The sequence below is a fragment of the Salmo salar genome, chromosome ssa19 (genome assembly GCF_905237065.1).
Source record: "Salmo salar chromosome ssa19, Ssal_v3.1, whole genome shotgun sequence".
NCBI classification, from domain to species: domain Eukaryota; kingdom Metazoa; phylum Chordata; class Actinopteri; order Salmoniformes; family Salmonidae; genus Salmo; species Salmo salar.
The window spans coordinates 59,947,290-60,091,468 of record NC_059460.1 but is presented as its reverse complement, the minus strand read 5'-3'; the positions used below and the strand labels follow the sequence as shown (position 1 = coordinate 60,091,468).

Here is a 144,179-nt window from a genome sequence, read left to right as displayed (position 1 = left end):
CAAACACATTAAGAAGGAAAGAAATTCCACAAATGAACTTTTAACAAGGCACACCTGTTAATTAAATGCATTCCAGGTGAATACCTCATGAAGCTGGTTAAATGAATGTCAAGAGTGTGCAAAGCTGTCATCAAGGCAAAGGGTGGCTGCTTTGAAGAATCGAAAATATATGTTGATTTGTTTAACACTTTTTGGGTTACTACATGATTCCAAATGTGTTATTTCATAGTTTTGATGTCTAGACTATTATTCTACAATGTAGAAAATAGTAAAAATAAAGAAAAGCCCTTGAATGAGTAGCGTGTCCAATTGTTTAACTGGTACTGTGTGTGTGTGTGTGTGTGTATCTGCCATCTATCTATCTATCTATCTATCTATTGGGGGATTGGAAATGATGCAGACAATTACATTGATGACAGCCACAATCTATATGCAATATTAAAGCTGATCTACCCCCTAAAAAACAAATAAACATCTCACTTCCGTGCCTTTATCTCTCTCTCCGTCAGGCCTTCATCCACCGCTACCTGGCCTACCACAAGGAGGAGCGCATCGACGTGCTGCAGCTGGCCCAAGACCCCTTCCTCATGCCCCCCTTCCGCAAGGCCCTGGCCACCGGTCCTGGGCCGTTGGCGTCGGGCTCCACGCCCTCCACCTCCAGCGCAGACAACGGCAGTGCCTCGAACTGAGGCGCCAAACGCCACTCCAGGGGGCCCCTGTGGGGGCCACATTACTCAAACGCCCTCCCTTCTGGATAGGGGGATGGGGGAAGGAAGATGGAGGGGGTAAAAACAGACTAAAGGATGGAGGAGTAATATCTGAAGTGCCCTCCCTATCCTCACCCCTCCTAAGACATGAAGGGGCAGTGCCAGTCTATGGCTTGTCTGTAAGACCCAATGGCTGCCCACGTACATGTACACACACACACCCCTGCCACAAAGAAGAGAAAGACCTTGCTTGGCCTGTCCAGTGGGCTGCATCACAGGGTCATAGGAAAACAGACTGAAGTCACAGTGTGTTGTGTTGTGTTGTGTGTGTGTGTGTGTGTGTGTGTGTGTGTGTGTGTGTGTGTGTGTGTGTGTGTGTGTGTGTGTGTGTGTGTGTGTGTGCATACCTGTTTTTGGGAAAACCAAACAGCTCAAATCGAATTGTATTTGTCACATATATGTGTTTAGCAGATGTTATTGCGGGTGTAGCGAAATGCTTGTAAGCTAGAAGCGGCACCATTTTCCTACATATCCATTCCATTTGATGTTTGAGTTTATTTTATTTTTAAAGGACAGTGCACATTAATCAACGTTTCAGTAAAAGTGCCAGTTTTAGCCAGTCTACTAATTTTCAACCGCAGTCCCTGGGCAGGTTATTAAAAACCATTACAATACAGACAATCAATGAACAGTGAGCACACGCAGAGCAACATAGGACAAGCCAGACATAGCATACAGACAGAACAACATAGCACAAAAAGCAACAAGATAAAATCCATAAAAGCAACAAAGTGTTGCTACACCTCTCAAGCTACAGACAACAGACAACATGGAAAGCGGCAATACACAGCTGGGGATTATGTTCACAAATCTGATTGACCTTTAGCCATGTCTTCATGTTTTTTGTGAAACATGTGTTGCAGTTATGTGTGTCTGATGGCAGTGTATACCAGACATGGGAAGCTCTCAAAGAGAAAGCAGATTGACTAAAGGTGCCTTTCCTTAAGGGAACTATACAGTCACCTCTCATGGCAGACCTTGTGGATCTGCCGCCATATGTTTGGGTTTTCTGTTTTACAAAAATACTGAGAGGAGGGGGAGCCAGGCCATTTAGGATCTTGAATACAAGACATGCGTCGGTGTATTGCACAAGATTTTCCAAACTCAGGAGCTCATGCTTTCTGAGGATTTAACAGTGATGATGGCTATTGGGCTTCCTATCAAGCACTTTGAGAGCCTGTTTGTAGACAGACTGAATGGGTTTTAATGTTGTCCAGCAAGCTTGGGCCCAACTAGTCAAGCAGTATGTTAAGTGGGGGAGTATCATAGATTTGAAGTACAGTTTTGCTACCTCTGTAGTCAAACAATTTCGTATAAATCGGAAATTAGCTAGGTTGAATTTGGTTATTTGAATCACCTTTTTCACATGCTTTTTAAAAGAGAGGTTGGAATCAAGTATGATGCCAAGGTACTTAAAATCAGATACCACCTGGAGCTTCTCCCCTGACACATAGACATCTGGCTCAGTAGCATCTGTTGCCCTCTTTGTGAAGAACATGCAGACAGTTTTTTTCACATTGAGATGCAAACACGAGTCACTGAGCCACTTTGTAACCTGGACCATTACAGTAGTGAGTTACTGTGCAGCTTGTTGTTTGCTCTTTGCATGCACATATATCACTGTATCATCTACATATATTTGAACTTCAGACCCAGTACAGACAGAAGGCAGATCATTAATGTACAGGCTGAACAGGAGGGCCCCCAGTATTGACCCTTGGGGCACGCCGATATCATAGCTAAGAGTGGGCGACAGCTCATTGCTCACTCTGACACACTGAGTTCTGCCTTCAAGGTATGATTTCATCCCTCTCAAGGCATCGGGGGAAAAGTTGAACTTGGACAATTTGGTTAACAGTATCAAAAGCCTTCCTTAGCTCCAGAAACACAGCCCCAACAACGCCCCCTTTGTCCATCTTGGACGTCACATTTTCCAGAAGAAAGCAGTTAGCCGTTTCTGTGGAGTGTTTCGCTCTGAAGCCAAACTGCATGGAGTGTAATGTGAAGGGGCTGTTGTTGAGGTTGGCAATCAGTTGTTCTGCTACACACTTATCAACAACCTTCGACACCACAGGTAATATACTAATGGGCCTGTAGTTACTCACGTCAACAGGGTCACCCGATTTAAAGATGGCCGTTATTATGGCCGACTTCCATACCCATGGAAACACCCCCAGACCAATAGATGTGTTGGTGATCTTAGTAATGGGGCCAATGAGTGACTCTTTGTAGTTTTTAAGAAAGGTAGAGTCCAGCCCAAACAAATCTTTGGCTTTAGAGTTCTTTAGTGAGATAATCACCTTGTTCACCTTTGACTCAGAAACCTCCCTTATGATGAAGACAGGTTGAGTGTCATTTACTAGCACTGAGCCCAAGAAACCAGTGGAGGGGTTCTGTGTCAGTACCCTGACAGACTCAATAAAGTAGGAATTGTTAGATTGTTATTCACCATGATTTCTAGTCTTTTTGCAGTGTTACTATGGTCTTTCCCTGTTAACTTTTTTAGATTCTCCCAGATCAATTTAGAATTTCCCTTTGCTTCACCAATTATGTTAATAAAAAAGTTTGCCTTGACCTGTCTGATATCTTTCATCATCTTATTTCTCAACATGGTAAACCTATGTCTGTCGTGCTCTAATTTGGATTTTAGGGCTGTTTTTAGAGCATAATCTCGTTCTTTCATCAATTTCCATATTTCTCCATTTAGTCAAGGAAGAGTGCTCTTTTGGCCAGGTTTGGATTTGATTTTCTTAAGGAAACCATTTAATGTAGTCTGGATTGTGGATAGAAAAACCTGACTATCTGCTTCCACATCTGTATAGGACAAGAGATCATTCCAGTTAATTCCCTTAATTGCGTTTTCAAAACAATTCAATTCACTCAATCTGTGTTTTAGAGCAACAAGTCTCCCTGGTTGGCCCTTTAACTAGCTGTGTAAGGTCAAAGGTACAATGAGGGAAAAAAGTATTTGATCCCCTGCTGATTTTGTACGTTTGCCCACTGACAAAGAAATGATCAGTCCATAATTTTAATGCTAGGTTTATTTGAACAGTGAGAGACAGAATAACAACAAAAATATCCAGAAAAACGCATGTCAAAAATGTTATAAATTGATTTGCATTTTAATGAGGGAAATAAGTATTTGACCCCTCTGCAAAACATGACTTAGTACTTGGTGGCAAAACCCTTGTTGGCAATCACAGAGGTCAGTTGTTTCTTGTAGTTGGCCACCAGGTTTGCACACATCTCAGGAGGAATGTTGTCCCACTCCTCTTTGCAGATCTTCTCCAAGTCATTAAGGTTTCGAGGCTGACGTTTGGCAACTCGAATCTCCACAGATTTTCTATGGGATTAAGGTCTGGAGACTGGCTAGGCCACTCCAGTGCTTCTTCTTGAGCCACTCCTTTGTTGCCTTGGCTGTGTGTTTTGGGTCATTGTCATGCTGTAATACCCATCCACGACCCATTTTCAATGCCCTGGCTGAGGGAAGGAGGTTCTCACCCAAGATTTGATGGTACATGGCCCAGTCCATCGTCCCTTTGATGCGGTGAAGTTGTCCTGTCCCCTTAGCAGAAAAACACCCCCAAAGCATAATGTTCCCACCTCCATGTTTGACGGTGGGGATGGTGTTCTTGGGGTCATAGGCAGCATTCCTCCTCCTCCAAACACACCGAGTTGAGTTGATGCCAAAGAGCTCCATTTTGGTCTCATCTGACCACAACACTTTCACCTAGTTGTCCTATGAATCATTCAGATGTTCATTGGCAAACTTCTGACGGGCATGTATATGTGCTTTCTTGAGCAGGGGGACCTTGCGGGCGCTGCAGGATTTCAGTCCTTCACGGCGTAGTGTGTTACCAATTGTTTTCTTCGTGACTATGGTCCCAGCTGCCTTGAGATCATTGACAAGATCCTCCCATGTAGTTCTGGGCTGATTCCTCACCGTTCTCATGATCATTGCAACTCCACGAGGTGAGATCTTGCATGGAGCCCTAGTCCGAGGGAGATTGACAGTTCTTTTGTGTTTCTTCCATTTGCGAATAATCGCACCAACTGTTGTCACCTTCTCACCAAGCTACTTGGCGATGGTCTTGTAGCCCATTCCAGCCTTGTGTAAGTCTACAATCTTGTCCCTGACATCCTTGGAGAGCTCTTTGGTCTTGGCCATGGTGGAGAGTTTGGAATCTGATTGATTGATTGCTTCTGTGGACAGGTGTCTTTTATACAGGTAACAAACTGAGATTAGGAGCACTCCCTTTAAGAGTGTGCTCCTAATCTCAGCTCGTTACCTGTATAAAAGACACCTGGGAGCCAGAAATCTTTCTGATTGAGAGGGGGTCAAATACTTATTTCCCTCATTAAAATGCAAATCTATTTATAACATTTTTGACATGCGTTTTTCTGGATTTTTTTGTTATTCTGTCTCTCACTGTTCAAATAAACCTACCATTAAAATTATAGACTGATAATTTCTTTGTCAGTGGGCAAACGTACAAAATCAGCAGGGGAACAAATACTTTTTTCACTCACTGTATTAGTGATCCGTTTGAGGGTTTTCCTACAAGACTTGTCTGTCTTCATAATTAATGTTAAAATATCCCATTAAGCTGACCTCTTTCCCAAAATCACATTCCCTAAGCATGTTATTAAACTGATCAAAAAACACACTTTTTTGGAAGGTGGTCTATTCATTCCAATAAGGGTAAAAGACATTTGGGGAGACAGTCTAACATTCAGGCCAATACATTCTAGTTCATTATCACATGACCACTCAATTTGTTTACATCGGATATGTTCTTTAATGTAAATCATCAGACCCCCTCCTCTTCCTTCAGTCCTGTCTCTCCTGAAAACATTGTAGCCAGGCACAATCAAAGCAGCATACGGAGAGTTTTTATGGAGCCATGTCTCTGAAAGGCAGAGGAAGTCAAGGTTGGAGTCTGTGAGAAGATGTTGAATTTGTTCACTTTTTGGAATGACATTACGAATGTTCAAGTGCCCCCATAGTAGTCCCTTGGGCTTCGCTCGTGGGTCCCAGATGACTCGAGAGTGATTGACACATTGAAAGAAGTGACATTTTCTGTGTTTTCTGACGGCTGGGTTTAGGCCGTTTTGTTTCGTTTTGATTAGGGGCAGTTCCGTAGCGCAATTAACTATTCCTCCCGCAATGCACTGGATGCGGGGAACTCATTTAAACAGCTTGCGTACCAGGAGCAGAGTCAGGGATCGCATATAGCGACTTGGTTATGTTTGAAGAGTCAAATTCCGTCCTGGAGTCGAGAGAAACCATGGGACCATAGCACTCACCCACTTCCTCAGCGGCAACGATCAGTGGACGAGGCCATCCACTGCATTCCACTCTGGTGAGTATCGCTGGCTCGGTGATGTTAGGCCCAGGGTTGAGTTGCACATCCCCGGAGAGCAGGAGGATAGTGAACCGGTAGTTTAACAGTTTCCGATAAATGTTGGACTTGTGTTTGTTACGCCTAAGCGGTTCAGTGGAATAGGGAGCGAGGTAGACTTGGCCATTATTCAGAACATTATGGTATGCTGTGTACTGTCCGCTCCCGTCGAACCAGTGTTGCCAACTTAGCGGCTTTGTCGCTTTATTTAGCGAGTATTCAGACTTCTCTAGCAACACATTTTCAAAAAAGCGACTAGCGACAAATCTAGCGACTTTTTCTGGTGTTATTGGAGACTTTTGGAAACTGACGTGAAAGCATGTGTCGTTCTTACTCTTCTCAACGAGCAGCGGGTGCTGCCGTGGGCCCCACCCCTGTCCCAAAGTACTCACAGGCGGCCCAGTACTCGCGCAGCAGTCCCTCCCAGCTCCAGTCAGAGCAGGAGATGTTCACCCCTCTGTGTCCAGACTGCATATGAATCACACATGCGGGAAGCAGCCGCTGGCTGATCCCGCCCTGGTTTACATATAAAAAAATCTATTAACCTGAATTAGGGCCAGACTAGTTACTATAATTTTCTCACATTGCCATTGACAGTTTTTTCTATTGTCTCTTTTTGGTCCATTTAGATTGTTAATGTAGATTGTATACACATTTTTTTATTTTTATATTATGGTTAAAAATGTTCATTTTATTTACTGTGACTTGTTGTAGGCTCCAAAGTGGACCACAAGGTTAAAAACTAAACCAAATTAAGAAAACTAAACTAAAAAACAAAAAAAGAAAAGAAAAAAGAAAAGACTAAGTAACTCTGCCAGAGTGTCTCTTTTGGGTCACTTTTGCCGGTCCCAAGCCCGGATAAAGGAGGAGGGTTGGAATTGTGACATAAAAAAAATCAAGAATCGACAGAAGAAAGTTACTGAGGAGTTGGCAACACAGCGTGGAACGGTGAACCAATGTGTTTGGTGTTGATATTCTCCGGCAGGTGATTGATTGTGTCATCCCAGCAAGGACACACTGAGATTATCAGTAGAGCAGCTACATAACTGACAATCATGGCAAAGTACTGGAGATAAAACACATAATTGAGCTTCAAATCTTTGCATTCGTTACTAAGCTGGGGTCGGCATACACCTGATGTTTTAGATAAAATAACAGCATTTGTAGGAGAAGCCGCACCACCTTCCCTGCCGTCTGCCATTTCTTTTATCCAGCAGTTGGCTGGCAGTCCTCAGTTTTGAGAGAAAGGCTTTTTTATAAATTCTTGCTTGAGTTGTATCATCAGTTGAACTCTGTATATTTCCCAATAATAGAATCAATTGTCCCCTCACTTTTTGAAGGGCTCAAATGAAAGTGAAAGAAAGAAGTCATTTTCACTAAGATCATCACTTTTAACTGATTTGATCAGATTTAAATATTTTCTTGGATATTGGACTGGGAGTTTACTTTGTTATTTGGATGGTTGTCCATCTTTTTTTCATGAGGCTTTCCCCCAAAATGGAGAGGGAGAGACTTAATAGAAATGCATATAAATCATTTAACCGACTTCTGGTATGACTTTGTGGTTTGTTAGCAAGGAGTTACGTCAAAGATAATTCTCATTCATTGCAAATTGTCCAGTATAACAATCTAAATTCCAACATGACTTAAATAATATCAAAGTTATTTTAGTATATTGTGAAACATAATTTCATGCTTGAACATAGGTGTGTTGTTTACCCGAGAAAAGCAGAATAGCCTAACTGGTAATAGTTAAATATACACAGCTATACAGAGCTAGCTACGTGCTACGTACAAGGCTAGCAACACAATGACTGCCTGAAGAGCTAATCTCATAAAGTGCATTCAGAAAGTATTCAAACCACTTGACTTTTTCCACATTTTGTTTTATGGATTAAATTGAGTTTCACTGGGCTAAAGTACACACAATCCCCCATAATGTGAAAGTGGAATGATGTTTCTTGAGATTTTCACAAATTAATGAATTAAAAGTATTGTGTCAATAAGTATTCAATCCCTTTGTTATGACAAGCATGAATTCAGGAGTAAAAATGTGCTTAACAAGTCACTGATTGCATGGACTCATCTGGCTGTGATAGAAAACTGAGGATGGATCAACTACATTGTAGTTACTTCACAATACTAACCTAAATGACAGAGTGAAAAGGAAGTTTGTACAGAATAAAAATATTCCAAAACATGCATCCTGTTTGCAATAAGGCACAAGTAATACTGAAAAGAATGTGGCAATGAAATTGACTTTATGTCCTGAATACAAAGCGTTATATTTGGAGCAAATCCAACAACAAATAACTGAGTACCACTCTTCAAATTTTCAAGCATGGTGGTGACTACATGCCTGTCATCGGCAAGGATGTTTATGATGAAAATAATCAGAATAGCGCTAAGCACAGGCAAAGTCCAAGAGGAAAACCTGGTTCAGTCTGCTTTACAGACACTGGGAGATATTAAACTTTTAGCAGAACAATAACCTAAAACACAAGGCCAAATAAAAATTCCAAGACGGCGTAGCAGTCAGACGTCTTTGTCTTGTCCCATGTACATATCTTTTATATTTTTTTGTCCGCATTCTTTTTAATATTTTTCCTAAACCTCAACTTCAAAATACTCTCCTGCAACCCGCCTCACCCAATATGGTGTGGATCTGTTTTTTTTCCTAAAGTATTTCTACTTACATCGGAACTGGAATTCCTCAACTGAAGCTAGCAAGCTATCTAGCTACCAGCTATCAGTCAGCTAACAACTGCTAGCGGTCATCAGCTAACCTTTAGCTCCGAAAGCTCATGCCAGTTCTTACAACGCGTTTCAAATCAGAGCATACCGGACCTATTTTTCTCTCCATATCCCCGGATTCCTACCGCAAACTCTGAACCTTTTCATCTGGACCATCGCAGCTAACCGCAACCCGGGTTGACTACTCCTGATTAACGTTTCCATCCCGGAGCAAGCACCAATTAGCCTGGAGCTAGCCCATGCTATGCCCATCTCCCGGCGAGGGCTCCTGGGCTACTCCTGAAGCACACTCCTCAGCTACAATATCCGGACCCCTTCTACTGCCGGTACGGGGCACGGAACCCCGCCGATCCTTCACGACTTGAATACCGACATAATCTGCCCAAGGATTCCAACAGGCCCCTCGGTGTGACGTCCCCTGAACGCCCATTCTGCTAACCGCGGCCTGCTAGCTATCTAGAGCATATTGGACTGTTAGCTGATCCATCAGCCAGTTTCTTGGACCACTATACCCATTTTGCAAATTGGACTTGGACCCCTCTGCTACTTGGAACCCTACTAATTCCATGACTGGTCTATTGACGTCAACGCACGAGGAGGCAAAAACAGACTTTCCCCCATCGCGACGTCCCTCTAAGGCCCTTCTGCTAACTTGCTAGCCCCGGCCTGCTAACTGCTAGCTTTCTAGCCCCGGCCTGCTAACGGTCTGAATCTCCGTGTCCCCAGCCAGCCCAACCACTCACTGGACCCATACGATTCACTTGGCTGCGCATGCCTCTCTCTAATATCAATATGCCTCGTCCATTACTGTCCTGGTTAGTGATTACTGTCTTATTTCACTGTAGAGCCTCTAGTCCTGCTCAATATGCCTTAACCAACCATGTTGTTCCACCTCCCACATATGTGATGACATCACCTGGCTTAAACGTCTCTAGAGACTATATGTCTCTCATCATTACTCAATGCCTAGGTTTACCTCCAATGTACTCTTTTCCTACCATACCTTTGTCTGTACATTATGCCTTGAATCTAAGCTATCGTGCCCAGAAACCTGCTCCCTTTACTCTCTGTTCCAAACGTGCTAGACGGCCAGTTCTTATAGCCTTTAGCCGTACCCTTATCCTACTTCTCCTCTGTTCCTCTGGTGATGTAGAGGTTAATCCAGGACCTGCAGTGCCTAGCTCCACTCCTTCTCCCCAGGTGCTCTCATTTGTTGACTTCTGTAACCGTAAAAGCCTTGATTTCATGCATGTTAACATTAGAAGCCTACTCCTTAAGTTTGCTTTATTCACTGCTTTAGCCCATTCTGCCAACCCGGATGTCTTAGCCGTGTCTGAATCCTGGCTTAGGAAAACCACCAAAAACCCTGAAATTTCCATCCCTAACTATAATATTTTCCGCCAAGATAGAACTGCCAAAGGGGGCGGCGTTGCAATCTACTGCAGAGATAGCCTGCAGAGTTCTGTCTTACTATCCAGGTCTGTACCAAAACAATTTGAGCTTCTACTTCTAAAAATTCACCTTTCCAGAAACAAGTCTCTCACCGTTGCCGCTTGCTATAGACCACCCTCTGCCCCCAGCTGTGCCCTGGACACCAAATGTGAATTGATTTCCCCCCATCTATCTTCTGAGCTCGTGCTGCTAGGTGACCTAAACTGGGACATGCTTAACACACCGGCCATCCTACAAGCTAAGCTTGATGCCCTCAATCTCACACAAATTATCAATGAACCTACCAGGTACAACCCCAAATCTGTAAACACGGGCACCCTCATAGATATCATCCTAACTAACTCGCCCTCCAAATACACCTCTGCTGTTTTCAACCAAGATCTCAGCGATCACTGCCTCATTGCCTGCATCCGTAATGGGTCTGCGGTCAAACGACCACCCCTCATCACTGTCAAACGCTCCCTAAAACACTTCAGCAAACAGGCCTTTCTAATCGACCTGGCCGGGGTATCCTGGAATGACCTTGACCTCATCCCGTCAGTAGAGGATGCCTGGTTATTTTTTTTTAAGTGCCTTCCTCACCATCTTAAATAAGCATGCTCCATTCAAAAAATGTAGAACCAGGAACAGATATAGCCCTTGGTTCATTCCAGACCTGTCTGCCCTTGACCAGCACAAAAACACCCTGTGGCGTTCTGCATTAGCATCGAATAGCCCCCGTGATAGGCAACTTTTCAGGGAAGTTAGGAACCAATATACACAGACAGTTAGGAAAGCTAAGACTAGCTTTTTCAAACAGAAATTTGCATCCTGTAGTACAAACTCAAAAAGGTTCTGGTACACTGTAAAGTCCATGGAGAATAAGAGCACCTCCTCCCAGCTGTCCACTGCACTGAGGCTAGGAAACACTGTCACTACCGATAAATCCACAATAATTGAGAATTTCAATAAGCATTTTTCTACGTCTGGCCATGCTTTCCACCTGGCTACCCCTACCCCGGTCAACAGCCCTGCGCTCCCCGCAGCAACTCACCCAAACCTCCCCCACTTCTCCTTCACCCAAATCCAGATAGCTAATGTTCTGAAAGAGCTGCAAAATCTGGACCCCTACAAATTAGCCGGGCTAGACAATCTGGACCCTCTTTTTCTAAAATTATCTGCCGAAATGATTGCAACCCCTATTACTAGCCTGTTCAACCTCTCTTTCGTATCATCTGAGATTCCCATAGATTGGCAAGCTGCCGCGGTCATCCCTCTCTTCAAAGGGGGAGACACTATAGACCCAAACTGCTACAGACCTATATCTATTCTACCCTGCCTTTCTAAGGTCTTTGAAAGCCAAGTTAACAAACAGATTACTGACCATTACGAATCTCACCATACCTTCTCCGCTATGCAATCTGGTTTCAGAGCTGGTCATGGGTGCACCTCAGCCACGCTCAAGGTCCTAAACGATATCATAACCGCCATCGATAAGAGACATTACTGTGCAGCCGTATTCATCGACCTGGCTAAGGCTTTCGACTCTGTCAATCACAACATTCTTATTGGCAGACTCAACAGCCTTGGTTTCTCAAATGATTGCCTCACTTGGTTCACCAACTACTTCTCTGATAGAGTTCAGTATGTCAAATCGGAGGGCCTGTTGTCCGGACCTCTGGCAGTCTATGGGGGTGCCACAGGGTTAAATTCTCGGGCCGACTCTCTTCTCTGTATACATCAATGATGTCGCTCTCGCTGCTGGTGATTCTTTGATCCACCTCTACGCAGACGATACCATTCTGTATACCTCTGGCCCTTCTTTGGACACTGTGTTAACTAACCTCCAGATGCCATACAACTCTCCTTCCGTGGCCTCCAACTGCTCTTAAACACCTGTTAAGCTAAATGCATGCTCTTCAACTGATCACTGCCCGCACCTGCCCGCCCATCCTGCATCACTACTCTGGACGGTTCTGACTTAGAATATGTGGACAACTACAAATACCTAGGTGTCTGGTTAGACTGTAATCTCTCCTTCCAGACTCACATCAAACATCTCCAATCCAAAATTAAATCTAGAATCGGCTTCCTATTTCGCAACAAAGCATTTTTCACTCATGCTGCAAAACATACCCTGGTAAAACTGACAATCCTACCGATCCTCAACTTCGGCGATGTCATTTACAAAATAGCCTCCAACACTCTACTCAACAAAGTGGATGCAGTCTATCACAGTGCCATCCGTTTTGTAACCAAAGCCCCATATACTACCCACCGTTGCGACCTGTATGCTCTCGTTGGCTGGCCCTCGCTTCATACTCGTCGCCAAACCCACTGGATCCAGGTCATCTACAAGTCTCTGCTAGGTAAAGCCCCATCTTATCTCAGCTCACTAGTCACCATAGCAGCACCCACCCGTAGCACGCGCTCCAGCAGGTATATCTCACTGGTCACCCCCAAAGCCAATTCATCCTTTGGCCGCCTCTCCTTCTAGTTCTCTGCTGCCAATGACTGGAACGAACTGCAAAAATCTCTGAAGCTGGAGACTCATATCTCCCTCACTAGCTTTAAGCACCAGCTGTCAGAGCAGCTCGCAGCTCACAGATCACTGCACCTGTACATAACTCATCTGTAAATAGCCCATCCAATCTACCTCATCCCCACACTTTATTTATTTATTTTGCTTCTTTGCACCCCAGTATCTCTACTTGCACATTCATCTTCTGCACACCCAACCATTCCAATTGCTATATTGTAATTACTTCGCCACCATGGCCTATTTATTGCCTTACCTCGTTTATCCTACCTCATTTGCACATGCTGTTTACAGATTTTTCTACTGTATCATTGATTGTATGTTTGTTTATTCCATGTGTAACTCTGTGTTGTTGTATGTGTCGAACGGCTTTGCTTTATCTTGTCCAGGTCGCAGTTGCAAATGTGAGGTTGTTCTCAACTAGTCTACCTGGTTAAATAAAGGTCTACACTGGAGTTTCTTACCAAGACGACATTGAATGTTCCAGAGCGCCCTAGTTAGTTTTGACTTAAATCGGCTTGAAATTCTATGGCAAGACTTAAATGGCTTTGTAGCAAGGATCAACAACCAACTTGACAGAGCTTGAAGACTAACATGCAATCCTGGTGTGCAAAGCATTTAGAGACTTACCCAGAAAGACTCTCAGCTGCAATCGCTGCCAAAGGTGACATTAACATGTATTGACTCAAGAGGTTGAATTCTTACGTAATCAATAAATCAATCTATCTATCTATACATTTTGATGACCTTTTTTTATACAAAATATCCTTTTACATAAGGCGTTCTGTGTGGGTCCATTATTGACATGTTCATATATGTAATGAACCTGAAAAACCAAATCATACAGTGATATGGGCATTAAATACTGCCACAAGCCTCCTTGTCTACATTTAAATCCACACCAAGATGTCACTTGTAGTAAAAGGATTGCCTTGTTGAATTTGCCAATGAACAAAAGCACAGCATAATCCTGACGCCAAAGCTTTCGGTAGACACTTGGTGCACCCTGCGAGTGGGGAGACAGAACAGACAAGGCAAACGTTCCAATGCTGTTCCAACGCATGCTGAACTTAAAACATTTTACCTTGTCAGCACAGTAAAAGAAAAACTATTAAAACATAAATGTACATTATTCTGTGGCTAGAGTGTAGTTGAACCACAAAGACACAAACCAACTTAAGAAAAATAGGCAGAAAATCAGATTCGTGACTCCCCAGTTTTGCTTCTGGAGCAAAGTAAGAAGCATGTGATACATAACAACCCATTCCAGTGCTGCATCTCAGTAGTTCAACGTGTCCTTCTCTCATTCCCTTCATGTGTACTGATCTTTAAGAATTGAACAGGTCAATTGGAAACAACAGCTTTCACCTATCCAGTGTCATAAGATATGTGCATATGAAGGAAAAGACACAACCAGAAGCTACTTAGCTACTATTAGGACTCAATCCTGGAATGTGCTCCAAAAGTCTCAGATAGCTCCCTTCATAACACCTACTAGACTAGGTGGACTTGAATGTGTACAATTTAACAGTTTTTAATCTTGTCCTTTCAAACGGTCAATATGGAAATCAAACAAGGAAACAAGACTTATTGGATTGGAACTCACACCAGTGGTGAATCTCAAAAGTCCTTCCTCCAGTCTTCTCCCCACCCTCTCAAAACATCATAGGGAAGTAAGGAGAGCATTGTCAAGGGGCACACCCAGGGTGAGTCCTCATCTTCCTCCTCTATCGGTTGTAAAACTGAGACAACACCCACGCCAGGCCCCACTTGAGGTTGGTCAACATGAACTTCAGCGCCTTGGTCCACTGCTCCTCTGAGTTGAACTGGGTCTTGATGGAGTAGGAGCCACCGCTGCCTCCCGTGTCCTCAATTTGCCCTTCTCGACATCCATCCTGACCCATAACAGAAAAATGTGCGTTAAAACTCAAACCCCCAAGTGTTTACTTCTTGAGGGGTAACAAAAGAAACTGGTGAGACATCTACAGCTGCTAACACCCAATTTATTTTTATCGAATGCCAGTACGCTAAGACAAAATCATCTGCAGATTTCTCATGCTAGTGACTAGTTGGAGGCAAAGGATTAAGCTGTCAAAAGCTGACTAACTCCAATTATTTGTGTAAGTACAATAGAGTACCACAGTATGAGTCATAATACCCATAAAACATAGCGGTTAAACAAGGAATAATAACTGGTTCCAACCCTTTTTCCAACATTCATTTCTCCCCATAGAGAATTTTAGAAACACTTAAATTAAGGGATGTGTTTCATGTAGGCTTACTCTTGTGTGATGTTTTAATAACCATGGAAATATCTGTAGGACAAGGTGACTTAGTCGCCTGTATTTAGCCCCCAAAAATGAACTGCTAATTAGCTGCTAATGTGGCTATCAAAGAACTACAAATGCCATGGTGATCTGGACGAGACTGCCGAGGCAAAGGTAAGAATCTCTGACTTAACTATGTTAGCTAAATTTATCAATGAATAAATTGGCAAAATGTCTTTAAATTGACAATTCAGAGAGTTCAGTAATATGTTTCACCTCAATGAAAAGTGTCATGTTTAAATATGAGATGAGGGCAAGCAGTTCAACACAGGTAGGTCACATTCACGATTTTGGGCAGTATATTATGATCTATTATGACATCACATCCACATAAGTGTGTGAGATTCTAGAAGTCTCATTATTTGTGAACCAATTATGATGTCACAACTGATCAATTTACATTTACATTTAAGTCATTTAGCAGACGCTCTTATCCAGAGCGACTTACAAAATGGTGCATTCACCTTGTGATATCCAGTGGAACAACCACTTTACAATAGTGCATCTAAATCTTTTAAGGGGGGGGTTAGAAGGATTACTTTATCCTATCCTAGGTATTCCTTAAAGAGGTGGGGTTTCAGGTGTCTCCGGAAGGTGGTGATTGACTCCGCTGTCCTGGCGTCGTGAGGGAGCTTGTTCCACCATTGGGGTGCCAGAGCAGCGAAAAGTTTTGACTGGGCTGAGCGGGAACTGTGCTTCCTCAGAGGTAGGGGGGCCAGCAGGCCAGTGGTGGATGAACGCAGTGCCCTTGTTTGGGTGTAGGGCCTGATCAGAGCCTGAAGGTATGGAGGTGCCGTTCCCTTCACAGCTCCGTAGGCAATCACCATGGTCTTGTAGCGGATGCGAGCTTCAACTGGAAGCCAGTGGAGAGAGCGGAGGAGCGGGGTGACGTGAGAGAACTTGGGAAGGTTGAACACCAGACGGGCTGCGGCGTTCTGGATGAGTTGTAGGGGTTTAATGGCACAGGCAGGGAGCCCAGCCAACAGCGAGTTGCAGTAATCCAGACGGGAGATGACAAGTGCCTGGATTAGGACCTGCGCCGCTTCCTGTGTGAGGCAGGGTCGTACTCTGCGAATGTTGTAGAGCATGAACCTACAGGATCGGGTCACCGCCTTGATGTTAGTGGAGAACGACAGGGTGTTGTCCAGGATCACGCCAAGGTTCTTAGCACTCTGGGAGGAGGACACAAGGGAGTTGTCAACCGTGATGGCGAGATCATGGAACGGGCAGTCCTTCCCCGGGAGGAAGAGCAGCTCCGTCTTGCCGAGGTTCAGCTTGAGCTGGTGATCCGTCATCCACACTGATATGTCTGACAGACATGCAGAGATGCGATTCGCCGCCTGGTTATCAGAAGGGGGAAAGGAGAAGATTAATTGTGTGTCGTCTGCATAGCAATGATAGGAGAGACCATGTGAGGATATGACAGAGCCAAGTGACTTGGTGTATAGCGAGAATAGGAGAGGGCCTACAACAGAGCCCTGGGGGACACCAGTGGTGAGAGCGCATGGTGCGGAGACAGATTCTCGCCACGCCACCTGGTAGGAGCGACCTGTCAGGTAGGACGCAATCCAAGCGTGGGCCGCGCCGGAGATGCCCAACTCGGAGAGGGTGGAGAGGAGGATCTGATGGTTCACAGTATCAAAGGCAGCAGATAGGTCTAGAAGGATGAGACCAGAGGAGAGAGAGTTAGCTTTAGCAGTGCGGAGAGCCTCCGTGACACAGAGAAGAGCAGTCTCAGTTGAATGCCCAGTCTTGAAACCTGACTGATTAGGATCAAGAAGGTCATTCTGAGAGAGATAGCAGGAGGGGAGAACAGAGTCGTCGAGCCACGGAGCAGGAGGGGAGGACCGAGCCGGCCTGGAGGATAGGGGACAGAGAAAATCAAAGGATGCAGAAAGGGAGGAGAGGAGGGTTGAGGAGGCAGAATCAGGAGATAGGTTGGAGAAGGTTTGAGCAGAGGGAAGAGATGATAGGATGGAAGAGGAGAGAGTAGCGGGAGAGAGAGAGCGAAGGTTGGGACGGCGCAATACCATCCGAGTAGGGGCAGAGTGAGAAGTGTTGGATGAGAGCAAGAGGGAAAAGGATACAAGGTAGTGGTCGGAGATTTGGAGGGGAGTTGCAATGAGATTAGTGGAAGAACAGCATCTAGTAAAGATGAGGTCAAGCGTATTGCCTGCCTTGTGAGTAGGGGGGGAAGGTGAGAGGGTGAGGTCAAAAGAGGAGAGGAGTGGAAAGAAGGAGGCAGAGAGGAATGAGTCAAAGGTAGACGTGGGGAGGTTAAAGTCACCCAGAACTGTGAGAGGTGAGCCATCCTCAGGAAAGGAACTTATCAAGGCGTCAAGCTCATTGATGAACTCTCCAAGGGAACCTGGAGGGCGATAAATGATAAGGATGTTAAGCTTGAAAGGGCTGGTAACTGTGACAGCATGGAATTCAAATGAGGAGATAGACAGATGGGTCAGGGGAGAAAGAGAGAATGTCCACTTGGGAGAGATGAGGATTCCAGTGCCACCACCCCGCTGGCTCGATGCTCTAGGGGTATGCGAGAACACGTGGGCAGACGAAGAGAGAGCAGTAGGAGTAGCAGTGTTATCTGTGGTAATCCATGTTTCCTTGGTCTCTCGGCGTAATCCATAGATGATTACAATTATAATTTGATGATGTCTGCTGGACGAGTTGACTGACCTGTAGGACAGGCAGAATCCCGTGTCTCCCTTCTCCACCTCCTCCTTGAACTGCTGCACACAGTCCAGGAAGGCCACCATGGCATGGTCAAACTTGTTGTCCCAGAAGAAGCGCAGGCCCCCTGTACAGTGCAGTGGTAGCGCCTACACACACAAGAAGAAAGGGAGAGTGGAATGTACCATATACAACATGGCCTATTCAATGGGGTTGGCTTGGGCCAGTCTAATTAGCATTGGAAAATAGTTCACTCTTTTTTTCACAGCTCATTAAAAAATGTTTGTTGTTTGTCTCCATATACACTGCAAAAATGTAAATCTAAGTAAAATTAAATATCTTAAATCAAGGCTATATGCTTGTTTTTTTCTGACAAGATATTTCTTATCAGCCAGTTTTTATGTTGGAGCATTTCAATTGTTTCAAGCTTTTTTGTCCTTAATTATCTTAAGATAATATAACTTGTTACTGAGATTGTGTTACTGGTTCTGAGTAACTTAATGCTCGAAGCTAGAAATACCAGAATTATAAAGCTGTTTGATCAACACTGACAAGTACAAAACTGCTTTGTCAAAGTCAGAATTTCTTATTTCAAGCATCTTATCCTTTTCATCTCTTCACATATTAAGAACAGATAATGACCAAATGGAATTCACTGTTTTATTGTCAATCTTACACACAGCACAGCAATTATGTAGACAAAATACAGTACAGAACAAAGACAGTACACTTTTCATATCTGGGGAACACACCGAGTCATTTGAACTGTTGTCCAATTCTATTACTTCCCCAAGATGGTATTTTACTTGAACATAAGTTTGGCTCTTGTTGCTAATTGTGTAATCAGAGGTAAAATCAACCAGCTTTTCAGCATCCACTAACTCAGTGGCCTGTGCAAAGTGTGGGACCTCAACTTGATAAGCTATGATGTTTCTATCAAAGTGTATAGTTTGAAATGGTTGATATTCCAAACAATAAAGCCTAGAATCAACAAGAAATATGTTTTTGACTAGTCCAAATTCTGGCATATTACCATTCAGTACTTTTGCAAAGATCATGGACTTCTGAGTTATGTATTTATTACAAGCCATTTGACTGATACAGCATGGTTTACTTCATTGAAACCTAGGAAGTCCCTCAATTTCCCACGTAACTATTGTAGATCTTTAACCTCTGATACAGGTCCCATCTCCCTTTCATTTGAAAAAACTGGGTGCATTGAACTGTCAACATTTTGGCAACTTTCATATATTTGGTTCTGATTGATCAAAGACTTCCAAATATTTTTTTAAATTGAGCTTGGAAGCCATTTGTTTAAAGGAACAATGTTTAGACTCGAACCGCATACACGTGTCTAACCATTGGACCCAATGACTTCATCTGTGATAGCAAATGTATCATCTAATGCTGTTTAGGTGTAACATCTGGAAAAAGATCTTTCCAATGCTTCAAATGATTTTCAATGAGTAACTTCAACCTAGACACAGTCACAATGGCAAGAACAGGTGCAAATACTATCTGTACAATCTCTATTAGCTCAATTGTCAGTCGTATATATGCATTGACTTCCAAACTCTCCAAAAGAAATGGCAATATCCTTAGCAGGACAAGCATTTGCCCAGATGACTGTTTTAGTTTTCCATCACTTGACGTTAATGTACTAACAGAAATTGGGGATGGCCGATCTCTAACATCTAGAGGGGAATAAGGGAAACCAAGAATAGCAGAATTCACAGAGTCCAGATCAATCTGTCCTGACACAGCAAGACGATTCAAAACACATTTGATTTCCAATGGGGCTATGCCCTCCAGAATTACATGCATAATGTCTTGCGGAGTTTGTTGTATGATATCGAAGGCTGAGAATTCAACTAACTTGCTCCTTCTATTGATCCCATATGTTGTTCTCAGGCTGTTGCGAAGCAAGTCAGTCTGTGCCTTTTCTATTTCATCACACTGTCTGACATGCTTCTCCAATGTCCTTTCAGTATATGCATCCTCATTGAAGTGTGACTGCATGTCCTCAAAAGAACACTCAGTGTCTGCACTTACTGTAGGCAAAGCCCACACCCTCTTTGAACCCTGCTAGTTCATGTTGTGCCAGGGTGTCTCCAGAGAGAGAGACCATGGCACCATATATCGTTTTCTCGCCGTTAATAGTTAGCATTTTAACCCCACTGTACAATGACTGCATCCATGTCTTCCTTGATTCTATTCAATATTACATCTACACCAGATTGGCAGAGGTCTGCTGATCTAGCCCTGGCAAGTAGCCTGATAGCAGCCAGTTTAGACCTGTAGTTTGGATTTATATTTCCTAGGGTGTAGTACACCATTAACAACTTGTTTTTTACATCTCCACCAGATTGGCGTAGATGTAGGATCCTAGTGGATTACAGATCTCTATTTCATCCGTGTACAGAACAATCTGCAATGCATTTGGTTTCTCTGAAAATAAGGGATGTGATTTTAGAAGAGCACCATCAACAATGTCATGAAAACAACTTGCCCTGCACATCTGGGGTCCCTTTTCAACCATAGACAAAATCCTTGGGTGTGATAAGAACTGCTCTAGACTTTTGACTAATGGTACATAATAAAATAATTTGTCTTTGATGAAAATGTCTTTTGATCCTCCACATTTCATCCTGCATATGGTTCCAGCAATTGGAATTTTCTCTGCATCCAAACATTTTACATTTACGTCATTTAGCAGACGCTCTTATCCAGAGCGACTTACAGTAGTGAATCAAACCCACAACCTTGGCGTTGCACACACCATGCTCTACCAACTGAGCCACAGGGAAGACGAACAGCTTCTTAATAACACTGTCCTGTCTAAATGTTGTTGCAACGCCAGCAAAAGGGTCAATGAAATTGTCAAATATATCCATTGCATCTTTTTCAAGTTGACCTGATGTGCTTCCTGAATGCTTCTTTAGCACTGCCTCCATCTGCTTCCTGAGGTTGTCCAATAGTGATGATTGATACTGCTGTACCCCAGCAACAATGTCATTCACACCTTTCTGAAAATGAGATAGTGAGAGAGGTGGGGATGTCATCAATCATGGAGGTTGGAACACACCATCATGTATACCTATGATATTCAGATTTTCTTATGACATATTCATTAACATAAGGACATAAGGGCTCAACAATAGTAAGGAACACAACCTAGCACTGAGAATGAACTCAACCATCACTCAACCACTACAAAATGCTCTGCATAATGTAACAAACCAAATGCTCTGTTCAGAAAAAGCATCTTACCTGTGAGAGATGATGCTTGGCTCTGGTATTTATCACAAAAGCAGTGGCATGTGTTGTCAGATTAAAAAAAAAAAATTGACATTGAATGTAGTATCCTGAGGCTGGACATTACAAGTTCATGACAAGTATAATGTTTGTGACAGGAGAAGTGGTTGCGAAGACTGACTATGAATGCTATTAGTAAATCTAAGTACTTAAAAAAATATGGTCAGTTTCAGTAGATTGCCACCAACGGAGTAACTTACTTGTTGCACTGTGACAGCTCCATGTTGGTCAATGCACCTTTGCCCATCATCTGAGTCAGATGTATGGAGTTGCTGATCAGTGATGCTGGAGTTAGCTAGAAGACTATCGTTCCTTAGCGCTCCCACCCCTCTCCCCCTGCACAGTTGTGAGCTATAATTTTAATTAAGGTGATTTTAAACACAACAAACTCATGTCGGGAAAAGAAAAAAGGTGAAACTAATCTACACCTGTTCTGATAAAACCTCAGGGCATTTAGCCTCGGGGGATGCCTTGCTTGACCACGCCCTCCTTCCTTGCTCCTGGCCTGCCCTGCCTCTTCCACCAATCAATTTGTTTTTATGGACAGAAAAGAGCTGAGCTGTCCGATCAGGTCCATTGTCTACTGAATTCAGTTCTTTCCGCCCTTTTCATTGAAAGCAGTGGGAACGTTTTACTTGCGTGAGAGAGAGTGGACCAAAACGCAGCGGAGTTAGTGTTCATCATATTTAATTATTAAACGGAACACTATACAACTACAAAATAAGAAACTGACAGCCAAACAGTCCTGTCAGGTGAAACTCAATGACAGAAACAATTACGCACAAAACCCCAACGGAAAAACATGCACTTATGTGTGACTCCCAATCAACAACAACGAACTTCAGCTGTGCCTGATTGGGAGCCACACACGGCCCAAAACAAAGAAATACAAAAACATAGAAACAGAACATAGAACGCCCACCCAATGTAACACCCTGGCCTAACTAAAATAAAGAACAAAAACCCCTCTCTATGGCCAGGGCGTTACAGTACCCCCCCCCAAGGTGCGGACTCCGGCCGCAAAACCTGACACTGAAGGGGAGGGTCCGGGTGGGCCTTCTTACGGCGGCGGCTCAGGTGTGGGACGTGGCCTCTGTTCCACCCTTGGCGTCGCCCTCTTGGGTGGCGCACCTGACCGCGCCGAAGGTCTGGTGGGCGACCCTGACTTCGCCCGGTTAGCGGGCAACCTTTGTTGCGCCCGGCTGGCGGACGATTATTTTGAACAAAAACAACATTTCTTGTGGAAGTAGCAGTCCTGGGAGTGCATTCTGATGAAGATCAGCAAAGGTAAGAGAATATTTATAATACTAATTCTGAGTTTAGGTGACCCCGAACTTGGCGGGTGTCTGTATAGCTTGTTGTGATGGCGAGCTATGTACTCAGAATATTGAAAAATGTGCTTTCTCCGTAAAGCCATTTTAAAATCTGACAGAGCAGTTGCATCCAGGAGTAGTCTATCTATAATTCTTTAAATAATTGTTATATATTTTGTCAACGTTTATGATGAGTATTTTTGTAAATTGATGTGCACATTCACCGGAGGTTTTGGTGGGAATACATTTTCTGAATATCACGCGCCAATGTAAAATGCTGTTTTTGGATATAAATATGAACTTTATCGAACAAAACATACATGTATTGTGTAACATGATGTCCTAGGAGTGTCATCTGATGAAGATCGTCAGAGGTTAGTGCTTCATATAGCTGTGTTTTGGGTTTTTGTGACATATATGGTTGTTTTTGTCTATGTACTCTCCTAACATAATCTAATGTTTTGCTTTTGCTGTAGAGCCTTTTTGAAATCGAACAATGTGGTTAGAGTAACTTGAGTCTTATCTTTAAAATGGTGTAAAATAGTTCATTGTTTGAGAAAATGAAATGATGAGATTTTTGATGTTTTGTATTTCGCACCATGCTATTTCACTGGCTGTTGAATAGGTTGGGCGGTAGCGTCCCACGTAGCCCTGAGAAGTTAACACCTACTTGATTGCACCCGACCAGATGAACAGCCATCTGAGGAAAGCCAAGCACCACCGGAACAAGTAAGTAGCTAACTAGCATTTTTTTTTGTTCTCTGGATTTAAAAAAATGATTTAATGAACAGACGATACACGGACCAAAGTCATACTGTCCATTAGGCTATTCGATCATTTTAGCCATAATGACTTATGGCTAAAGCTGGGTTAATGTGAAAATAATCGATGATAAATAGCAACAAAACACTTAAATAGCACTATTGGTGACACTAAATACAATTTCAAATAATCATCTGTTTCTTTGATGTGGTACACAGGACAACATTCAACCACAAATAACATTTGAGTTAAATGATGAATGGTCGTCAGGAGAGGACGGTAACGTGTAGACCTACACAAAGTAGCAGTAGCAAGCTAGTGTGGAGGAAAATGTATATGTGGTGCTTGGCAACAGTCCAGTCCCAGACCAGTTGGGGAACTATGTGTGTTGGCGGAGCCAAATAAATTATGAAATAAATAAACAAATCATAAGCTGTTGTCGCTTATTACTGTTAACTAATAAATTGCGCTTGTAGAACTGTTGTATAAAAGCAATATCACACTCGAGGTCGTGCTGTTATACTGAATAGTATTAGCTTTGTCCTGCAGCCTCGTACCTATGACCGAATCACAGCCGTGCTGATATTCAGCACTCCCTCTCGTGTGATATTGCTTAACTGACGTACGTTCATCACATTATCTAGCTAAATAAGGGAGGCCTAAAAAACTAAAAAGTCAAATACGGTCCAAATCTTTGAGTCATCTAACAACACCATGAATGAAGATGGAATGGATGACACATATCCAGGCATGGACCATATATCAACCGCAGAATTAAAAGGTAATGTTCATATGTTTACACCCGTCTACCTTTCTCCTTAGCAAGCTAACGTTAGCTAACGTTCATTTGAATTGGAAAGTTGGCAAACCAAGTTAGCATGTTAATTTTAATTAGATAACATTGACTTTTAGCAGTTAATAACTGCACGAATGGCCATTCGTTGAAAAAACTTGAACTTTGGTTAGATGGAGAGTGCTTTATTGCCAGAAATAGTGTTAATGAGGTGTAAATGTGCCCTTTCTATTGACAATAGAAAATAAATAGAAATGGCGCCAAAGACAGCGAAGCTAAATTATCGTGGGGAGATTGGCTAAGTCAGGGTTCAGACCTGAGCCAACTCCCCGTGCTTACCGTGGGGAGCGAGTGACCGAGCAAGCACCGTGTTATGCGGTAGTGCACATTCACAGCCCAGTGAGCTCTGTGCCAGCGCCCCGCATTTGCCGGGCTAGAGTGAGCATTCAACCAGGAAGGGTGGTGCCAGCTCAGCGCTCCTGGTCTCCAGTACGCCTCCTCGGTCCAGGATATCCTGCGCCGGCTCTGCGCACTGTGTCGCCAGTGCGCATTCACAGCCCAGTGCATCCTGTGCCAGCGCCCCGCACTTGCCGGGCTAAAGTAAGCATCCAGCCAGGATGGGTAAGCTCCAGACCTCCAAAGCGCATCCACGGCCCAGTACACCCTGTGCCTGCTCTGCGCACCCGGTCTCCAGTGCGTCTCCCCAGTCCGGTGAGACCGGTTCCAGCTCCACGTAAGAAGCCTCCAGTGATGATCCATGGCACGAAGCCTCCAGTGATGATCCATGGCCCGGGAACCTGGACGGATGATCCATTGTACGAAGCCTCCAGTGATAATCCATGGCACGGAGCCTGTAGGGATGATCCATGGCACGAAGCCTCCAGTGATGATCCATGGCACGAAGCCTCCAGTGATGATCCATGGCCCGGAGCCTCCAGTGATAATCCATGGCTCGGAGCCTACAGCGACGTCCCCCGGTCCGAAGCATCCAGTGGCGGTCCGTGTTCCGGAGTCTCCAGCGGCGATCCGGAGTCTCCAGCGGCGGTCCGCGGTCAGGAGTCTCCAGCGGCGGTCTGCGGTCCGGAGTCTCCAGCGGCGGTCCGGAGTCTCCAGCGGCGGTCCGCAGTCCAGAGTCTCCAGCGGCGGTCCGCAGTCCAGAACCTCCAGCGGGGGTTTCCAGTTCAGAGCCTCCGGCGATGATTCACGGTCCGGTTCCTTTGGCGATGATCCATGGTCCGGTTAAACAAAGCGGAGTGATCAGCAGGCGGAGCGGGGGCTACGCCCCGAACCGGTGCCGCCACCAAGGATAGATGCCGGGAGTCCGCACCTTTGGGGGTGGGGGGGGTACTGTCACGCCCTGACCTTAGAGAGACGTTTTATTTCCACTAGTTTGGGTAGGTCAGGGTGTGATGTGGGGTGGGCAATCTAGTTTTTGTATATCTTTGTTTTGGCCGAGTATGGTTTCCAATCAGAGGCAGCTGTCTATCGTTGTCTCTGATTGGGAATCATACTTAGGCAGCCCTTTTTCCCTCCTTCAGTATGGGATCTTGTTTTTGTACAGCTCTGTGTAAGCCTGCAGAACGTAACGTTCGTTTTCCTTTTCGTTATTTTGTTTAGTGTTCTGAGTTAAATAAAAGTAATCATGAGCACTTACCACGCTGCACCTTGGTCTCCTCCTTACGACGATCGTTACATGTGCTTCATCCAGATCAATCAGGGCAACATGTGTCTGCTTGTATCGTTTCATTTCTTGATTCGATTTTGTGATTTATAACACAAACAATTTGTTGTTTGTTAGGAATCTGTGAAGAAGCCGCTTTTGAAAAGGATTCAGAATGTGACAACCCCCAAAAAGAAGCAGGGAGCGACCCCTTCAAGAAAGAGGCCACGAAGCCTTAGATTTGAGAGCAGCCAGGAGATGTCCACTGATGACACCCTTTGACTTGATGACAGCTTTGCACACTCTTGACATTCATTTAACCAGCTTCATGAGGTATTCACCAGGAAGGCATTTAATTAAAAGGTGTGCCTTGTTAAAAGTTAATTTGTGGAATTTCTTTCCTTCTTAATGTGTTTGAGCCAATCAGTTGTTCTGACAAGGTAGGGGTGGTATACAGAAGACAGCCCTATTTGGTAAAAGACCAAGCGGGGTGGCAGGTAGCCTAGTGGTTAGAGCTTTGGGCTAGTAACTGAAAGGTTGCTAGATTGAATCACTGAGCTGACAAGATAAAACATCTCTCGTTCTGCCGCTGAATAAGGCAGTGGGGCTAGGGGGCAGTATTTGCACGACCGGATTAAAAAATGTACCCGATTTAAACTGGTTACTACTTTTGCCCAGAAACGAGAATATGCATATAATTAGTAGATTTGGATATAAAACACTCTAAAGTTTCTAAAACTGTTTGAATGGTGTCTGTGAGTAAAACAGAATTCATATGGCAGGCCAAAACCTGAGAAGATTCCATACAGGAAGTGCCCTGTCTGACAATTTGTTGTCCTTCAGTTGCATCTCTATCGAAAGTACAGCATCTCTGCTGTAACGTGACATTTTCTAAGGCTTCCATTGGCTCTCAGAAGGCGCCAGAAAGTGTAATGGGGTGTCTGCAGTCTCTGGGCGAAGAACAGCAGGAGAATTTGTGAGTGGTCAGCCTGGGAACAGTGAGACTGAGAAGCGCGTTCATGAGAATTCTCAATTTTTTTCTTTCAGCCTTTGAATGAATACAAAGTCGCCCGGTTGGAATATTAGCGCTATTTTACGAGGAAAATAGCATAAAAATTGATTTTAAACAGCGTTTGACATGAATCGAAGTACGGTAATGGAATATTTTGAAAATGTTTGTCACGAAATGTGCTCGCGCGTCACCTTTCGCATTGTGACCTGAATGCACGAACAAAACGGAGGTATTTGAATATAACTATGGATTATTTGGAACCAAAACAACATTTGTTGTTGAAGTAGAAGTCCTGGGAGTGCATTCTGACGAAGAACAGCCAAGGTAACCCAATTTTTCTTAAAGTAAATCTGAGTTTGGTGAGGGCCAAACTTGGTGGGTGTCAAAATAGCTAGCTGTGATGGCCGGGCTATGTACTCAGAATATTGCAAAATGTGCTTTCGCCAAAAAGCTATTTTAAAATCTGACACCGCGATTGCATAAAGGAGTTCTGTATCTATAATTCTTAAAACAATTATGTATTTTGTGAACGTTAATCATGAGTAATTTAGTAAATTCACCGGAAGTTTGCGGTGGGTATGCTAGTTCTGAACATCACATGCTAATGTAAAAAGCTGTTTTTTGATATAAATATGAACTTGATTGAACAAAACATGCATGTATTGTATAACATAATGTCCTAGGACTGTCATCTGATGAAGATCATCAAAGGTTAGTGCTGCATTTAGCTGTGGTTTTGGTTTTTGTGACATATATGCTTGCTTTGAAAATGGCTGTGTGATTATTTTTGGCAGGGTACTCTGCTGACATAATCTAATGTTTTGCTTTCGCTGTAAAGCCTTTTTGAAATCGGACAATGTGGTTAGATTAACGAGAGTCTTGTCTTTAAAATGGCGTAAAATAGTCATATCTTTGAGAAATTGAAGTTATAGCATTTTTTAGGTATTTGTATTTCGCGCCACGCGATTCCACTGGCTGTTGAATAGAGTGGGACGCTAACGTCCCACCTAGCCCAGATTAACGTTGACGTCAATTACTTTAAACCAAAATATAGTGCAAGCTAATGAAACTAACGTTAACGCTAAATTGTCTCCCATATTGAAAATCTTAGTTAACCTCTCTAGGGTATGTGGGACGAAATCGTCCCACCTACTCAACAGCCAGTGGAATCCTGTGGCGCGATATTCAAATACCTTAGAAATGCTATTACTTCAATTTCTCAAACATATGACTATTTTACACCATTTTAAAGACAAGACTCTCGTTAATCTAACCACACTGTCCGATTTCAAAAAGGCTTTACAACGAAAGCAAAACATTAGATTATGTCAGCAGAGTAACCAGCCAGAAATAATCAGACATCACGGGCTAGCTATTTTGACACCCACCATGTTTGACCCTCACCAAAATCAGATTTACTATAAGAAAAATTGGATTACCTTTGCTGTTCTTCGTCAGAATGCACTCCCAGGACTTTTACTTCAATAACAAATGTTGGTTTGGGTCAAAATAATCCATAGTTATGTTCAAATATCCTCTGTTTTGTTCGTGCGTTCAAGACACTATCCGAAGGGTGACGCGCCCGACGCGTATCGTGACAAAAAAATTCTAAATATTACATTACCGTACTTCGAAGCATGTCAACCGCTGTTTAAAATCAATTTTTATGCGATTTTTCTCGTAAAAAAGCGATAATATTCCGACCGGGAAACCCTGTTTTCGTTCAAAGACGAAAAAATAAAAACATGGTGTCGGCTCGTGCACACGCCCCCAGTCTCATTGTTCTCTGATCGACCACTATCCAAATGCGCTACTGTTTTTCAGCCATGGCCTGCAAAGTCATCATTCCCCGTTCTGCCGCCTTCTGAGAGCCTACGGGAGCCGTAGGAAGTGTCACGTTACAGCAGAGATCCTCAGTTTTCAATAAAGAGAGTGTAGAAGGCCAAGGAATGGTCAGAGAGGGCACTTCCTGTAAGGAATATTCTCAGGTTTTTGCCTGCCATATGAGTTCTGTTATACTCACAGACACCATTCAAACAGTTTTAGAAACTTTAGGGTGTTATATGCATATTCTAGTTTCTGGGCAGTAGTAATAACCAGATTAAATCGGGTACGTTTTTTATCCGGCAGTGCAAATACTGCCCCCTACCCTAGAGAGGTTAATCTTTGCTTGCCTAGCTCAGATTGTAGACAATGACTGACACCATCGATAATTTAGCTTCACCGTCTTTGGCGCCATTTCTATTTATTTTCTATTGTCAATAGAAAGGGCGCCAAAGAAGGCGAAGCTAAATAATCGACGGTGTCAGTCATTAGGGCACATTTACACCTCATTAACACTATTTCTGGCAATAAAGCACTCTCCATCTAACCAAAGTTCAAGTTTTTTCAACGAATGGCCGTTCTTGCAGTTATTAACTGCTAAAAGTCAACGTTACCTTGTTAAAAGTAGCATGCTAACTTGGTTTGCCAACTTTCCAATTCAAATGAACGTTAGCTAACGTTAGCTTGCTAAGGAGAAAGGTATACGGGTGTAAACAAATGAACATTACCTTTTAATTCTGCGGTTGATATATGGTCCATGCCTGGATATGTGTCATCCATTCCATCTTCATTCATGGTGTTGTTAGATGACTCAAAGATTTGGACCGTATTTGACTTTTTAGTTTTTTAGGCCTCCCTTATTTAGCTAGATAATGTGATGAACGTACGTCAATTAAGCAATATCACAAGAGAGGGAGTGCTGAATATCAGCACGGCTGTGATTCGGTCGTAGGTATGAGGCCACAGGCCAAAGATAATAATATTCAGTATAACAGCACGACCTCGAGTGTGATATTGCTTTTATACAACAGTTCTACAAGCGCAATTTCTTAGTTAACAGTAATAAGCAACAATAGATTATGATTTGTTTATTTATTTCATCATTTATTTGGCATCGCCAACACACATAGTTCCCCAACTGGTCTGGGACTGGACTGTTGCCAAGCACCACATATACATTTTCCTCCACACTAGCTTGCTACTGCTACTTTGTGTAGGTCTACACGTTACTGTCCTCTCCTGACGACCATTCATAATTTAACTCAAATGTTATTTGTGGAAATATGTTCATATTTGCGGTGCGAAGTTTGTTACAGTTTAAGATAGAGAACGAATCGTTAATGTAATGAACGGTTATTAGAACACCTGTAAAGCGGAGTGATACATGTATAGTTAAAAGTCCCAGTGGTGTTGTTCTCTACTCCAGTGAAATAACTTGGTTTTATTATAAAGACTGAACATCATTTTCACCTCTTTCCGCCCTTTTCATCGAAAGCAGTGGGAACGTTTTACTTGCGTTTAGTAACGTTCAAGATGCTTTGACGGTGCGTTATCTGCTGCGTTTTTATTACTTTTTCATTGAAACTGTTATTGAGCCATATCAATACGTTGCACAGTCGCAGCCCTGATTTCTGGTTGCTCTGTGGTATTGACGGATGCTCTGAGGAATATAGAGTGTACAATTCCTTCCATCATGTAAAGAGAAACCACCTTCTACACCTACTTGATTGCACCCGACCAGATGAACAGCCATCATAGGAAAGCCAAGCACCACCGGAACAAGTAAGTAGCTAGCTAGCATTTTTTTTGTTCTCTGGATTTAAAAAAATTATTTAATGAACAGATGTGACAGGTTAAAGGAAATACTCATAGCCTGTTATACATTAAAAAGTATTAGTAAGTTCATAGTATGTGAGGATCTTAAAACATCTAAGGTTAAAAAGATCATGCATTCTGTATTAGTTGATAGAGATTGATAACAGTCATATAATTGTGTTAAAGTTAAAATCCATCAAGCGTACAAAAGGTAAGAATTGTAAAAGGAATGTGTAAACGTTATATTGATTACTTTATTTTGTGGTGCCTAATTGAAGGGGAAAAGTGTTAATCTGTGATCTAATAAATGCTCTTTAATCTATGAGCCTGAGATCGATTGCTCTGGTCTCCACCCAAGTTCGCGGGGAAATCGCGGTCTTTTCCTCATTACAGTAAAAGTTCTCACTGAGGAAACAATACCGTATCACTCTCGTGATTATTTCTCCCCTTTTTCAGGGGCGTAACACAGACAATACACGGACCAAAGTCATACTGTCCATTAGGCTATTCGATCATTGTAGCCATAATGACTCTTATGGCTAAAGCTGGGTTGATGTGAAATAATCGATGATAAATAGGAACAAAACACTTAAATAACACTATTGGTGACACTAAGTACAATTCCAAATAATCATCTGTTTCTTTGATGTGTGGTACACAGGACAACATTCAACCCGATAGTCTTGTAGTTAACTCCAGCATCACTGATCAGCAACTCCATCCATCTGACTCGGATGAAGGGCAAAGAAGTGCAACAAGTAAGTTACTCCGTTGGTGGCAATCTACTGAAACTGACCATATTTTTTTAAGTACTTACATTTACTAATAGTATTCATAGTCAGTCTTCGCAACCACTTCTCCTGTCACAAACATTATACTTGTCATGAACTTGTAATGTCCAGCCTCAGGATACTACATTCAATGTCAACATTTTTTTTTAAATCTGACAACACATGCCACTGCTTTTGTGATAAATACCAGAGCCAAGCATGTCTCTCACAGGTAAGATGCTTTTTCTGAACAGAGCATTTGGTTTGTTACATTATGCAGAGCATTTTGTAGTGGTTGAGTGATGGTTGAGTTCATTCTCAGTGCTAGGTTGTGTTCCTTACTATTGTTGAGCCCTTATGTCCTTATGTTAATGAATATGTCATAAGAAAATCTGAATATCATAGGTATACATGATGGTGTGTTCCAACCTCCATGATTGATGACATCCCCACCTCTCTCACTATCTCATTTTCAGAAAGGTGTGAATTACATTGTTGCTGGGGTACAGCAGTATCAATCATCACTATTGGACAACCTCAGGAAGCAGATGGAGGCAGTGCTAAAGAAGCATTCAGGAAGCACATCAGGTCAACTTGAAAAAGATGCAATGGATATATTTGACAATTTCATTGACCCTTTTGCTGGCGTTGCAACAACATTTAGACAGGACAGTGTTATTAAGAAGCTGTTCGTCTTCCCTGTGGCTCAGTTGGTAGAGCATGGTGTGTGCAACGCCAAGGTTGTGGGTTTGATTCACTACTGTAAGTCGCTCTGGATAAGAGCGTCTGCTAAATGACGTAAATGTAAAATGTTTGGATGCAGAGAAAATTCCAATTGCTGGAACCATATGCAGGATGAAATGTGGAGGATCAAAAGACATTTTCATCAAAGACAAATTATTTTATTATGTACCATTAGTCAAAAGTCTAGAGCAGTTCTTATCACACCCAAGGATTTTGTCTATGGTTGAAAAGGGACCCCAGATGTGCAGGGCAAGTTGTTTTCATGACATTGTTGATGGTGCTCTTCTAAAATCACATCCCTTATTTTCAGAGAAACCAAATGCATTGCAGATTGTTCTGTACACGGATGAAATAGAGATCTGTAACCCACTAGGATCCTACATCTACGCCAATCTGGTGGAGATGTAAAAATAAAACAAATTGGTGTACTACACCCTAGGAAATATAAATCCAAACTACAGGTCTAAACTGGCTGCTATCAGGCTACTTGCCAGGGCTAGATCAGCAGACCTCTGCAAATCTGGTGTAGATGTAATATTGAATAGAATCAAGGAAGACATGGATGCAGCCATTGTACAGTGGGGTTAAAATGCTAACTATTAACGGCGAGAAAACGATATATGGTGCCATGGTCTCTCTCTCTGGAGACACCCTGGCACAACATGAACTAGCAGGGTTCAAAGAGGGTGTGGGCTTTGCCTACAGTAAGTGCAGACACTGAGTGTTCTTTTGAGGACATGCAGTCACACTTCAATGAGGATGCATATACTGAAAGGACATTGGAGAAGCATGTCAGACAGTGTGATGAAATAGAAAAGGCACAGACTGACTTGCTTCGCAACAGCCTGAGAACAACATATGGGATCAATAGAAGGAGCAAGTTAGTTGAATTCTCAGCCTTCGATATCATACAACAAACTCCGCAAGACATTATCCATGTAATTCTGGAGGGCATAGCCCCATTGGAAATCAAATGTGTTTTGAATCGTCTTGCTGTGTCAGGACAGATTGATCTGGACTCAGTGAATTCTGCTATTCTTAGATTCCCTTATTCCCCTCTAGATGTTAGAGATCGGCCATCCCCAATATCTGTTAGTACATTAACGTCAAGTTATGGAAAACTAAAATAGTAATCTGGGCAAATGCTTGTCCTGCTAAGGATATTGCCATTTGTTTTGGAGAGTTTGGAAGTCAATGCATATATACGACTGACAATTGAGCTAATAGAGTTTGTACAGATAGTATTTGCACCTGTTCTTTCCATTGTGACTGTGTCTAGGTTGAAGTTACTCATTGATAATCATTAGAAAAAGCTTTTTCCAGACTGCAATGTTACACCTAAACAGCATTATATGATACATTTGCCATCACAGATAAAGTCATTGTGTCCAATGGTTAGACATACAGTGAGGGGAAAAAAGTATTTGATCCCCTGCTGATTTGTATGTTTGCCCACTGACAAAGAAATTATCAGTCTATAATTTTAATGGTAGGTTTATTTGAACAGTGAGAGACAGAATAACAACACAAAAATCCAGAAAAACGCATGTCAACATTTTTATAAATTGATTTGCATTTTAATGAGGGAAATAAGTATTTGACCGCTCTGCAAAACATGACTTAGTACTTGGTGGCAAAACCCTTGTTGGCAATCACAGAGGTCAGACGTTTCTTGTAGTTGGCCACCAGGTTTGCACACATCTCAGGAGGGATTTTGTCCCACTCCTCTTTGCAGATCTTCTCCAAGTCATTAAGGTTTCGAGGCTGGCGTTTGGCAACTCGAACCTTGAGCTCCCTCCACAGATTTTCTATGGGATTAAGGTCTGGAGACTGGCTAGGCCACTCCAGGACCTTAATGTGCTTCTTCTTGCGCCACCTCTTTGTTGCCTTGGCCGTGTGTTTTGGGTCATTGTCATGCTGGAATACCCATCCACGACCCATTTTCAAGGCCCTGGCTGAGGGAAGGAGGTTCTCACCCAAGATTTGACGGTACATGGCCCCGTCCATCGTCCCTTTGATGCGGTGAAGTTGTCCTGTCCCCTTAGCAGAAAAACACCCCTAAAGCATAATGTTTCCACCTCCATGTTTGACGGTGGGGATGGTGTTCTTGGGGTCATAGGCAGCATTCCTCCTCCACCAAACACGGCGAATTGAGTTGGTGCCAAAGAGCTCCATTTTGGTCTCATCTGACCACAACACTCACCCAGTTGTCCTCTGAATCATTCAGATGTTCATTGGCAAACTTCAGACGGGCATGTATATGCGCTTTCTTGAGCAGGGGGACCTTGCGGGCGCTGCAGGATTTCAGTCCTTCACGGCGTAGTGTGTTACCAATTGTTTTCTTGGTGACTATGGTCCCAGCTGCCTTGACTATATTGACAAGATCCTCCCGTGTAGTTCTGGGCTGATTCCTCACCTTTCTCATGATCATTGCAACTTCACGAGGTGAGATCTTGCATGGAGCCCCAGGCCGAGGGAGATTGACAGTTCTTTTGCGTTTCTTCCATTTGCGAATAATCGCACCAACTGTTGTCACCTTCTCACCAAGCTGCTTGGCAATGGTCTTGTAGCCCATTCCAGCCTTGTGTAGGTCTACAATCTTGTCCCTGACATCCTTGGAGAGCTCTTTGGTCTTGGCCATGGTGGAGAGTTTGTAATCTGATTAATTGATTGATTGCTTCTGTGGACAGGTGTCTTTTATACAGGTAACAAACTGGGATTAGGAGCACTCCCTTTAAGAGTGTGCTCCTAATCTCAGCTCGTTACCTGTATAAAAGACACCTGGGAGCCAGAAATCTTTCTGATTGAGAGGGGGTCAAATACTTATTTCCCTCATTAAAATACAAATCAATTCATAACATTTTTTAGATGCGTTTTTATGGATTATTTTGTTGTTATTCTGTCTCTCACTGTTCAAATAAACCTACCATTAAAATTATAGACTTTTTTCCCTCACTGTATGTGTATGCGGTTTAAGTCTAAACATTGTTTCTTTAAACAATGGGCTTCCAAGCTGAATTTAAAAGTATTTGTAAGTCTTTGATCAATCAGAACCAAATATATGAAAGCTGCCAAAATGTTGACAGTTCAATGCACCCAGTTTTTTCAAATGAAAGGGAGATGGGACCTGTATCAGAGGTTAATTAAAAAGATCTACAATAGTTACGTGGGAAATTGAGGGACTTCCTAGGTTTCAATGAAGTAAACCATGCTGTATCAGTCAAATGGCTTGTAATCAATTCTAATAAATACATAACTCAGAAGTCCATGATCTGAATGGTAATATGCCAGAATTTGGACTGTTCAAAAACATATTTCTTGTTGATTCTAGGCTATATTGTTTGGAGTTTCAACCATTTCAAACTATACGCTTTGATAGAAACATCATGGCTTATCAAGTTGAGGTCCCACACTTTGCACAGGCCACTGAGTTAGTGGATGCTGAAAAGCTGGTTGATTTTACCTCTCATTACACAAGTAGCAACAAGAGCCAAACTTATGTTCAAGTAAAATACCATCTTGGGGAAGTAATAGAATTGGACAACAGTTCAAATGACTCGGTGTGTTGCCCAGATATGAAAAGTGTACTGTCTTTGTTCTGTACTGTATTTTGTCTACATAATTGCTGTGCTGTGTGTAAGATTGACAATAAAACAGTGAATTCCATTTGGTCATTATCTGTTCTTAATATGTGAAGAGATGAAAAGGATAAGATGCTTGAAATAAGAAATTCTGACTTTGACAAAGCACAGTTACTCAGAACCAGTAACACAATCTCAGTAACAAGTTATATTATCTTAAGATAATTAAGGACAAAAAAGCTTGAAACAATTGAAATGCTCCAACATAAAAACTGGCTGATAAGAAGAAAATCTTGTCAGACCAAAAACAAGCATATATTGCCAGTATTTAAGATATTTAATCTTACTTAGATTTCAATTTTTGCAGTGCAGACGGGTCTTAACATCAACTGTTCAGAGGAGACTGCGTGAATCAGGCCTTCATAGTCGAATTGCTGCAAAGAAACCACTGCTAAAGGACACCAATAAGAAGAAGAGATTTGCTTGGGCCAAGAAACACGAGCAATGGACATTAGACCGGTGGAAATCTATCCTTTGGTCTGATGAGTCCAAATTTGGTTCCAACCACCGTGTCTTTGTGAGACGAGGAGTAGGTGAACGGATGATCTCTGCATGTTTGGTTCCCACTGTGAAGCATGGATGAGGAGGTGTGATGGTTGTTACCAACAAGTGAGGTCTCGAACTAAAAGGTACAGTACATGAACACACTTACCGCTGGCTACTATATGGAGACAAACAACAAACCTTTTTTAATGAGCTGTGAAAAAAAGAGTGAACTATTTTCCAATGCTCATTAGACTGGCCCAAGCCAACCCCATTGAATAGGCCATGTTGTATATGGTACATTCCGCTCTCTCTTCCTTCTTGTGTGTGTAGGAGCTACCACTGCACTGTACAGGGGGCCTGCGCTTTTTCTGGGACAACAAGTTTGACCATGCCATGGTGGCCTTCCTGGACTGTGTGCAGCAGTTCAAGGAGGAGAAGGGAGACACGGGATTCTGCCTGCTTACAGGTCAGTCAACTAGTCTAGCAGACATCATCGAATTATATTTGTAATCATCTATCGATTATGCTGTCAAAAGCTTACCAACTTCAGTTATTTGTGTAAATTTGGTAAGTTATACAACTAAATTAATTAGTATATCTTTATTCATTTTTCCAAATCATGAAAAAAATCACTCCTTGTCCTATTCAGATTTGACAAATACGTTCCCTTGTTTCTTAATATTTCATTTATTCTATTTTCCTGCACTAGTAACACATCTGACAGAATGATTTAGATGAGTATTTGGATTTGATTTTATTGAGGTGTTTTATACAGGTGTTTCTGTAGATTTGAGGAACTGCTGAACACTGTTGGTTTAGATGTTTCTGGATAAAATACTGCCTCCTAGTAGTACTGCCTCTTATTGGAACCCTCACAGATTCCAAGGTAGATGTCCTCATTTGGGCAGCTGGTGGTTTAGCAGTCACTGTATGTCTGTCTGTTAAATCCAAAATACAAAAGAGCGACAGACTCAGGTCCCTTGGTGCATCACACCACGGATCGCTTCACGTAGCCAGCCAGTACAGTGCCTTTGAGACGGTGCTTGGTGGAGTCATAGACCCCTCGTCTAGAGCTCTTGGAGGAGAGCTTGGCACAGATCTCGCTGTGTTTCTCCAGGCGACTAGGATCAAAGCACCGGCCGCAGTGCTCACACTGCTTCAGCTTGGAGTTGGCTGCACTCATCCCAAATCGACGTTTCAACACCACCTGAATGAATGGATGTTATCAGATGGGACAAATAATGGGCAGCTGGGCAACAAAGACAAGATATACAATATGTACAAACCAGATGAGGCTGGTGGGAGGAGCTCATTGTAATGGGCTCATTGTAATGGCTGGAATAGAACAAAAGGAACGGTATCACACACATCAATCACATGGAAACCACGTTTGATTCCGATCAATTCATTTAATTCCAGCCATTACAACGATCCTATCCTCCTATAACTCCTCCCATCAGCCTCCTCTGATACAAACACACGTGATCACCAACACTACACTAGATCAGCAGGTAGCATGGCTTTGGAATGTCAAGCTACTTTACCTGTCTGTCCTCCTTTTTCTCTTCCATGTTCAAACCCTTCTTGACTTCCTTTGGCTTGCTCACAGTGTATCTTGTGGCTGTCTGCTTCGGCTTACTTGCCACACTGCTTTCTTCTCCATTTCTCCTCACCTCTTTAATCCTTTCTTCCTCTTCTTCGTTATCTCTTATCATCTCCCATAAGTCAGAATCCACCTTCATCAGGCAGATCTCCTGGATGAACTTCTCCACCTTTTTTCTCAACCGCACTTTTGCGTTTTTCTCCTCCAAAGCCTGAGCATCCATCTTGGCCCCACTCTTAATCAGTTTCAATTCTTGGGTGACACTGATCAGCTTGGCCTTCATATATGCCATCACCTGCTCAGCCTCTGAGTTAAAGACGTCCCATACCATCTCATCGGGGCACGGCGGTAGATCCTGTACAGTTAGTGTCTGAGTCTTGAACTGAATGTGTTTCTTCACAACCTGCCTTCTGTACTTTGAAGCAGCAGGACGAGGGCTGCCCTCTGGTCTGACTGGCTGGAATGGCTTCTTCTTGGCATCACTGTTTGGCACAGTGACTCTGGCTCTAATGGGAGGCAGTGGCATCTTGGAGACCATATTGGCTCCATGGACTGCCTTCAATGGCTTGGTACTATGGAGGTAGATGTCTTTCACCACGCAGGTTTGATCCCTCTTGGTACGGATGGGTTGCAGTGGCTTCCGGATGGGAGGAACAGTAGCCTTCCCTGACTGCTGAGATGTTGGAGCTACATGCAGTCCTTGACTCTTCCCATTGCAGATGGACCTCTTCTTCTGCAGTACTGGGATTCTGGAGGGAGGATGTGGTTTCTTTTCCACAGCCTTCAAACTGGCAAGTCGCTGCAGAGCACCCTTTCTTTCTTCAGTCAACTCCAGTACTGGGATTCTAGAGGTGTTTAAACTGTTTTGTTTGAGCGCTGGAAGCTTCTCATTGGCCTTGGGTTGAGATGGCAGGGCAGGCTGAACGGAGTTGCTACTGGCAGCTCCAAGGTTCCCTGTTAAAGCATTATCTTCCATTAGCGGCTGCAAGAATCTCCTCATCATCAAGGAGATTAACAGTGGCCTTCTTCCAACCTCGTTCTGCAACTAAGTTGTAGTCTAGTAGCACTTTCTATATTTTATGGTGATCTACTGTGTTAACTATATCTCAGGAGGAATCTGCTAGATTGTCTTGGATACTAGTGTTCTATTTTCAGCAATCAGACACCAGAATGTTCAAACAGAACATTTGGAATTTATTGATCAGTTGTGACATCATAATATGTTCATAAATAATGAGACTTCTAGAATCTCACACACTTATGTGGATGTGATGTCATAATAGACCATAATTTACTGCCCAAAATGGTGAATGTTACCTACCTGTGTTGAACTGCTTGCCCTCATCTCATATTTAAACATGCCACTTTTCTTTGAGGTGAAACATATTACTGAACTCTCTGAATTGTCAATTTAAAGACATTTTGCCAATTTATTCATGACTAAATTTAGCTAACATTAGATAATTAATCCAGAGATTCTTACCTTTGCCTCTGCAGTCTCGTCCAGATCATCATGGCATATGTAGTTCTTTGATAGCCACATTAGCAGCTAATTAGCATTTCATTTTTGGGGGCAAAATACAAGAAAATATGTAAATCTGATCAAATCAGTGAAAAGTGATAATCCTAGTGAAAATGACTTCTTTCTATCACTTGACAGTTAGACGTGTGTAAAACGTAACAGTGTTGCATCAGCCAGGCATGCCTTCAACTTTGGTCATCAAAAACAGAAATTCCCCCTTCATTTGAGCCCTTAAAAAAAAAGAGGGGGGGGGGTGGCAATTTATTCTATTATTGGGAAATATATAGAGTTCACCTGATGATACAACTCAAGCAAGAATTTAAAAAAAGCCTTACTCTCAAAACATCAAATGGAATGGATATGTAGGAAAATGGTGCCGACAGATAGGGCTGCCATGCTTCTAGCTTACAAGCATTTCGCTACACCCGCAATAAGATCTGCTAAACACATATATGTGACAAATGCAATTTGATTTGAGCTGTTTGGTTTCCCGAAAACAGGTATGCACACACACAACACACTGTGACTTCAGTCCATTTTCCTATGACCCTGTGATGCAGCCCACTGGACAGGCCAAGCAAGGTCTTTCTCTTTGTGGCAGGAGTGTGTGTGTGTACTAGAGGTCGACCGATTATGATTTTTCACCGCCGATACCGATTATTGGAGGACCAAAAGGCCGATACCGATTAATCTGCCGTTTTTTGTTGTTGTTGTAATAATGACAATTACAACAATACTGAATGAACACTTATTTTAACTTACCGTAATTTCCGGACTATTAAGGGCACCTGAATATAAGCCACACCCACTGAATAAAAAAAAAAGTATTATTTTGAACATAAATAAGCCGCACATGCCTATAAGCCGCAGGTGCCTACTGGTACATTGAAACAAATGAACTTTACACAGGCTTTAACGAAACACAGCTTGTAACAAAAATAAATAGGCTTTAACGAAACACGGCTTGTAACAAAAAAATAAATAAAATTGCAGTAAGCTTTAGTTGTCTTTTTGCACTGAGTCAATTCCTCACGCTGCTGTTTCCAACGTCTTATCATCGACTCATTAAGACCAAGCTTCCATGCAGCAGCTCTATTTCCTTTTCCAACAGCCAGATCAATCGCCTTCAACTTGAAAGCTGCATCATATGCATTTCTCTGTGTCTTTGCCATGATGAAGGTGACAAAATGACTACCGTAATCAGAATGATGGGAAGTTTGAGAGCGCTCGATTTAATCTAAACAGTAAACAAAAAAGTTGTTTGACCTTAACCCGTTCGGCAATTTCATTGGTCTAATGAAAGCTTCATGCCGCCAAAAAACTGAGCACATCACAGAATGTGTTTTATTTTTTTTATTTGAAAGCGGGAAAAATCCATATTAGCCGCGTCATTGTTTAAGCCGCGAGGTTCAAAGCTGGTAAAAAAGTTGCGGCTTATAGTCCGGAATTTACGGTAATATAATACATCAATAAAATTAATTTAGCCTCAAATAAATAATGAAACATGTTCAATTTGGTTTAAATAATGCAAAGTGTTGGAGAAGAAAGTAAAAGTGCAATACGTGCCATGTAAGAAAGCTAACGTTTAAGTGCCTTGCTCAGAACATGGGAACATATGAAAGCTGGTGGTTCCTTTTAACATGAGTCTTCAATATTCCCAGGTAAGAAGTTTTAGGTTGTAGTTGTTATAGGAATTATAGGACTATTTCTCTTGATACGATTTGTATTTCATATACCTTTGACTATTGGATGTTCTTATAGGCACTTTAGTATTGCCAGTGTAACAGTATAGCTTCCGTCCCTCTCCTCGCTCCTACCTGGGCTCAAACCAGGTACGCATCGACAACAGCCACCCTCGAAGCAGCGTTACCCATGTAGAGCAAGGGGAACAACTACTCCAAGTCTCAGAGCGAGTGACGTTTGAAACGCTATTAGCGCGCACCCACTAACTAGCTAGCCATTTCACATCGGTTACACCAGCCTAATCTTGGGAGTTGATAGGCTTGAAGTCATAAACAGCGCAATGCATTGCGAAGAACTGCTGGCAAAACACACGAAAGTGCTGTTTGAATGAATGCTTACGAGCCTGCTGGTGCCTACCACCGCTCAGTCAGACTGCTCTATCAAATCATAGACTTAATTATAATATAATAAACACACAGAAATACGAGCCTTAGGTCATTAATATGGTCGAATCCGGAAACCATCATCTCGAAAACAAAATGTTTATTCTTTCAGTGAAATACGGAACCGGTACGTATTTTATCTAACGGGTGGCATCCCTAAGTCTAAATATTCCTGTTACATTGCACAACCTTCAATGTTATGTCATAATTACGCAGAATTCTGGCAAATTAGTTCGCAACGAGCAAGGCGGCCTAAACTGTTGCATATACCCTGACTCTGCGTGCAATGAACGCAAGAGCAGTGACACAATTTCATGTTAGGAGGCAATATTAACTAAATATGCAGGTTTAAAAATATATACTTGTGTATTGATTTTAAAGAATGGCATTGATGTTTATGGTTAGGTACATTGGTACAACGACAGTGCATTTTTCGCAAATGCACTTGTTAAATCTTCACCCGTTTGTCGAAGTAGGCTGTGATTCGATGAGAAATTAACAGGCACCGCATCGATTATATGCAATGCAGGACACGTTAGATAAACTAGTAATATCATCAACCATGTGTAGTTAACTAGTGATTATGTTAAGATTGATAGTTGCTTATAAGATAAGTTTAATGCTAGCTAGCAACTTACCTTGGCTTCTTGCTGCCCTCGCGTAACAGGTAGTCAGCCTGCCATGCAGGCTCCTTGTGGAGTGCAATGTAAGGCAGGTGGTTAGAGCGTTGGACTAGTAACCGGAAGGTTGCAAAAACGAATCCCCAAATCCCCCCTGAACAAGGCAGTTAACACCCGTTCCTAGGCCGTCATTGAAAATAAGAATGTGTTCTTAATCGGACTTGCCTAGTTAAATAAAGGTGTTTAAATTCTTTTTTAATTTTTTTTTATAAATATATATATATATTTTTTTTAAAATATGCAAATCGGTGGCCAAAAATACCGATTGTTATGAAAACGTGAAATCGGCCCTAATTAATCGGCCATTACGATTAATCGGTCGACCTCTAGTGTGTACATGTACGTGGGCAGCCATTGGGTCTTACAGACAAGCCATAGACTGGCACTGCCCCTTCATGTCTTAGGAGGGGTGAGGATAGGGAGGGCACTTAAGATATTACTCCTCCATCCTTTAGTCTGTTTTTACCCCCTCCAACCTCCTTCCCCATCCCCCTATCTAGAAGGGGGCGTTTGAGTAATGTGGCCCCCACAGGGTGCCTCTGGGATGGTGTTGGGCACCTCAGTTCGAGGCACTGCCGACGCCAACGGCCCAGGTCCGGTGGCCAGGGCCTTGCGGAAGGGGGGCATGAGGAAGGGGTCTTGGGCCGGCTGCAGCACGTCGATGCGCTCCTCCTTGTGGTAGGCCAGGTAGCGGTGGATGAAGGCCTGACGGAGAGAGAGATAAAGGCACCGAAGTGAGATGTTTATTTGTTTTTTAGGGGGTAGATCAGCTTTAATATTGCATATAGATTGTGGCTTCCATCAATGTAATTGTCTGCATCATTTCCAATCCCCCAATAGACAGATAGATAGGTATATACACACACAGAACCAGATAAACATTTGGACACACTACTCATTCAAGGGCTTTTCTTTTTAAAAACTTTTTTCTACATTGTAGAATAATAGTCTACACATCAAAACTATGAAATAACACATTTGGAATCATGTAGTAACCCAAAAGGGTTAAACAAATCAATATCTGCAAAAAGTCAGCTCTCAAAAACAAAAAAGCTATAAAATGCGGGAAATATTACTTAAGCAAAATTATCTGCCAACAGAACAGGAAATTTGTACTTGCCAAGATGATTTAAACAAGTAAAAATATCTAGGTCTCAAAGAACGCACAGATATCTTAAACCTAGTGTGTTTAGACTAAAAACAAGTAATTTGTCTGGATACAAAGAAAAGACTTAAGAATAATTTTCTGAATATGTAGGAAAATGTGCTTAAATTTAGAAAATGCTAGTGCCATCATCTTGAAATAAGGCTGTATGTTTAGTAAATATATCTTAAAACCAGTACAGCTACACTAAAAACAAGTACATTTGCCTGGATACAAAGAAAAGATTTAAGAATTATCTTCTCAATATGTAGGAAAATGTGCTTAAATTTAGAATCTGTGCAGACTGACACAAACACAAAGAGAAAAACAAATATGACCACAAAGACAATTCACACTCTTTGTATGTTATGGTTAAGTAATGAAAATTCTAATACATGCACACATTTCTTACCTCAAGGATGTGAAGCATAGCCTCACTTGCATGTCCTAACTTCTTCAGTGGAGCCACAGGTGATGGGAACATATCTGGTAAAGCCTTCATCATGATGATGGAGGTTAAAAACTAAAATAGTTTCATTTGATTTACTGCAGTCAGTTATTTAAACAAAAATGAATCCGTTCATGGAATTCTCCATTGTCAACAGAGCCAGTAATTACCTTTGTCCAGCAGCGGTGGCTTCATTACCTTTTTGAACACTCCATAAAACGGTGCCTTATTGTAAAAGGTCCCCCAGCAGGTATTTAAAACCTGTTGGGGCTAGGGGGCAGTATTGAGAATTTAGAAAAAAATATGTGCCCATTTTTAACTGCCTCCTACACCAACTCAGAAGCTAGAATATGCATATTATTGTTCAGGTTTGGATAGAAAACACTCTGAATTTTCTAAAACTGTTTGAATGGTGTCTGTAAGTATAACAGAACTCATATGGCAGTCAAAACCCTGAGACAAATTCTGACAGGAAGTGGATACCTAATGTGTTGAATTACCTTTAAGCCTATGCCATTGAAACACACAGGGGCTTATTAATTGTTGAGCACTTCCTATGGCTTCCACTAGATGTCACCAGTCTTTAGAAAGTGTTTTGAGTCTTATACTGTGAGAACTGAACGAACAAGAGCCTTGGAATGGTGGTGGCAGATTAGACTCTGGCGCGCGAGTTAATGTAGGGGACTCTCGTTCCAAAACGTTTTAAAAGAGAATGCAAACGTCCGCCTTGAATATTATTCATGTTCTGGTTAAAAAAGGCACTAATGATTTATGCTATACAACGTTTGACATGTTTGAACGAACGTCAATATTTTTTCCCCCCTCGTTCATGACGAGAAGTCCGGCTGGCATAGATCATGTGCTAACAACACAGAGCTTTTTGGACATAAATGATGAGCTTTTTCGAACAAAACTACATTTGTTATGGACCTGGGATTCCTGGAAGTGACATCTGATGAAGAGAATCAAAGGTAATGGATTATTTACATAGTATTTTCGATTTTAGATCTCTCCAACATGGCGGTTAGTCTGTATCGCAAAGCGTATTTTTCTGGGCGCAGTGCTCAGATTATTGCAAAGTGTGATTTCCCAGTAAGGTTATTTTTAAATCTGGCAATCCGGTTGCGTTCAAGAGATGTACATCTATAATTCTTTGAATGACAATATAATATTTTACCAATGTTTTCGAATAGTAATTATTGAATTTGTTGTGCTGCTTGACTGGCGGTTATTGGAGGGAAACGATTTCCTCAACATCAACGCCATAGTAAAACGCTGTTTTTGGATATAAATATGAACTTGATAGAACAAAAAATGCATGCATTGTCTAACATAATGTCCTAGGAGTGTCATCTGATGGAGATTGTCAAAGGTTAGTGCATCATTTTAGCTTTGAATTGACAAAACATTACACACAGCTATTGTCAATGTACTCTCCTAACATAATCTAACTTTATGCTTTTGCCGTAAAGCCTTTTTGAAATCGGACGTGGTTAGAATAAGGAGATGTTTATCTTTCAAAGGGTGTAAGATAGTTGTATGTTTGAGAAATTTGAATTATGACATTTAATTGTTTTCAAATTTGGCGCTCTTGATATTTCACCTGTTGTTGATTGCCATCCATAACCTGACACAGACAGACAGACAGACAGACAGACAGACAGTGTAAGACTGTCTGTCTATGTAGCTGGAGGCATAGGAAGCATTAGCCTGGTTACTACCAGACTGAATTCTCGCGAGCTCACTGTTTTACATTTGCCCGAAGTAGTTTACCCCCGTCTCTGCTAAGGCTTCTCATGCTGCTCAGTTCCCAAACCGTAACTCATTTGAGATTCGGTCTGGTGTTAACGAGGCTAAAGAAGCATAGGCCTACTTAAAATTAATACATTTGCTTACATGATCCAGTTCTCTGAAGCAGGGATACACTTGAAGTATCTTGGTAGAACTGTCCTGCTCCTTAGTAGCATCAGAGTCGATGAAGGCCCGTCTTGCTTGGAATTCAAGGTCCAGGAGCTGGGAAACATCCTTCTGGTTGGGTCTGGCCTTGGTTTTGTACATATCCTGTAGAGTTGTATAATGTCTCACCTGGTTCTGTAGGCCTCTCAGTAGTTTCTGATGCCAGAAAACATCACAAACCCGACCAATTAACATTTAAAAATGTAGACTGAAATTAAGACCAGTGATTCCGCTGGTACTACCCCCCCAAACCTCTCATTCCACAGGAAACACTGAAGACTAAATAGTCACTTTGTTTCTAGTCCCTCATTTAGAGTAGTAGTAGAAGTTGCATTTATACGGAAACACTATACACTATTTCAATTTGTGTACTTACCACCCAACTGTTCAACCTCTGGGGTGCTGCATCAAGATAGTGAGGATCTCTCCAAGATCAGGGTTGAGGAGGTGGATTCGTCAGTCTCATCAGTGGACATCTCCTGGCTGCTCTGAAAGCTAAGGCTTCGTGGCCTCTTTCTTGAAGGGGTCGCTCCCTGCTTCTTTTTGGGGGTTGTCACATTCTGAATCCTTTTCAAAAGCTGCTTCTTCACAGATTCCTAAAAAACAACAAATTGTTTGTGTTGTAAATCACATTAAACCGAATACAGAAATGAAACGATACAAGCAGACACATGTTGCCCTGATTGATCTGGATGAAGCACATCCCTCCTATTTTGAGTGTCAGATGTTTGCACTTTGGCTGCCAGGTATCCAAGAGTGCTGTTTGGAAACATGTGTTGAATATCTGAGTAGTGACTTACCCACTCAGCTCCACTGGTTGTATATCTGTCCCGCAGCACTGGGTAGTACTCTGAGATGCTTCGCCATTACAGTGAGTTCACGGCTGCATGGATACTGGAAGTCATCCCCTGCCGCTCTCTTAATGGAAATCATGCTTGTTACTGTATTCCAGATTAATCGACAGCGAAGATCTTTGGAAAGGATATAGTCTCTTTGTCCAGCACGCTGATTTTCAAAAAAGGAGCTTCTTGATTGCTCCAACTCTGTGTCTGTGTATAAGACATACTGTGGGCTGACAAGCTGTACGGTTCTGGTGGAACCATGTTGGTCTCTTGGGTTTGGAGAGGGGTGGGGGGATGGAGGGGACAGGAGGGTGGAAGAAGGGGGGTGGGGGGGTGGGAGTGGGGCTGAAATCACAGGTCCCAGAGGAGGTGCCTAGTCCACACAGGTCCGATTCTTCACCCTGTATAAGACATACATTTATTCTATAGTAATTATAAAGGCAAAGAACACCACACTGTAACAACAACCTAACAGCAAACACCAAAACAAGTACATCTGTAGATACCTGTATTGTAATGATTGCCAGGAAATTCTACTTTGATAACAGGAAACACTGTCCGCATGGTTAGATTAAATGTCTCCCAAATGTCAAAATCTAACATGACCTCATTTTCACCATGAGTAAATCTCCAAATGGTTCTCCTTCTGAAGAAGTGCTCTGGACCGGGAAAGAGATCATGTAAATCCTCCTTAGAGGCTGGGCAGCATGTCTGTGCTTATATTAGCAGCTGAAGAACACATTTAACCACATGGTAAATAGTTAAGTAAACGCAAAGTGTCAGGTTGATATAGGTTATGATACATTTGCATACTGTCTTCCCTTTCCAGTTAATGCAGGAATGATTTACCAAGCTAGCTAATGTTAGCTAACAAAATTATACTACTAGTATATCATTAACGTTGAAGTCAATTACTTTAAACCAAAAGATAGTGCAAGCTAATGAAACTAACGTTAATGCTAAATTGTCTCCCATATAGAAAACCTTAGTTAATCTTTGCTTGCCTAGCTAAGATTGTAGACAATGACTGACACCATCGATAATTTAGCGCCATTTCTATTGATTTTCTATTGTCAATAGAAAGGGCGCCAAAGACGGCGAAGCTAAATAATCGACGGTGTCAGTCATTAGGGCACATTTACACCTCATTAACACTATTTCTGGCAATAAAGCACTCTCCATCTAACCAAAGTTCAAGTTTTTTCAACGAAAGGCCGTTCATGCAGTTATTAACTGCTAAAAGTCAACGTTACCTTGTTAAAAGTAGCATGCTAACTTGGTTTGCCAACTTTCCAATTCAAATGAACGTTAGCTAACGTTAGCTTGCTAAGGAGAAAGGTAGACGGTATAAACAAATTAACATTACATTTTAATACTGCGGTTGATATATGGTCCATGCCTGGATATGTGTCATCCATTCCATCTTCATTCATGGTGTTGTTAGATGACTCAAAGATTTGGACCGTATTTGACTTTTTAGTTTTTTAGGCCTCCCTTATTTAGCTAGATAATGTGATGAACGTACGTCAGTTAAGCAATATCACACGAGAGGGAGTGCTGAATATCAGCACGGCTGTGATTCGGTCATAGGTACGAGGTTGCAGGACAAAGCTAATACTATTCAGTATAACAGCACGACCTCGAGTGTGATATTGCTTTTATACAACAGTTCTACAAGCGCAATTTATTAGTTAACAGTAATAAGCGACAACAGCTTATGATTTGTTTATTTATTTCATCATTTATTTGGCTCCGCCAACACATAGTTCCCCAACTGGTCTGGGACTGGACTGTTGCCAAGCACCACATATACATTTTCCTCCACACTAGCTTGCTACTGCTACTTTGTGTAGGTCGTAACGTTACCGTCCTCTCCTGACGACCATTCATAATTTAACTCAAATGTTATTTGTGGAAATAAGTTCATCTTTGCGGTGCGAAGTTTGTTACCATTTAAGATAGATAAAGATTGTTAATGTAATTAACGGTTATTAGAACACCTGTAAAGCGGAGTGATACATGTATAGTTAAAAGTCCCAGTGGTGTTGTTCTCTACTCCAGTCAAATAACTTGGTTTTATTATAAATACTGAACATCATTTTCACTTCTTTCCGCCCTTTTCATCGAAAGCAGTGGGAACGTTTTACTTGCGTTTAGTAACGTTCAAGATGCTTACTTTTTCATTGAAACTGTTATTGAGCCATATCAATACATTGCACAGTCGCAGCCCTGATTTCTGGTTGCTCTGTGGTATTGACGGATGCTCTGAGGAATATAGAGTGTACAATTCCTTCCATCGTGTAAAGAGAAACTACCTTCAACACCTACTTGATTGCACCCGACCAGATGAACAGCCATCGGAGGAAAGCCAAGCACCACCGGAACAAGTAAGTAGCTATCTAGGATTTTTTTTGTTCTCTGGATTTAAAAAAATAATTTAATGAACAGACAATACACGGACCAAAGTCAAACTGTCCATTAGGCTATTCGATCATTTTAGCCATAATGACTCTTATGGCTAAAGCTGGGTTTAATGTGAAAATAATCGATGATAAATAGGAACAAAACACTTAAATAGCACTATTGGTGACACTAAATACAATTTCAAATAATCATCTGTTTCTTTGATGTGTGGTACACAGGACGACATTCAACCTGATAGTCTCCTAGCTAACTCAAGCATCACTGATCAGCAACTCCATACATCTGACTCAGATGATGGGCAAAGGGGCATTGACCAACATGGAGCTGTCACAGTGCAACAAGTAAGTTACTCCGTTGGTGGCAATCTACTGAAACTGACCATATTTTTTTAAGTACTTAGATTTACTAATAGTATTCATAGTCAGTCTTTGCAACCACTTCTCCTGTCACAAACATTATACTTGTCATGAACTTGTAATGTCCAGCCTCAGGATAATCCATGTCTTGTTTTGTACGCTTTGTACAAATAATAAAACGCAGAACTACAGGATGTTTCTTAACATAAGTCTTTATTAACTAGCTACAACTGCATGTTCGCCTATCTCCAACCACGATCAACTGACCATGCCCTAACCGTCTGGGTGGTCTTAACCAATCACTGCACAGTAGGATATGGCGGTAAAATGCATCCAATTATAATTCAGTATGTATTCACATATGAATATTACATCCCCCTTCTTTTAAAACAAAATACAAATGTTTTACATATTCTAAGCTTTTCTTTTGAATACATGCTCTGTAGTTTGAACTCAAGGTAAGTAACCATTTATATTGCATAATACACCAACTGAATCAACATACTCTGAAACAATGATCCAACATACTGATACTTTTCAAACAAGGGATTCTCAGCAACTCAGCTTTCACTGTAGAAATGACATCTTAACATTTCAAACAAATACAATACCAAAGCATGTCAAGTGAACTTTCAATAACAAGTTTACAGTCTGGAACTCTTTTAGGGCAGCGATCCGCCTACACTCTTTGACATTTCACAGGTCGAGGACAGCTCTGGGCTTGACCTCTCTTCCTGACCTTGTGCGATATGATGTTGAGCATGCTTCTGTGTCAATCAACAGCTCTTGTGGTGTTGCAGGTAAGTGTGGTGTATGTTGTGCTGTGTGTGTGTTTAGTCCATCACGTTCTATTTCAGGGGAACAGTTCGTCTCATCAGTGTGTTGTTCTTTTGTGTTCAGTAAGTGACGACGATTGCGGCGGTACACTGCTCCTTCTGCTGTGCGGATGTGATATGAACGTTCAGTGTCAGCTGGCTGGATGACGACTGCTGGTTTCCAGAGGCCATGCTCCTGGATTCTAACTGACTCTCCGTCGATCAGTGGTGGCAGTGGTCTAGCTGACCTGTCGTAGTATCGCTTTTGTTGTTGTTGTCTCTGTGCACGTTTTCCATTCCATTACTTGTAGCTGACGACCTCAGGTTGCAGCTGCTGGTTGGTGCTGAGAAGGGTTGAGCGAAGTCTGCGGCTCATCAACAGCTGGGCTGGTGATTTGAAGTTGTCAACTGGAGTGTTGCGGTATTCAAGGAGACTGAGGTAGGGGTCTCTCTTGTCTGCTTTTGCTTTGTCCATGAGTGATTTAGCAATCTGCACAGATTTTTCAGCAAGGCCATTACTTTGAGGGTAATGTGGGCTTGTGGTGATATGTGTGAACTCCCATGCTTTTGTGAAGGATTCAAACTCATTTGATTTGTAACAGGGCCCATTGTCAGATATTAAAGTCTCTACAATGCCATGCCTGGCAAAGGCTGCTTTCAGCTTGTGTATCACAGCTGCAGATGTGGTGCAGTGAAGCTTGTCGAGTTCGAAGTATCTGCTGTAGTAGTCCACTGTTACGATGTAGTCCTCGTTGTTCCAGGTGAACAGATCGGTTGCCACGACCTGCCAGGGTCGGTCTGGGATACAGTGAGGTAACATTGGCTCTTTGGTGTTTGAGGGGCATCTTTCAAGACAGATGGTGCATCTACCAACAATGTCCTCTATTTGTTTGCACATTCCAGGCCAAAACATAATGTCCCGTGCTCTCTGTTTGCACTTTTCCATGCCCATGTGTCCAGCATGGATCTTTGTCAAAATCTCTTCTCTGAGACTGGTAGGAATAATGATTTTCTCTCCTTTGAAAATGATTCCGTTGATCTGTGATGGTTCATCACGATGGTTCCACAATTCTGAGACGCTCTGAGGGCATTTTCTCCTCTCCTCAGGCCATCCATCCTGTATGACTTTCCTCAGCTGTGTGAGTTGTGAGTCCTTGTCTGTTTCTGCTTGGATCTCCTTCAGTTTTGTGTCACTAACTGGTAAGTTGCTGTACACAGTGTGTACTTGCATGTCCATGCCTTCACTGAGGCTGCTGTCCTTGTAGGTAAGAAACTTCCTGGAGAGTGTGTCTGCGACAGGGATGTCTTTGCCTGGACGGTGAGTGATTGTGAAGTCGTATTTTTGTAGTTGAAGGATCATTCTCTGTAGCCTTGTCGTCCATATACGTACTGATGGAAACGTTTACATCCGAACAGAATGGCATAGAGCTCCTTTTCAATTTGAGCGTAGTTGATTTCACAGTCTGTGAGAGATTTGGAAGCGTAGCCGATGGGCTTTCCTTCTTGCAGTAGCACTGCACCTAGTCCATACTTCGACGCGTCCACTTGGAGTCTGAGCTCTTTGTTGGGGTCGTAGTAGGCAAGGATTGGTCCTGGTTCTCTCTTGATCAAGTCTTTCACATTCTGGAAAGCAATGTCGTGTTGCTTGTCCCAGAGAAACTCACTGGACTGCTTTAGCAGTTGACGCAGGGGTGCATTAGCATTGGAGAGGCTGGGTGCGAACTTGGATAAGTAGTTGACTATGCCAAGCACTGTTTCCAGCTCTGTACGGTTTTTTGGTGGCTCCATTTCTTTTATGGCTGAGATCTTCTGTGGATCTGGCTTGATTCCATTCGCTGTGAGAAGATGTCCGAAGTAGCTGACCTCTGTAGCGCCGACTGTGCTCTTCTCTGGGTTGAGCCGGACTCCTCTCTCGCGGGATCTTTGCAGCATCGCGCGGAGGTTTCGGTCGTGCTCCTCTTTGGTTCGACCATAGACAAGGATGTCATCCACAATTGCCACAACTCCGTCGAGGCCTTCGTACACTTCGTCAATCTTTCGCTGAAACTCGTCTTGGGCTGTGATAATCCCAAAAGGCAGGCGACGGAACCTGTAGCGTCCAAACGGTGTGTTGAATGTTGTGAGCTTAGATGACTCTTCTGTGAGCTTGATAGCCCAGTAGCCTGATCTAGCGTCCATGACACTGAAGTAGTGTTCTCCCGCTAGCTTGTGTGTGATACCATCTAGCGTCGGTAAAGGGTAATGGGGTCGTTTGATAGCCTTGTTCAAGTCTCTTGGGTCAAGGCATACTCGGAGCTTGCCTGTGCGTGGTTTCTCCACCACCACTAACGCGTTTACCCAGTCGGTCGGTTCTGTAACCTTGGTGACTATGTCAGATTGCTCCATGCTCTCCAACTCTTTCTTCAGACGGGCACGGAGAGCAAGGGGAATCTTTCTCGGGGGGTAGACCACAGGGGTTGCGTCTGGGTCAAGGTGAATGGTACATTCTCCTGGGAATAATCCTATTCCCGTAAAGACATCAGCAAACTCCTCCAGTACATTTCCTGTCTCTACTGGTGCTGTTACTGATAAAACTAGCTTGATGAGGTCCATGTCTAAACATGCTTTAAGACCTAGCACTGCAGGTGCTCTAGTGTCAACAACGTAAAAGTCCAACATCATGTCACTTTCCTTGTATTTGCATTTGAAAGTGCATGTGCCTTTTACTGGGAGCTGTTCACCACCATAACCAGTCAGTCTGCGCATGGTGGGCTGTAGCTCGCACTCAGATGTCAAGCTGCGGTACTTATTCAGAGGAATAATATTTACTTGTGCACCTGTGTCTAGTTTGAACTTTAGCTTTGTGCCTTGTGTTCCTATCTCAATGTCAGCAAAGGCTTGCGCTGTCTCTGATATGTGACTTTTCTGTGTCACTGAATCAATAAACAGTTCATCATCATTTGACTCTTTGATTGACATTTCATCTTCACTCACTGTGTGTACTGTTTTTCCACGGTAAGCTCTGCACACTTTTGCAAAGTGATTCCATTTACCACATTTAGTACACTGTTTGCCTTTAGCTGGGCAATTTCCTTGTTCGCCATGCACTTTGTATCCACAATATCCACATGTTTTGGGGCGTTTTGAGTCTGTGTCGCTCTGTTTTGGAGTTATGTCTCTCTCCGTTCTGAAACGCTCTCTGGGCACCGGAGGTGTGCTTTGATGTCTGCCTGACTGCGTGCACTGCTTGTTCACGTGATGCGCTCGTGCTGCGGCGCGAAATGGTTTTCATCTGAACCTGTGCTAGCTCGTGAGATCTGGCTATGTCGATAGCTTTGTCCAGCGTTAGCTCAGACCCAACGTTCAAAAGTTTCTCTCTCACTCGCGGTGAGTGTATTCCAAATACAATACGGTCCCTGACCATCTATCTCATCCTTGTTTGAATAATCAGTCTTTCACAAGCAGACGCAGCTCAGTCACAAACTGTTCAAAAGACTCGCTAGCTCCCTGTACTTTCTCATGGAATTTGTACCTAGCGAAAATTGTATTAGTCTTCGGCACAACATATGCTTCAAAAAACGATCGTAGTATGTTTTCAGTACCTTTGATTCAGCCTCGGTAAGTGTCCATGTGTTGTAAATATCTCTCCCTTTTTCACCGATCCAGAGGAGCAGGTAGCTACACTTTTCCTCTTCTCCTCTTGCCTTCAGAGGACCCGTGAACATTAGCTCCACATGCTGTTTGTACTTACGCCATGCATCGGGTAAGTTTGTAGACTCCCAGTCCATTCGAGGTGAAGGAACTCCAGAAAAATCCATCTTTTAAGACCATTTACTCTGACACCATGTCTTGTTTTGTACGCTTTGTACAAATAATAAAACGCAGAACTACAGGATGTTTCTTAACATAACTCTTTATTAACTAGCTACAACTGCATGTTCGCCTATCTCCAACCACGATCAACTGACGATGCCCTAACCGTCTGGGTGGTCTTAACCAATCACTGCACAGTAGGATATGGCGGTAAAATGCATCCAATTATAATTCAGTATGTATTCACATATGAATATTACACTACATTCAATGTCAACATTTTTTTTTTTTGAATCTGACAACACATGCCACTGCTTTTGTGATAAATACCAGAGCCAAGCATCATCTCTCACAGGTAAGATGCTTTTTCTGAACAGAGCATTTGGTTTGTTACATTATGCAGAGCATTTTGTAGTGGTTGAGTGATGGTTGAGTTCATTCTCAGTGCTAGGTTGTGTTCCTTACTATTGTTGAGCCCTTATGTCCTTATGTTAATGAATATGTCATAAGAAAATCTGAATATCATAGGTATACATGATGGTGTGTTCCAACCTCCATGATTGATGACATCCCCACCTCTCTCACTATCTCATTTTCAGAAAGGTGTGAATTACATTGTTGCTGGGGTACAGCAGTATCAATCATCACTATTGGACAACCTCAGGAAGCAGATGGAGGCAGTGCTAAAGAAGCATTCAGGAAGCACATCAGGTTGAAAAAGATGCAATGGATATATTTGACAATTTCATTGACCCTTTTGTTGGCGTTGCAACAACATTTAGACAGGACAGTGTTATTAAGAAGCTGTTTGGATGCAGAGGAAATTCCAATTGCTGGAACCATATGCAGGATGAAATGTGGAGGATCAAAAGACATTTTCATCAAAGACAAATTATTTTATTATGTACCATTAGTCAAAAGTCTAGAGCAGTTCTTATCACACCCAAGGATTTTGTCTATGGTTGAAAAGGGACCCCAGATGTGCAGGGCAAGTTGTTTTCATGACATTGTTGATGGTGCTCTTCTAAAATCACATCCCTTATTTTCAGAGAAACCAAATGCATTGCAGATTGTTCTGTACACGGATGAAATAGAGATCTGTAACCCACTAGGATCCTACATCTACGCCAATCTGGTGGAGATGTAAAAATAAAACAAATTGGTGTACTACACCCTAGGAAATATAAATCCAAACTACAGGTCTAAACTGGCTGCTATCAGGCTACTTGCCAGGGCTAGATCAGCAGACCTCTGCAAATCTGGTGTAGATGTAATATTGAATAGAATCAAGGAAGACATGGATGCAGCCATTGTACAGTGGGGTTAAAATGCTAACTATTAACGGCGAGAAAACGATATATGGTGCCATGGTCTCTCTCTCTGGAGACACCCTGGCACAACATGAACTAGCAGGGTTCAAAGAGGGTGTGGGCTTTGCCTACAGTAAGTGCAGACACTGAGTGTTCTTTTGAGGACATGCAGTCACACTTCAATGAGGATGCATATACTGAAAGGACATTGGAGAAGCATGTCAGACAGTGTGATGAAATAGAAAAGGCACAGACTGACTTGCTTCGCAACAGCCTGAGAACAACATATGGGATCAATAGAAGGAGCAAGTTAGTTGAATTCTCAGCCTTCGATATCATACAACAAACTCCGCAAGACATTATCCATGTAATTCTGGAGGGCATAGCCCCAATGTATTTTGAATCATCTTGTTGTGTCTGGACAGATTGATCTGGACTCAGTGAATTCTGCTATTCTTCGATTGTCACGGCTGTCTAGGACCAGTGGAGATGTGGAATCAGGAGCAGGAGACAGAGGGCCGGAGCAACTGTGTTTTAATAATAATAATAACACGCAATAGCCGTAGGGCACAGGGCGAGTGGCGAAGTCCGCCAGGGGAAAACACCTTCCCAAAATAAGCGCACTGAAGAGAAAAAAGCGCACCGGGCGCAGCCCGGCAATATAATAGATAATAACAGTTTTCCAATCGCAACTGTCCTGAGTGGACAATAAACAATCCCGCACGAGAACCCCAACTGAAAATACACACTAAATAACCCCCCACTAATGACAAACACAAAACAGGTGCGAGATACAGACAAAACCAAAAGACACAGAAACGATCGGTGGCAGCTAATAGGCCGGCGACGACGACCGCCGAGCGCCGCCCGACCGAGGAGGGGCGCCACCTTCGTTAGATACTGTGACATGGATTCCCTTATTCCCCTCTAGATGTTAGAGATCGGCCATCCCCAATATCTGTTAGTACATTAACGTCAAGTGATGGAAAACTAAAATAGTCATCTTGGCAAATGCTTGTCCTGCTAAGGATATTGCCATTTGTTTTGGAGAGTTTGGGAGTCAATGCATATATACGACTGACAATTGAGCTAATAGAGATTGTACAGATAGTATTTGCACCTGTTCTTTCCATTGTGACTGTGTCTAGGTTGAAGTTACTCATTGATAATCATTAGAAAGAGCTTTTTCCAGACTGCAATGTTACACCTAAACAGCATTATATGATACATTTGCCATCACAGATAAAGTCATTGTGTCCAATGGTTAGACATACAGTGAGGGGGAAAAAGTATTTGATCCCCTGCTGATTCGTATGTTTGCCCACTGACAAAGAAATGATCAGTCTATAATTTTAATGGTAGGTTTATTTGAACAGTGAGAGACAGAATAACGACACAAAAATCCAGAAAAACGCATGTCAACATTTTTATAAATTGATTTGCATTTTAATGAGGGAAATAAGTATTTGACCGCTCTGCAAAACATGACTTAGTACTTGGTGGCAAAACCCTTGTTGGCAATCACAGAGGTTAGATGTTTCTTGTAGTTGGCCACCAGGTTTGCACACATCTCAGGAGGGATTTTGTCCCACTCCTCTTTGCAGATCTTCTCCAAGTCATTAAGGTTTCGAGGCTGACGTTTGTCAACTCGAACCTTCAGCTCCCTCCACAGATTTTCTATGGGATTAAGGTCTGGAGACTGGCTAAGCCACTCCAGGACCTTAATGTGCTTCTTCTTGCGCCACCTCTTTGTTGCCTTGGCCGTGTGTTTTGGGTCATTGTCATGCTGGAATACCCATCCACGACCCATTTTCAAGGCCCTGGCTGAGGGAAGGAGGTTCTCACCCAAGATTTGACGGTACGTGGCCCCGTCCATCGTCCTTTTGATGCGGTGAAGTTGTCCTGTCCCCTTAGCAGAAAAACACCCCTACAGCATAATGTTTCCACCTCCATGTTTGACGGTGGGGATGGTGTTCTTGGGGTCATAGGCAGCATTCCTCCTCCACCAAACACGGCGAGTTGAGTTGATGCCAAAGAGCTCCATTTTGGTCTCATCTGACCACAACACTTTCACCCAGTTGTCCTGTGAATCATTCAGATGTTCATTGGCAAACTTCAGACGGGCATGTATATGTGCTTTCTTGAGCAGGGGGACCTTGCGGGCGCTGCAGGATTTCAGTCCTTCACGGCGTAGTGTGTTACCAATTGTTTTCTTGGTGACTATGGTCTCAGCTGCCTTGACTACAACAAACTCCGCAAGACATTATGCATGTAATTCTGGAGGGCATAGCCCCATTGGAAATCAAATGTGTTTTGAATCGTCTTGCTGTGTCAGGACAGATTGATCTGGACTCGGTGAATTCTGCTATTCTTGGTTTCCCTTATTCCCCTCTAGATGTTAGATATCGGCCATCCCCAATTTCTGTTAGTACATTAACGTCAAGTGATGGAAAACTAAAACAGTCATCTGGGCAAATGCTTGTCCTGCTAAGGATATTGCCATTTGTTTTGGAGAGTTTGGAAGTCAATGCATATATACGACTGACAATTGAGCTAATAGAGATTGTACAGATAGTATTTGCACCTGTTCTTGCCATTGTGACTGTGTCTAGGTTGAAGTTACTCATTGATAATCATTAGAAAGAGCTTTTTCCAGACTGCAATGTTACACCTAAACAGCATTATATGATACATTTGCCATCACAGATGAAGTCATTGGGTCCAATGGTTAGACATATGTGTATGCGGTTCGAGTCTAAACATTGTTTCTTTAAAAAATGGGCTTCCAAGCTCAATATAAAGAAAAATATTTGCAAGTCTTTGATCAATCAGAACCAAATATATGAAAGTTGCCAAAATGTAGACAGTTCAATGCACCCAGTTTTTTCAAATGAAAGGGAGATGGGACCTGTATCAGAGGTTAAAGATCTACAATAGTTACGTGGGAAATTGAGGGACTTCCTAGGTTTCAATGAAGTAAACCATGCTGTATCAGTCAAATGGCTTGTAATAAATACATAACTCAGAAGTCCATGATCTTTGCAAAAGTACTGAATGGTAATATGCCAGAATTTGGACTGGTCAAAAACATATTTCTTGTTGATTCTAGGCTTTATTGTTTGGAATTTCAACCATTTCAAACTATACGCTTTGATAGAAACATCATGGCTTATCAAGTTAAGGTCCCACAATTTGCACAGGCCACTGAGTTAGTGGATGCTGAAAAGCTGGTTGATTTTACCTCTCATTACACAAGTAGCAACAAGAGCCAAACTTATGTTCAAGTAAAATACCATCTTGGGGAAGTAATAGAATTGGACAACAGTTCAAATGACTCGGTGTGTTCCCCAGATATGAAAAGTGTACTGTCTTTGTTCTGTACTGTATTTTGTCTACATAATTGCTGTGCTGTGTGTAAGATTGACAATAAAACAGTGAATTCCATTTGGTCATTATCTGTTCTTAATATGTGAAGAGATGAAAAGGATAAGATGCTTGAAATAAGAAATTCTGACTTTGACAAAGCAGTTTTGTACTTGTCAGTGTTGATCAAACAGCTTTATAATTCTGGTATTTCTAGCTTCGGGCATTAAGTTACTCAGAACCAGTAACACAATCTCAGTAACAAGTTATATTATCTTAAGATAATTAAGGACAAAAAAGCTTGAAACAAGTGAAATGCTCCAACATAAAAACTGGCTGATAAGAAGAAAATCTTGTCAGACCAAAAACAAGCATATAGCCTTGATTTAAGATATTTAATCTTACTAAGATTTCAATTTTTGCAGTGCAGATGCGTCTTAACATCAACTGTTCAGAGGAGACTGCGTGAATCAGGCCTTCATAGTCGAATTGCTGCAAAGAAACCACTGCTAAAGGACACCAATAAGAAAAAGAGACTTGCTTGGGCCAAGAAACACGAGAAATGGACATTAGACCGGTGGAAATCTATCCTTTGGTTTGTTGAGTCCAAATTTGAAATTTGGTTCCAACCACCGTGTCTTTGTGAGACGAGGAGTAGGTGAACGGATGATCTCTGCATGTTTGGTTCCCACCGTGATGCATGGATGAGGAGGTGTGATGGTTGTTACCAACAATTGAGGTCTCAAACTAAAAGGTCCAGTACATGAACACACTTACCGCTGGCTACTATATGGAGACAAACAACAAACCTTTTTTAATGAGCTGTGAAAAAAAGAGTGAACTATTTTCCAATGCTCATCAAATCAAATCAAATTTATTTTTATATAGCCCTTCGTACATCAGCTGATATTCTCAAAGTGCTGTACAGAAACCCAGCCTAAAACCCCAAACAGCAAGCAAAGCATGTGAAAGAAGCACGGTGGCTAGGAAAAACTCCCTAGGAAAAACTCCCTAGAAAGGCCAAAAACCTAGGCAGAAACCTAGAGAGGAACCAGGCTATGAGGGGTGGCCAGTCCTCTTCTGGCTGTGCAGGGTGGATATTATAACAGAACATGGTCAAAATGTTAAAATGTTCATAAATGACCAGCATGGTCAAATAATAATAATCATAGTAGTTGTCGAGGGTGCAACAAGCACGTCCGGTGAACAGGTCAGGGTTCCATAGCCGCAGGCAGAACAGTTGAAACTGGAGCAGCAGCACGGCCAGGTGGACTGGGGACAGCAAGGAGTCATCATACCAGGTAGTCCTGAGGCATGGTCCTAGGGCTCAGGTCCTCCGAGAGAAAGACAGAAAGAGAGAAAGAGAGAATTAGAGAGAGCATATTTAAATACACACAGGACACCGGATAAGACAAGAGAAATACTCCAGATGTAACAGACTGACCCTAGCCCCCCGACACATAAACTACTGCAGCATAAATACTGGAGGCTGAGACAGGAGGGATCAGAAGACACTGTGGCCCCATCCGATGATACCCCGGACAGGGCCAAACAGGCAGGATATAACCCCACCCACTTTGCCAAAGCACAGCCCCCACACCACTAGAGGGATGTCTCCAACCACCAACTTACCGTCCTAAGACAAGGCCGAGTATAGCCCACAACGATCTCCGCCATGGCACAACCCAAGGGGGGGCGCCAACCCAGACAGGAAGACCACGTCAGTGACTCAACCCACTCAAGTGACGCACCCCTCCCATGGACGGCATGGAAGAACACCAGTAGGCCAGTGACTCAGCCTCTGTAAAAGGGTTAGAGGCAGAGAATCCCAGTGGAAAGAGGGGAACCGGCAAGGCAGAGACATCAAGGGCGGTTCGTTGCTCCAGCCTTTCCGTTCACCTTCACACTCCTGGGCCAGACTATACTTAATCATAGGACCTACTGAAGAGATAAGTCTTCAGTAAAGACTTAAAGGTTGAGACTGAGTCTGCGTCTCTCACATTGGTAGGCAGACCATTCCATAAAAATGGAGCTCTATAGGAGAAAGCCCTACCTCCAGCCGTTTGCTTAGAAATTCTAGGGACAATTAGGAGGCCTGCGTCTTGTGACCGTAGCGTACGTGTAGGTATGTACGGCAGGACCAAATCGGAAAGATAGGTAGGAGCAAGCCCATGTAATGCTTTGTAGGTTAGCAGTAAAACCTTGAAATCAGCCCTTGCCTTAACAGGAAGCCAGTGTAGGGAGGCTAACACTGGAGTAATATGATCAAATTTTTTGGTTCTAGTCAGGATTCTAGCAGCCGTATTTAGCACTAACTGAAGTTTATTTAGTGCTTTATCCGGGTAGCCGGAAAGTAGAGCATTGCAGTAGTCCAGCCTAGAAGTTACAAAAGCATGGATTAATTTTTCTGCGTCATTTTTGGACAGAAAATTTCTGATTTTTGCAATGTTACGTAGATGGAAAAAAGCTGTCCTTGAAACAGTCTTGATATGTTCTTCAAAAGAGAGATCAGGGTCCAGAGTAACGCCGAGGTCCTTCACAGTTTTATTTGAGACGACTGTACAACCATCCAGATTAATTGTCAGATTCAACAGAAGATCTCTTTGTTTCTTGGGACCTAGAACAAGCATCTCTGTTTTGTCCGAGTTTAAAAGTAGAAAGTTTGCAGCCATCCACTTCTTTATGTCTGAAACACAGGCTTCTAGCGAGGGCAATTTTGGGGCTTCACCATGTTTCATTGAAATGTACAGCTGTGTGTCGTCTGCATAGCAGTGAAATTTAACATTATGTTTTCGAATGACATCCCCAAGAGGTAAAATATATAGTGAAAACAATAGTGGTCCTAAAACGGAACCTTGAGGAACACCGAAATTTACAATTGATTTGTCAGAGGACAAACCATTCACAGAGACAAACTGATATCTTTCCGACAGATAAGATCTAAACCAGGCCAGAACTTGTCCATGTAGACCAATTTGGGTTTCCAATCTCTCCAAAAGAATGTGGTGATCGATGGTATCAAAAGCGGCACTAAGATCTAGGAGCACGAGGACAGATGCAGAGCCTCGGTCTGACGTCATTAAAAGGTCATTTACCACCTTCACAAGTGCAGTCTCAGTGCTATGATGGGGTCTAAAACCAGACTGAAGCGTTTCGTATACATTGTTTGTCTTCAGGAAGGCAGTCAGTTGCTGTGCAACAGCTTTTTCTAAAATTTTGGAGAGGAATGGAAGATTCGATATAGGCCGATAGTTTTTTATAATTTCTGGATCAAGATTCGGCTTTTTCAAGAGAGGCTTTATTACTGCCACTTTTAGTGAGCTTGGTACACATCCGGTGGATAGAGAGCCGTTTATTATGTTCAACATAGGAGGGCCAAGCACAGGAAGCAGCTCTTTCAGTAGTTTAGTTGGAATAGGGTCCAGTATGCAGCTTGAGGGTTTGGAGGCCATGATTATTTTCATCATTGCGTCAAGAGATATAGTACTAAAACACTTTAGTATCTCCCTTGATCCTAGGTCCTGGCAGAGTTGTGCAGACTCAGGACAATGGAGCTTTGGAGGAATACCCAGATTTAAAGAGGAGTCTGTAATTTGCTTTCTAATGATCATGATCTTTTCCTCAAAGAAGTTCATAAATGTATTACTGCTGAAGTGAAAGCCATCCTCCATTTGCGAAGGCTGCTTTTTAGTTAGCTTTGCGACAGTATCAAAAAGAAATTTCGGATTGTTCTTATTTTCCTCAATTAAGTTGGAAAAATAGGATGATCGAGCAGCAGTAAGGGCTCTTCGATACTGCACGGTACTGTCTTTCCAAGCTAGTCGGAAGACTTCCAGTTTGGTGTGGCGCCATTTCCGTTCCAATTTTCTGGAAGCTTGCTTCAGAGCTCGTGTATTTTCTGTATACCAGGGAGCTAGTTTCTTATGACAGATGTTTTTAGTTTTTAGGGGTGCAACTGCATCTAGGGTATTGCGCAAGGTTAAATTGAGTTCCTCGGTTAGGTGGTTAACTGATTTTTGTCCTCTGACGTCCTTGGGTAGGCAGAGGCAGTCTGGAAGGGCATCAAGGAATCTTTGGGTTGTCTGAGAATTTATAGCACGACTTTTAATGCTCCTTGGTTGGGGTCTGAGCAGATTATTTGTTGCAATTGCAAACGTAATAAAATGGTGGTCCGATAGTCCAGGATTATGAGGAAAAACATTTAGATCCACAACATTTATTCCATGGGACAAAACTAGGTCCAGAGTATGACTGTGGCAGTGAGTAGGTCCAGAGACATGTTGGACAAAACCCACTGAGTCGATGATGGCTCCGAAAGCCTTTTGGAGTGGGTCTGTGGACTTTTCCATGTGAATGTTAAAGTCACCAAAAATTAGAATATTATCTGCTATGACTACAAGATCCGATAGGAATTCAGGGAACTCAGTGAGGAACACTGCATATGGCCCAGGAGGCCTATAAACAGTAGCTATAAAAAGTGAGTGAGTAGGCTGCATAGATTTCATGACTAGAAGCTCAAAAGACGAAAACGTCATTGTTGTTTTTTTTTTGTAAATTGAAATTTGCTATCGTAAATGTTAGCAACACCTCCGCCTTTGCCGGATGCACGGGGGTATGGTCACTAATGTAACCTGGGGTGAGGCCTCATTTAACACAGTAAATTCATCAGGCTTAAGCCATGTTTCAGTCAGGCCAATCACATCAAGATTATTATCAGTGATTAGTTCATTGACTATAACTGCCTTGGAAGTGAGGGATCTAACATTAAGTAACCCAATTTTGAGATGTGAGGTATCACAATCTCTTTCAATAATGGCAGGAATGGAGGAGGTCTTTATACTAGTGAGATTGCTAAAGCGAACACCGCCATTTTTAATTTTGCCCAACCTAGATCGAGGCACAGACACGGTCTCAATGGGGAAAGCTGAGCTGACTACACTGACTGTGCTAGTGGCAGACTCCACTAAGCTGGCAGGCTGGCTAACAGCCTGCTGCCTGGCCTGCACCCTATTTCATTGTGGAGCTAGAGGAGTTAGAGCCCTGTCTATGTTCGTAGATAAGATGAGAGCACCCCTCCAGCTAGGATGGAGTCCGTCACTCCTCAACAGGCCAGGCTTGGTCCTGTTTGTGGGTGAGTCCCAGAAAGAGGGCCAATTATCTACAAATTCTATCTTTTGGGAGGGGCAGAAAACAGTTTTCAACCAGCGATTGAGTTGTGAGACTCTGCTGTAGAGCTCATCACTCCCCCTAACTGGGAGGGGGCCAGAGACAATTAATCGATGCCGACACATCTTTCTAGCTGATTTACACGCTGAAGCTATGTTGCGCTTGGTGACCTCTGACTGTTTCATCCTAACATCGTTGGTGCCGACGTGGATAACAATATCTCTATACTCTCTACACTCGCCAGTTTTAGCTTTAGCCAGCACCGTCTTTAGATTAGCCTTAACGTCGGTAGCCCTGCCCCCTGGTAAACAGTGTATGATCGCTGGATGATTAGTTTTAAGTCTAATACTGCGGGTAATGGAGTCGCCAATGACTAGGGTTTTCAATTTGTCAGAGCTAATGGTGGGAGCCGTCGGCGTCTCAGACCCCACAACGGGAGGAGTAGAGACCAGAGAAGTCTCGGCCTCCGACTCCGACTCGCTTAATGGGGAGAACCGGTTGAAAGTTTCTGTCGGCTGAATAAGCGACACCGGTTGAGCATTCCTACAGCGTTTCCCTCCAGAAGCCATGAGAAAGATGTCCGGCTGCGGGGACCGTGCGAGGGGGTTTATACTAACGTTACTATCTGTACTTACTGGTGGCACAGACGCTGTTTCATCCTTTCCTACACTGAAATTACCCTTGCCTAACGATCGCGTCTGAAGCTGGGCTTGCAGCACAGCTATCCTTGCCGTAAGGCGATCGTTCTCCTGTATATTATAAGTACAACGACTGCAATTAGAAGGCATCATGTTAATGTTACTTAGCTTCGGCTGTTTGAAGTCCTGACGAACCATGTCCAGATAAAACCTCCGGGGTGAAAAAGTTGAATGAAAAAAGTTGAGTGAGGGAAAAAGTAAAAATATACGGTAATGAAAAAGTCAAAAACCGTCAGGTATCAAAGTAAGATCGGCAACAAAAACGCACAGCAGCGTAAACAAGTCTGCAAGTTGTGACCGGAAACAGGAAACAAGAAAAAAACAACCAAGATCAGACTCATCAGACTGGCCCAAGCCAACCCCAGTGAATAGGCCATGTTGTATATGGTACATTCCACTCTCTCTTTCTTCTTGTGTGTGTAGGCGCTACCACTGTACTGTACAGGGGGCCTGCGCTTCTTCTGGGACAACAAGTTTGACCATGCCATGGTGGCCTTCCTGGACTGTGTGCAGCAGTTCGAGGTGGAGAAGGGAGACACGGGATTCTGCCTGTCCTACAGGTTACTCAACTAGTCTAGCAGACATCATCGAATTATAATTGTAATCATCCATGGATTATGTCGAGAGTCCAAGGATAAAGCTGTCAAAAGCTGACCAACTTCAGTAATTTGTGTAAATTATACAACTAAATTAATTAGTTTATCTTTCTTCTTTTTTTAAACGCATGAAACAAAATTTTCATATTCAGATATGACAAATACGTTCCCTTGTTTCTTAATATGTCATTTATTCTATTTTCCTGCACTAGTAACACATCTGACAGAATGATTTAGATGAGTATTTGCATTTGATTTTATTGAGGTGTTTTATACAGGTGTTTCTGTAGATTTGAGGAACTGCTGAACACTGTTGGTTTAGACGTTTCTGGATACAATACTGCCTCCTAGTAGTACTGCCTCTTATTGGAACCCTCACAGATTCCAAGGTAGAAGTCCTCATTTGGGCAGCTGGTGGTTTAGCAGTCACTGTATGTCTGTCTGTTCAATCCAAAATACAAAAGAGTGACAGACTCAGGTCCCTTGGTGCATCACACCACGGATCGCTTCACGTAGCCAGCCAGTACAGTGCCTTTGAGACGGTGCTTGGTGGAGTCATAGACCCCTCGTCTAGAGCTCTTGGAGGAGAGCTTGGCACAGATCTCGCTGTGTTTCTCCAGGCGACTAGGATCAAAGCACCGGCCGCAGTGCTCACACTGCTTCAGCTTGGAGTTGGCTGCACTCATCCCAAATCGACGTTTCAACACCACCTGAATGAATGGATGTTATCAGATGGGACAAATAATGGGCAGCTGGGCAACAAAGACAAGATATACAATATGTACAAACCAGATGAGGCTGGTGGGAGGAGCTCATTGTAATGGGCTCATTGTAATAGCTGGAATAGAACAAAAGGAACGATATCGCACACATCAATCACATGGAAACCACGTTTGATTCTGATCAATTCGTTTCATTCCAGCCATTACAACGATCCTATCCTCCTATAACTCCTCCCATCAGCCTCCTCTTGAACAAACGCACGTGATCACCAACACTACACTAGATCAGCAGTTAGCATGGATTTGGAATGTCAAGCTACATTACCTGTCTGTCCTCCTTTTTCTCTTCCATGTTCAAACCCTTCTTGACTTCCTTTGGCTTGCTCACAGTGTATCTCGTGGCTGTCTGCTTCGGCTTACTTGCCACACTGCTTTCTTCTCCATTTCTCCTCACCTCTTCTTTCTTCCTCTTCTTCATTATCTCTTATCATCTCCCATACGTCAGAATCCACCTTCATCAGGCAGATCTCCTGGATGAACTCCACCTTTTTTCTCAACCGCACTTTCGCGTTTTTCTCCTCCAAAGCCTGAGCATCCATCTTGGCCCCACTCTTAATCAGTTTCAATTCTTGGGTGACACTGATCAGCTTGGCCTTCATGTATGCCATCACCTGCTCAGCCTCTGAGTTAAAGACGTCCCATACCATCTCATCGGGGCACGGCGGTAGATCCTGTACAGTTAGGGTCTGAGTCTTGAACTGAACGTGTTTCTTCACAACCTGCCTTCAGTAAGCAGGACGAGGGCTGCCCTCTGGTCTGACTGGCTGGAATGGCTTCTTCTTGGCATCACTGTTTGGCACGGTGACTCTGGCTCTAATGGGAGGCAGTGGCATCTTGGAGACCATATTGGCTCCATGGACTGCCTTCAATGGCTTGGTACTATGGAGGTAGATGTCTTTCACCACGCAGGTTTGATCCCTCTTGGTACGGATGGGTTGCAGTGGCTTCCGGATGGGAGGAACAGTAGCCTTCCCTGACTGCTGAGATGTTGGAGCTACATGCAGTCCTTGACTCTTCCCATTGCAGATGGACCTCTTCTTCTGCAGTACTGGGATTCTGGAGGGAGGATGTGGTTTCTTTTCCACAGCCTTCAAACTGGCAAGTCGCTGCAGAGCACCGTTTCTTTCTTCAGTCAACTCCAGTACTGGGATTCTAGAGGTGTTTAAACTGTTTTGTTTGAGCGCTGGAAGCTTCTCATTGGCCTTGGGTTGAGATGGCAGGGCAGGCTGAACGGAGTTGCTACTGGCAGCTCCAAGGTTCCCTGTTAAAGCATTATCTTCCATTAGTGGCTGCAAGAATCTCCTCATCATCAAGGAGATTAACAGTGGCCTTCTTCCAACCTCGTTCTGCAACTAAGTTGTAGTCTAGTAGCACTTTCTATATTTTATGGTGATCTACTGTGTTAACTATATCTCAGGAGGAATCTGCTAGATTGTCTTGGATACTAGTGTTCTATTTTCAGCAGACGCCAGAATGTTCAAACAGAACATTTGGAATTTATTGATCAGTTGTGACATCATAATATGTTCATAAATAATGAGACTTCTAGAATCTCACACACTTATGTGGATGTGATGTCATAATAGACCATAATACACTGCCCAAAATGGTGAATGTTACCTACCTGTGTTGAACTGCTTGCCCTCATCTCATATTTAAACATGCCACTTTTCTTTGAGGTGAAACATATTACTGAACTCTCTGAATTGTCAATTTAAAGACATTTTGCCAATTTATTAATGTCTAAATTTAGCTAACATAGTTAATTCAGAGATTCTTACCTTTGCCTCGGCAGTCTCGTCCAGATCATCATGGCGTTTGTAGTTCTTTATGATAGCCACATTAGCAGCTCATTAGCATTTCATTTTTGGGGGCTAAATGCAAGCAACTAAATTGATAAGTAACCTTGTCGTACAGTTATTTACACGGTTATTGAAACATCACACAAGGGTAAACCTTCATGAAACAGATCCCTTATTTCAAGTGTTTCTAAAATTTCCTATGGTGGAAAGACGGTTGGAACCATTTCTTGTTTGACCGCTATGTTTTATGGGTATTATGACTCATACTGTGGTAAACTTACACAAATAACTGGAGTTGGTCAGCTTTTGACAGCTTAATCCTTTGTCTCTGCACGATCATTTGTCTCCAACTAGTCACTAGCATGAGAAATCTGCAGATGATTTTGTCCTAGCATACTGGCCTTAGATAAAAAACAATGCTCTCCTTGCTTCCCCATGATGTTTTGAGAGGGTGGGGAGAAGACTGGAGGAAGGACTTTTGAGATTCACCACTGGTGTGAGTTCCAATCGAAGAAGTCTTGTTTCCTTGTTTGATTTCCATATTGACCATTTGAAAGGACAAGATTAAAAACTGTTAAATTATACACATTGAAGTCCACCTAGACTCGTATGTGTTATGAAGGGGGCTCCTTCATATGCACATATCTTATGACACTGGATAGGTGAAAGCTGTTGTTTCCAATTGACCTGTTCAATTCTTAAAGATCAGTACACATGAAGGGAAGGAGAGAAGGACATGTTGAACTACTGAGATGCAGCACTGGAATGGGTTGTTATGTATCACATGCTTCTTACTTTGCTCCAGAAGCAAAACTGGGGAGTCACGAATCTGATTTTCTGCCTATTTTTCTTCAATTGGTTTGTGTCTTTGTGGTTCAACTACACTCTAGCCACAGAATAATGTACATTTATGTTTTAATGGTTTTTCTTTTACTGTGCTGACAAGGTAAAATGTTTTAAGTTCAGCATGCGTTGGAACAGCATTGGAACGTTTGCCTTGTCTGTTCTGTCTCCCCACTCGCAGGGTGCACCAAGTGTCTACCGAAAGCTTTGGCGTCAGGATTATGCTGTGCTTTTGTTCATTGGCAAATTCAACAAGGCAATCCTTTTACTACAAGTGACATCTTGGTGTGGATTTAAAAGTAGACAAGGAGGCTTGTGGCAGTATTTAATGCCCATATCACTGTATGATTTGGTTTTTCAGGTTCATTACATTTATGAACATGTCAATAATGGACCCACACAGAACGCCTTATGTTAAAGGATATTTCCAATTCTAACATTTGTATAAAAAAAGGTCATCAAAATGTATAGATCGATAGATAGATTGATTGATTTATTGATTACGTAAGTATTCAACCTCCTGAGTCAATACATGTTAATTCAGGCTGAGAGTCTTTCTGGGTAAGTCTCAATGCTTTGCACACCAGGATTGCATGTTAGTCTTCAAGCTCTGTCAAGTTGGTTGTTGATCATTGCTACAAAGCCATTTAAGTTTTGCCATAGAATTTCAAGCCGATTTAAGTCAAAACTAACTAGGGCGCTCTGGAACATTCAATGTCGTCTTGGTAAGCAACTCCAGTGTATATTTGGCCTTCTGTTTTAGGTTATTGTCCTGCTAAAAGTTTAATATCTCCCAGTGTCTGTAAAGCAGACTGAACCAGGTTTTCCTCTTGTACTTTGCCTGTGCTTAGCGCTATTCTGTTTATTTTCATCATAAACATCCTTGCCGATGACAGGCATGTAGCCACCACCATGCTTGAAAATTTGAAGAGTGGTACTCAGTTATTTGTTGTTGGATTTGCTCCGAATATAACGCTTTGTATTCAGGACATAAAGTCAATTTCATTGCCACATTCTTTTGCAGTATTACTTGTCTTATTGCTAACAGGATGCATGTTATGGAATATTTTTATTCTGTACAAACTTCCTTCACTATGTCGTTTAGGTTAGAATTGTGGAGTAACTACAATGTAGTTGATCCATCCTCAGTTTTCTATCACTGTCACAGGCATCGATGAACGGTAACCAAAATGCAGCGGGTATAGTGCTCATCTTTCTTCTTTGTTTAGAAAAGAACACTCAAAACCAAATAAACAGACGACGAAACAGTTCCATAAGGCACACAGGCTATTCAGAAAATAACCACCCACACAACCCAAAGGAAAACAGGCTGCCTAAGTATGGCGTCCAATCAGAGACCACGAAAGACACCTGCCTCTGATTGGAAACCACACTCGCCCAAACCTGTAAAACGAAACATTGAAAATGAAAACTAGAACCAAAATCCCCTAGACCAAAAACCCCAACACACACAAAACAAACACCCCCTGCCATGCCCTGACCATACTACAATGACAAATGACTCCTTTACTGGTCAGGACGTGACAATCACAGCCATTAATTTTTTTTAAAGTCACTATTGGCCTCAGTGAAATCCCTGAGTGGTTTCCTTCCTCTCCGGCAACTGAGTTAGGAAGGACGCCTATATCTTGGTATTGACTGGGTATATTGATACACCATCCAAAGTGTAATTATCAACTTCACAATGCTCAAAGGGATATTCAATGTCTGTTTTTTTTTTTTTTACCCACCTACCAATAGGTGCACTTCTTTGAGGCATGGGAAAACCTCCCTGTTCTTTGTGGTTGAAATTGTGTTTGAAATTCACTGCTCATCTGAGGGACCTTACAATTATCTGTATGTGTCGGGTACAGAGATGAGATAGCAATTCAAAAATCCTGTTAAACACTTATCAGATGAGTCCATGCAATTTGTGACTTGTTAAGCACAGTTTTACTCCGGAGCTTCATGCTTGCCATAACAAAGGATGGAATACTTATTGACACAATACTTTTAATTCATTCATTTGTAAAAATCTTTAGAAACATAATTCCACTTTCACATTATGGGGAATTGTGTGTAGGCCAGTGAAACTCAATTTAATTCATACAACAAAATGTGGGAAAAGTCAAATGGTGTGAATACTTTCTGAATGCACTTTAATAGATTAGCGCTTCAGGCAGTCATTGGGTTGTTAGCCTTGTACGTAGCACGTAGCTAGCTCTGTATAGCTGTGTATATTTAACTATTACCAGTTAGGCTATTCTGCCTCTCTCCGGTAAACAACACACTTATGCTCAAGCGTGAAATCATGTTTCACAATATACGAAATTAACTTTGCTATTATTTTAGTAATGTTGGAATTTAGATTGTTATACTGCACAATTTGCAATGAATGAAAATTAGCTTTGACGTAACTCCTTGCTAACAAACCACAATGTCATACCAGAAGTCGGTTAAATGATTTATATGCATTTCTATTAAGTCTCTCCCTCTCCATTTTGGGGGAAAGCCTCATGAAAAAATATGGACTACCATCCAAATAACAAAGTAAACTCCCAGTCCAATATCCAAGAAAATATTTAAATCTGATCAAATCAGTCAAAAGTGATGATCCTAGTGAAAATTACTTCTTTCTTTCACTTGACAGTTAGATGTGTGTAAAACGTAACATTGTTGTATCAGCCAGGCATGCCTTCAACTTTGGTCATCAAATACAGAAATTCCCCCTTCATTTGAGCCCTTCAAAAAAAAAGGGGGGGGAATTGATTCTATTATTTGGAAATATATAGAGTTCAACTTATGATACAACTCAATCAAGAATTTATAAAAAAAGTCTTTCTCTCAAAACTGAGGACTGCCAGCCAACTGCTGGAGAAAGAAAATGGCAGACGGCAGGGAAGGTGGTGCGGCTTCTCCTACGAAAGCTGTTATTTTATCTAAAACATCAGGTGTACACCGACCCAGCTTAGTAACTCATGCAAAGATTTGAAGCTCAATTATGTGTTTTATCTCCAGTACTTTGCCATGATTGTCAGTTAAGTAGCTGCTCTACTGATGATCTCAGTGCGTCCTTGCTGGAATGACACAATCAATCTACTGCCGGAGAATATCAACACCAAACACATTGGTTCACCGTTCCACGGGAACGGACAGTACACAGTATACCATAATGTTCTGAATAATGGCCAAGTCTACCTCGCTCCCTATTCCACTGAACCGCTTAGGCGTAACAAACACAAGTCCAACATTTATCGGAAACTGTTAAAGAACATATCCGATGTAAACAAATTGAGTGGTGTCGTGGACGAATCAGAATTAGTTGGGTAACATAGAAAATTAAGATGTTTTATTAGTATAATATGCTTATTTGAGGTACTTGTCATTAGAAAGTGTCCATTGGACTCTGGTGTCTTTTCAGTTGCACGTCTCCCTTAGCTGGGGCTCAGACACTTGGGGCCCAGAGAGGGGAGAGGTCAGATTTGTCGTCATGGGAATGTGTCTTTACCTATTTCTTAAACCATGTGAAGGGATGGCGTGATTAATGGGGAACCAATGACTTGTTTCCACAATGTCTGTGAGCAAGTCACTCCCTCCTTTTCTTTATTGTGGGGAGGATTATGGCAGTAAATGGACCCTTGTATGTCCTCTCTTAGATCTCGCACTTATCCTGTGATAATATATGGCCTAGAGGCTCACTCCCCAGTGAGCCTGTCCAGGAGTAGGGTCAAGAGGGGGTTTGTTTGAGATGGGAGTATCTAGAGTTGACAATTGATATATGCCATTGGATGAAATAGTTATGTTCAATACCGTACCAGGGAGGGACGGTTCTAAGGAGACCAGATACTGGGCTATACCATTAAGCCTGTTGACATAGCAGTTACTGTCTGATGTGTTTTATTGATATCTGTCATACAAAACTTAACCTTTGTGAACTGTTACTAAGTATCTGTGGTTTGTCAATGTACGTTGAAGGGGGTGTATCGTTGCTATAAAAGATCCCTGTAGCCATTCTGTAATCACCTTCCTGGTTCATTCGAGAGAATGCATTATTGGGGGTCAAGAACTTTTGCAAAAGTATCTTAAGTATTAAAGATGTAGTTTAACTCGGACTGGTGTGTTTGTAACTCCTCATTTGGTAATGTGGAAATTAGCCACAACATTGGTCATGTGATAATGAACTAGAATGTATTGGCCTGAATGTTACACTGTCTCCCCAAATGTCTTTTACCCTTATTGGATTGTATAGACCACCTTCCACCAAAAGTGTGTTTTTTGATCAGTTTAATAACATGCTTAGGGAATGTGATTTTGGGAAAGAGGTCATCTTAATGGGATATTTTAACATGAATTATGAAGACAAGTCTTGTAGGAAAACCCTCAAACAGATCACTAATACCTTTGACCTTACACAGCTAGTTAAAGGGCCAACCAGGGTGACTTGTTGCTCTAAAACACAGATTGATTTGGTGTTCAGTAATAAACCAGAGAGAGTGACTAAATCATTCAATATGGTTACTGGGCTATCTGATCATAATCTGACACTTACAGCCAGAAAGCTTTCTAAGAACAGGTTTAACCCCTCTACTGTTAGAAAGCCTGATCAACTAAGAATACCTAAGAGTGAATTAAACTATTTTGAAAACGCAATTAAGGGAATTATCTGGAATGATCTCTTGTCCTATACAGATGTGGAAGCTGATAGTCAGGTTTTTCTATCCACAATCCAGACTACAATAAATGGTTTCCTAAAGAAAATCAAATCCAAACCTGGCCAAAAGAGCACTCTTCCTTGGCTAAGTGGTGAAATATGGAAATTGATGAAAGAACGAGATTATGCTCTAAAAACAGCCCTAAAATCCAAATTAGAGCATGACAGACGTAGGTTTACCATGTTGAGAAATAAGGTGATGAAAGAAAGACAGGCCAAGGCAAACTTTGTTATTAACATAATTGGTGAAGCAAAGGGAAATTCTAAATTGATCTGGGAGAATCTAAAACAGTTAACAGGGAAAGACCATAGTAACACTGCAAAAAGACTAGAAATCATGGTGAATAACAATCTAACACAGGATGCAGTCAAATTAGCAATAGCCTTCAATTCCTACTTTATTGAGTCTGTCAGGGTACTGACACAGAACCCCTCCACTGGTTTCTTGGGCTCAGTGCTAGTAAATTACACTCAACCTGTCTTCATCATAAGGGAGGTTTCTGAGTCAAAGGTGAACAAGGTGATTATCTCACTAAAGAACTCTAAAGCCAAAGATGTGTTTGGGCTGGACTCTACCTTTTCTTTTTTTTTCAATTTAAAGTTCTCTTGTTTTTCAATCAATCAACAAAACTCATTCCACATTCACAGATGTGACAGACTTAAAAAAATTTAAATAACTAACAATAATAATAAAAATATAATAAACATAAAAAATAATGATTAAAAAATAAATATATATATAAAAACTTGCAGCAGCACTATCAAGGTTCTTATTAGCTATTTCCAGCCTTAGCTGAGATGACGAACAAATAAGTAGTTTTTACAGCACCTTAACACAACATGTATCTGCTCATTTCCCTAATCACCCCATTCACTCTGTCCAATTTGAAAAATAGTTAGTGGAGTAGTGGAGACCAGAGTCTATCAAACTTGGACTGTCTCTTGCGGAGGTCATAAGTGAGCTTTTCAATAGGGAGAAAGTCAACAATCTGGTCAATCCACATTTTAAATGTAGGAGAAGTATTAGAGGCCCACAATAGAAGAATACATTTCTTAGCAAAGTATGTAATAGTCATAAAAAGAATTCTCTGTCAGGATCAAGAAAAAAGTCCTGCTGGGCATTAAGAAGATAGAGAAACGGGGTCAGATCAAACTGTACACCTAGTATTTTCTGGCAATCGCTCTACAGCTCCAAAATACATGCATATACAGTGAGGGAAAAAAGTATTTGATCCCCTGCGGATTTTGTACGTTTGCCCACTGACAAAGAAATGAGCAGTCTATAATTTTAATGGTAGGTTTATTTGAACAGCGAGAGACAGAATAACAATAAAAAAATCCAGAAAAAAGCATGTCAAAAATTTTATAAATTGATTTGCATTTTAATGAAGGAAATAAGTATTTGACCCGTCTGCAAAACATGACTTAGTACTTGGTGGCAAAACCCTTGTTGGCAATCACAGAGGTCAGATGTTTCTTGTAGTTGGCCACCAGGTTTGCACACATCTCAGGAGGGATTTTGTCCCACTCCTCTTTGCAGATCTTCTCCAAGTCATTAAGGTTTCGAGGCTGACGTTTGGCAACTCGAACCTTCAGCTCCCTCCACAGATTTTCTATAGGATTAAGGTCTGGAGACTGGCTAGGCCACCCCAGGACCTTAATGTGCTTCTTCTTGAGCCACTCCTTTGTTGCCTTGGCCGTGTGTTTTGGGTCATTTTCGACCCATTTTCAATGCCCTGGCTGAGGGAAGGAGGTTCTCACCCAAGATTTGACGGTACATGGCCCCGTCCATCGTCCCTTTGATGCGGTGAAGTTGTCCTGTCCCCTTAGCAGAAAAACACCCCCAAAGCATAATGTTTCCACCTCCATGTTTGACGGTGGGGATGGTGTTCTTGGGATCATAGGAAGCATTCCTCCTCCTCTAAACACGGCGAGTTGAGTTGATGCCAAAGAGCTCCATTTTGGTCTCATCTGACCACAACACTTTCACCCAGTTGTCCTCTGAATCATTCAGATGTTCATTGGTGTAGTAGAGTGATGTTGTTCCCCTAGATTATGCACCAAGTTGCACACAAGGACAGTTCAAGTAGGCCAGGTCAAGAGGGGATGTTAATAAGTTAATAACAATAATAATAATTCAATGTGTTTTCTTTATTTAATTACAGCTGCATAGTTAATGTTATTTTTCGGTGTACAAACATTTTTTGATATCTATATTGTAAATACACCTAATTGTAAAAGTTTTGTATATTTTGGTTTGGTCCATCGCGGGTTATCTGTACTTACGTACCCTCTTATTGTTCTCTTTTGCCTGACCTTCAACTAGCAAGGTGCCCGAGAGCTGTGACTGCACCGAGGGCTAACATATTGTGTGTTGTCTCTTCGTGTGCAGGTCGAATAAAAATGATACAACCATCAGAATTCCAGTTGTGGCAGTGTCCTAAGTAAAAGTACACAATGCAGAACGAACCACGCTACAAACTGGTGCCGTGACCTGCTGACTGGTCAGCTCAAGCCGACCCCCGGAGCTGTGCATGTGGCTGAGGTGCACGACCTGCGCATGCGCATTTGTTGATGGTTTGTTGTAAGCTAATATATACCGTAAACAGTGAATGTGAGTGTAGCATATTCATTAGATACAGGTATTCGTGCTTATTTGTATGTTTTTGATGAATTTGTTTATTGCAATTTTTTTTGTATTTCAATACAGTAAATTACATTGTATTTTAGTGCTCTGTTGAGCCTTGGAAGATTCTCAAATCCATAAATTGAGTTATGCTGGGGATTTTAGTGTGGGTAGAGGGAGGGGTGTCCTTCCATTTACGCCAATTGTACAGTCAGCTCCTGGGAGTAGAGCGTTTGCTAGTCCTGAGGTCGCAAGCGCTGGGAGGGGTAGGCTGTTTGTTCCACCTGACCAGGGTATCCCACCTCTGTCTTTTTGATGTACCATCATCCACAGTCCTCAGTGATAATGGGACGCCTCCGAGTCAGCTTAGTGACATTATTAAGCAGATTGGTTCAGAGATAGGTGAATCTATCAGAGCGAGTTTACTGCAGTCTGGTGTTTCAAGTCTTTCTCCTGCCCGTCCCCCTCACCAACCCCAGCAGTTTCCCCTGCCTGAGCAGTGTGGGTCAACCTTTGATGCGTCCAAGCTGAATCTGGTTGTGAAATCCGATGTTAGTCCTCCACCTTTCTTTAGGGGTGATGGCTCAGATAAGTACTCTGTCCTGGAGTGGGAGGAGTTAATGGGAGTCTACTTAGAGAAGAGGGGTTACACTGGGTCTGAGAATGTTGGGGAGGTGATGTCTAGGCTCATGGGGAGGGCACGGGATGTGACCAAAGTCTGGATGCGTAACAACCCTGTTGTCACAGATGTTAAGGCGGTGTTCAGTGTTCTCAAGCAACACTTTGGGGATACTGTCTGCTCAGGTATGCCATTAGCTGATTTCTATTCAATCAAACCATATGCTAATGAGGGTCCAATAGATTTCTGGATTAGGCTTAACAAAGCTGCAGAGGCAGCCAAACAGTACCTTGTGAGTGAGGGCAGGACCCTACCCAATGAGTGCTCAGAGTTGGCAGTCATGTTTGTACGCAACTGTCCTGATAAAGAGTTGGCCCAAGTGTTCAAGAGCAAACCCCTTCGTGACTGGACAGCCAGTGAGGTACAGAATCAGTTGGATGAACTGTTAAGGGAACGTAAAGCATGTAGAACACAACTTTCACAGCAGGTGGCTGCCGTCTTTGACTCCCCCCAGGAGGGAGTGGGTCCTGTGAACAGACCTAAGTTGTCATCCTTTTCTCAATGTGGCCGTGAACCAGACCAGGCACCATCTATATCTGAGGGTGAGACATTAGAGAAAGTTTTGACTTTGTTAGAGAAGGCTCTGGTCAGCAATACTCAGTCTGTGAACAGAGGGCCCCGTAAACAGTTCCACAAACGTCAGCGTGAGTGCGCTGACGCTGAACCAAAGCTCACTGTCAGATGCACCAGCTGTGCTTCAAGTGCTTCTCTCCGGGCCACATGAGCTTTGACTGTAGTGAGGCTGGGCAGCGACAGAGCCCTGGATGTGGACAGACTGGCAGGTCTCAGGAAAACTAGAATGCCTCCATTCTGAGGAGGGCAATGTGGGGCAGTCTTATTTTTCCTCCACTGATGATGATATCCAATCTGTCTATTCTTACTTTTGTGAGTCAGTACCCAAGAACAACACAGTCATTTTTCAGAACACAATGAGAATTACTCAGAATGACAGTTTGTTTTACACCTCCGTGCTAGTACAGGATAAAGTTGAGCTGTAGGGGATGTTAGATAGTGGGTCCATGGCTACTACTCTGCGCGCAGATATTGTACCTCGGTTGAGGGAGGCAGGAGTGGTAGAGGGGAACTTTCTAGCTCCTTCAGATATCATCCTGGTGGGTTGTGGTGGGAAGCAAACTAGCCCAGTGGGCATGTGTGATTTAAAAATTCAGCTTTATGGCTTCAGCTATGTAGTCCCAGTGCTTATTGTAGATGGGCAGGTTGATGAACTCATTGTGGGCACTAAAGTGTTGAAGTCTTTGATTAGACAGTTCAAATCAAGTGACAGCTACTGGCGGGTGGTGGGTACACCAGGTTCCTCTAGCCAGTGTGATGACAGCCACTTCCTGCGTCTCCTGTCAAATCTGGAGAGATGGAGAGGAGACTCCATCCCAGATAAAGTAGGCACCATTAAGTTGAAGAGAGCAGTAACGCTCCAACCCATGAGTGAGCATCTGGTGTGGGGCCGCCTACCCCCAAAGACAAAACTCTCTGTGGGCAGTACTGTTGTTGTCGAGCCCAGCACGTCTCGTTGTGTGAATCGACACATACTAGTGGGGAGAGTAGTTACGCCTCTGTGGGGGGATGGATGGCTACCTGTGAAGATAGTGAACCCAACAACATCACCAGTTACCCTGAGACGAAATGCTAAAGTGGCGGATGTGTATCCTTGCATTGCATTGGAGGATTTTGATGATGTCAAGCAGCAAGCAGCTTACCAGAACGTGGCAAAAGTTCAATGTGACAGCTCACACGGCAGTCTGACAGCTAAGAGTTCAGTTGGTGGCAGTGTAGTTCATGGCAACAGTACACTGAGCAATCTTGGACTTCAAGGCCTGTCTGTTGAGGAGTGTCCAGTTTCACAGTTCTGGAAAGATAAACTTGTCAATTTAATTGGGAAGTATGACGCAGTGTTCTCTAGACATAGCCTAGATTGTGGTGAGGCAAAGGAGTTCTGCCATCGCATACGGCTGACTGATGACCGCCCATTTCGATTACCTTATCGTAGGCTTTCTCCAGCTCATTACCAAAAACTCAGGGAAACACTGGATGATATGGAGGAAAAGGAAATCGTCAGAAAATCCAGCAGTGAGTATGCCTCACCATTGGTGCTGGTATGGAAAAAGAATGGGGACTTGCGCCTATGTACTGACTTTAGGTGGTTAAATGCCTGCACAGTAAAGGATGCTCATCCCCTGCCTCATCAGGCTGATGTACTGGCCGCGCTGGGAGGTAATGCCTTCTTCAGCACAATGGACTTGACGTCAGGGTATTATAACGTGCCACTGCATGAAGAGGATAAGAAATACACTGCCTTTTCCTCTCCTTTAGGTCTGCACGAGTACAATCGGTTACCTCAGGGCCTCTGCAACAGCCCGGCTACTTTTATGAGAATGATGCTGACCATCTTTGGTGACCAAAACTTTCTAAGTCTCCTTTGTTATTTGGATGATCTGATGGTTTTTGCTAAGACTGAGGAAGAGAGTCTGCAGAGACTTGAGATGGTTTTTCAGCGGTTGCAGGAGCACAATCTTAAACTGTCTCCGTCTAAGTGCAAGTTTTTGAGGAGGTCTGTTAAGTTTTTGGGTCACATCATTTCTCAGGAGGGTGTAGCCACTGACCCTGCTAAAGTTCAAACTATTTTGAATGTGACTGAGAGCGAGATGATGGAAGCTGATGGTGTCACTCCGTCTCCTAGCAAAATCCGTTCTTTTCTTGGTATGGTAGTATACTATCAGCACTACATTGAGAATTGTTCCATGGTTGCTAGGCCATTGTTTCAGCTAACTACAGGTCAGAAGAAGCCTAGGAGAGGCAAGGGTAGGAGGAGGCCTGGTCCCTCTCGCAGGCTCACTGCTGCAGACTGGACTGCCGAATGTCAACTCGCTTTTGAAGCTTTGAAATCAGCACTAGTTGACCAGGCACTGCTGGCTCATCCAGATTTTTCTCAGCCATTTTTACTTTCTGTGGATGCATCTACTAGTGGTTTGGGAGCTGTACTATCCCAAGTGCAAGATGGGATGGCAATAGCCAGGCCAATAGCTTTTGCTAGTAAATCTCTTAATCATGCACAATCCAAGTATCCTGCTTACCGGCTGGAATTTCTAGCCATGAAATGGGCCATTCATGATAAATTCAGCCATTGGCTGCGAGGGCATAAGTTTACTGTGTGGACTGACAACAATCCACTCAAATATATTCTTACAAAGCCGAGACTTGATGCATGCGAGCAGAGATGGGTTGCAAAGCTGGCACCCTTTGACTTTGATATCCAGTACATACCAGGTCCCAAGAATGTCGTTGCTGATGCTTTGAGCAGAGAGCCATTTGTCCGCTCCACAGTTCTGCACCGACTGACAAGAATTCCATATGATGTCCTGCTGGAGGAAGCCAGAGGTCTTCGAGTGGATGATGTTCAAGACATGTTCCGCCTCTCCTGTGAACAGCCCGAGGCTGGCTGTGGAACGTCTATGGCTCCTGGGAGTGAGTTGAGTAGAGCTGGAGACGATGTCAGTGGGTTGGTTTCCTGTGAAGAGGTGTCTGCTGTCCTCCATGCTCACCGCCGATGGGATGATGGTGCCACAGTGAGGGCCATTTCACATGCGCAGCACCTTGAGAAGTTGATGTCCATGGGTCAGAGCCCTTTACCTGTCTTTACACACAAGGAGTTGTATGATAACCAGTCACTGGATCCTGTCATCAGCAGAGTTATGTTCTTTGAAGATAGAGGCCGGCGCCCATCTAGGAGAGAGCGAGTCCTTGAAGCTAATGAAACAGTTTATACTCTAAGACAGTGGGGAAAACTCACCACGTGGTTAGGGATCCTGTATCGTGTCTCAAAACACCCAGTGAGTAAGAAGAAAATATTCCAGTATGTTGTACCTGTGTCTTAGAGGCCTTGTGTTGAAGGGAGTTCATGATGATGCTGGTCATCAGGGTCAGCAGCGCACATTTTGGCTTATGAGACAGCGGTTTTACTGGGACTCTATGGAAAAGGATGTCAAGGAATACGTGGCCCACTGTAAGAGATGTGTGTTGAGTAAACCATCTGAGCCTGAAGCAAGAGCTCCACTTGTCTCCATTGTGACAACGGCACCTTTGGAACTTGTGTGTATTGATTTCTGGACTGCAGAAGATTCAAACAACAAGTCTATTGATGTGTTAGTAGTGACTGATCACTTTACTAAGCTGGCATGTGCGTATCCGTGTCCAAACCAGTCTGCTAAGACTGTGGCTTGTGTTCTCTGGAATAATTTCTTCTGCATTTATGGGTTCGCTGATTGTATCCATTCTGACAGGGGTGCTAACTTTGAAAGTTCACTTATTGCAGAATTACTTCAGTTATCTGGTGTTGGAAAGTCCCACACCACACCTTATCATCCCATGGGGAACGGTCAAGCAGAACGTCTAAATTGCACACTGGGTGGGATGATTAGAGCTCTGCCAGCTAGGTCCAAGACTAAATGGCCTCACATGTTGAACACATTGACATTCTCCTATAACTGCACTGTTCACGAGACTACTGGGTTTCCGCCCTTCTTCTTGATGTTTGGACGCACCCCTAGGTTGCCAGTAGATGTTATGTTTGAAAGTGTGCTGTTGGATGGGGACACGGTCGATGTGGATAAGTATGTCCAGTCTTTGGGTGAGGATCTGAGAGAAGCCATGACATTGGCTCAGCAGCATGCAAGTAAGCAACAAAAGAGACAAGCCGAGGTCTACAACAGACGGTCGAAGGGTCATTCGGTAGAGAAGGGAGACAGAGTTCTACTTGCTAACAAGGGAGAGAGGGGCAAGAAGAAACTGGCTGATCGCTGGGACAGTGCGGTGTACATAGTTGTTGCGAAGAACAGCTCACTGAACACATATCGTATACAGCACCCTACCACTGGACGCATCAAGACGGTGCATAGGAACCTGATTATGCCAGTCAACTTTCTGCCTTTGCCTTCTTGGGAGGAACCTGAGAGTCACGGATCTCTATCGAGTGGTGACGTGTTCTCTGAGATGTCTGCAGCGTCCAGCAAAATGGATGGGAGTGACGCAAGGACTGTCCACTGGGTAGCAAGCCTTCCTGAGTCTTCTGGGAGGATATTCCAAGAGGATGGTGAAGTCCCAGTTGATGGAAGTGAAGTGGAACAGCCATATGTCGTCCCCTTGAGTGAGGTGTGCTCAGTAGAAGTGGACCAGAGAGAGATCCCCAAAGCCTACAAGAGTTCTGATAGCAAAACTCCATTCAGTGGGGATGGTGCTGTGACAGATGTTAACTTGGTTGAAGATGCTTTGTCAGTGTGGTCTGTGGCAATCTACCAGGATTCTGATCAGTCGTCTGACACTACTAGTGTTGAGTCTGTAACTGAAAGTGTGCTGGCTCCGGATAGGCCGAGTTGTAGTATTCCCCAACCTGAGGTTAGACCTCTGAGCACGGTTAGTGCTGTCCGTGACATTCCTGCTAGGTTTTTGGGTGAGGGTGTTCGGACTAGACTAGGTAGATTTATTAAGCCAGTGAATAGGCTAATCCAAACTATGTTTACACAGGAAATGAAACCGTTCTTGGTTTCTCAGTGACGGTAGGATATTGCCTACCTTTTCTTTTTTTGTGTGTATGTGGTAATCTAAGTGGGTCTTAGAGTGATTTGTGGGTTGGTCTAATATTTTTTACAATTCATGTAACTTTGTGTGTAGTTCATCAGCATAAAATGTATTTGGCATTTTTTTGTATACGGTTGAATAAGGGATTAGCTACCTCTTAGTTTTCCTAATCCTTTGCGGGATAGCTTTCCAGCTGATCGACCATTTGTGGGTCTAGAATTAAGGGACTACACTGGGTTACTCCGTCGCTCTGTGGGTGTGAATTTTTTCTTTTTCTTTCTTTGCTTTGTTACCTTCGAGGTAATGTGTTTTGTTTTGTGCCTATAATTTAGTGTGGAACAGTGGGGGTGAATGTAGTAGAGTGATGTTGTTCCCCTAGATTATGCACCAAGTTGCACACAAGGACAGTTCAAGTAGGCCAGGTCAAGAGGGGATGTTAATAAGTTAATAACAATAATAATTCAATGTGTTTTCTTTATTTAATTACAGCTGCATAGTTAATGTTATTTTTCGGTGTACAAACATTTTTTGATATCTATATTGTAAATACACCTAATTGTAAAAGTTTTGTATATTTTGGTTTGGTCCATCGCCGGTTATTTGTCTTTGTGTACCTTCTTATTGTTCTCTTTTGCCTGACCTTCAACTAGCAAGGTGCCCGAGAGCTGTGACTGCACCAAGGGCTAACATGTGTGTTGTCTCTTCGTGTGCAGGTCGAATAAAAATGATCCAACCATCAGAATTCCAGTTGTGGCAGTGTCCTAAGTAAAAGTACACAACGCAGAACGAACCACGCTACATTGGCAAACTTCAGACGGGCATGTATATGTGCTTTCTTGAGCAGGGGGACCTTGCGGGCGCTGCAGGATTTCAGTCCTTCACGGCGTAGTGTGTTACTGTCAGGGATTTCTTCGTCGTCAGACGATATGGCGAAATCTTCGTCGGAAAATGAGGACCAATATGCAGCAGAGTTGAGAGTTCATTTTGAACATTTAACTCAAAAATGAACATACAAAAATAACAAAAAACGAACTCACGATTTACAGACAGTCCTGTTAGGCTCACTCACGCTAAACAAGAAACAATCTCCCACAAATACACAGACAAACACACCCAACTAATATAGGACTTCCAATCAAAGGCAACACCACACAGCTGCCTTCAATTGGAAGTCCACCCCAATTAACCAAACATAGACATACAACCAACTAGATCAACATAGAAATACGTAGACAAGGAACAGTGCCCAAAAACCCCGGAATACTAAATCAAATGCCCTTTTAGAAAAAACACCACCCCGAGCCACATAAAACAAATACCCTCTGCCACGTCCTGACCAAACTACAATAACAATTAATCCTTATACTGGCCAGGACGTGACAGTTACCAATTGTTTTCTTGGTGTCTATGGTCCCAGCTGCCTTGAGATCATTGACAAGATCCTCCCGTGTAGTTCTGGGCTGATTCCTCACAGTTCTCATGATCATTGCAACTCCACGAGGTGAGATCTTGCATGGAGCCCCAGGCCGAGGGAGATTGACAGTTATTTTGTGTTTCTTCCATTTGCGAATAATCGCACCAACTGTTGTCACCTTCTCACCAAGCTGCTTGGCGATGGTCATGTAGCCCATTCCAGCCTTGTGTAGGTCTACAATCTTGTCCCTGACATCCTTGGAGAGCTCTTTGGTCTTGGCCATGGTGGAGAGTTTGGAATCTGATTTGATTGATTGCTTCTGTGGACAGCTGTCTTTTATACAGGTAACAAACTGAGATTAGGAGCACTCCCTTTCAGAGTGTGCTCCTAATCTCAGCTTGTTACCTGTATAAAAGACACCTGGGAGCCAGAAATCTTTCTGATTGAGAGGGGGTCAAATACTTATTTCCCTCATTAAAATGCAAATCAATTTATAAAATTTTTGACATGCGTTTTTCTGGATTTTTTTGTTGTTATTCTGTCTCTCACTGTTCAAGTAAACCTACCATTAAAATTATAGACTGATGATTTCTTTGTCAGTGGGCAAACATACAAAATCAGCAAGGGATCAAATAGTTGTTTCCCTCACTGTAGGTATTCTTAGTTGATCCGGCTTTCTAACAGTAGAGAGGTTAAACCTGTTCTTAGAAAGCTTTCTGGCTGTAAGTGCCAGATTATGATCAGATAGCCCAGTAACCATATTGAATGATTTAGTCACTCTCTCTGGTTTATTACTGAACACCAAATCAACCTGTGTTTTAGAGCAACAAGTCACCCTGGTTGGCCCTTCAACTAGCTGTGTAAGGTCAAAGGTATTAGTGATCCGTTTGAGGGTTTTCCTACAGGACTTGTCTTCATAAATAATGTTAAAATCTCCCATTAAGCTGACCTCTTTCCCAAAATCACATTCCCTAAGCATGTTATTAAACTGATCAAAAAACACTTTTGGTGGAAGGTGGTCTATACATTCCAATAAGGGTAAAATACATTTGGGGAGACAGTGTAACATTCAGGCCAATACATTCTAGTTCATTATCACATGACCACTCAATTTGTTTACATCGGATATGTTCTTTAATGTAAATTATCAGACCCCCTCCTCTTCCTTCAGTCCTGTCTCTCCTGAAAACATTGTAGCAAGGCACAATCAAAGCAGCATACGGAGAGTTTTTATGGAGCCATGTCTCTGAAAGGCAGAGGAAGTCAAGGTTGGAGTCTGTGAGAAGATGTTGAATTTGATCACTTTTTGGAATGACATTACGAATGTTCAAGTGCCCCCCTAGTAGTCCCTTGGGCTTAGCTCGTGGATCCCAGATGACTCGAGTGATTGACACATTGAAAAAAGTGCAATTTTCTTTTTTCTGACGGCTGGGTTTAGGCCGTTTTCATTAGGGGCAGTTCGGTAGCACAATTAACTATCCCTCCCGCAATGCACTGGATGCGGGGAACTAATTAAAAGAAGCAGAGTCAGGGATCACATATAGCGACTTGGGTATGTTTGAAGAGTCAAATTCCATCCTGGAGTCGAGAGAAACCATGGAACCATAGCACTCACCCACTTACGCAGCGGCGACGATCAGTGGACGAGGCCATCCACTGCTTTCCACTCTGGTGAGTATCGCTGGATCGGCGATGTTAGGCCCAGGATTGAGTTGCACATCCCCGGTGAACAGGAAGGTAGTGAACAGGTAGTTTAACAGTTTCCGATAAATGTTGGACTTGTGTTTGTTACTCCTAAGCGGTTCAGTGGAATAGGGAGCGAGGTAGACTTGGCCATTATTCAGAACATTATGGTATGCTGTGCACTGTCCGTTCCCGTGGAACGGTGAACCAATGTGTTTGGTGTTGATATTCTCCGGCAGTAGATTGATTGTGTCATCCCAGCAAGGACGCACTGAGATCATCAACAGAGCAGGTACATAACTGACAATCATGGCAAAGTACTGGAGATAAAACACATAAACGCGCTTCAAATCTTTGCATGAGTTACTAAGCTGAGGTCGGCATCAGGGGCGAAAATCTGATATCAACTTTGGAGGGGACAATTACATGACATTTTCTCAAGAGCAATTCCTGAGGGGGACACCAAAAGTAGTGCTGTAACACATAGCCTACATTGTAATATGGTAAATGTATATTGAGGAACCAAAGAAATAAGGTGTTTGCCGTACTCCTAACTACCGGTACCCAAAACTACACAACTAATCACAACAGCAATACCATTGCCTTTAACAAATCTTAGTTCAGTCACCAGTTTAAGTTGAGAGTGGGGGTATCCATGGCATTTTCCAATTATGTTCCTATTTTACAAGTAAAAAAATTGAGAACCTTTCATAATGTTGCCAAACAAAGACTCAACAAACTTACCTGAGACTCCCTGTCTCTGCCAGTCTGTCCCTGCATATCTGTCCCCAACTCTGCTGTCTGTGTGCCATCTGTTGCCTGCTCTGCCTAATGACATCATTGTGAAACATTTCCATTAGAATTTAATTTCTTTCTTATGAACATTTTATCAACTAGTCTTTGAGATATTAGGCTACTAGGGTTTTTACTTTGCGTTTTGGTGTACTGAAAAATACTCTGATGTCCGTCTTTTATTTTTCTGCCATTTTTCTACCTGGCTGGCTGGCTACACACACAGTGTGTAGGTTATTTACAGTAGGAGATGGGCTTCTATCATCTTCAATCATTCTATTTGGGCTTCGATCTAAAAGGTAGCTAGCAAATGTGAAATGGATTAAAATGACAAGAGTTTACAGCTGTATGAGTTCACCATTTACACAACATATGCTGCAACCTTTTGTAATTGTAATAGTTTGTTTCATATTGGCTGGCTTCCAACAATAGCTGAATTTGCAAAGCTAGCGAGCACTAATTCCGTTTCAGTGGTGTTTGCTATAATCTTTGCTACCCGGGTTAAATAAAGGTGAAATAAAATAAATATATAAAAGTTCCCTTGCGACAATTTAGCTTTTGCAACGAGACCATTAAATATATTTAAGACAATGGTAGAAGAGAGTGTAGTTCTGTTCAGTTTGGACTCCAGTTTATCGCTAACCTTATCACAGGGACTTTGAAGCACTAACTTACATCATCTGCATGCCGATCTTGGAATAAATTGACGATAGCAAAGATTCCATCTTTGAAGAGGCCACATAAATGGAATAGGTACTAGCTAGCTTAATAGTTAATATTTGCGCGCTAGCTCTGCATATTCAGCTAGTGTGTGTGCGCGATTGACTGGATTAACCTCACGTCAGTTACGTTCATTGAGTGCCTTTCAGACAGTGGATACGACCCCTCTGTTACCTTGCCAACTAAGGAACTGACAGTGGATCAAACCATTGTGAGGCAAAGGGTGGGGGGGTCGCAATCTTTTGAAACTTTAGAACGCGCTATTAAGTGTCTATAATCAGCACAATTGCTTTCATTGCGTATTATTAATATTATTTAAATTACATAGTTATGTTTCAGTGATATATTGGGGGGGACAAATCATACATTTTTCCCAGGATGGGGGGTCGTGTCCCCCCGGGATTTCCGCTCCTGGTCGGCATACACCTGATGTTTTAGATAAAATAACAGCGTTCGTAGGAGAAGCCGCACCACCTTCCCTGCCGTCTGCCATTTCTTTTCTCCAGCAGTTGGCTGGCAGTCGTCAGTTTTGAAAGAAAGGCTTTTTTTATAAATTCTTGCTTGAGTTGTATCATAAGTTGAACTCTATATATTTCCAAATAATAGAATCAATTGCAGACCCCCTCAAATGAAGGGGGAGTTTCTATTTTGATGACCAAAGTTGAAGGCATGCCTGGCTGATACAACGTTACGTTTTACACACATCTAACTGTCAAGTGAAAGAAATGTCATTTTCACTAGGATCATCACTTTTGACTGATTTGATCAGATTTAAATATTTTCTTGGATATTGGACTGGGAGTTTACTTTGTTATTTGGATGGTTGTCCATATTTTTTCATGAGGCTTTCCCCCAAAATGGAGAGGGAGAGACTTAATAGAAATGCATATAAACCATTTAACCGACTTTTGGTCTGACTTTGTGGTTTGTTAGCAAGGAGTTACGTCAAAGATAATTCTCATTTATTGCAAATTGTGCAGTATAAGAAAGTTATTTTTGTGTATTGTGAAATGTGATTTCACTCGAGCATAGGTGTGTTGTTTACCAGAGAAAAGCAGAATAGCCTAACTGGTAATACTTCAACATACACAGTCATACAGAGCTACATGCTACGTTCAAGGCTAGCAACACAATGACTGCCTGAAGAGCCAATCTAAAAGTGCCTTCAGAAAGTATTCACACCACTTGACTTTTTCCACATTTTGTTGTATGGATTAAATTTAGTTTCACTGGCCTACACACAATCCCCCATAATGTGAAAGTGGAATTATGTTTGTAGAGATTTTTACAAATTAATTAAAAGTATTGTGTCAATAAGTTTCAATTCCTTTGTTATGGCAAGCATGAAGTTCAGGAGTAAAAATGTGCTTAACAAGTCACAAATTGCATGGACTCATCTGATAAGTGTTTAACAGGATTTTTGAATTACTATCTCATCTCTGTACCCGACACATACAGACAATTGTAAGGTCCCTCAGATGAGCAGTGAATTTCAAACACAGATTCAACCAAAGACCAGGGAGGTTTTCCCATGCCTCGCAAAGAAGTGCACCTATTGGTTGGTGGGTAAAAAAACAAACAGAATATCCCTTTGAGCATGGTAAAGTTATTAATTACACTTTCGATGGTGTATCAATATACCAAGTCAGTACCAATATATAGGCGTCCTTCCTAATTCAGTTGCCGGAGAGGAAGGAAACCGCTCAGGGATTTCACTGGGGCCAACGGTGACTTTAAAACAGTTTAACGGCTGTGATAGAAAACTGAGGATGGATCAACTACATTGTAGTTACTCCACAATACTAACCTAAATGACAGTGAAAAATAAGTTTGTACAGAGTAAAAAATATTCCAAAACATGCATCCTGTTTGCAATAAGTCACAAGTAATACTGCAAAAAATGTGGCAATAAAATTGACTTTATGTCCTGAATACAAAGCGTTATATTTGGAGCAAATCCAACAACAAATAACTGAGTACCACTCTTCAAATTTTCAAGCATGGTGGTGGCTACATGCCTGTCATCGGCAAGGATGTTTATGATGAAAATAAACAGAATAGCTCTAAGCACAGGCAAAGTCCAAGAGGAAAACCTGGTTCAGTCTGCTTTACAGACACTGGGAGATATTCAACTTTTAGCAGGACGATAACCTAAAACACAAGGCCAAATACACACTGGAGCTGTTTACCAAGACGACATTGAATGTTCCAGAGCACCCCAGTTAGTTTTGACTTAAAATTCTATGGCAAGACTTAAATGGCTTTGAAGCAATGATCAACAACCAACTTGACAGAGCTTGAAGACTAACATGCAATCCTGGTGTGCAAAGCATTTAGAGACTTACCCAGAAAGACTCTCAGCTGTAATCGCTGCCAAAGGTGATATTAACATGTATTGACTCAGGAGGTTGAATACTTACGTAATCAATAAATCAGTCTACCATCTATACAATTTGATGACCTTTTTCATACAAATGTTAGAATTGGAAATATCCTTTTACATAAGGCATTCTGTGTGGGTCCATTATTGGAATGTTCATATGTGTAATGAACCTGAAAAACCAAATCATACAGTGATATGGGCATTAAATACTGCCACAAGCCTCCTTGTCTACATTTAAATCCACACCAAGATGTCACTTGTAGTAAAAGGATTGCCTTGTTGAATTTGCCAATGAACAAAAGCACAGCATAATCCTGACGCCAAAGCTTTCGGTAGACACTTGGTGCACCCTGCGAGTGGGGAGACAGAACAGACAAGGCAAACGTTCCAATGCTGTTCCAACGCATGCTGAACTTAAAACATTTTACCTTGTCAGCACAGTAAAAGAAAAACTATTAAAACATAAATGTACATTATTCTGTGGCTAGAGTATAGTTGAACCACAAAGACACAAACCAACTTAAGAAAAATAGGCAGAAAATCAGATTCGTGACTCCCCAGTTTTGCTTCTGGAGCAAAGTAAGAAGCATGTGATACATAACAACCCATTCCAGTGCTGCATCTCAGTAGTTCAACGTGTCCTTCTCTCATTCCCTTCATGTGTACTGATCTTTAAGAATTGAACAGGTCAATTGGAAACAACAGCTTTCACCTATCCAGTGTCATAAGATATGTGCATATGAAGGAAAAGACACAACCAGAAGCTACTTAGCTACTATTAGGACTCAATCCTGGAATGTGCTCCAAAAGTCTCAGATAGCTCCCTTCATAACACCTACTAGACTAGGTGGACTTGAATGTGTACAATTTAACAGTTTTTAATCTTGTCCTTTCAAACGGTCAATATGGAAATCAAACAAGGAAACAAGACTTATTGGATTTGAACACACACCAGTGGTGAATCTCAAAAGTCCTTCCTCCAGTCTTCTCCCCACCCTCTCAAAACATCATAGGGAAGCAAGGAGAGCATTGTAGAAGAAGAACTTTTGAGAGTCACACATTGTGACGAAATGGTGGTTTTAGAAGGGTCAATGGGCACACCCAGGGTGTGTCCTCATCTATCGGTTGTAAAACTGAGACGACACCCACGCCAGGCCCCACTTGAGGTTGGTCAACATGAATTTGAGCGCCTTGGTCCACTGCTCCTCTGAGTTGAACTGGGTCTTGATGGAGTAGGAGCCGCCGCTGCCTCCTGTGTCCTCAATCTTGCCCTTCTCGACATCCATCCTGACCCATAACAGAAAAAGGTGCATTAAAACTCAAACCCCCAAGTGTTTATTTCTTGAGGGGTATGAAAGAAACTGGTGAGACATCTACAGCTGCTAACACCACATTTAAAAAAAACTAAGGCCAGGACGCTAAGACAAAATCATCTGCAGATTTCTCATGCTAGTGACTAGTTGGAGGCAAAGGATTAAGCTGTCAAAAGCTGACCAACTCCAGTTATTTCTGTAAGTACAATAGAGTACCACAGTATGTGTCATAATACCCATAAAACATAGTGGTCAAACAAGGAAATGGTTCCAACTGTTTTTTCACCATCGGTTTTTCCCCATAGAACATTTTGGAAACACTTAAAATTAGGGATGTGTTTCATGTAGGCTTACCCTTGTGTGACGTTTCGATAACCGTGTAAATATCTGTAGGACAAGGTGACTTATCAATATATTTGCCGGTATTTAGCCCCCAAAAATGAAATGCTAATTGGCTCCTAATGTGGCTATCATAAAGAACTACAAATGCCATGATGATCTGGACGAGACTGCCGAGGCAAAGGTAAGAATCTCTGAATTAACTATGTTAGCTAAATTTAGTAATGAATAAATTGGCAAATTGGCTTTAAATTGACAATTCAGAGAGTACAGTAATATGTTTCACCTCAAAGAAAAGTGTCATGTTTAAATATGAGATGAGGGCAAGCAGTTCAACACAGGTAGGTCACATTCACCATTTTTGGCAGTATATTATGATCTATTATGACATCACATCCACATAAGTGTGTGAGATTCTAGAAGTCTCATTATTTGTGAACCAATTATGATGTCACAACTGATCAATAAATTCCAAATGTTCTGTTTGAACTGCTGAAAATAGAACACTAGTATCCAAGACAATCTAGAAGATTCCTCCTGAGATATAGTTAACACAGTAGATCACCATAAAATATAGAAAGTGCTACTAGACGAAAACTTAGTTGCAGAACGAGGTTAGAAAAATATAACTGTCAATCTCCTTGATGATGAGGAGATTCTTGCAGCCGCTACAGGAACATAATGCTTTAACAGGGAACCTTGGAGCTGCCAGTAGCAACTCCTTTCAGCCTGCCCTGCCATCTCAACCCAAGGCCACTGAGAAGCTTCCAGTGCTCAAACAAAACAGTTTAAACACCTCCAGAATCCCAGTACTGGAGTTGACTGAAGAAAGAAAGGGTGCTCTGCAGCGACTTGCCAGTTTGAAGGCTGTGGAAAAGAAACCACATCCTCCCTCCAGAATCCCAGTACTGCAGAAGAAGAGGTCCATCTGCAATGGGAAGAGTCAAGGACTGCATGTAGCTCCAACATCTCAGCAGTCAGGGAAGGCTACTGTTCCTCCCATCCGGAAGCCACTGCAACCCATCCGTACCAAGAGGGATCAAACCTGCGTGGTGAAAGACATCTACCTCCATAGTACCAAGCCATTGAAGGCAGTCCATGGAGCCAATATGGTCTCCAAGATGCCACTGCCTCCCATTAGAGCCAGAGTCACTGTGCCAAACAGTGATGCCAAGAAGAAGCCATTCCAGCCAGTCAGACCAGAGGGCAGCCCTCGTCCTGCTTATAGAAGGCAGGTTGTGAAGAAACACGTTCAGTTCAAGACTCAGACCCTAACTGTACAGGATCTACCGCCATGCCCCGATGAGATGGTATGGGACGTCTTTAACTCAGAGGCTGAGCAGGTGATGGCATATATGAAGGCCAAGCTGATCAGTGTCACCCAAGAATTGAAACTGATTAAGAGTGGGGCCAAGATGGATGCTCAGGCATTGGAGGAGAAAAACGCAAAAGTGCGGTTGAGAAAAAAGTTGGAGAAGTTCATCCAGGAGATCTGCCTGATGAAGGTGGATTCTGACGTATGGGAGATGATAAGAGATAACGAAGAAGAGGAAGAAAGGATTAAAGAGGTGAGGAGAAATGGAGAAGAAAGCAGTGTGGCAAGTAAGCCGAAGCAGACAGCCACAAGATACACTGTTAGCAAGCCAAAGGAAGTCAAGAAGGGTTTGAACATGGAAGAGAAAAAGGAGGACAGACAGGTAAAGTAGCTTGACATTCCAAAGCCATGCTACCTGCTGATCTAGTGTAGTGTTGGTGATCACGTGTGTTTGTATCAGAGGAGGCTGATGGGAGGAGTTATAGGAGGATAGGATCGTTGTAATGGCTGGAATGAAATGAATTGATCGGAATCAAACGTGGTTTCCATGTGATTGATGTGTGTGATACCGTTCCTTTTGTTCTATTCCAGCCATTACAATGAGCCCATTACAATGAGCTCCTCCCACCAGCCTCATCTGGTTTGTACATATTGTATATGTTGTCTTTGTTTCCCAGCTGCCCATTATTTGTCCCATCTGATAACATCCATTCATTCAGGTGGTGTTGAAACGTCGATTTGGGATGAGTGCAGCCAACTCCAAGCTGAAGCAGTGTGAGCACTGCGGCCGGTGCTTTGATCCTAGTCGCCTGGAGAAACACAGCGAGATCTGTGCCAAGCTCTCCTCCAAGAGCTCTAGACGAGGGGTCTATGACTCCACCAAGCACCGTCTCAAAGGCACTGTACTGGCTGGCTACGTGAAGCGATCCGTGGTGTGATGCACCAAGGGACCTGAGTCTGTCGCTCTTTTGTATTTTGGATTGAACAGACAGACATACAGTGACTGATAAACCACCAGCTGCCCAAATGAGGACTTCTACCTTGGAATCTGTGAGGGTTCCAATAAGAGGCAGTACTACTAGGAGGCAGTATTGTATCCAGAAACGTCTAAACCAACAGTGTTCAGCAGTTCCTCAAATCTACAGAAACACCTGTATAAAACACCTCAATAAAATCAAATCCAAATACTCATGTAAATCATTCTGTCAGATGTGTTACTAGTGCAGGAAAATAGAATAAATGACATATTAAGAAACAAGGGAACGTATTTGTCAAATCTGAATAGGACAAGGAGTGATTTTTTTCATGAATTGGAAAAATGAAGAAAGGAACTAATTATTTTAGTTGTATAACTTACCAAATTTACACAAATAACTGAAGTTGGTCAGCTTTTGACAGCTTAATCCTTGGATTCTCGGCATAATCCATAGATGATTACAATTCAATGATGTCTGCTGGACTAGTTGACTAACCTGTAGGGCAGGCAGAATCCCGTGTCTCCCTTCTCCACCTCCTCCTTGAACTGCTGCACACAGTCCAGGAAGGCCACCATGGCATGGTCAAACTTGTTGTCCCAGAAGAAGCGCAGGCCCCCTGAACAATACAGTGGTAGCTCCTACACACACAAGAAGAGAGAGAGAGCGAGTGGAATGTACCATATACAACATGGCCTATTCACTGGGGTGGGGTTGACTTGGGCCAGTCTTATGAGTATTGCAAAATAATATTAAAAAGGATAGTTCACTATTTTTTTCCCCACAGCTCATATATATAGCTTGTCTCCATATAGTCGCCAGCAGAAAGTGTGTTCCTGTGCCTTTTAGTGTGAGACCTCACTTGCTGGTAACAAGCATTACCTTGGACTTGTCTGTAAGTGACTCCAGGTAAGAGTGGTTTCCATATGGGACCAGGCGGTATCTATAGAGAGAGAGAGGTTCAAGAAATCCAGCAAGATGTTTTACATTATTTTAAATGACATATTGTACAATGTATCATGTTTATTTGGATATGATAAAATATCTGATTAAAATACAGTTACTTCTTTGGCAATTGAACATATTACATGGCGTAGAAGGGTGTCTATAGAGAGAGAGGTTCTCCTTGTGTGTGTGTCATGTCTGACCTCTGGAAGCGTAGCCCCATCTTGTTGGCGAGGGCGTGGAGCAGTAGCACGGTCTGACCCCAGGCGGCGTTGATCTCGTTCCACTCGACGGGGACACTGGGTAGTCGGCCCAGACGGAAGTTATTGATGGTGCCAAACTGGCCACTGTGCCTGGGGACCAGAGACAAAGTTATTATAAGCACTAAAACCTATCAATGTAAAAGATGCCATTCAAAATTCTATGTGAAGACAAGATGAGGGGTGAGAGACAAGAGGCAGCCGTTCATTCTAAACGCTAGCATGCAAACGCCACCACTTCAAACAGAGATTAAGTCGCTAAACTGACATACATTGGGTCAATAATTAATGTGTGTGTTTGTTTGTGCACGTCTGTGTATTTTAGTGCATGTATAAGCGTCTGTAATGCGTCGGAGTATGTGTCCTTACCAGATGTGGAAGGTGGCGTTGAAGACGTTGGTCTTCTTCAGGCGGTCCAGTTGGATCTGGCAGTATCGCATCTGGTTGTCCACACTCTTCAGCTCGTCATCCAGCTCCAGCTGCTGCCGCTTGAACTCACTGTACTCCTTCTGGTACCTGGAGCACACAGACACACATCACTCACACAGGCCAGGGGAGGATAAGGGATTCATTCGTGAAATTGAATTATATTGTGCATAGGCGGCGGTGTTGATTTGGTGTCTCCCTCTTTTTCCTCATCCCATTCTCCTGTCTTGCAATATACCAGTGTTTCCCAAACTTGGTCCTCAGGTTCACAAGAGGTGCACGTTTTGGAGTTTGCCATAACACTACATGGTTGATTCAAATTATCAAAGCTTGATAATTAGTTGATTAGGCTGTGTAGCGCTAGGCCAAAAACCAAAATGAGCACCCCCTTGGAGTCTCGAGGAACAAGTTTTTGAAACCCTGCGTTATACAATCTCAAAATGTGAGTTCCAAGTAGGGTGACCGGTGTCCCATTCATTTCTTTACTAAGTGCATAATGTTGAGACAGCGGACTTCCAAAGCTAATTTTACGCTCTAACCCGTGTGAGACAGGATGACAGCCGCCACAGCCAAAGTGCTTTGAACTTAGAAATACAACAGCCAAAATTCCTCAGAGGTGGAGGACAGACAGCCAGGACTCACTGCAGTTCCTCAGTGTCTAGCTGCTGGGAGTGGCTGCGTCCCTGGACCAGGTCCTCGGCCACGGCAGCCCTCTGCTCTTCCACCGCCTCCAGCTCCCCCACCAGTGACGACTCCTCCTCGCCCAGTTTCTGGAGCTCCAGCAACAGGCTGTCCTCCTCCTCCTCCTTCAGCTGGGACAGCAGTTCCAGGCAGTTCCTAGTAGAGGATGCACACCGTAGTCAGACAAGGAAAACACACACACGCTCACAGACAAAGAAAAAGACACATGAAAAACACGAAACAAACATAGACCCCTTTCCCGGGCACGTCATGTAAAGTTGCGTGCACAGTTCGTCATCAGAAACCTCTGTTTACCTAGCAGTGGATACAAGCACATGCAACTTCAAATGCAGCACGTGCAAGTTAACGAACGCGAATTCAGATGTTATCGTCCACAACGTCGCAGATGTCAGAGGATCGATCACCTAGCAAGCCAGCGAGGCAAGATAAAATATCACAAATAGAGCTGGATAAAGCCAGAAAAATAAGATAACTTGTTTTACATAGCTATAGCCCTCGGTCTTTGTGTTTTCACTCGCTCACTGTTAAGTTTGTCAAGGTCCCTACTTCAACATTAGCTATCTGATGGTTTCTCTGGATTGATGGCTTCTACGGTTGTGGCTAGATGGGAGTACAGCATTTTAGCCTAACCCTTTTATTAACATAATTCTCCTAACCTGCTACGTAAATTATAATAACCTGCTAAGTAAATTCTCAATCTAGCTAGCCACAGCCGTAGAAGGGAAAGGGGGATACCTAGTCAACTGAATGCGTTCAACTGAAATGTGAATCAGAGGGGTGTAGGCTGCCATAATCGACATCCACGTCTCTCGGCACCAGGGGAACAGTGGGTTAACTGCCTTGCTCAGGGAAAGCTCGGGGATTCGATCCAGCAACCTTTCGGTTACTGGCCCAACGCTCTAACCCCGGGGCTACCTGCCACCTATCAAGCCACCAGTTCTGAGAAACCATCAGTGTCACCACACCGGGATGTGCGCACATCAATCGAACGTGAACAACAAAATTGCCCTACACATACACAGGCATCAAAAACACTCTCATATCCACACAAATGATTCATGCATGCAAATAAGTGATCCTCTTTTGACACACAATATTGCTCCAGGCAACAAAATATTGGTGTAAACTAAGACCGAGTGGGTCTCCCTGCCTAAGAAAATATTTCTAGGGCAAATCCTGCTGTGTGTTACATAGTGTAGTACACTTTGACTACCCACTAGTTCTGTAATGTTAGTGTAGTTGCAGTGTATGACTACTCACTTGTAGTTCTGGCACTCGTTCTCTGTGATGTTGAGCTGCGTGTCCAGGTGGTCTAGCAGGGTGTCTGTACACTCCTCGCACAGCGGGTGGTCTACGTCGGTCTGACCTGACATGATGTCAAACAGATCGCTGGTCACCTTCAGCCTCCGACTGAGGTTCTCCATGGTGCCTCCGTCCGACGCTTCTCCAATCAGAGTGAAGCTGTTGGCACTCTCTGTGGACATCATCCTATGCACGCGCACACACATACACACACACACACGAAACTATGTAGGCATCATCCTAGACCTAGAGGGTATGATAGTTCAAGTTGCGAGCAGGGCATTACACTGTGTAGGCAAAGCAGATTGGAAGGTAGTAAGTCAGACATGATGCTACCTTGCAGGAGGGATGTATTTTCTTGAGACGCCATCTTGCTTTGTTTCCACAAAGGTTTCCTGAAGGAAGAGAGGAAAATCAGAACCCTTTCAGGTGTTCTAAACTCAATTTCTATGAACGATATTGCTGTGAAACCTGGTTTCAAAACCATCTTTCCATTGGATTGAACCAACCCAGTGTCTCACCTCTGGAGCACTTTCTGCCTCATTGCTTTCTGTCTGCTTGCTTGGTGTCACTGTGACCAGAGGAGCTGATGGGACAGAAGACACAGACTCACAACGCTGATCTCCGTCTCTTCCTCTGTAGCTCTCTCCAAAGCATGTGCACACACCCACGCTCTCTCAAACATACACTCTGGTAAACATACCAATAAGTTCCTGGATGGTGACACGGTCGAGCACATTGAAGGATGTATCCAGCTTTAGAGGCTGACTGCAGCGCTGACACACGAAGCTGACCTGCATGGTGGTACTAGAGGACTTGGAGCCCTCCATAGCAACACTGGAAACAGAATTAACAGTGTTAGCCTGCGGGCAGACTACTCGTGACTGGTGGTTTTGCTAGCACAGTTTAGCTTACCCCATTCATAGACGCCAACTACTTTATCGCCTATTGACGACAGTATCTACTGACGGGGTGAATTTTGTTAAGAACCCCGATGCTTGCTCTAAACATTAACATGCATCGCTTGCAGTACTGTTTTGGAAACATAAGCTACATACCTTTCATATCAGCGAGAAATAAATGTCAAAAAACAAAAGGTAAAAGACTACACCTATATAGCGTTAGGGTTACCACACGGCCATATTTCCATGTTACAGCGTTTGTTGACGGAAAACAGACAGTGGACTGACTATATGTGTTAATAAACTATCTGCGTCTCCGAACACCTGTATGTAAAGGGAAGAGGACGCCACAAACGTGGGGTGTAATCATTAGTCCAAAGAGATGCAAAACTTCAGTAGAACCTCAGTTCTTTTTGACAAATTCAGGTAGGTCCCATCCCAGTTTCGTTCCGTTTAAGAAACTTTTTGCAATAGAATCAGCGAAATGAATACATCCATGCAATGTTGTCATTGACAAGTATTATCGGCAGGAACTGCGTTAAAACCGGTTAAAACAATGTACAACTGTGATATTATTTTTGATGTGATATGGAAGTAGAGGTATTTATAGAACTGTACCGCAATTGAAAATCGATTAACGTTTACATTCTGGCTTCCAGAGCCAATTCGCCTTTAAACAGAACATGTACGGTCCGACCATGGACTATAAGAAATAATGTTAGGCTCATTTAGAACATGATTGGGCTAATGTTAGCTAACAGTAGCTAGCTGGCTAAAATACGGTACTAACTCGGCGGTTGAAAACAACACAGTGTCAGTAGCAAAGTCTCATATTTATTTATATTTCAACAACAGAAAGAGTTAAGTATATCAAAATATATCTTTATTTGACATGACTTTAATAGTTTTCTTACCATAGGACTTTATTGTTGTTTTTAACGGATATGACGCCTTTAAGATTGCTCGCGAAAGGAAGTTGTCATTCTTCAACGGGAAGGGTTGTTGTCACGCGCCAAAATAGTTGCGGGAAAACTAAACTGAATCCAGGAGAGAAGCAAGATACAAAAGTACTGTAAAGTTTTACTATTTTCTTCATTCACTCAGTATTTGTGTCAGGTGTAGTGTCATAATATGTATTTGCTCTATTGGTGATCTTATTGAAATCAAACAGTCTCGTCATTCATTACATTATTATGCCTGTCTCCACTCAAACTCAAGTTGCGTAATTGGCGCTAGCTAGCCACAGCAACAACATTGTGTAACGTTAGTGCCCGGCCTGCAGTTGTTGTTAGCAAGCTAGCATGCAAGGACACTGACACACTAGTCTTAATATTTTTTATATATTTGGCAAATTGTATCAACTCTTTACGAATAACAATAGATTGCTATTAGTTAACGTTACAACACTAACTAGTAGGAATGTAGGGCTCGATTAAATCAGATCTGCTTCTTTAGCCAACATCAGCATAGGGGTTGTTTTTGACGTGTTGGAGGTGGAACCGTTTATGGCACGTTCAAAACAACTGGGAACTTGGAAGAAAACGAGCTCCGACTGGGAATAATCGTTTTGAATGGTCATCCAACCCGGGAACTCTGGCCTATTTTTACTGCTCCGACTTTCTGGCCTGAAGATCACTGATGTCATAATTTGACCTCGTATTTTTCCGAGTTCCCAGTTGTTTTGAACGCGGCATTAGACCTGTCAAATCCACAAGTGGCTCCCGGAATTATACCTGGAGTGGACATAGCCATTGGCTGCAGAGAGTTGCAAAAACAGAAATCCCATGCAGTCTTGTTTACACAAATTCGAACTCTGGAATGTGAGATGTAATCTTCACCTGGATTAGGATGATAGAAACGTCATTATTTAGTTTAATGATTTTTCAATTTGAGCATAATTATTTATATATAGCTAACACGTTCTGAACGTCTAATGCCTAGTTCATTCATTATAGGCACTGCATTACGTTGCGCCAGATATTCATTTAAATTGGGACGTCCACAACTGAGTGGAATCACAATTCCACCCTTGCGGTTGAATTGTCCGTTGCGAGACGGACGCCGCATACTTTGAATTTGCGTTTTCTTCAGTCCAGCCAGAGTGACTAAACCACAGAAAAATAGGAAATGTGTGGTTTTCAGTGCCTTTATGGAATAGCTAGCAACGTGTAAACAATTACTCATTCTTGTAAGTGAGTACTGTATTAGAAATAATGTTAAATAATACACATTGGCTGTTAAGACAAGTCTATTATGACTGTTGCCTCCCGTTTTAAGTTTGATGGCAATGATGTTTTTTGTTGTGATAATTATTAAGTGGAGGTCGCTAGCTACAGTGGCATCTTTAGCCTATATTTTAGCTAGTTAGCAGCTCTGCAAGCTAGCTTGATCTCAGACAAGAGACAGGCTCTCTTCCTTATTGAGTTACAAATATTACAACGTTTTTTAGACTTTACCAAAGTATATTAAAAAAGTATTTGTTTAGGAGTGCAAAGTTGAATTGAGTTATTGCACACGCGCACATCAGACTAGGCGTTGCCTCACAGAAAAATGCTAATTTTGATAGAACGCGCCAATAGGATCTCGCTAGCTCCTGCTTGGCTCTGCCGAATTCCTTGCTTTTTCTGCCCACTATGACTCATTTGTTCTAATTTGAAACGACGGGCTGTGGTCTATCTTGGTTTAGTTATAAAAATCTTTGCTACTTGTCAGTTCAGTAGTGGGGCAAGATTTAATATTTTTTATTTATTATTCAAAATACAAATCAACAATTTACATTGTTACATCATACAAAAGAGAACACAGGTATTATTAACGCGAAAATACTAAAACATACAAAAAATGTCAAGTAATAAAAAAAATACACAATTCTAGTGCAATTGTAGTGATTACTACAGTAGTGGGGCAAAATTCCGATGAAGATGGCACAATGAAATCTGTCAGGCCTTAGCTGCTTTTAGCAACGTGGGTGTATTTACATACGCTAGCGTTGCTCCCTATTGGGTTGTACAAAAACAGTCAGCGGAAATCCAGAAGTAAAAATATATATATATTTCAACTTAGTGCCAATATGATGGGGGAATTTGAGACAAAATATCTAAGGAATGTATTATTCAACAGACTCTAAACGTGGGTCTGTTGTAGACCCAGTTCCTCTCTGCTTACCTCATGTCAAAATAAAATTCCCCCACAAATTTGTCCTTTTTTGGTCCACATATGGTGCGCGTGCAGGACTTTTGTTTTGCCCACCGGGAACACTAACTTGAAATTTAATTTAACTTCTGGCTTCCTGCGGACTGTTTTTGTGCAACCCTATACAATACGGAGCAAGGCTACTGTACTAAATACACCAGTGATGATAACAGCAGCTAGTGGGAACATAGATAGCTAGGAAATCAACTTGCTAGGAAAAGCTCAAATTATTTTTGTTGTCAGGATGGTCAGAAAGTAATGAAATCACCCATTACTTGGCTACAGTTGTGCTGCACATGAGAAAATGAACACCATGAAATCCCCGAAGGCTGAAGATGTCAGACGGGGGATCTCTGTCATCTGGGAGATCTTGCAGTGTCCAATATGGTGAGTGTGACAGCAGAATAATGTTAGCCATCTGTAGAAGATTACTGTATTGTAAGGTGTGTTGATGTTACATATACTTTTGGTGGTAGTTTACTGTTTAGTATGCAGGCTGTTTCTACTTTATGTTGAAATCAATTGTTGTCTGATAAGCAGCAGGAAGTAGGCAATTATGATCCTGTTCATAGTTTGTTCTTCTGCTCTATGCTCTCCGTTCCATGTAGTTTGGAATTGATGAGCACACCTGTGTCTACTAAGTGTGACCACCAGTTTTGCAAGTAAGTAAGCTCTCACTTTCTTTGCTGTGGTCCAAATAAACTTTACTGCTGGTTCATTATGTAGTGTAGGTGAATGTTTGTAAGTGATTTTTAACGTTTATTTTCAATGACAGTATTACGCATTGACATCTCCCACTAACCTGGCATTGTTTTTACGTTGTACAATCACTCACAGTTGTTGCTCTCTCCATGAATTAGGTTTTGTATAATGAAGCTTTTGGACAGCAGTAGGAGAAAGGAGGCCAACTGTCCAGTTTGTAAGACAAAGATCACAAAAAGGTATGCCGTATTGACTGTAGAGGAATACCCCCCCCCTCCTGAATTGCATTCATTATGAGAGTAAATGTGTCAGAGATATGTTTTCAAATGAAAATTGTACTATGCTGTACTTCTCAAAAGATCACAATGCTTTGAATTATTTTGCCATAATGAATCAGACTTTGTTTTCTGGTAACTAGTGACTACGTGTGATTTACAGTTGGGTCAATTGTGTTATTTGACCCTGTTGTCTGTGTGCAGGAGTTTGCAGGAGAGCCCTGGGTTTCAGAAATTGGCAGAGGGATTGCAGAATATGGTCCAGGCCTATGAACATGACACCTGCACAAACTGTGAGCCTCATCGTTTAGCTTCTATCACCAAAACATGTTACTATAAGTCATGTTTGAGATGTGCTAGAATTTTGATAATGATGACTTAGTTTGACTGTAAAAAAAATTTCAGACTTCACTGGAATGTCCCAGATGAGGAGACATATGAGGTAAGAACATTAGCACTGAAAACAATTATAGAGCTAGTTTCAATAAAGACGTTGTACATTTACTTACAATAAGTATTTTTCTATCTGTTGTCACTCCTGCATATTTTTCAAATGAATTAGTATTTATTTCAACATTTCCTTCCTTTTTCCTTTCTCTTCTAAACAGTGTCACAGAGACTGTGCAGAAGAAAAACATCCATGATGTCTCATCTGATGACGTGTGGGCTACTGACCGTGCTGATGGCGAGGATCATGAGTTTCCAATGTCCTGCTCGTCAACTATAGCAGGTGAGAGATTTAATTTGGCTATGGTGTGTTGTCAATTTTCCTGTAAACTATTCCTTAATAGCGTTATTGATGGACAGCTGTATTAGTAGATTAATAAGAATAAGTCATTCAAAATAATAGGGTATATTTCATTCATTAGAATGTGTCTTTTTAAAAGCATGCTTTTCACATGATTATTTGAGCATATGATTATTATGAGTCTTGTGTTAGTCACCGTCATGCCTCTCTCTTCAGCCAAGGATGGCTTTGCAAAGCTCATGGGTCTTGAAGATTCTTGCCCTGTCATTTCGGACGAGGGGTTTGACAGCGGCCTAGGTGACATACCTCCAGCCACTGAAAAGGATACCGATGACTCTAAAGCTACCTCCACCACAGAAAAACGGAAGGCAGCATTAGAGGCAGAAATACCTAAGGTTGTTGAAAGAGCTCCTTCACGACCCCAAAAGCTTGGGAAAAAGATAACCACTCATCCTCAAGATCCACCATGCCGTCCTGAAAAGGTCGGAAACCAACCTGTCAGACGATCTTCGAGGAATAACAAAAGAGAGTCCTTGACCGAAATGATTGACCAGAATCAGAAGAAAAGTCTAGAGAAAGTCTCTGAGTGGCTCATGAATAATTCCTCAACAGAAGTAAACTCTGAGAAGGAGAAAAACACAGAGGGCTCCGATGACTCAGTTTCTTTGGCAGGAAGTTGTTCCGCCTCCTCACCCTTAGAGGATAACCTCAGAAATAAGGACGAGAGTCCAAAGAGAGAAGAGCGTGGCAAATGTCTTGAGGAGCTGGTATTTGGGGCTGTTTACAAACGGGATCGAAGAGGGAACCGCAGTTTTTCACCACAGAATAGAGCGATCACAGAGCCTCCACCACCCTGTCCAGCTGAGGAACTCCCGATCCTGAAGAAGATTGCCAAAAGGAGGATGAGAAATAAACTGATACCTGCTGACTTTGTCAAGAGACCAAGATCTGAGGAGAATGAAGACAGTGTTATGGATGACCGACCAGAGATGACAGAACCACAAGATGATTCTCCCAATGAACACCCTAAAGATACTGAAGAAAATAAGTTGATTGACCTGACTGGGGAGCTGAATTCTAATAGCTCTGACAAGCAAGGAGAAGAGCTTGATGAGTTGCCAGATGGTGACAACAAAGACAATGAAGATGTAGAGGACAGTCCTGTGTTTGATGTGCCACTACGGGAACCTGGGAGGAAGTCAAATAAAAAGATGCACGGTAGGTGGCAGGGTGTTGACGGGGATTTACAAGGGAAAGTAAAGTCTGAGAATAACGAGCAAAAAAAGCCTGCTAAGAAAAAAGGGGAAAACATCAAGGTGGAGAAGAGCAAGGCAGCCAAATCCTTAGTCCTTGTGGGTGTCGGAGAGGGTGGAAGTGACCCTAAGATACCTAAGAGCAGACCGTCAGGCCAGACCGAGGTTCAGATTGAGAGTTACCCTAGCAGTGAGGACCCAGGAAGCCCGATCATGAGGAGAACCAGGAGGAGTCGGAGGCTTCAGCTCTTCACAGAGGAAGTACAAGGGAGTAACAAGAAGATCGGCACTGCAACATCCACAAAGGTTGTTGTTCTTGATTCAGACTGCAACAAGATGCAGCAATCAGAGGAGGCGAAAGCCAACACTGACAGGGATAATGTGACTTGTTTGCAGAACCAAAATACAGAAAAGTCTGTAAGGAAAAACGGATGTGTTTTAGATGAAGAAATGGGAGGTATTGAGAACTTGGACTCTAGCGAGAAAAGATCCTGTGAAATGATTGAGGCACAGAAAGTGAACCCAATTGAGGAGTCTATTGTTGAAGTCCCACTTACAGGAATTCCTTGTCATGCTGATATTGCTTGTTCAGTGACTATGGTACCAAGTTCAATTAGTACCCCAGAGGCAAGTGTCTCATGTGCCGTGCCTGAGAGTGTAAACCAAAGTAATCCGGTTATCAAACCATTCGATGACTTGAGATCAAATGTACCACAAGAGACGTCAGCCAGCCAGGCCAAATGCATTGATCTGGAGGAGGATGACAGGAATGACAGTGAGCTGGACACTGAGCAACTGGTGAAGAGCTTCAAAGCCACCAAAAGGAAGTCCTTCCACCTTGGTAGTCCAAATATCAAGAGGAGTTCCTTCTGGTCCAACAAGGAAAATACAACTCTTACAAAGACTCAAGAGAACAAACATGTCGGCACAGATATGGAAGCAGGAAATGGGCAGGGATTTTCAAGGACAACGGAGTGTCCCACAGTCCAACAGGAATCTGAGAAAAGGACAATATTTGAACATTCTTGCTGTAGTGATTTGAGCCCACCTTCAAGTTCCCCCAACAATATTTCACAAGAAAAAGCACAGAGGAATTGTAAAAGGCTCAGAAAATCCATTCTTACCAGACCACCTCAGGATTTAGTGGAGTCTTCGAACCCTGATACCAATGGGAAGACCCAGAAACAGATTCTGTCCAGGCTTTCTGGCAACAGCTCAAAAAGTGCCCTCAGTCCCAACAAAGTCACAAAAAGCCAAATGGAATCTCCCCACCAAGCTGTGGGTTCTGGTCTGCTCTTTCCAGCTTTTAGCGCCACTAAGGAAGATCTACCAGATCCGACACCTGTAGCTTCAAAGCAACTTAGAGTTCCTAAAGGTCAGCAGCCATACAAAGTGGAGGGCAGCATGATGAAAAGTCCAACAGAACTGGAGAGTAGCCACAGTGTTGGATCAGAGACGGCAGTGGAGCCAAACAAAACGTGGCCAGAGAACATGACTGGAAACATGGCCAATACAGAGTCCTCCTTAACTCCAGATGACCTTCCAATTATCCAATCAGTAGTTATCCAAGAGGCAGAGAGGACTAAAGGAAGTGGTGTGGTCAGCTTGCACTCTCCCATCAAGTGCACCCTAAAGCGGAGGATGGCTCAGAGACTGGAGTCTTCCTCGGAGTCTGACTGCAGTGGAGAGGAAGAGGAACTGCCTTCCCTTGCACAAATTTTCAGATCTTCGGCTTGTCCACCAACCGCTGAGGAGGAGGAGGAGGAGGAATCCGTCACATTGCTCAAAGACCATGCCAGGGACCAAGGAAGCTACGGGGAGGCTGGTGATGGTACCTGTGCTGCAGCTGAAGATGGGCAGCGAGAGAGCAGTCCTCTCATGTGCCCCAGTCCCGAATGGGTCACCACCAGTCAGGTATCTGTGGACCTGTTTGGAACACCAGAAGAAGGTGAGTAAATTTGAGGCCTTATTATATTAATCTTATTACCTGTGATTGAACTGAGACTGAAACATGAAATGCGCAAATGCATTTTCAAATGTTTCTGATCTTTCAGCTGAAGGAATGGCAGGTGACACTGGCCTGACACAGGAATCATCACAATTTTCAAGCGAGTGTATTGCCACTCAGGTAAGGGTATTTATACTCCGCCCTGTTATTTCATATATTACTAGACGGTAGTTATAACTTTAATTTATTTTTTTAATAAAAGGAAACCCTAGTGTGTAAATCTCACACGGGGTAGTGATGTAGATTTTTTTTAATATATCTAAATCTCAGCTAAGCATAAATGTTTTCTCTGCATTTTTGCCAATATTTTCCAGCTAATTTAATACTCAACACGTGTCACACCCATCTTTGCTACATATGTAGCTATGATTTTCAAATGTAAATATGGTCCTCTATATCACAAGCAGTTGTAGTTTGCAGTATTGGATGCTTTGTGCTGCATTGGCACGCCATGACCAATAGATGGCAGACGTTGCATTTATTAATTTTTTCTTCACCAAGCTTGTCAGTGCTTGGAAGACAGACTACATGGACGCGTAAGGAATGTCCTCCTCAGCATCTTTCTAAATTGCATTTCATTAAAGTTTGAGGAAACGCGGCCGAGGAGATGATTCTCGTTTTCTGCCCCATCCATCTTCATGCACTCCTACTTTGTCTGCTGTATTTGATTGGGAGTTTGGTTTATGTGGTTTTAGGCAGCGGAGAGGAGTTTATTCACAGCTGTACAGCCAGTTGAGCATTGGGTCTCACTGACAAGTGTGTGTCTGTCTACGAGCGTCCAATGCACGCTTGCCTGTGCGCATGTGTTTGGTGATTTTTACATGCTGACTACCTACAGTATATGTTACTCCGATTAGAAAATAATATCATACATCCCATCTCTTGGCCTCCATAGAGGATTCACTCACCAGTAGTCATTCTGGGTCTGCATGGTTCTGGCTCAATGCTCAGTCATGGCCAGTGAGTAATGAGCTTAGCCAAAGCCCTGACACATCTAGGGGGCATGGCTGCAAGCCTTTTGGGGCTGGGTGTCTTCCATATCTGCCCTGAACCGTTGAACCCTAGGTCTTCCCCTCAGACAAATGACTACACCCCAACTTACTCTCTCTCTGTTTCTTTATCTCCATCTCTCTTTGTGTGTGTGCGCGTGCGTGTGTTCTCCCTAACTTTTTTACCTCTTGGTCTGTCTCTTTCTGTCTTCCCCTTCTCCATCCTTCTGTCTCTTTACCTGTTTTTGATGAAGTGTTCAGCGCTTCAAGCAAGTTTCCGCTGCCAACTCCAACTCTGCATGGCAGAAAATACATCTTTAATGTTTGGTTCTGTCACCACCAGTCGAATGACATGCCTAGCGCCATCCTCTCCTAGTTGATGGACGTTTTCTATTGTTTACCCGTATCAGTGTAAAGGCGACCCATGCGTTAGAACTTTCTACACACACACACACACACACACACACACACACACACACACACACACACACACTATTTTATATATATATATATATATATATATATACACACACACATATATATATATATACACACACAGAAGTATGTGGACACCCCTTCAAATGAGTGGATTTGGTTATTTCAGCCACACAAGTTGCTGACAAGTGTATAAAATCAAGCACACCGCCATGCAATCTCCATAGACAAACACTGGCAGTAGAATGGCCCATACTGAAGAGCTCAGTGACTTTCAATGTGTCACCGTCATACGATGCCACCTTTCCAACAAGTCAGTTCGTCAAATTTCTGCCTTGCTAGAGCTTCCCCGGTCAACTGTAAGTGGTGTTATTGTGAAGTTGCAATGTCTAGGAGCAACAACGGCTCAGCCACAAAGTGGTAGGCAATACAAGCTCACAGACGAGTGCTAGCACGTAAAAATCGTCTTTCCTCGGTTGCAACACTCACTACAGAGTTCCAAACTGCCTCTGGAAGCAACGTCAGCACAATAACCCTTCGTCGGGAGCTTCATGAAATGGGTTTCCATGGCCGAGCAGCTGCACACAAGCCTAACATCACCATGCACAATGCCAAGCGTCGGCTGGAGTGGTGTAAAGTTCGCCGCCATTGGACTCTGGAGCAGTGGAAACGCGTTCTCTGGAGTGATCAATCACGCTTCACCATCTGGCAGTCCAATGGACAAATCTGGGTTTGGCGGATGCCAGGAGAATGCTACCTGCCCGACTGCATAGTGCCAACTGTAAAGTTTAGTGTCGGAGGAATAATGGTCTGGGGCTATTTTTCATAGTTTTGGCTAGGCCCCTTAGTTCCAATGAAGGGAAGTCTTAATGCTACAGCATACAATGACATTCTAGACGATTCTGTGCTTCCAACTATGTGGCAAGCCCCTTTCCTGTTTCAGCATGACAATGCTCTCGTGCACAAAGCGAGGACCATACAGAAATGGTTTGTCGAGGTCGGTGTGGAAGAACTTGACTGAGCTACACAGTGCCTGGACCTCAACCCCATATAACATCTTTGGGATGAATTGGAACGCCGAATGCAAGCCAGGCCTAATCGCCCAACATCAGTGCCCGACCTCACTAATACTCTTGTGGCTGAATGGAAGCAAGTCCCTACAGCAATGTTCCAACATCTAGTGGAAAGCCTTCCCAGAAGAGTGGAGGCTGTTATAGCAGCACAGGGGGACCAACTCCATATTAATACCCATGATTTAGGAATGAGATGTACGACGAGCAGGTGTCCACATACTTTTTGTCATGTAGTGTACGTACACACATACACACTAAGCAGGCGCTCCACCAATTTTATCAGACATTTTCTCCCTTTCAATTGCTGTATATATTTTTCCTCATTCTGCTTCGCTCATCTATAGTTATGTATCTCTCTCTCGTTCTCCCTTTCTCTCCTTCAGCAAAAGGTTGCGATGCAGGAGGAGCTGCGAAGGCTGGAGAGAATGATGGCGTTGGTGTCTGAAGCGCTCCAGGAGAAGGAGGAGGAGCCTACTGAGGCCAAAGTTAACCCCGGGGCCCCATATCCCCCAGCGCTGCTTCAACCAGACAGGTCCACAGGTACAGAACTGGGCTTTGTTCAGGAGGGTGCAACATAACCGACCGATCAGATAGAAATGTATTGTACAGAAGTGGAAATTGTCTGTCGTGTAGAGTAGGAGATGGTTTCAGTTCGGTATACCTTTTTAAGAAATACGAGCAGGGGACTGATTGACAGTATTGTTTGAAAGCTGTCTGCTTTCGAATGGCAGCTGACCTGAATTTGTTGGTTTTGTTTGTTTAGTCTCCGCAGGCCTTGATCTCCAGACGACCCTGCCGTGTGGCCAGGGCACCAGGAAGAGATCTGCCAGCAGGTGAGCAAAGCCAGAGGTTAACAAGGCACCACACATTAACAACAGACTTCATGAAATTATGACCGATTCAATGCTTCACTACACAATCACTTTGATAACCCGGTGCTGTTGGTTAGGTTTTGCTTACTACTTCATAAAATATGTGGGAGTTATTGAAAAATATAAGTGTTATCGCATAGTAGCACAAATTAAGGCTGTGCAATTAGAAAAATCCTAATTTGGGCGTTTTTAATTGAACTCAGTGCAACAGAAAACAGGGTCATCCCCCACCGAGTTTAGAATGTAGGAAATCGCACTTAGATGAAGTTGACTTTCTATTCACAGCATGAGATGGGAGCATTATTATTGCCAGCTGCTTACTTATGAGCCATCACCACAACAGCAAGTTATCTGAATCTGCGACTTATTGAGGCGCGACTGATGGAGGGGGGTGGGTGTCGTTGGCTGTAACCTTCGGGCAGTATATGCTCATTTCAACCAGAGTGGGGACCTATATCAGCTTCAGAGCCATTTTCAGGGCATGAATTTCATCCTCAACATACCAATAATTTTAAGTGTTTGCCATGTAATTGCTCTTTCCCTCAACCCGTGACTGAGGGGAAAGTCCAAGAAAGTTAGCTCGTGTTAGCGAGTATCTTTGTTTTAGCTAGCTCAGCGTCTGCCTGGTGCAGTTTTTTGGATAGAGGGTGATGCATCTCGGAGGACAGGCGGATAATCTCCCTAATGAAGCCGGAATCTGCTTATGCTGCGGAGAATCAAAAAGTAATTAGCGGCTGCATCTTATTTGTCATTTGGAGCACTTAGAGGGAAACTTGGGTTGCCACGGTAATTTATCTCTCCCGCTTGACTGCATCTCCCTATCTCTCCCTCCTTACTCATCTCCAGGGTTCTAAGTGCTGTCCTCTGGGGGAGGGAGAGAGCAGGGCCGGCTCCAGGCATAAGCCTAATAAGCAGTCGCTTAGGGCCCCCGGCCGTTAGGGGGCCCCAGACTCAATAAAAGCATTTTTTTTCCGAACTCAGTCACGATCTCAACTTACTGTTGAGCGTTAGAATAGAAGAATACACAAGGTGCAACTTCAAAATTTGGTTTTGTATCAGCAGTTTTTCCTCTTATGACAGTCACTCAATTAGCCATGTCAGCTAGCAATTTTTAGATTGCTAAGTTAGTCTAGCCAGCTATTTAAACTTGCAGTAATCATGGCCACATCCTGACCAGGCATTTGCCCAGGGGCCCTGACCTCCAGCGGGCTCCCATTGATTTTGTTAGTCACTCTAACTCCGATATCATTAACTTGGCATAAGTCTTGGCAAAATGTGTAGAATTGCAGGAAATTAGCTTTAGAACAGCAAACATTTCTCTCCACCCAATGGCAAAATGTGTAGAATTGCAGGAAATTAGCTGTATAAAATGAAAAAATGTTCTCTCTCCCCCATGGCAAAATGAGTAGAATTTCATGAAATTTGTTATAAAATTGCTAACCTTCTCTCCGCCCCTGGCAAAATTTGTAGAATTGCATAAAGCTTGCTTTAAAACTGCAACATTTCCTCTACTCCACATGGCAAAATGTGTAGAATTGTAGCAAATTTACTTTAGATCATACAAGAGGGGGGCCACTAAAATGTTTTGCCCGCAGGTTGGGGGCCCCCCCAACCAAATCTAATTTCACCTCACCAAAAGGCTAGGGCCGGCCCTGAAAGAGGGATGAGGGGGGAAAAGAGGAGAGACTGGGATCATATGAGACAAGTTTTGCTGGCCTCTATTTTACTGTGCATGTCTGGAGACATTGGTGAAATTGTAAGGAATGGGTTGCAATGACGTTTTGGGCGTCTTTTACCTGGGACCTCTATCATCTAGCCACTAGTCATTTAAATACAGGAGTTCTGTCAAGTTGCTGCATTAACTTATCCTGATCAAAATGTCCCTGAGTAAGTTTCTATTGCATATTTTTTGATTCACCAAACCAAGAACAAGAGAAGCAATTGTATCTTGCTTCACTAGGTTATATTCCATTTTTAATCACAAGGGTTAATTAAGCTTTTAGTCATGACTGTCAACCACAATTTTATTAATTAAATGTATATCTGTCAGTGTCTCTTCCTTGTGGTTCTTTGCTGTGGCTGCTCTTGCCCAAAAACTTTCCACATAGTCTGATGTTCTCTCTTCTTCTCCCGTAGGGAAAGTGCCCAAAACATTGGGGGAAATGCAGCCTCACCGCCCCCTGGTCTTGGAGACTGTGAGGGCCTTGGGCCCACCCCCACCACGCCCTGCCGCACCCAACATGAGGGACCTGGAGGGACTGGGGGTAAGTCCACGGATCCAGTGGCTACTGCAATGACATTAGACTAATAAGACCAAAAATCATTTTGGAGAAGGTCCAAGGTCCTTCCCAAATTTTTCTCCAATGCGTTTTGAGGAGGAGGCGAGAAAATACAGAGCCAAAAGCCATAGTAGTATAGAGAATACTCATCTCTGTCTTAATCTAAGAGTGTTTGTGTGTTGCCATGAACTTGCATCAAATCAAAGTTTATTTGTCGCGTACAGTTTTGCAGATTTTATCGCAGGTGCAGCAAAATGCTTATGTTTAGGGATGCACGATATATATTGGTGAACGTATCAAGTTTAACGCCGATGTGCAAAACCAATGTCAAAGCTGACGTGCATACCTATATAACGTGTTATGTGTTATTTACACGCCAAATAGTGTGTTATTTGACACGCAAGACCCAAACGGCATTCCATAGAAATCCTGGTTGAGAATGAACAAATGAACAACGAAACAGTGAAAGAAATTGGTTTTGATTATATTTTACTGGTAATGGGGACATACGTAAATGCCAACAAAATAACTTTTTCGTCAGTGTGTGTGCGCGTGTAACCTTTATTTAACTAGGTAAGTCAGTTAAGAATAAATTCTTATTTACAATGACAGCCTACCCCGACCAAACCCGGACGACGCTGGGCCAATTGTGCGCCGCCCTATGGGACTCCCAATCACGGCCGGATGTGATACAGCCTGGATTCAAACCAGGGACTGTAGTGATGCCTCTTGCACTGAAATGCAGTGCCTTAGACTGCTGCGTTTGTGTGGGTGTTAACTATTTAACTGTACTAGAATGCTTAAAAGGCTGCTAAAATTTTAAATATGGGGTATCAGTATAGTTTTTTTATTTTTTTAGCAAGGAAAATATTGGATATCGGTATTGGACAAAAATGTCATATCGGTGCATCACTAGTGGACATTTTGAAGTGGGGCAACAGACTGGGATAGGGAGAGATTGACTATGTCCCATAAACACACTGGCCAGCTGGTCTGCACATGCTCTGATGATGCGATTTGGGATGCCTTCTGGGCTGGTAACCTAGTGAGGGTTAACGCACTTGAACTCCTTACTCACGTCGGCCATGGAGATCGGGAGCACATATAGTCCTCGTGAGCGGCGGGAGCCCACGTCGGCGGCTAGGTGTTGTTTTTCCTGGAAGCGGGCGAAGTAGGTGTTTAGCTTGTCCGGGAACGAGGCAACGGTGTCCATGACATGGCTGGCTTTCCCTTTATAATCCGTGATTGTGATTGTGTCTGAGCTGTTGAATTGCGACTCTACTTTGTCCCTGTACCGTCGTTGCCGTACGGAGGTCATAGCAAATCTGTTTTGTACACGTCCATAGTAGTATTACATGTTTGTTAGTTCACGGTTTCGATTGATTAGTGTTATTTTGTAGTATATGAATGTATTTGCGTGTCTACATCAGCGGGGCGGCTTGGCAGACAGTCAGGACGGAGCCTAAGGAGCAGCATGAGAGCGAGGCCCAACCAGGTGTCGTCAGTGGTCAGAGTGCGCAGCGGGACCAATGCTCCCTCAGCTGGGCTGGAGGTCCAGGATACCCCGGGGGTCATCCAGCCTGCCAACACACACCCATCAACACACACTCCACTGCGGGAACCCGCTGGGGTCAAGTTGGTGCTGGTAGCATCAGGACTCAGTGCACCTGAACAGGTAAATGTTTCTGTGACACATCCTAGTATGTCAATTCACACGTTCCAGGTGTTTAATGTGTGATAATAATTGATGTTATTAGGTTTTAATATAACTTTAATCTACCTTATAAGATACTGGTTGTACTTCTGTGGCACTTGAGTCTCGAGTTTGCTTACTGATGACAGATTTTTCCACTTTCTCTCCAGTCGATGGTGAAAAAGTTTGCCAAGAGGATGGGAGGCAGTGTGTGTTCACAAGTGACGTCCGAGACCACCCATGTCATCATGAACACAGGTTAGTGTGGAGTAACCTTTCCCTACAGAAAATTAAAGAAGTATTTATTTTTGGACTAATTCGGGTAGGTCCAGGCCGCGAATTTCACGGCAGCATGGCCTTTGATTCCCCCTTGTGTGTCCATAATGCCCCCCACCAAAAAGCCATGCCTTGTGGCCGTTGCGCCCTTCGGCTGAATATAATAATTAAAATTCCCTTCCCCTGGCTACCAATCGCCGTGCTCAGAAGCACCTCTCACTCACATGGCTTTCTCAGATCTCAATTCTTATTAGCCAATGCCGGTCACGTGATCAGCTCCTTCTCACAGCTCCGAAGTACAAGTGAAGACCGACACATCGGGAATACAACGGCGTGCGTCCTTCTTATGGAATTCCGAGGCACACTTTGAAGATGATGGAAGAACTGTCCACATTTATCTCTCTTCAGCCAACAAGACGAGAAACGAACAGCAAAATCACTGGCCTATGTCAATGTACTGTTCCCCCATAGAATAGGTTACCTACTCTATTGCTCAGCTTGTCGTTCTGTGCGAGAAATATATATTTATCTCGAGGCGGCTTGAAATTAAGGGCATCTAGTCGTCCCGGAGACAATAAAAAAAAAATATGTCTTGCACAGTTCAAAACAGATTCTGGGACAGTTGTGGGACGGTAGATCCCAAATTCATGCAACCACTGTTAATACAAAAATAAATGTAAAAAAGCAATGAGGCTGATGCAACCGATCAGAACGTTTTAGCTTAAAAATGTTGATAATCTTATTTCTTCACATTATAACTGCAGAAATACGCTCACGGCAGTAATAATTACATCAACATTTCAATGGTCGGTTTTTTGGCTAGACTACTTTGAAACAAGATAAGATAGACGTGCCTTTATAAAATGACAAACAATTAAGTTTATGGTTAAAGTGTTTCAAAATGCTGATCGCCTCAACTCTGATTCCAATGGGCGGTGCGCAACAGGCACTGCCATTTCTCTCCTATGTGAATGAACCGTGCCTTAAGTATGCCGACAGAATCAAGCCTTTTTAGACGTTAACGTTTGTCCTTCATTATATTTATCAAACATGACTGGCGTTTAGCCTATATTTATGTAATCAAACGTCTAATTAAAGTTGGCTACATTTTCAGGCATCTCCATTTCAGCATGGGTGTAGACATGAGAAGCTGTAAGCTAATTCACATATCACCTAAACTTTGACGTGTGTGCTAATTATTTATGTACATTTGATGCAAAATACATAAAAGCACTTTTGAAAGAGGGGGATCCGAGCTTTCGGAGTGTGTATAATAGCATGGTTTTGTGGCATTTAGCGCTCAGTGCCTTGGTGGAGGCCACGGCTGAATGGAACACGGGTCAGTTGTAACAGGTAGGCCTACATTATGTTCCACTGTATTTATGCATCCTTGTCTGAGTGCCAGTGGACAGTTTCCTTAACAATACTTCTTAATTATATTGTTTGGTAAGTGTACAACACAGGGAGGACAAAGGATTTATTGTATAGCCTTCACAATACACATTAGGCCTACAAGCTTTTTATTTGACCTTTTATTTTACTAGGCAAGTCAGTTAAGAACAAATTCTTATTTTCAATGACGGCCTAGGAACAGTGGGTTAACTGCCTTGTTCAGAACGACAGGTTTTTACATTGTCAGCTCAGGTATTTGATCTTGCAACCTTTCGGTTACTAGTCCAACGCTCTAACTACTAGGCCACCATCAGTATCTGTAAATGTCAAGTTTTAGCCAGTAGGTACTAGCTACAGTGCCTTCAGAAAGTATTCACACCCCTTGACTTTTTCAACATTTTGTTGTGTTACAGCCTGAATTTACAATTGATTTAAATGTAGAATGTGTGTGACTGGCCTACACACAATACCCCTTAATGTCGAAGTGGAATTACAGTACCAGTCAAAAGTTTGGACACACTTACTCATTCAAGGGCTTTTCTTTATTTTGGACTATTTTCTACATTGTAGAATAATAGTGAAGACATCAAAACTATGAAATAACACACATGGAATCATGTAGTAGCCAAAAAAGTGTTAAACATAACAATATATATTTTTGATTGGCATTCTGTCAACCAGCTTCACCTGGAATGCTTTTCCAACAGTCTTGAAGGAGTTCCCACATATGCTAAGCAGTTGTTGGTTGCTTTTCTTTCACTCTGCGGTCCAACTCATCCCAACCATCTCAATTGGGTTGAGGTTGGGTGATTGTGGAGGACAACCTTACTCACACTTACTATAGTTTTGATTCACTATTATGCTACAATGTAGAAAAATTTTAAAAATAAAGAAAAACCCTTGAATGAGGTATGCCCAAACTTTTGACTGGTACGGTATGTTTTTATAAATTGTCTTGAGTAAATAAGTATTCAACCCCTTTGCTATGGCAAGCCTAAATAAGATCAGGAGTAAAAATGTGCTGACAAGTTGCATGGACTCATTCTCTGTGCAATAATAGTGTTTAACAGGATGTATAAATGATTACCTCATCTCTGTGCCCCACACATACAATTATCTGTAAGGTCCCTCAGTCGAGCAGTGAATTTAAAACACAGATTCAACCACAAAGACCAGGGAGGTTTTCCCATGCCTTGCAAAGGGCACCTATTGTTAGATGGGTAAAAACAAACGGCATTGAATATTCCTTTGAGCATGGTGAAGTTATTAATTACACTTTGGATGATGTATCAATACACCCAGTCACCACAAAGATACAGGCGTCCTTCCTAACTCAGTTGCCGGAGAGGAAGGAAACCGCTCAGAGATTTCACCATGAGGCCAATGGTGACTTTAAACAGTTTAACGGCTGTGATAGAAAACTGAGGATGGATCAACTACATTGTAGCTATTCCACAATACTAACCTAAATGACATAGTGAAAAGGAAGTTTGTACAGAATATAAATATTCCAAAACATGCATACGGTTTGCAATAAGGCACAAGTAATACTGCAAAAAATGTGGCCATGAAATTAACTTTGTCCTGCGTACAAAGCGTTATATTTAAAACCGTTAGTTTTAATGGATTTTATAGGAGAAACTGAGGGTGGATCAACAACGTTGTAATTACTTCACAATACTAACCTAATTGACAGAGTGCTAAGAAGGAAGCCTGTATAGGAAAAACAAATATTCCAAAACATGCATCCTGTTTGCAGTAAGGCACTTAAGAAAATGTTGCAAAAAAATGTGGCAAAGCAATTCTGTTTTTGTCCCGAATACACAGTGTTATTTGCGGAAAATACAACGTATTACTGAGTACCACTCTCCATATTTTCAAGCGTAGTGGTGGCTGCATCATGTTATAGTTATGCTTGTAATTTGTTAATGACTGGGGAGTTTTTCAGGATAAAAAATAATCTAAATGGAGCTAAGGACAGGTAACATCCTAGAGGAAAACCTGGTTCTGTCTGCTTTCCACCAGACACTGGGAGATGAATTCATCTTTCAGCAGGACAATAACCTAAAACACAAGGCCAAATCTACACTGGTGTTGCTTACCAAGAAGACATTGAATGTTCCTGAGTGGCTGAGTTAGTTTTGACTTATATCTACTTGGAAAAACTATGGCAAGACCTGAAAATGGTTGTCTAGCAATGATCAACAACCAACTTGACAGAGCTTGAAGAATTTTGAAAATAATAAATGGGCAATTCCAGGTATGCAAAGCATTTAGAGACTTACCCAGAAATACTTTAATGACTCATGGGTGTGAATACTTATGTAAATTCGATATTTCTCTATTTCGTTTTCAATACATTTTCAACAATTTCTAAAAGGTTTTCACTTTGTCATTATGGGGTATTGTGTGTAGATGGGTGATTAAAAAAAAACATATTTGATCCATTTTGAATTTTGGCTTTAACACTGCAGAATAAGTCAAGGCGTATGAGTACATTCTGAAGGCACTTAATTACTTCACCATGCTCAAAGGGATATTCAATGTTTGCTTTTTCTATTTTTACCCATCTACCAATAGGTGCCCTTCTTTGCAAGGCATTGGAAAACCTCCCTGGTCGTTGTGGATGAAATTCACAGCTCGACTGAGGGACCTTACAATTTTCTGTATGTGTGGGGTACAGAGACGAGGCAGTCATTCAAAAATCATGTTAAACACTCTCATTGCAGTCCATGCAACTCATTATGAGCAAATATTTACTCCTGAACTTATTTATGCTTGCCATAACAAAGGGGTTGAATACTTATTAACTTAATACATTTCAGCTTTTAATTTGTTTATTAATTTGTAAACATTTTTAAAAACATCATTCCACTTTGATATTGGGGTGTATTGTGTTTAGGCCAGTGACAACAACAACAAAAAAATCGCAATTTAATCAATTTTAAATTCAGGCGGTAACACAACAAAATGTGGAAAATGTCAAGGGGTGTGAATACTTTTAAGTATCGTGATAATATTGTATCAGTTCTCTGGCAATTCCCATCCCTAACACAAACACACAGCCCTCCACACACACACACACAGTCTTCAAGTCTTAATTGCGCTCTCTGATGGATTCTTTGGATTTCAAAGCCGCCTCCTCCAAAGCACAACATTAGCTGAAGAGCGCGTTAAGGAAGCCACGTTAATGGCAGCCGTTACCCCGGCAACTGCCAAATGAAAGTGTGCAGGTTCTTGATCTTTCGGGGGCAGTGAAAGGTTGAGGAGGAGTAGGAGGAGGAAAGTTTGGGTCTGTGTGCGAGAAAGAGTTATCTCACCATGGTCATTAGACTAAAACCGACATTTAGAATTCCTCACCTAGGTAGTATTCATTAGGCACCAAATAAATAAAACAACGACTGAAACATGGAGGGACTGCCTCTACTTATGAAACAATTGTTTTTGATTTCCGTTGCAAAATGTTTTTGATTTCCATTGCAAAATGTTTTGCTACAATGTGCACTAATGGATACAACCCTGCCTTTGACATGTTGCACTCAATGTGGTGACTTCTTAACCTCTATGGGCTGCGTCCCACCTACTCAACAGCCAGTTGAATCCTGTGGCGCGTTATTCAAATCCTTAGATATGCTATTACTTCAATTTTTCAAAAATATGACTATTTTACACCATTTTAAAGATAAGACTCTCGTTAATCTAACCACACTGTCCGATTTCAAAAAGGCTTTACAACGAAAGCAAAACATTAGATTATGTCAGCAGACTACCCAGCCAGAAATAATCAGACACCCATTTTTCAAGCTAGCATATAATGTCACATAAACCCAAACCACAGCTAAATGTAGTACTAACCTTTGATGATCTTCATCAGATGACAACCCTAGGACATTACATGCATGTTTTGTTCAATCAAGTTCATATTTATATCAAAAACCAGCTTTTTACATTAGCATGTGACTAGCATGTGACTAGCATTCCCACCGAACACTGCCGGTGAATTTACTAAATTACTCACGATAAACGTTCACAAAAAGCATAACAATTATTTTAAGAATTATAGATACAGAACTCCTCTATGCACTCGATATGGCCGATTTTAAAATAGCTTTTCGGTGAAAGCACATTTTGCAATATTCTCAGTAGATAGCCCGGCATCACAGGGCTAGCTATTTAGACACCCAGCAGGTTTAGCACTCATCAAAGTCAGATTTACTATAAGAAAAATGTTCTTACCTTTGTTGTCTTCGTCAGAATGCACTCCCAGGACTTCTACTTCAATAACAAATGTTGGTTTGGTCCAAAATAATCCATCGTTATATCCAAACAGCGGCGTTTTGTTCGTGCGTTCTAGACACTATCCTAAAGGCTAAATAAGGGTGACGAGCATGGCGCAATTCGTGACAAAAGAATTCTAAATATTCCATTACCGTACTTCGAAGCATGTCAACCGCTGTTTTAAAATCAATTTTTATGCCATTTTTCTCATAAAAAAGCGATAATATTCCGACCGGGAATCTGCGTTTAGATAAACAGACAAATGAAAAGAAACCTTTCGGTCGAAGCGGGCACGCGCCTAAGCCCATAGTACTCTGAGTGGCCACTTGCCAAAAGCGATAGTGTTTCAGCCAGAGCCTGCCTCGATATCGTTCAACGTTTTCCCGGGCTCTGAGACCCTATGGAAGACGTAGGAAGTGTCACGTTATTGCACAGATCCTGAGTCTTCAATAAAAAGAGCCAAGATGAAACACTACTTCTCAGACAGGCCACTTCCTGCTTGAAATCTTCTCAGGTTTTGGCCTGCCATAGGAGTTCTGTTATACTCACAGACACCATTCAAACAGTTTTAGAAACTTTAGGGTGTTTTCTATCCAAAGCCAATAATTATATGCATATTCTACTTACTGGGCAGGTGTAGTAACCAGATTAAATCGGGTACGTTTTTTATCCAGCCGTGCAAATACTGCCCCCTATCCCCAACAGGTTTTAACAGTGTATTCGGAAAGTATTCAGACCCTTTCACATTTTCCACATTTTGTTATGTTACAGCCTTATTCTAAAATGGATTAAAAAAATAAATAAATGATCATCAATCTACACACAATACCCCATAATGACAAAGTGAAAACAGGTTTTTAGAAAATTTTGCAAATGTATAATTTTTTATTTATTTATTTATTTATTATTATATATTTATTATTATATATATATTTTTTTTGAAACGAAACCTTATTTACATAAGTATTCTGACCCTTTGCTATGAGACTCAAAATTTGAGCTCCGGTGCATCCTGTTTCCATTGATCATCCTTGATGTTTCTACAACTTGGTTGGAGTCCACCTGTAGTGTAGATTCAGTTGATTGGTCATGATATTGGAAAGGCACACACCTGTCTATATAAGGTCCCACAGTTGATAGTGCATGTCGGAGCAAAAACCAAGCCATGAGGTCGAAGGAATTGTCCGTAGAGCTCCGAGACAGGATTGTGTCAAGGCACAGATCTGGGGAAGCGTACCAAAACATTTCTGCAGCATTGAAAGTCCCCAAGAACAGTGGCCTCCATTATTCTTAAATGGAATAAGTTTAGAACCACTAAGACTCTTTCTAGAGCTGGCCACCCAGCCAAACTGAGCAATCGGGGGAGAAGGGAGGTGACTAATAACCCGATGGTCACTCTGACAGAGCTCCAGAGTTCCTCTGTGGAAATAGGAGAACCTTCCAGAAGGACAATCATCTCTGCAGCCCTTCGGGACAAGTCTCTGAATGTCCTTGCGTGGCCCAGCCAGAGGCCGGACTTGAACCCGATCAAACAGGGCTTGAGAGGATCTGCAAAGAAGAATGGGAGAAACTCCCCAAATACAAGTGTGCCAAGCTTCGAGCATCATACCCAAGAAGACTCTAGGCTGTAATCGCTGCCAAAGGTGCTAAAACAAAGTACTGAGTAAATGGTCTGAATACTTATGTAAATGTGATATTTTGCTTAGTCATTATGGGGCATTATGTGTAGATTGATGAGGAGAAAAACTATTTCATCCATTTTAGAATAAGGCTGTAATGTAACAAAATGTGGAAAAAAGTGAAGGTCTCTGAATACTTCCCGAATGCACTGCAGATGGTTGTGGATTGAGACAGACTTAACCGATGACAAGACTGTTACTGATAGGAAAGTGTGTGTGTGTGTGTGTGTGTGTGTGTGTGTGTGTGTGTGTGTGTGTGTGTGTGTGTGTGTGTGTGTGTGTGTGTGCGCAGCCAAACACCAGACAGGAAGCTCCAGGCACCATCTCTAAGATCACAGCAGGGCTCTCGCCTACGCACTCATTGCCGTGGGTCAGCTGTCTACTCTGCACTGTCAACCACCGCATGCTTGATATCTAGTGTAACTTCATATTCATAAAGGTGTAGCTTTATTACGCAGATTGACGAAGTATCACCGGACTTCCTGACATGTCTCTCTAACCTGGTTGTGGATCACATGCGGTGAAGCATTCATTTCCCACAGAATGCTGACTTGTACTCCACTGTGACTGTAAAATACGACTATGGATTTCCGATTTGATACTCTGCGCTGCCATTTACTGCTGGTTTTCCAAGTTCAGTTCATGATCTTACTGTCATTTTGAAAATCTTGTCATCAAATCACAAAACCCCAACATGGCAACAAAGTATTTGTGAACAGTGATTTCATTGGGTGAGGTTAACGAAGTGTTTTGAGCCCATTTTTATGAAACTATGGATGACATTCATTGAAGTTGTGATTTGTGTGTACTATGTGTATGTTTTCTCACGTCTACCCTACCTCTTGTTTGTCTGTCCGTCACAGATGGTGATCTGGTGTGTGAGCGCACGCTCAAGTACTTCCTGGGCATCGCAGGCAGGAAGTGGGTGGTGAGCTTCCAGTGTGAGTTCAGAGTTCCGTCACTGTAATTTGTCCCCTCGCCACAGACAGATTTAGGGAAACCAGTATTAATGTGAAACCACAGGGAATGGAAGGTTTCTTACGTAACACAGAGCAAGGAAAATGGGGATTGTTTGTGTTGCCGAATATAAGCATTATTTTTGTTCCTATACTCCACAGGGATTTCCGAGTGCTTCAAACAAGGGACAGTCTTAAATGAGGTACACTCTCTGCTTGCATGTCATATTCCAAGAGTAGATTCTAGTATATTCCATGTTTCCCATTGAGTTAATCTCTGTTTGTGAAGCATGGATTTTAATTTGTATTTTTCTTGGTAATGTCCTGGTAATTTATTTTTCCAAAGTCTTGGTCGTAAAAAGAAATGTATTTTTTTTATTTATTTCAATGACAAATGATACTACCGACTTCCCTACTAAGAATATTTTAACCCTTCGTCACCCCCACCCCCGCAGACGTCATTTGAGGTGCGAGGAGACGTTGTGAACGGACATGATCACCAAGGGCCCATGAGAGCACGGACCACAGGGGACACAAGTGTAAGTTTTACACCTGTACTGTTACACCTTCACTATTACACCCCATAATACATACTACACCCCATATCACACCTGCACTATTCCATCCCAGATGTACACCTAGGTATTCTATTACAACTCATTACCCCATATTGCATTTAAACTAATACACCCCCATATTACAAGATGTGTGCAGTGTTTTACTTTTTAAAAACTTTTTCCTGAACAGATTCTTTGATCTCCAGCACCTGCTTCAAACCACTAGATATGTCATCTTGGAGTACACGCCTAGTCCTGCTTTAAAAAGTCAAACCCATTTTCTGATGGCGCTTTCGTCTCCTTTTGGATTGGGGCCACCCCTGAAAGCAGCATCAGAGGAATCTTTGCAACTCAAGAGGAAAATTTGAAATGGCTTGATGTCATGTTGGTATTATTGGCTGCTTTGAGGAGGCCCCTAATTGAATTAACCAGTAATTTCAGGCCTATTTGAAGGACCCGATTACAGTCTCCCCACCTTGATGGCTTCAGACAGACTGCCGTGTTCATATTCGCTCTCTGTCGCCAGACGAACAAGACAGACCGATAAATTGGTATTCTAGGCGTTTGTCACCAGAATGCTGATTGCAAGATGTGAGTGGCATGGTGGGTGGGTGGTAGGGAGGTGGTTGAAAGGGAGGGAGGTGTGTGTGTGTGTGTGTGTGTGTGTGTGTGTGTGTGTGTGTGTGTGTGATCATGTCCTTGTTTTAATTCCACCTGAAGGGCATTAGGTGTCTGAGAAATATGTAAGCGAGACGTTTGTTCATCAGACCGCCACCGTGGGCTAACGATCATTATGGATGGAGACCGAAGTGTTGAGATTGAGCGTTGCTCAGTCAAATAGGTTGGAGCTTTATCTTCTAAAACAGTACCATCCAACCGAATCGTGGATATTAGCCTAGGCTTTGATGTGAAATCAGTGTTGTCGCTTTATATGGCTTGACTGGCTATAAATAACTTTTTATTGTTTGGACAAATGTTAACAATTGATAATGAAGTACTTAATGAGATACCCATTTAGAACATATTTTTTTCATGTATAGGCCTAAATTAACAGTAAACAGTAGAGATGTGCCTGACTGGCGGTGCACTTTACCAAAAGCATGGATGTTACCATGGAGAATTCTGTACAGCTTGAGCCTTTTCTTGGCCCCATGTTCTGTTTGACACCATACTGGATTCAAAAGCAGTTAGTGCTTTTGGTTTTCCCTACCATTGTATAGGCAGGGTGGACCCCCCCCAACCTTGGCTCCACTGGTTTCAATGGAACGTTATGGTCCCACAGGACCTGGATGTTGCTTTGGGACTCTGTGCCCCACCTGGAAGTTCTTATCTCCTGAATTTACAAAATCTAAACTGAGCTCCTGTCTCTCTCTCTCTCTATCTCTATCTCTCTCTATCTCTCCCTAGCTGCTGATGAAGGATTACGAGATCTGTTTCCAAGGCCCTTTCACCGATATGACCACTGGTAAGTAACTGCAACGCCAACCAGAAAACAACCCGCTACAGACCAGACCATACTACACAATCTCACCTCGCCAAGAAATGGGTTGAGGATGGAACACTTATATTTCAAAAAAAAATTTGTAGGTTTGCTTTTTCTTTTAGAAAATACCATTGATTTATTTGACAATGGTGGATGTTTAATGTTTTTGTGAAAAAATACAGTACTCTCTACTCGCACCCTCATTCAAAATAGAAGTCCATTTAAATTAGAAGTATCATCAGTTTCCCCTAGAGCCTTTTGCAGGTGACAGCTAGTAGGCTGAACTTTGGGAACGTTGGCTAATGGAACAAGAGAGATAGATAGATAGATAGATAGATAGATAGATAGGGGGGGGGTGTGGGAGGTGGTTGAAAGGAGCTGGGGAGGTGGTTTATATATATATATATATATATATACACAAATTAAAACAGCATTTTATATATATATATATATATAAAATGCTGTTTTAATTTGTATATATATACTTTTTTCCTTTCTTTAAAAAAAAATAATATATATATATATATATATTATTTTTTTTTAAAGAAAGGAAAAAAGTGAAAAGGCAAAAAGGAAGAAGCCTGGATGTCAGGAAAAACACAAGGTGGCCTTCATTTATGGAAAGCCTCCCCAGGACTCCTGGTAGTACTGCTGTCTCTTTAGAGACAAGAAAATGAATCCTCCTCTGTCTACCCAGTCCCCCTCATTTACCACTGAACTGTAGGACTCACACACACACACACACACACACACACACACACACACACACACTCTGGCATAGAGGAGTAGTTCTCTGACATTGGGAACAGTTTGAAGCCCATTGTTTTGTGCCTGTCAATTTATTGAATGGTTAAAAATTGCAATGTGCAGATAGTTCTCAACCCTCCCATAGACTGACTGAAAGTTATGGATGAGTCATAGCTAGAGTTTAACAACCAGCTTGGATCTCAAACCATGCTACAAAGACCTTAACACCAAAGACCTTAACACTCTACCCGCTCCACTACAGCCCTGTCAATGTTAATGAGGGCCTGTTCGGCCCTCCTTTTCCTGTAGTCCATGATCATCTCCTTTGTCTTGCTCACACTCATCTCCCATAACTGTTTTTAATTAGGTTGAGATTTGGTGACTGACACACACCCACCCTTTAAACCAGCTGTTCTCCTTTGAGACCCCTCTTTCAAAGTCACTAAGATAACTTTTTCTAGCCATGGTAGACCCAATAATGGGCACCTGGGCACTTTCTTTTTTTATACATGACCCTAAGCTTGATGGGATGTTTTAATTGCTTAATTAACTCAGGAACCACACCTGTGTGGAAGCACCTGCTTTCAATATAATTTGTATCCCTCATTTACTCAAGTGTTTCCTTTATTTTGCCACTTACCTGAACATTATACAGCAATTTGTTGCCCTTAGGGGTAACTGTGGAGTAAAGTTGGTGCCAAAGGTCTGAAAACATGTAAACATTTTTAAATTGTCGTAAGAAGTAAACTTTCACTCTTCTTGGAGACTCTTTTTAGTACAGTGCCTTCAGAAAGTATTCACACCCCTTGACTTTTTCCACATTTTGTTGTTACATCCTGAATTTAAAATGGCTTGAATTTTTTTTTTTCTTTTCACTGGCCTACACACAATACCCCAAAGTAGAATCGTTTTTTTTTTTATGTTTACAATTTTAATTAAAAATGAAAAGCTGAAATGTCTTGGGTCAATAAGTATTCAACCCCTTAGTTATGGTAAGCCTAAATAAGTTCAGGAGTGAACATTTGCTGAACAAGTCACATACTAAGTTGCATGGACATGATTTTTGAATGACTACCTCATCTCTGTACCCCATACATACAATTATCTGTAAGGTCCCTCAGTCGAGCAGTGAGTTTCAAGCACAAATTCAACCACAAAGACCAGGGAGGTTTTCCAATGCCTCACAAAGAATGGCACCTATTGGTACATGTGTAAAAAAAAATAAAAAATCTTACACTGAATATCCCATTGAGCATGGTGATGTTATTAATTACACTTTGGATGGTGTATCAATACACCCAGTCACTACAAATATACAGGCGTCCTTCCTAACTTCGTTGCCGGATAGGAAGGAAACCACTAGATCCAAGAGGAAACCTGGTTCAGTTTGCTTTCCACCAGACACTGGGAGATGTATTCACCTTTTAGCAGGACAATAACCTAAAACACAAGGTCAAATCTATACTGGAGTTGCTTACCAAGAAGACAGTGAATGTTCTACTTGAAAATCTATGGCAAGACCTGAAAAATGAATCTCTAGCAATGATCAACAACCAATTTAACCGAGCTTGAAGAATTTTGAAAAGAATATGAAAATGATGTGCAATCCAGGTGTGGAAACCTCTTAGACTTACCCAGAATGACTCATAGCCGTAATGGCTGCCAAAGGTGCTTCTACAAAGTATTGACTCAGGGGAATGAATACTAATATAAATTAGATATTTTTGCAAACATTTCTAAAAACATGTTTTCACTTTCTCATGATGGAGTACTGTGTGTAAATGGGTGAGAAAAACATATATTTAATTCCATTTTGAATTCGGGCTGTAACACAAAATGTGACCGACTGGCTCAATTCGGTCTTAGGCAGCAACATTTGAAGCAAGCAAGCAGCACATTTATTTATAAATCCCTTTTTACATCAGCACATGTCACAAAGTGTAATACAGAAACCCAGCCTAAATCCACAAATGGCAAGCAATGCAGATGAAGAAGCACAGTGGCTAGGAAAAACTCCCTAGAAAGGCCGGAACCTAGGAAGAAACCAAGAGAGGAACCATGCTCTGAGGGGTGGCCAGTCCTCTTCTGGCTGTGCCGGGTGGTGATTATAAGAGTACATGGCCAAATGGTGTTGAAGTTGTTTTTTACATTGGTTAAAAGTAGAGACTCAGAGCTAGCAAATTGTATATCATACACTACAGTTGAGGAACAATAGGGAAAGTAATTCTGCTTTGAAAGTTGATAAACTGGAGAACTTTTGTTTGTCTACACCCATTCAGCACACCTTCTTTAAGCTTTAGCACCACCCATCTATTTAAGGATTCATATGTGAGGCTATGTACTAAACAACCAAAGATTTCAAGACCAAAGGCTGGTTTATACTACAGGTGTATTCGTAAATTTAATCTGGAGTGCCAGAGTATGTTCTGGGTGTTGTCAGATTGGCTGTTTTTGTAAATTCAGAGCGTTTCGCTTTCGGGGCGCACACTGGACGCTCTTGCCAAAAAGTAGGGTTGATCCGAGCTTTCTGACCTGACAACAGCAGTCAAGCACACATGCTAACTGGCTAACGTTGGCTAGCTTGCTGCCTAATTCCAGACACAAAAGACAGAACAGCTCACTCTAACCAATTTACTTGCCCTAGCAGAGCTGGTTGGTCTTTTTTGCCAACGTTTACTGACACCGGCCATATTCAACGGGCGTTGAGCGTTTGTAAATTTGTCAGTTATTCTGCGCTCTGGCACACTCAAATGAGAGTGCTATGAAAAAGTTGTTGCAGTGACTTTCTATTGAAATGGATACTTGCATAGTGGAGTCTTAAGTTTTTAGTACATTTACATTTTAGTCATTTAGCAGACGCTCTTATCCAGAGCGACTTATAGTAGTGAATGCATACATTTCATACATGGGACCAGTACGCGATACATAAAACAAAACAAAAGCCGCATTAGACAGGATTACCTACACATACTGGCCAGCTCAAAAAGACAGAAGCGTGCTATATGACCAATCCGAACTCATCTGGCATGTCCAGCCCGCTCATTATCTCGGCTAATCATGGCTAGCGGGAAGGTTGCTGTCTTTCTCGAGCTTAACCAACTAGGCTTGTAATTTAACAATTTTATTCATATTCACAGATGGCATATACGTTTGTTATTAAGTCACATGAAAGTTCACATGTTCAAGAAGGCATTTCTGCCAAAAAAGTTTCCATTAAAACGGCTCTCCTGTGAAGTACATTTACATTTAAGTCATTTAGCAGACGCTCTTATCCAGAGCGACTTACAAATTGGTGCATTCACCTTATGATATCCAGTGGAACAACCACTTTACAATAGTGCATCTAAATCTTTTAAGGGGGGGGGTAGAAGGATTACTTTATCCTATCCTAGGTATTCCTTAAAGAGGTGGGGTTTCAGGTGTCTCCGGAAGGTGGTGATTGACTCCGCTGTCGTGAGGGAGCTTGTTCCACCATTGGGGTGCCAGAGCAGCGAACAGTTTTGACTGGGCTGAGCGGGAACTGTGCTTCCTCAGAGGTAGGGAGGCAAGCAGGCCAGAGGTGGATGAACGCAGTGCCATTGTTTGGGTGTAGGGCCTGATCAGTGTCTGAAGGTACGGAGGTGTTGTTCCCCTCACAGTTCCGTAGGCAAGCACCATGGTCTTGTAGCGGATGCGAGCTTCAACTGGAAGCCAGTGGAGAGAGCGGAGGAGCGGGGTGACGTGAGAGAACTTGGGAAGGTGACCCACGACATACGCCTATTTTTCTGAATCGGGTCACACATCTGAAAATGTAGCTAGCTAACTAGCTAGACTATCTTACCCGTGTACATGGATGGACGCTTCTCTCTCTCTGTCACGGATTCCATGGTTGCCCTTAGTTTGAAGATGTAATCCGTAGACTTGTTTTATACATCAGCCTTTGTGTGTTCTCTTTTCGACCTTGTCTGCATATTTGCAATCAAACGCCAGAATTATTTCCATCTCCTAAGCTATCATACTCAACTCGGTCCTCCAGAAAGTGGAGAGCAAAACTTAAGCAGTTCTACTACGTGATATCTTTAAATAAAGCCGCTTTAAAAAGCATTACCTAAAACCTACTGACCAGCTCATGTTATGGACAGAAGCGTGCTACATGGCAGACCAATCCGAACTCCTTTCGCGGCATGTCCAGCCCACTCAATATCTCAGCCAATCATGGCTAGCTGGAAGGTTGCTGGCTTTTTCCCCGTGGCTTAACCAACTAGGCTCGTAATTTAACAATTGTATTTGTATTTACAGATGGCATACAAGTTTGTTATTAAGGCACATGAAAGTTCACATGTTCCAGAAGGTATTACTGCCCAAAAATGCATTTTGATAACTTAAAAAAAAAAGGTTACTTTCAAATGGTGCTCCTGTGAAGTAGTGACGTGCGACATAAGCTTAGTTTCCTGAAACGAGTCACAAGTGGAATAAGTTAAGGGGTGTGACTACTTTCTGAAGGCACTGTAGGTAGTTGGAGGTTGAGGTTCAATCTTGTCCCTTCATCACAAATTTGATAAGCGGCAAACACTGATGGAAAGAGACTGAAGGTTATCTATATCTTGTCCTTTCTGTCCCCTCCGCATTAGAAGAGACACTGTTCAGAAGAGGTAGAGGAGAGTTCATATTCCGTCATGCAAAAACATTTCTTCTCCGGATGGATGGATGGATGTCCTGGGGCAACAAAGTGCTCCTAATGTGTATTTCTGCAGGCTGGATCAATGCAGGCTTGGCTAATGGCTTTGCGCGTGCGCTATAGATCAGGGGTTCTCAAGCTTTTGGGGCCTGTGACCCCTTTTCTGATAGCAAATTCATCAGGCACCCCATCATAATCAGAACACAACTCGAGTGAGATAAAAAAAATATATATATATACACTGCTCAAAAAAATAAAGGGAACACTTAAACAACACAATGTAACTCCAAGTCAATCACACTTCTGTGAAATCAAACTGTCCACTTAGGAAGCAACACTGATTGACAATAAATTTCACATGCTGTTGTGCAAATGGAATAGACAACAGGTGGAAATTATAGGCAATTAGCAAGACGCCCCCAATAAAGGAGTGGTTCTGCAGGTGGGGACCACAGACCACTTCTCAGTTCCTATGCTTCATGGCTGATGTTTTGGTCACTTTCGAATGCTGGCGGTGCTTTCACTCTAGTGGTAGCATGAGACGGAGTCTACAGCCCACACAAGTGGCTCAGGTAGTGCAGCTCATCCAGGATGGCACATCAATGCGATCTGTGGCAAGAAGGTTTGCTGTGTCTGTCAGCGTAGTGTCCAGAGCATGGAGGCGCTACCAGGAGACAGGCCAGTACATCAGGAGACGTGGAGGAGGCCGTAGGAGGGCAACAACCCAGCAGCAGGACCGCTACCTCCGCCTTTGTGCAAGGAGGAGCAGGAGAAGCACTGCCAGAGCCCTGCAAAATGACCTCCAGCAGGCCACAAATGTGCATGTGTCTGCTCAAACGGTCAGAAACAGACTCCATGAGGGTGGTGTGAGGGCCCGACGTCCACAGGTGGGGGTTGTGCTTACAGCCCAACACCGTGCAGGACGTTTGGCATTTGCCAGAGAACACCAAGATTGGCAAATTCGCCACTGGCGCCCTGTGCTCTTTCGTCTCTGCGCGACCGGGCATTTCTTCTGCGAGGCAGTCTTGGAGGTGAATGGCCGCTCACCCGTGAAGCTTAGAGGGAACATTGGCCACCAATACGACTATAGGATGAGTCAACATTTTGGGTTTGAGTTAACAGAATATTAACTTTTAAAAGTGAGATTTTCACTGGACAGTTACACTAATTTAAAGTAAAAAATACAAATAATTGGTGGAGTACTGTGAATACCAATGTCCCTGTGAGCCTCCCAGGCCCATGTTGAGAACACAAATATTACATTGTATTACTTATTCCAAAATGCTTTAATCTGTTTAAACGGAGGGGGTGGACCCCCCGCAGTACCTCTGGGGGTCCGTGGACCCCACTTTGAGAACCCCTGCTTTAGATTACGTGCTAAATGTCTCTAGTGTCAGCGGGTGTGTGTGCATGCATGCGTTTGGCTTTCTTTCACGTGGAGAGGGTACACAACTGGAGTCTGTTCTCGGCAACATGTCTCAACAGGATCTTCATCTATTATTTACCTGCCTGCTTCCACTGTGTATCATGTGCAATCTATATCAGCTCTATGTGCATTTACTTGGCTTTCCCCAAATTAGGATTTTCTTGAAGTAGAAAATATTTTTAGTTCAAAAATGTTAAACTTTTTGCGTATTGAATAACGAGGTTGTTATTGCAAAAGATCATTTATCTGTGACTGACTTTTTTTTTATTCAGTCTGGTAAGTATGAATAAAACGTAAGAAATTAAATGAATGTGGTTTTGGTTGCACTGGCTGCGCTGGAGACTTGGAGTTTGTCTACAAGTGCCACTTTGTTGGTGCAGATTTTTAATTTTTTTCCTTCACCGGGATATAGAGTGCAATTACAAAGTGCTGTGAACACAAGCCCTGAAAGCAAAGAATCATCAATGTTGTGGTAGGTTTCCTATGTGTAGCTTGTTGATTTATACACAATGTAATTTCCGTTTCTAACCTTGTAATGTTTGCAATTAAGTTTTTCTTCCTGAAGTGAACAAATTCTTGGCTAGATCCACAAAATATATTGTTTTTAGTAAACGTTCCTTCCCTCATGTTTCTTGTCCCTTCCCATGTTTCTTGTCCAACAGTCTGTCCTGATTCTTGAGCAGCAACATTATACCCTTTTCAAACTATAGCGACAAACTTTTCACAACGTTTTTTTCCCAGCCACTACGGTGAATGCGTAACCAGGCTAGCACAGTGAAGGGAAGTACAGCTCGGCTTGACTCTGTTTGTGTGGACTCGTTAATGTGAAAAGGGTACCGAATATAACTCCGCAAAACTAGCCACCCAGTGGTTGTCCAGGAGAAGGGCTGGACACCCCCTGGTATAGCCAAGCAATGTGATGGAAACTCTCTGAACATCACACCACTTGTGGATGAAGACCGACACAAACGATAAACAAGACAGACTGAAGACATTAACAAAGTGAATAAAGTGATACGTCAAATAAAAATGTACAGTATATCGTGATATTATGTAGTTATAGTACGGACAGTGGAAAATATTGTGATAGTACTTTTTTGTTCATTTCGTACACCCCTACTCTGACGATGAGAGCGTGTAAAAAGTGTTCCAGTCTTCTCACCGTATGAATTCATACCCAGAGGTCACCTCGGGTTTAGGTTGGTTTTGCGATGGTGTAGTCATTTGTTGGCCAAGGGAACCGTGGAATAATTTTAGAGGATGGAATACAGTCTGGTACCTAGCTGTTTTTGGATGTTGAAACTTACCAATGGCAATGTGTAGCCTGTGTCCAAAACACCCTAGTCTTGTCCATTTTGTTCAGCTCCAATGCTTTGACCATGTTCGATCCGCTGTCGGTGGTCATACATACTTGACGTGACTCTTTCAAGCCCCAGGATGAAAGTCCCTCCCTCAGCCCAGCTGCAATTATGCCTCCGGTGTGGTCGTCTGGGAAATAAGAGGTCTGAAGGCATTTGCTTTGCAGCTTCCAGTTGTCGTCAATGTAATGAATCGTGAGGCTAATGTATGGCTCTGTGGTCCGGCTTGACCATAAGTCGGCAGTGGTAGAGAAGAATGCAGCATTACGGATTTTGTTGGTAACTCTGCCCCGACATTCTGTGTAGAGTTCTGGCAGACGTGTTGTTGAAGTATTTACGGCTCGGCATCTCATATCTTGGGTCTAGAGTTGGAATCAACTTTCTGAAACTGTCTTTCTCCACAGTTTGAATTGGTTACATGTCGCTATGTGATACGTAATTGCACTCGTTATCTCATTCCACTTCTTTCTCTTTTTGTCATAGGGAATACCACTAACGAATGATGTCTTGAGTGATAGCTGAGTGCGGGTCTTGCTTGAAGATGTCTTGGGAATTGTGCCGTGGGTTTGTTGCACGCATTCTGGTAGATTCTTCACATTCGTGCACATGCAGGGTTTTCAGGTGGTGAAAAAGATTGCTGGTGTTTCCACCTTTTGGCTTGTGCGTCGACACAGTACTGTTTGTTGGTCGAGGTCGGATATAAAGCTAAACCAGTTCCAAACGACAGAGTAGGCCCCCTTTTTTCGAACCAATTACTCGTCGTCCTGCAAATCAACCTCAATAGCGTTATTTTCCTTGTCAGTAATTCTCGATGCTTGATTTTCGGGCACTTTTGCTAATGAAAGGAGTTTACTTCACACAATTTCCGCTTACTCTGCAGTTGCGCATGCTTGTTTGTTGACTTTGATTGGCAGGCAGATTGCGTGTAATGTCCATGCTTCTAGTTTTTTTTCTTTGCTAAAAAAAAAAGGCTATGTTTTTAGGAGAAGAAACTCGACTGAAATTAACGAAACAAAAACGCTTTATTTCATATGTATTCATTTATCAATCAAATGTATTTATAAAAGCTTTTTTTATGTCAGCCGATGTCACAAAGTGCTATACAGAAACCCAGCCTAAAACACCAAACAGCAAGCAATGCAGATGTAGAAGCACGATATGGCAAAATCCATATCAACATCATACCGGTATACCGCCAACACCTACGTAAGCGAGAAATGACGTGGTCTTCATGGACAGGTTCTATGTTACCAACCTATTGACACATATGGTGAGGGTCTCTCCTTAATCGTCCTCTCTCCATCAACATCAACCCACTTCTACGTCCATCACCTCCTCTATTTTTCTCCCTTTTTCTTCCCATTCGTGTGATCAAATCCTGGGGGGGGGGGGGGAAGGAGGAAATTAAGTCTGGTGACTTGGTGAAAAAAGGAGTTGATACCTATCCATGACGAGGTTTAGCGGCCTTCTCGTTCGACTGTTACTTAAGATGATCAGGGCCTCAAGCCAACTTTTTTTAATGTAGAGAGAATGTTTGCTAAGTGCATGGTTAGACCATGTGTCGATACTGATAGGATTGAAAGAAAAGCAGTGCTGCTCTTGGATCAGCTTTCATTCAAATTAACATTAGAATTATTCCACAATACTTAAAATGAGAATTATTCCACAATACTGACGAGGGATCAGCTCCGAGCGATATTACCACCTATGGCTGCCAACAGTAGCGGTGCATGGGTAAAATCACTGGAGAAGCCAAGCCAGGAAAAAAAATCTATATTACAACCCAGGTGTTGTGATAATTGTGTTGTTTGCTCTATAACCTGTTAATGCATATGCCTCGACACTATGATACATAGGCTGAGACAGTAGGAAGATACAGTGGCAGAATAAATTCAACCACACCTTTTGTTTCATTACAAAACCGGAGAGCAAAAACTGTCCGGTGAAGTCCACAAAACATATTGTACGTAACAAACAGTTACATGACCTACAGCATGGTCTAACAAGTTAATGTTTCAAACTACTAAACAGCTTTTGATTTAGAACCTCAGAGTTACCACAAAGAAAACATGCGTTGCCTCCACTATTCCAGCACCGTTTCAACTTTAACATCTAATCACCTAAAAGCAAAAGTCGAAAAAAACATGTTGACTTGTAGAGAAACGCCAATACCATCTTCCACTCAAGTTGCCTAAACGGTCTATGACTCTGTCATGATACAGTACACAGTTTAGTTTTTGTTGTCCTAGGCTACCTGGATAAAATGCCAGCCCAGCTAGCTACAAAAGTAGGGTGGTTGGTCGGGGTGGGCGTATACCACAAACGCCTAGCAACCTAAAGGTTGCGAGTTCGAATCTAATCATGGACAATTTTAGCTAATTAGCAACTTTTGAACTACTATCTACTTTTTTGCTACTTTTACGTTTTCCAAATTCGTAACATGCGCTATATATACAGAAGTATGTGGACACCCCTTCAAATGAGTAGATTCGGCTATTTCAGCCACACCCGTTGCTGACAGGTGTATAAAATTGAGCAAACAGCCATGCAATCTCCATAGACAAACATTGGCAGTAGAATGGCCTTAAGAGCTCAGTGATTTTCATCGTGGCATCATCATAGGATGCCACCTTTCCAACGTGTCAGTTCGTTAAATTTCTGCCCTGCTAGAGCTGCCCCGGTCAACTGTAAGTGCTGATATTGTGAAGTGGAAACATCTAGGAGCAACAACTTCTCAGCCACGAAGTGATAGGCCATACAAGCTCACAGAACAGGACCGCCGAGTGCTGAAGCGCGTAAAAGTCCTCTGTCCTCGGTTGCAACACTCACTACTGAGTTCTGGAAGGCAACATCAGCACAAGAACTGTTCATCGGGAGCTTCATGAAATGCGTTTTCATGGCTGAGCAGCCGCAAACAAGCCTAAGATCACCATGCGCAATGCCAAGCGTTGGCTGGAGTGGTGTAAAGCTCGCCACCATTGGACTTTAAAGCAGTGGAAACGCGGTCTCTGGAGTGATCAATCATGCTTCACCATCTGGCAGTCCAACGGACATATCTGGGCTTGGCGAATGCCGGAAGAACGCTACCTGCCTGACTGCATAGTGCAAACTGTAAAGTTTGGTGGATGAGGAATAATGGTCTGCGGCTGTTTTTCATGGTTCGTGCTAGGCCCCTTAGTTCCAGTGAAGGGAAGTCTTAATCCTACAGCATACAATGACATTCTAGATGATTCTGTGCTCCCAACGTTGTGGCAACAGTTTGGGGAAGGTCCTTTCCTATTTCAGCATGTCAATGCCCCTGTGCACAAAGCAAGGTCCATACAGAAATGGTTTGTCGAGAACGGTGTGAAGAACTTGACTGGCCTGCACAGAGCCCTGACCTCCATCCAATCGAACACCTTTGGGATGAATTGGAACTCCGACTGCGAGCCAGGCCTAATCGCCCAACATCAGTGCCCGACCTCACTAATTCTCTTGTGGCTGAATGCTGCAGGGACTTGCTTCCAATGTTCCAACATCTAGTGGAAAGCCTTCCCAGAAGAGTGGAGGCTGTTATAGCAGCAGGGGGGGGCAACTCTCTATATTAATGCCCATGATTTTGGAATGAGATGTTCGAGGTGTCCACATACTTTTGGTCATGTAGTGTGTGTATATAGTACGTTTTGCAAATTCATAACATATTGTAATTCGTAGCTTATTAAAAGAAATGGGTGATAGACATCCACAAATTAATATATACCATTCATATCATACAAAATGGAGGGTCACCGATTTACGTACAGAATAATACGCAATCCTCTGAGACCAAGTTGCACTGTCATACAGATAGCTTAAACATCTTCATTATAAGTTTTACCAGAGATGTTCTGTGAATAAAGTGACGCAGTGGGGCAATAAAAAGCATCTGACGATGCCCTTTGGCTGCCCTACGAATTGTCTGGATCACTCGTAGACGTGCAAAGGTTTTCAAGAGTCACGTTACTAATGAAGGCTCTGGGAAGGCTCTGTCTCTTAATCAGGATGTATGTCTTTCTCGCTCTCTCCCTTTTTCTCCAGGTCAGATGGAGTGGATGGTGGAGCTTTGCGGCGCAACGGTGGTCCAAGAGCCACTTCTCTTCACGGGTGAACTGGTAAGAATGTCTGTCTGACCTTGAAAATGTTCTGTTATTTGTCACATGCGCCGAATACTACCGTGAAATGCTTACTTGCGAGCCCTTCCCAACGATGCATCAGGCTAGATGATGATGATAATAAGAGTAAAATAAAGAACGGACGAGCAGCAGCATATGATGAGAATGAAAGTGTGTGTGTGGGGAGGGGGTACAGAGTGTGTACAGTGAGCTCCCAAATGATTGGGATTGTGACACATTTTTAGTTGTTTTGGCTCTGTCCTCTAGCACTTTGGATTTGAAATTATACCATGACTATGAGGTTAAAATGCAGACTGTCTAACTTTTTAATCCATATCTGGTGAACCGTTTCGAAATTACAGCACTTTGTACACAGTCCCCCCCCCATTTTAGGGGACCAAAAGTATTGGGAGAAGTTGTATGCGTATTAAAGTAGTCTAAAGTTAAGTGAGTTAAACGCACAAATATCATACCCCCCCCATTTGTGCGTCTAACATTCTCTCTCATTATTGTTATTATTATTATTAACGATTCATTCAGGATTATCTGTAATCATGGTAGAATCTACATTAATGTAGAAGTGCTTAGAAACATATTCTATTCTTATTTACAATAAAAGTGACTCCAAAATGACACAATACATAATTTACCATTTAATTTCTATTGGGCACAAAATTATCTGAAACACCACCAAAACAAATGCGTCCAACAAGTTTGTAGAGTCACAAGCTTGATGTAATCATTGCGTGCTAGGAATATGGGACCAAATACTACACTTTTGAAAACTTCAATACACATATAAGTGAATTTCTCCCAATACCTTTGGTCTCCTAAAATGGGGTGGACTATGTACAAAACGTGCTGTAATTTCTAAACGATATGGATGAAAATACCCTCAAATTAAAGCAGTCTGCACTTTAACCTCAGTCATTGTATCATTTCAAATCCAAAGTGCTGGAGTACAGAGCCAAAACAACCAACAACATGTGTCACTGTCCCAATACTTTTGGAACTTACTATATATAGTATTTCTAAGTATCCCTTAGAGTCAGTGCAAGATGAATGCAGATAGTTCCCTCTTCACGCATTACAAGTCTAACATCCACACACTACTACACTCAACAACCAAAACTATGCTCAAGTATTGTGTGTGTGTGCGCGTGCGTGTGCGTTAACCCTGGAGAAGGGCTTACTGTGTCTGTCGGCTGTAAATATCACAGTGTGGGCCTTTTGTAAGACCTGTGTTGTAACTGCACTGAAAGAACTGAAAGTGGAGAAATACTAAATGACTCTTGTTCTTTACTTGAGTGGATAATTCCGGATACAGTAGTGGGGAAGAGGGGATTATAAATTCTCTCTTTGTTACTTTTTGTCAGAAAACTCGTCAGCTAATAGTGGTACAACCAGGCTCGGACCAATCACCAATAAACTACCAAGGTGAGTCTCCCAAGTGGAAACACACACATTCTCACTCGCGCGTGCACACTATCACACACACACAGTCACACACATATTCTCTTTCACACACATTTCCAACATTTTTCTCTCTCACACAAACACACACACCGTTAGGCTCCATTCCGAAAAATGCTGTGATTATGGTGCCGTCCCGGCCAGCGACAGGGCGGTTACATAAGTCATCCACACCCTATCGCCCTGAGGCTGAAGCACCGCACAGGGATAGACCTCTAGTGTGTCAGACAGAGAGGGGGTGGGGAGAAAAAGCTGTGTTTGTGCGTACTATCTGGGGGTCTGAGAAAAAAAAAAATATATAAAAAAATGTCCGCTGTAACAAATGGACTAATAAAGTTAAAGAAGAAAATGGAAAGGGGGTGATGAGAGAGGTGGTGCAGCAGCATCCTTATGGGGCACCATTTTAAACATGCTATATTTTGTCAAAAATATCAATTCTGTGCCACAAAATACAATCTCTTTCATTAAAAAGTTACTAACGGCACCACACCCAATACATCCCTCTCCCGGTGGTCTAGTTCATGTAGTTACATATTTAACGTGGCCTTTCTTACCCAGCGTCCGCAGGCTCTTCCAGGTAACCAAGTTATACCTGCTAGCCCCTCTGCACCATTGATTTTAATGAAACACACAGACGTGCACACATTCACGTCGCACCGTCTCACACACTACACACATCAGTCCATACACAAGTTAACACAAGGTAACACAAGGTCACGCTCACATTGGGAAGAGCAAATGGTGTAAGAAGTCGATCCGCTGTGTGTGATGTCATATCGCTGCGTCTACCTGTTTTAGTTAAATGCACCTGTGGCCATTTTGTTGTTGAGGGTGTTGCCATAGCAACATATACCTCATCACTTCCTGTGTGTTCTCCACAGCCCTCCAGAGGATAGCCACGGTCATTACCCGTGGTTGGCTATTTGATACCGTGGCAACCTACACCCTTCAAAGCCTCGACAACTACAGAACGTAACCTCAAGACCTGGTGTCACATCCAAATCGCCCCGCTGGCCTGGACCCACTACACTAAGTTCATTGGTGTGATACCCAAATCGTTCCCTGGTCTGGATCCTGTCACTAGAGGCAGTCCCTGGTGTCACGTCCAAGTGGCTCCCTTGCCACCCTCCTTTTTTAATACAGTGCCTTCAGAAAGTATTCATACCCCTTGACTTATTCCACATTTTGTGTTACTCTCCTATCTACACACGGTACCCTGTTAATGACAGTGAAAACATGTAAAAATAAATAAATAAAAAAAATTGCAAATTTATTGAAAATTAAATGCATAAATATTTAATTTACATAAGTATTCACTCCCCTGAGTCAATACTTTGTAGAAGCACATTTGGCAGTGATTACAGCTGTACGTCTTTCTGGGTAAGTCTGTAAGAGCTTTCCACACCTGCCCATTATTATTTTCAAAATTCTTCAAGTTCTATCAAGTTGGTTGTTGATCGTTGCTAAACAACCATTTTCAGGTCTTGCCATAGTTTTTCAAGTAGATTTAAGTCAAAACTAACTCAGCCACTCGGGAACATTCACTGTCATCTTGGTAAGCAACACCAATGTAGATTTGTCCTTGTGATTTAGGTTATTGTCCTGATGAAAGGTGAATTCATCTCCCAGTGTCTGATGAAAAGCAGACACAACCAGGTTTTCCTCTAGGATTTTGCCTGTGTTTCATTCCATTCCCTTTCTTTTTTATCCTGGAAAAACTCCCCAGTCCTTAATTATTACAAACATATCTATAACATGACGCAGTCACCACTATCCTTGAAAATATGGAGAATTGTACTCAGTATTGTGTTTTATTGGATTTGCCCCAAACACAACACTTTGTTTTCAGGAGAAAAAGTGAATTGATTTGGCAATTTTTTTGCAGTAATTAGTGGCTTACTGCAAACAGGATGCATGTTTTGGAATATTTTTTTGTGCATGCTTTCTCTTCACTCTGTCAATTAGTTTAGTATTGTGGAGTAACTACATTGTTGTTGATCCATCCTCAGTTTTCTTCCATCACAGCCATTAAACTCTTAACGGTTTTAAAGTCACCATTGGCCTCATGGTGAAATCCCTGAGCGGTTTCCTTCCTCTCCGGCAACTGAGTTAGGAAGGACGCCTGTATCTTTTGTAGTGACTGGGTGTACAGATGCACCACAGCAATAGGTACCCTTTTGCGAGGCATTGGAAAACCTCCCTGGTCTTTGTGGTTGAATCTGTTTGTTTGAAATTCACTGCCCGACTGAGGGACCTTACAGATAATTGTGTGGGGTACAGAGATGAGGTAGTCATGAAAAAGATCCTGCTAAACACTATTGCACACTGAGTGAACCCATGCAACTTATTATGGGAACTTATTTAGCCTTGTCATAACAATACTTGTTGACTCTAGACATTTCTCCTTTAAATTTGTAATTAATTTGTCAAATTTATGGGGTATTGTGTGTAAGCCAGTGACATCTCAATTTAATCAATTTTAAATTCAGGCTGTAACACAAAAACAAAAACATTTGAAAAAGTTGTGAATACTTTCTGAAACCACTGTATGCCTAAGAGACAATCCATGATCAACCAGTTCAAAAATTACTGCACTTTACCCCATCCCCCTGAAGTTGTCTTGTTTTTGTCACCATGACTTCCTTTAAAATAGTTGTTATACAGTCACTTTGTGTTATAACTAAACTCTGTGTGATGTACATAAATGTAATGTTCTCTTACTTAAAACGACTCGCATGGAAACAAATTATATATTTTTGTACCCTGTGAGAATGAGAAACCAATGACCTGAAGAGAGCCAGAGGCTGGTGTTTTGTTATATATGCACGCATACATACGCATGCGCACGTGTTCGTACAAACACACAGGGAAAGCGAACAGGAATCTTAATAGGGTGGTACAACATTGTCGTCTTTTGCCTCCGTTCTCCCTCCCCCTCTGTTTCCTCCGAAAACCCTGGCATACCCTGAAAGCAACACCGAAAAGGGGGACGCTTGTGGGGCTCACAGGCCTGTTACGAAATGTTCTCCAGTATTTGACATTATACACTAACTGTGCTTCAGGCCAGAGCATCTCTGTGAATCAGTAGCATATTGCAAGAGGGGGCCAAGCACAACACTGTTCTATGGGGTAGGAAAATATACCTTTGTTTGAGGCCCGGGAGCTCCAACTGGCTTAAAACCTTTTATCAGACACACTTGTTGTTTAGCGCCAGCGTCATCTGAGTGTTTTTCATTTCAGAAAAACCTATTAGTATTTATTTACCTTGACTTCCCGGTACGCCGTTCTCTTCTCTCAAGGTCTCATGCATTTTAATGTTGAAGCTTTTTACTCCTGGTTCATTAAAGCCCACTATGTGTATCCTACAAGGCTTTCAGACCCCTGTTCACTAGATATCCTAAACAAGACCAGTGTGGAGAGAGGGGGCGTGGGGGGAGCAGGAATATGCTCTGCCAGTAGCAAGCGTTCTACTGAATTATTGAACAGGCGGGAATAGAAAGGAAGATAGCGAGGGTAGAGATTGAGAGGACCACAACCACATTAAGGGCGCCAAGGATGGCCCTCGTCCATAAATTGAGAGCCTGTTGCAATTCTGTGACTGTAAGTAACCTAGGGTAGCCTGACATTGTTTGAGACCTGAAGACTTGAGTTAGCTCCCTGAGCTGATGCCTAGGTTTTGCTCAACAGGCTAACCACAGTCTTGTGGCGGGCAGGTTATCCGGGTTGCATACCTGGTTGGTCACATAAGCCTGGGAGGTTGTTCCTGATAGACAAAGTTGGTGGTGTCCTAAATATTGTGCTATGAAAGACTTTGTAGCTCACTAGCACGGTTAGCGGCATGTGGTAATGTAGAACCCTAGGGGGACTGTTCATCTAAACTCATTTGTATGTAAAATAACATACCACATGTGCTTCGGACAATTTAATCGATAATGAATTTTAAAATAATAATAATAATCTTTACTCAATAACACATTTGGGTACTAACCTCAATGGTAGCAGGAAGGGACTAACTTTTCTCTGATTTTTAGCTGTCATACTGTAAGTTCACCCTCCTATAGAATGGAGAGAAATAATGAATTTGATCTTAAACATTTATTTTTTTCACTCTCAAGGCGCCGTATGCTATGGATGCATCAGGTCAATGAGAATCTTAATAGTTGGAACCCATGCATAGGAACAAAGGACAGTTGTGTGGCGTGTTGTAATGGAGCACCGTTCCTGCTGTGAGAGACAGAAGGCCTCATGTCTGTCTTGACTATAATTGGACCCCAAAGGGTGACAATATCTCTTAACGATCATATATGGAAAAAGCACCGTCTAAATAATGTATTGAAACCAGCCAAATGTATGCAAGACAAAAACATTGATATGCTTAATGCTATACCATATGTTTGGCAATGTTATATGTCTGTTGGTCTGCTATCACAAGATGGAAAGTTAGTCCTGATTCCCAGTTATAAGCTTGTAATAATATCCCTATATAGGGTTGTACTTTTATGGTAGACCGCACTGAAGGAAGAGTGACGTCTCTCCCCTCTTCACGGAGTCCTACCCTGTAGACCGCAGCCGACTCCAGGTAGAAGTTGGGTTATAAATATCGACAGAGACTTTGCCTGAGCTCCTGGAAGTGTTTCGCCTGCCGCTGGTTTATTGATTGGCGGTGCCCACAGGGCCTGCTATACTACTTTATCGTCTGCTGTTTTATACATTATCACCTGCTGAGGGAATCTGGAAAGGTTTTCATCAAGAAGTCGTGAATTAGACGGGATGATATTATGCATGTATGCACACGCATGCATTGTTTTAAATGGAGTCTTATGCACATATACGCTATATATACAAAAGTATGTGGACACCCCTTCAAATTAGTGGATTCGGCTATTTCAGCCACACCCATTGCTGACAGGTGTATAAAATTGAGCATGCAGCCATGAAATCTCCATAGACAAACGTTGGCAGTAAAATCTCCTTACTGGGGCCTCCCGGGTGGCGGAGCGGTCTAAGGCACTGCATTGCAGTCCTTGAGGCGTCACACAGACCTTGGTTCAATCCCAGGCTGTGTCACAGTCGGCCGTGACCGGGAGACCCATGAGGCGGAGCACAATTGGCCCAGCATCGTCCGGGTTAGTGTACGGTTTGGCCGGCTGGGATTTCCTTGTCCCATCGCGCTTTAGTGACTCCTTGTGGTTGGGCCGGGCGCCTGCAAGCTGACTTCGGTCGCCAGCTGGACAGTGTTTCCTCCGACACATTGGTGTGTCAAGAAGCAGTGCGGCTTGGCATTGTCGTGTTCTAGAGGAAGTATTGCTCTCGACCTTCGCCTCTACCGTGTCTGTAAGGGAGTTGCAGCGATGGGACAAGACTGTAACTACCAATTGGGGAGAAAAACAGGTCAAAGTAAAAGAAATTAAAAAGTGACTTTCAACGTGGCACCGTCATAGGATGCCACCTTTCCAACAAGTCAGTACGTCAAATTTCTGCCTTGCTAGAGCTGCCCCAGGTTAACTGTAAGTGCTGTTATTGTAGAAACTTTTAGGAGCAACAATGGCTCAGCCGCAAAGTGGTAGGCCACACAAGCTCACAGAACGGGCCACGGAGTGCTGAAGCACCGAAGCGTAATAATTGTCTCCTCGGTTGCAACACTCACTACCAAGTTCCAAACTGCCTCTGGAGGCAACGTCGGCACATGAACTGTTAGTCGGGAACTTCATGAAATGGGTTTCCATGGCCGAGCAGCCGCGCACAAGCCTAAGATCACTATGCGTAATGCCAAGCGTCTGCTGGACCGGTGTAAAGCTCGACACCATTGGACTCTGGAGCAGTGGAAATGCGTTCTCTGGAGTGATCAGTCACACTTCACTATCTGGCAGTCCAACGGACTAATCTGGGTTTGGTGGATGCCAGAAGAACGCTACCTGCCCGAGTGCATAGTGCCAACTGTAAAGTTTGGTGGAAGGGGAATAATGGTCTGGGGCTGTTTTTCATTGTTCGGGCTAGACCCCGTAGTTCCAGTGAAGGGAAATCTTAATGCTACAGCATACAATGACATTCTAGACAATTGTGTGCTTCCAACGTTGTGGCAACAGTTTGGAGAAGGCTCTTTCCTATTTCAGCATGACAAAGCCCCCATGCACAAAGCGAGGTCCATACAGAAATGGTTTGTTGAGATTGGTGTGGAAGAACTTGACTGGCCTGCACAGAGCAAGTCCCTGCAGCAATGTTCCAACATCTAGTGGAAAACCTTCGCAGAAGAGTGGAGGTTGTTATAGCAGCACAGGGGGAACCAACTCCATATTAATGCCCATGGTTTTGGAATGAGATGCTCGACGTGCAGATGTCTACATACTTTTGGCCGTGTAGTATATTTGTCTTTGAGCATTTCATATATAAATGTAATATGTTGATTTGATTGAGTTTTGTTGCGTCACGATGAAGTCGGGTCAAATGTTCTTGGCTAATGTCTAATATTGTCTGGTCTGAAGTACTTAGCGGCCGAGTCCTTTACATTACTGTTCTCCTAGCAGCGGGATATTATCCTTGTATTTGGTTAGTAGAGACCTTACTGAGTATTTCCCACCCCACTTTAGCCGAGAAATTTATAAAAGTTCTCTACAAGCCAATATGTATCCCATGTACAGTCTATTAGTGTATTGCATTTGGGGCTATGGCGGGGGCGAAGAACGACTTGGTGCTGGAAGTTCCAAGTCATGAAAATCAAGTTCTAGACTCAAGTTGCCTAATACAAAACTGTCTTAACCCCCCTTTTGGAACATCTACAATTTCATAATTATTCATGAACCTTCAGTTTAAAGAAAGAAGTGCACGCTTCGGACATACCATTGACGACCAAGTATAGCTGTTAGAATTCAGC

The 144,179-nt window shown here is 42.6% G+C and overlaps 3 protein-coding genes and 1 long non-coding RNA gene across 7 annotated transcripts; 3 read left to right on the top strand and 1 right to left on the bottom strand.

The window, feature by feature from the left end:
* The first annotated feature begins 29,904 nt into the window (after nt 1-29,904).
* On the top strand, nt 29,905-33,354 carry LOC106579154 (uncharacterized). Its single transcript, XR_001322598.2, has 3 exons — nt 29,905-30,360; nt 31,055-31,151; nt 31,640-33,354. It is a non-coding gene; the product is annotated as an uncharacterized lncRNA (long non-coding RNA).
* Nucleotides 33,355-88,417: 55,063 nt separating this feature from the next.
* Nucleotides 88,418-98,315, bottom strand: becn1 (beclin 1, autophagy related). 2 transcript variants are annotated; one of them, NM_001139818.1, is given in 11 exon segments: nt 88,418-90,186; nt 93,339-93,481; nt 93,723-93,783; nt 93,989-94,138; nt 94,415-94,561; nt 95,114-95,308; nt 96,434-96,661; nt 96,812-96,870; nt 96,997-97,061; nt 97,179-97,312; nt 98,292-98,315. In NM_001139818.1, coding segments are annotated over 10 exon segments (1,344 nt in total). In that variant the 5' UTR covers nt 97,306-97,312; nt 98,292-98,315; the 3' UTR covers nt 88,418-90,017.
* LOC106579156 (zinc finger C2HC domain-containing protein 1B-like) lies at nt 92,191-93,003 on the top strand. The gene is made up of 2 exons (XM_014158762.2): nt 92,191-92,248; nt 92,586-93,003. Exons 1-2 carry the CDS (start codon nt 92,222-92,224, stop codon nt 92,802-92,804), a joined length of 246 nt encoding a protein of 81 aa, XP_014014237.2. The 5' UTR covers nt 92,191-92,221; the 3' UTR covers nt 92,805-93,003.
* Nucleotides 97,766-138,581, top strand: LOC106579155 (BRCA1 DNA repair associated). 3 transcript variants are annotated; one of them, XM_014158758.2, is made up of 21 exons: nt 97,766-97,803; nt 100,855-100,956; nt 101,178-101,231; nt 101,430-101,510; nt 101,751-101,839; nt 101,952-101,988; nt 102,155-102,276; nt 102,511-105,495; nt 105,602-105,675; nt 108,436-108,592; nt 108,816-108,885; nt 111,061-111,188; nt 112,634-112,878; nt 113,067-113,154; nt 121,385-121,462; nt 121,640-121,680; nt 121,933-122,016; nt 123,442-123,499; nt 135,762-135,835; nt 137,212-137,272; nt 138,190-138,581. In XM_014158758.2, exons 2-21 carry the CDS (start codon nt 100,874-100,876, stop codon nt 138,282-138,284), a joined length of 4,704 nt encoding a protein of 1,567 aa, XP_014014233.2. In that variant the 5' UTR covers nt 97,766-97,803; nt 100,855-100,873; the 3' UTR covers nt 138,285-138,581. The 3 variants fall into 3 exon arrangements, with proteins under 3 accessions (XP_014014233.2, XP_014014234.1, XP_014014236.1); XM_014158759.2 differs by lacking the exon at nt 97,766-97,803 and adding an exon at nt 98,368-98,444; XM_014158761.2 differs by lacking the exon at nt 97,766-97,803 and adding an exon at nt 98,369-98,444 and having other exon boundaries at nt 100,813-100,956.
* The last annotated feature ends 5,598 nt before the right edge of the window (nt 138,582-144,179 follow it).

Excerpts from the sequence above, each read along its gene's own strand:
- LOC106579155 (XM_014158758.2), top strand. The coding sequence starts at position 100,874 with ATGAACACCATGAAATCCCCGAAGGCTGAAGATGTCAGACGGGGGATC. Across the intron at positions 100,957-101,177 it reads ATCTTGCAGTGTCCAATATG|TTTGGAATTGATGAGCACAC; the intron begins GTGAGTGTGACA and ends CGTTCCATGTAG. Across the intron at positions 135,836-137,211 it reads TTCTCTTCACGGGTGAACTG|AAAACTCGTCAGCTAATAGT; the intron begins GTAAGAATGTCT and ends ACTTTTTGTCAG.
- LOC106579156 (XM_014158762.2), top strand. The coding sequence starts at position 92,222 with ATGGAAGAGAAAAAGGAGGACAGACAG. Across the intron at positions 92,249-92,585 it reads AGAAAAAGGAGGACAGACAG|GTGGTGTTGAAACGTCGATT; the intron begins GTAAAGTAGCTT and ends CCATTCATTCAG.
- becn1 (XM_014158481.2), bottom strand. Across the intron at positions 97,062-97,178 it reads CACCATCCAGGAACTTATTG|CTCCTCTGGTCACAGTGACA; the intron begins GTATGTTTACCA and ends CTGTCCCATCAG. Across the intron at positions 94,562-95,113 it reads CTAGACACTGAGGAACTGCA|GTACCAGAAGGAGTACAGTG; the intron begins GTGAGTCCTGGC and ends TGTGTGCTCCAG.